Genomic DNA, 140,779 nt, shown 5'->3' with positions numbered 1-140,779 from the left:
CATTCTCCCCATCTTCCATTCACGTTGAAATGTTGAATGCCAGATGCCGTTTTCAAGCTGTTACATTTTCAAGCAAGCCCCTTGGTGCTTCCTCTCATTCTGCTTCTCTGACGTAGATGAGCTCCTTGCATATCTTTGCAAAGCTACCTCACGGTGCCTATGAGGATAGTTCTCACCTAGTAAGCTGGCAGTAAGCTGCTGGTATGCAGGTACCGTGGAGGCGCAAGTACATCATGAGGCAGCCAATACTGGTGACATTCTTCTTCACGTATCTCTCTTGGGTCTTGTCATAAATTTTGGCTGGAATCTCTTTGGAGTAAAGGCTACATGGAGCCATGCACAGGCAGAAGTCATAAACCCAGAAAGGTAGCTGAGAAGACACTGTACGCTTTTAAGGCTTATTCTTTCACCCGTTATTCATTGTGTTTATGAATCATGTTTATGTGATAGCAATTCACTGTGACTATGAATCATATTTATGATTCATATAGCAAAAAGGGTAGTTGCTATAACGTAAATGAAGTACCTCTATACTTAATATTTCATAAGATCTATATGTAAGAGTCAATGCACCTAACTAAGGGGGTTGAAACTTGGTTGAAACTAAGGGAGTTGGCTAAAGCTGAATCACAGAATCACTGAGGTTGGAAGGGATGTCCTAAGATCATCCAGTCCAACCCCCATGCTCAGGAAGGGTCAACTGGAGCAGGTTGCCCAGGACCGTGTCCAGCTGGGTTTTGACTATCTTCACAGCTGGAGAATACACAGCCTCTCCATGCAACATATTGCGGTGTTTGACCATTACTTAATACTCACATTAAAGGGCAAAGTTCCAGAGAACTACAGGCCAGCCAGTCTCACCTCCATCCCTGAGATGGTGGGGGAACAATGAATCCTGGACACCATTTCCAGGCACATGAAGGACAAGAAGATGACGAGGAGTAGTCAGCATGGATTTATGATTTCTCTCTTAAATGTGATGGGCTAAGTCAGAAACATCCCAGAAGCATTAAGAATCCTTCTTTTGTGCATTTCATATAATTTGAAGGTCAATAAATCACAAAGGCCAACAGCGTCAGTTCAACAGCATCTCATTAAGTTATATTTTTCCCTGAACGAAATGGAAAAGCAAGGTTAGACAACCTAATAAGCTTTGAAACATTTACATAGCGTGTCAAGTGAGTAATGCGATCGTAGCATGTCCTTCCTTACTTTAGAGAAGAAAGCAAGAACAAGCAGGAAGTAGGTCTACCCACAGTTAAAAAACAAGACCTTTATTTTTGCCTGTTCCACAAGGACAAGACAACAGAGCGGCAACTGTAAAGAGGTGTGAGCAAAGAGTAACGTAGGTTCTCGAAGGGGACCGTAAGCTAAAATTACCTCTCCTGCTGCATGGCTCAGGGAGGGATAAGGGAATCAGGGAATCAGGGAATCTTGAAGTCCCTGAAACTCTGCAACTTTGGTTTCCACAACTGTAGTCAAATGGGTAATTCTTCACTGTCAGAAATGTGAGAAGAACTCTACTCTTACATATTGTCTGGTAGAAGAGGAGTCTCAAGGGTAGGTGGCAGGTGCTGGGTACTTTATTTCTTTGGCGATGATGAATCACTACTCAGGGTGAACTAAATTATTTCCAGCTCTCCTTGAGCTGGAGAATTGCATAGTGCTGGTAAGATTTTTTTTTATGGCAAAGCTGGTAGAGGCCAGGGTAGCGAGAGAGCCTTTGTGGCCATGTGGTCAGATGGAAGGAATAACAGAGACCTACAGAAGGCTTGTAACTTGTAGATTGCTATGTCTATATTCTTCTAGAGTCTAACACAAGGGAGTCCGGGTCTGTGGTTCAGACTTTCAGGTACTGCCATAATAAAATGATCAACATTCCTAGGTGAACTTGTTGCCAGTGTACTCATGTTGTAATATGGTTAAATTTTGATCTGTTTTAGAGCAAATGTCAATTAGGCACTGCTACCTAATACTGTACAACCACGTTAGCTGGTCTGTTCCTGGTGAATATGGGACGAAAACACTAACTTCATGAAATCAGAGGAGCTAAGCTCAGCCCCTGATCTGTCCCTGAGCAAGGAGAGTTGGAGACAATGGGTCAGGCTGGATCCCAAGCAGGCAGAAAGTCCCCAAAGAGTTTAAAAGAGGATGGGACACTTCCTTTCTTAGTTCATCTCTCCAAAACATTCCCACCAATTGAAACATGAGAAGATCAAGCTGCATAGAACAAAAGCTTTTTGACCACGAGGACATCAAGTAGTGGAACAAGCTGCCCAGTAAGGCTGAGCAGTCTCTATCCTTGAAGTCTTCAAGACAAGACTGGATAAAGTCCTGGGCAGATCTCAGAGCTGACCTTGATTCAAGCCAAAGACCTGTCTAGGGACCTTCTGAAGTCCTTTTTGACCTAAATTATTGCATGATCCTGGGATCCTAAGACCAGAGGGGACATCCAAGGAAAATTAGCTCTCCCTCTGTCCAGTCAGTAACCACTGTTTTCATATACCCAACCTTCTCCTTTGTAGCCATGTGCCTAGTTTGCCGGTGCGTTGGTGCTGGAAAAGTAGGCAGCAAAGCTAGATACACTTTGTCACAGAAAATTGCTGCTTTAGGGAAATATTTATGCCTAGAACTGGCACTAAGCAAAGGCAGCCCCTTCTCTGCAGACCTTAACAAGCAGCAGCTCTCAGTGTCCCTGGTATATTATTCAGGGTGGTGTAAGGGTGTTTTTGGAGAAGACAAACTGCTACACTCTGACCTTCTTGCAGCCAGGGCCCTCGCTGTCTGCCACGGCAGGAGGTAACCAGTAACTGCTCTGGGCTTCCAGGGTGCTCCAGGAGAGGGGGAGACATCAACTGCAGGGTCACATCTGAATTTCAATGCAAGCCTTAGAGCCGGCCACAGGAAGGAAAAAGATATGGCTACTTTTTTATTTTTTATTTTTTGGAAGAGAGAAGAGAATTCAAAGTTTTTTGTTGTTATTGTTGTTTTTATTTTAAATAATTCGTTTTTGTTTCTGCAACTTCTGGAAATGTGGCCTTGTTTTCATTAGTATTCTGTTGCTACCTGCGTGCTTCTGCTTCTTTCTCAGCAACAGCTTTCCTGAAATATTAACATTTCAGAGTTTTGCAAGTTCTTTTCACCAGCTCTAGTGTCGGGAATACAGAATCCTCCCCTGTTTCACCCCAAAATGTTGTGTAATGTTGCCGCACACTGTTTCACAAGTATCACTGTCTTCACCAGTGCAGGGATGTGATCCTTTCTATCCCCTAAGTACCAGACACAGTGCGGCTCAGAAGCAAAATGAACAAATGTGTTCATTTAGAGGGTCATGTACAAACAGTGCCAGAGGTATAATTTACAAAAGAGGCTCATAAAAAAAAATCAAAAATGTCTTTTCTTTGTTCTTTAATGCCTTGTCCTTTCTTCTCCCTCATGTGTGAGAACTGTGATCCCGTGTTTGGCAGCTGATGAGAAAAAGGAGCGGTGAGGAATCGGTGTCCCCCTCACCCCCGGTTTCTTATCTCCAAATCCCTCGTGGGATTGGTCCTGGGCAGAAAGGCCGGTGTTTGATTAAACACAGACTGGGCTGAGCAAACAGTTTGAGAGCTCCCTTGGACTTTCTCACGTCCAGCCCACGGCCAGCCTGTCTCGGTGAATGCAGCCCCCCTTGCTGGACAAACACCTGCTCGCAGACTTCGCCTGAAGAAGCCACGTCAGGCTGCATTGGCCAAGTATCTGCTTGGGGTTTGCACCTGCTAGAAGAGGAGGAGGACCAGGAGCAGGATGCTGGGCTTGAAGGTAAGGGGCCGTGCACACTGGTGGTGGGGCTGCCTGCCCACAGTACCCCCCCCCCCCCGTGTCTCTGCTTGGTACCAGACCACCCCCTTTGGACGGGGGCTGGTGGCAATGAAGTGGTAGGATGACCTCAGGCTGGGACTGAGGTGTGCAGCTGAGGTCTGGGCTGGTGTTTTGGCCGGAGATAGCATGTCTCATTTAGTTTTAATGTGCTCCTCTTTATGTTTCGAGGTGTGTTTTAAAGCTCTCTGGGGATAAAGGATTTTGCTATGCTTCACCTGAATGAGCTTTTATTGCTCTCTTCTCCTCCTTTGGAAATCATCCTCGATCGGTCAGGGCCAGTTCAGGACCTCTTCATCACCGTGTTTGTTCTTCCGCTGCTCCCTCCTGCCCTGGCTGCCAGGGGGTGTTTCCCCCTCAGCCTATGAAATCTGGCCACTAACATCTGCCCAGCTGTTGCAACCCTTGCTGCAATCTTCCCCAGCAGCCCAGGGAAGCAGCAGCTCCATTCCGGGGCAATTTCTCAGTTCACTTGGAAAATCCAGCACTGGCTTCTCCCAGCAAGCCATATCATCCTCTCCCAGCACAGGGTGGATTGGAAGAAGGGTGGGGTGTTGGTTTATTGTTCATTTATAGGATTGCAATCCCAATTTGTGCCAGCACCCCACTATTTTAGTATGGGGGACATTTGCCCCAAACCATCCCTGCAGCTGGTGAGGCCTCGCCCCAAGACCACTCTGGTGGTGGAGAGCTCACCTCTGTGTTGCTCCCCATACTCAGGGGCTGTCATTTTTAGTATATCCCTTAGATATGTATGTGGTTGTGTGCAAAAATGCATGCATATACGTATATGTACATGCACACATTTCCCATCCTTTATGGCCCTGCAATACCATATAACAATAGTTTCCACTGGCTTCTTGCAGTTGTGAGGGAAAAGACCTCCCTCCTTGGCTTGATTTTAAACAGGCTATGTTTTTGTCACATTGAACATCCCTTTTTCTTTTGTGACAGAACACAACAGCTCTGCACCACCTTCTGCAACATTCATTATTTTACTTATATAGGTGTGTATATAATATATGTATGTCTTACTCATCTCTGAAGAGTCCTGCCTTTTTGATCCTTCCTCATACAGTAAAATTTTGCCATGCATCCCGTTGCCAGACCCTGAACCCCCAGCTTTCACCCTGCTGCTGGCCCAGTACTCATCCACCTCCTTTTGGGTTTGTGTTGGGTGTGCCCGTGTTGGCCCACCCGAGCTGAGACATGGTGCTGTGTGGTTTGTGCAGGGATGGTTATCACTTCCCTGCATCCCGCAGCAGCAGCGGATAGAGAAATATATTATGCAGCGTTTGAAGAAGGGCCTTAATTATTTTGCAGCCCATGTGTTCAGACTTCAAATGCATTTTTTTCCCCATCCCTGCTGTCTAATCCGGTGAGCAAAAGGTTGTGGTTTATAGGTCAGATCGTGACACCCATTGCGAGCACTCTGCTTTGCATCCCAGTTATCCCAATCAATGATTTTTGCTGAATTTTTTATGTAGCGCTGGGCTTTCATCTCTCCCATTTTACTGAAGAGCAACAAAACAAAAACAAGGTGGAATTGGATGAATTCCTAAGATCCTGTTTCATAAAAAGCTGTGGGATCAGGAACAAAATAACAAGAAGAGTAATTATAAGCAGAAGTGGAAGTAAAGCACCGCAGAGAACTTTTTGTTTCACAGAGAAACCACCTCTCCAATTACCAAAATAGTCCCTGATCGGGAGGAGACGTGGAGCGAAAGCAGTGACCCAGCAGAAGGTCACTTTGGACTAAAAACCCTGTGCTGCGTCATGGGGAAGAAGGATAGGTCATGGGCACCAAAGGTTGGGCACAGCGAAAAAGGGTTGGTCGTGGAGATGAAGGATTGATTGTGGAGAAGAAGGGCTGATCGCGAGGAAGATGAGTTGCAATGCAGCAACACAGCCCCATTGCCCCCCTGGCTGGCACAGCCACTGCGGCCACTCTCTGGAGGCAGCGAACAAGGAAAGCCATTTGTTAGGAGCATCTCAGCCTGCCCCAGCTGGACTCAAAGCTGGACCCAAGCACTGTTTTTCCCTCCATATGAAACATCTGAGCCCTCTGACATTTTTACCACCTCTCAGCACTGATTTATTTGGAAAACAAACCGCCAGGAAAATAAAATCAGGAAGAAGACAAAAGCTCTACCCCCCAGACAGAATGTGATGATGCAAATAGCAGGCTCCAGCTCACCAGCCCTGCATTTACACGTGGGGGCTTGTGAGAGATTTTTTTTTTTGCAAACCACGTCATCTTTCGCACTGACCCTCGAGGGAAAGGAGAGGAGACAAGCCTCTGGTGTAGGGGAAGACAGAATAAAGTGAGTGAATGAGAAAAGCCACATGGAACAGCCAGGCAAAACCCTGAAGTGACAAAACCTCAGGGTGATAAATCACTGTCAGGACACCACCTCCCCTCCTGCAGCTGCAGTCCTGCCCGGCAGAAGGAATTGTATTTTTTTTTTCAGCCTCCAATGCAGTTACCTGAAGATTTTTTTATTTTTTCCTAAGCAGGGAAAAAATGATTTGCCCAAACAATGATGCAGCAGCTTCTCTCTGCGCTCACCGCTGGGGATGGCAGCACGGGGTCCAGCAATGAAAGGGATGTGACCACTCCCCAAATGCACACTCTTCCTCACCAAATCCCTGTGCTGAGCTTTTATTTTATTTTTTTAGTCCTTCCCCTACGCCATCAAGCAGGAGAAAAGGGGCTGTGGGGGAGCCCAGGTGGGGTGCAGCTAACGGGGCAGGCCAGCTCTGCAGGGCTCTGTGCCCTCACCACAGCACCCTGTTCCCCAAAAAGCCACCTGCCGTACCCTCCCCGCTCTCCACCTGCCTTAAGCTGGAGTGTTTTGCAGGCAGGGGTGATTCTCCGAAGCAGATGCATTAACCATCCCCTCGCTGTGCTGATGGCAATCTGCGGGCCTCACTGGCTGTGATTTCAGGAAATAAGCATCCTCCCCTGCCCACTTCCCTCCCCTTTTCACCAAGATTGCCCTGCTGGAAAAAGCTCCCTCCTGCTGTCTTTACGGTGCTGGTGAAGGAGAATGCAGCGTGGAGGCCTGGGTTCAGCTGGAAGTGCTGCAGTCCCACCAGATAGTGCTGCATTTCCCTTCAAATGGGACAGAAATGCACCAGCACGCTACGCTTGCCAAGGCTGCTTAGGTGACCTGCTGCTTTGCATATCAATATGCTTTGCGCAGAAGCGGGTGGAGAGCAGAGCCCCAGCGATGTGTGCAAGGAGAGAAACATCCTCCTAATCCTACAGGAACCAAGGCTCGGGCCACGCAGGGCTGCTGGCCAGCCCGGGTCCCTCTGGGAATGGACTTTACTCGCAGATACCTGACAGGCACCTGAGAAAAGCACACATTTTGTCAGGGGAGCTCAGCCTGCACTGTGTCTCCTGCACCGGGAAATTTCCAGGGGTCTGCAGCCTGCAGAAGGCTGAGGACCCCTGGGGGCATCAGTGCAGGCACCACAGTAGTGTGGTCAGGCTCTGCCCTGGGCGATGCTGCCCCAGAGAGCAGGGCAAGCATTGGTGCAAACTCGTATCTACCAGTGTTAAATGCCCTGGGAGATGGGGCTGCAGCAATTTGTGCTCTGGTGGGGGGCGGTTTACACAACGAAAGTAAAGAATTTAAAAAAAAGGTCGACCTAAAGTTGGGAGGTCTGAGTGAAGAAACCCTCTCTCAGCAACACCACGAGCGCCTTCAGGCTGCAGGCGAGCAGGAGGAGGGTAGAAGGGAGCATTAATATTTAACTCTCTCTCCGGGCCACGAGGCTGAGCCATTCATTGATCGCTGCCGAAATACCTCTGCGTTCACGCAGGGTTCGGCGGAGGTGCTTCGTGACCTGAAGGGACTGTATTCACATTTCTGTCAACGCGAAGCTGAGGGCTCTGCCTCTTCCCTTTGCATGTCTGAGGTTTGCTGCAGGGCTGTCCTTGGCCCTGCAAAGCTGCGAGCAGCATCCCCTGGGGTCCTGCAGCATCCCCTGGGGTCCTGCAGCTGCCAGCCATGCCCTCCCTCGGAGCACAGCCGCAGGAAGGCAGGCAGCTCTGCTCCTTCCACACATCCCTCAGCTACACATCGCCCGAGGAGCCTAGGTTGTCACCCTAATTCTTGCTTGCTGCCACGGCAGGCAGTTCAGACCCCGCTGGGTGACTCTCCGTAATGCTGGGACATGTTTCTTCCTGTGCCGTCACCCCGTTGGTCTGGAGTCCGACCATATCTGAGATATCTGGCATATTTCTCAAGTGCCTTCGTGCCACAGAATGTCACCAAAATGTACACGTAGACCTAACAGAAGAGCAAATCCCGTCAGTGCCTCCTAGCCCGCCACACGGTTAGCTAATGAACCTAACCCAGGAGCTGGGAAAATGGAGCATGGAAAGCATCAAGCAGATCGCTTGGGGAAAGTCTCAATGTGTGCAAAGACTATGGGGAAAAAAAAAAAAAAAGAAAAGACATGAGGATGGGATGGATGAGTTGTTTGGGGAGGTTTTGTTTGTGTTTTCAAAACACTGATGAGTTGTGTGGTTTATTTTACAGTACATGTCGGGGTTTGGAAACGAACACGTTTCTGAGGATCCACGCTGTCCTGGAGCTTTACCAGAGGGACAGGTACTGAGTTTGTTAAAGTGCTTTATTAAAATGACATGGAGTGGAATGAATATCTGTTCCCTGGGCTTCTTTTTAAATTAATGTATTTCCTTTCTCTCTGCCGCCACAGAAGTCTTCAGGAGCCTCCCTTATGCAGGACAAGAATAATAAGATGCTGGCAAAAATCAGATTTGAGTATTTCTTTTCATACCTTCTATGTTTAAGTTACTTGAGAGACTCCAAGTTTCACCTGGGGGTTATGACTTGCCTGGCTTGCCGCTGCTCAGCAGCAGCTTCTCAGAAAGGATTTTGGAATGACAGCGGTTCAGGCACGCTGAGGACGAGGGAATTGGCGCTGGGATGAGCCGGAGCAGAAGCCCGAGGCTGGCACAGAGACGTGCTCACGCTTGCAGATCTCTGCAGGAATGGGTTTAGATTCCTCTGGGTTACTGACCTTTGGCAGCTTCCCTGCAGGGAGGGGACAGGAACGCCTGCAGCCATGAACAGGTCGATTAAAACACATCATATTGGGTTGTTTTAAAGAAAAGATTCACTTCCCACTTGGTGCTACCCGCTCAGTCTGCAGATACAGGAGGAAGCCCTGAAGAACTGAAACTCCCTCCTCTCCTTTACGCCTGTCTCCTTACTCCAGCACAAATTTCCAGGCTGGCCGTGCCCGCCCCGGGGTCGAATGAGGTGCCTTCAGCTGGGCTGAGTTTGGGCTCGGTGTTGAAAGAGTTAATAGAAAACCTGGACGCAAGTTAGACGAAAAATCTCCAGTCCCAGGGGTGGATCCTTTCTCTTCTGCAGTGTTTATAAGATTGGCATCTGCAGTAGTGCTGGCTAAGATAAAAATGACAAGGGCTATTGATCCCCCTGCTCCGCTGCACGCCCGTGCCAACAAGACAAAGTTTTAGGGCCGGGAGCTACGTGCCAGGCATTTTGCCTCTTCCTCAGGCTCACCTGCCCGGGCAGCAGGTGATGCTTCAGGGTGAGCCCTCTGCCCAGCCACAGCAGGGGACAGGATGCTGAACCAGAGCCTCTGGCAGGGAGGTGGGCTAGGCAATGGTGTGTGGCTGTCCCACCAGGGCATTTTCTGCGGTACACAAATGCCTTTGTTTCTTGATGTTCTCAGGCAAAGAGGCGCTTGGCCTACTTAAACCAAAATATTTAGTTCATGTTCTCTGTAAAGAAGGTGTCTGTCCTTCAGTTATGAACTTGCCAGAGGTGTTAAAGCTGTGCCAGTCGCACCCATGGCTCCGCAAAGGCAAAAGCATGCCCTTAATGCTCCACAGAAAAGCAAGGGATCCCATGCAGATTGCTCTCACTCTCAGGCAACAATTACCAGTGGCAGGAGGAAGCTCCATACCACCAAAATGCCTGCTCTGGGCATCCCTCCCTGGGCAGAGGACAGAAGGGCCAGGGATGCTTAGTGCATAGAAGGGAAAAAGCCAGACAGACGTGGTGCTTCCCTGTGCTGGGGCAGCCCCTCTGAATGTTTGGTGTTCAAAATAAAACTAAAAATGGTGTAATAAATAATAAAAATAATAAAATGATACAAATGGGGCTGCCCCTCACTGCTGGTTTCTCCTTCTCCCCCCCCCAGAACAACCCACAGGTCTGCCCCTACGGCCTCTACGCAGAGCAGCTCTCGGGCTCGGCCTTCACCTGTCCCCGTCCCACCAACAGGAGGAGGTACCACGGGCCAGGGGGGCGTTTTGGGGGGCGCTGGGGCACGGAGGTTGGCGCAGCGAGGGCAAAACCATCACCTGGTGTCGGGCTTACTTGAGCCATGACTGATTTGGGAACCAGCTTGTGGAGCCCCAGAGCAAACGTCTTGCCTGCAGCGCTGCCTCCATCTGGTCTTCACCGCATGGGCTCGTTAATGATCTCGTGGGTATAATCAGCCTCAGCATGCTGCTTTCAGTAACCCACCCCAAACCAGGTACTGGCTGTGACCCTGTGTCTTCTGAAGCCCTCCTAGGCCTTCAGTTAGGTACTGTGCTCATCCCTGCCCCATCTGAACTGCTGCGTTTGAGTAGCCTTGGCTTCCCACCCCAGAGATAGCCCTATTTCAGCCACAGGTTGTGTCTTTTTTGCCAGTGGCAGGAGAAAGCTCCGCAAAAAGTTGTATTTTTTTATTTTTTATATACCTATGCTTGTCTGTGAGCGTAAGCATATGTAAACACACATAGAGAGATTTACCCAGCTGTAACAGCATATATCTGTACTTCAGCCCGTAGGGGTTCGATCCGCCGGAGGACCTAACCTCTTCCCCAGGCTCATCCTCGCCTTTTCCTTCCTCGCAGCTGGCTCTATCGGATCCTGCCCTCAGTCTGCCACAAGCCCTTCCAGCCCCTGCAGGAGGGACACTTGACACACAGCTGGGACGAGGTGGAGCCCGACCCCAACCAGGTAACCACGCTGGGGCCTGGCTCCTTGCCCGCCGGCTGGCCAGGGGAGGACAACCCTCGATGGGTGTAGGGGTGCAGGATTTGGGCTGGGCCCTAGGCTGCTCTCTCTTCCTCTCTTCCTTCCCCTGCTAAAGGCTCATCATGGGGCTGAGCCGCCCTGTGCTTCTGCTGCCCGTCCCCTCCTTCCCCATGCTCTCGGGGAGGCTGCTGGCTGCCAGCCCGTTTCTCAGCTGCCCTCGTGGGAAATCAGGCTTCGTTCTCGAGAGGCACAGCATTTGTCTTCCTCTGTTACGGCCCCGCCATCATCCTTAATCATGATTTCTTTCCTGCCAGCCCCGGGACATTTGGCTTTGCTAACCTGACTCTCCCCAGCTGCCGTCCTCTCAACACAAACTCATGCTCATTGGTTTCAGCTCCTCTCAGGTTTTGCCCTTTGATGCATCATCTTTAGCCATTTTCCAGCCTCCCGGCAGCCTCGCCATTTGTCTAAATACTTTCCAATTTCTGCTGGAATATGTTTTCTAACCGCTGACCAAGCAGCGGTGACAGGCTCGCATTTAGGTGCCCGTGGTGCTCCTTCCCCAATGAATCTCGCTGCAGCCGTGCTGGCTGGCTGCGGCAGCGCTCACAGCCTGCCACAGAGCCCATCCTCAGCTCCCTGTGGTGTTTTGTGGTCTGCCCAGCTCGCTTCAGGAGCTTTCCCCGCTGTCATCCATCTAAAGGGATCACCATATGGATGCGTCTTATGCACAGCTCGTTGAAGTCAATGGGAAAAAATCTCTAAACTTGGAATCTTGCTCAAGGACAATGGTAGAATTATAAAAGATACAGTGCACAAAACATAAAAGAGGACAAAGATGATGAAAAAATAAGGGGTGCAAGAAATGCCAATGCTGAAGAAAGCTCTCCAGCCTAAAAAGAGGTGACAAAAGGAAACTATGACTGACAGGTAAGGAGAAAATGAATCAACACTGAAAGCGTCTCTGTTTCAAGCACCCACTTGGACTTCTCTTCTGGCTCAGGGCCCCTGTTCTGCTGCTCTTGCACTGGTGAAACCCAAACCCAACAAGGACCCACTCTGAGACCAAAGTGAAAATGAAGATGTTATACAGGAACTGCACTATACTTACTATTTAACCTGTAGACTTACCGTCATCTTCAATACTCCCCAGTGAGAAAGTTTGCTTCCCTTTAGGCCACCTCCATTCCTGATATTTATTTCTCTTCTTTTCCCCACTCAGCCTTTCTCCCTGCTGTCTTCTGTGTCTCCTCTTGTTATCCCTCTGTGTGTCCTTGCTGCCAGTGGTTCCCAATTCCCAACCACAGAGGCTTCAAACAGTCATTAGCAGAATCATTTGGGAAGCAGATGGCTTTGGAGAGCAGAGCTGGGGGCCAGGCCTGGGGTGCTGCTGGCTAATTAGCGATGAGCCCCTGCTTTGTCTCAGTTCGTGCACAGATGCACCTGCTGGGTCCAGCATGGCAGTGGTTCTGCTCCCCCCGAGGCAGGCTTGCAAGGAGAGCTTGACAAGTCACTTGGGGCCCCACACTTTGGTTTTGGCTTGAAAAACGTCTCTGAGGCATGGGGAGATTGAATCTCTTTTCACTCCTTTCAAATTGAGCAAAAATTTGTCCATGGAGTTCAGAATTTTTGTAAACAGCTGGCACAGACACACAGTTCTATAAGCTTTTTTTTTTTTTTTCTTTGGGAACCAGCCCAAAAACATGCCAAGACCTTCCAGGCCACGTAGTTGAAAGCCAGAAGGCATCGTCTTGGATGCCCAGGACCACTGGCACTTTCACCTGGGGTACAGCACATCCGTGCAGGGAACATTTCTAGTGGTTGGTGCCAGCAGGATCTGGCCAAAAGCCAGCCCCGTCATGAGGATTTCAGATGTTTGGGTGAATTTGCACCAAAATCCCACCTGTGAGGGGCTCTCAGCTGTGGTGCTGTTAACCAAGAGCTGCAGAGACCCTGATGATGCTATTAGCGGTAATGAACACCTTGGACTCCCCCAGCATCTTCTGCCTGAGGGTCTCAGCAGGCTTTGGGAGGAGTTATCAGTGCAGCTGGCAGCCCCCAGTCCTGCGGGCAGGGATATGCCTGCTCTGGGTGTGGGGAAAACGAGGGGGAGCGTGCAGAAACGTGCTCGAGTCATGGAGGGATGAATGGCCCGGTGCAGCGCAGAGTGCAGGAGCAGGAAAATTTGGTTGTGGAAAGCCAGATCATTTGAAATTTCCTGCTCTCGACAATGTTGTTAGCAATAGTGGAAGAGACAGATTTTAAATAGGATTTTTTTTAAAAAACCTTGGCACCCACACAGGCCAGCCAATGATTTTACAAAATTACAGCTCAAAGCGAAAAAGCTCCATAAATCAAAAGAAACCTGCAGACCAAATTAAGCAAGGCAAAGAGGAAAGGGAAAGCTATCTCAGCAAGCCGAGGGGTGTGGGTGTGTATGTCTACTTTCTTATGAATTATTATCACTTGCTTTATAACCACCAGTGTTCTCTTCTTGCTTTCTGTGTGCTGCGACCTAGCTGAGATGGAAACCCTTCGAGATCCCAAAAGCCCCCCAGAACAAGCTGGATTTTGTGCGCGTAAGTGGGGGACCGTGGCAGCTGGGTGCCCCCCATGCTTTGTCCCGGGCTTCTAAAAACACCTTAAGATTTTAAAGAAAAGCCAACAACGTATTCGGCCACAGCCAGATGGGGCAAGGCAGGTGCCTGTGTGGGAAATGGGGGTGAGCCCCAGCAAAGGGATGGGATGAGGCAGGAGGGGGGCTGCCCCTGCCAGCTGCCTGCCGCTCACTCCTGATGCTGCTGGGGGTCTGCCCGCAGGGACTGCACACCTTGTGCGGCGCCGGAGAGCCCAGAGGACGCCATGGCATCGCCGTCCACATCTTCGTCTGCAACACCTCCATGCTCGACAGGTCAGAGGCTGGTCTGCCGGAGGCTCGGGATGAAGGAGGGAGCTGGGCACGGGGGTGCGGCCAGTGGGGTTATGCTACGTCCAGGTGCTTTTGTCCCAGGGACCGGAGTTGCTCCCTGGAGGTGAACATGCAGCCTCTGGTGGGCATCACTACCCATTGACTAAGGGCTGCTTCACCCAAGGCCACAAAGGCAGGGAACTTGCCAAGGAGATCTTAAAATCTTGCCAAGAGGTCCTGGTTCTGGACCATGTGCATCAAACCTCCCTGATTTCACAGCACCTGCCCACGTGTTGCATTCACTGACCCATGAGTTGCATTTCTGGTGCTAAAGGGGAGATCTCTGTTTGGCTCCCAGCTCAAAACTTCCCAGCTATGGTCATAGTCTGGACATGGTCCTGGGCGACCAGCTCTAGGTGGCTTTGATTGAGCAGGTGGGTTGGACCAGGTGACCTCCAGGGGTCCCTTCCCACCCCAACCATGCTGTGACTCTGTGACAGTGTGTGCAAATGCCTGTTTTATTTATTTATTTATTTTTTGACATCGTGACCTTCCTCTTCTTTTTCTTTAGATGCCTTTACAATTCAGACGGTGACTTCCTGATTGGTGAGTGGATGCTTTGGCTTCTCCTTTCCCCCACAGAGCATATCTGGGTTGCCACCCACCTGCCTCTTTCCTCCTCCAGAGCCAGGGCCTGACAGCCAGCTGCAGGGACTTGAGGAGGGTTGGTTTCACCCGCGTGCCATCCAGATCTGGTGGCTTGGCAGCAGCTGGGCTGCCAGGCTTGTCCCATGGCTCCCAAGCAGCTCAGAGGGCTGCTTTTGGCATCTATGCCAAAACCCAATGCTGCTTTTGAGCAGTGACCCAGCTTTCCCAGCCTGGTGCTCAGAGATCTCTCCCCAGTGCTTCCCAGATCAGTATCAGGAACGCTGTGGAGGTTTTCTGGAAAACAGAAGCCCTAGGATTTCTGAACAGCTTACAGTGAGACGCCTTCACTGCTTCAGTCCAGGACGATTTGGCATGGCAGCTCAGCTCCCGCACTCCACCAGCCTTGGGCAACCAGACTGCCACAATGAGTGCTGAGCTTGGCACATATAGTGAGCGCACGCAGAAAAACGCTCTGAGCAGCATCAGGACCTTGCGAGCCTGATATTTACTTACATCTTTCTTGACCGAGGGACAGAAATGCCTTGGGGTCACCAACAGAAACATTTCTCCCATAAAATAGTTACTGAGTTGTTCGTGCTCACCTCCCTCGCTACCATGAAATAAAAATACTAGGGCAGGTTCTGCAATTTTGCTGGTTTTTCAAGTCGAAATGTGAGCTCTTTAGTTCCAGAAGACATTATTCCCTAGCTAATATACGTGCCCCCCTCTCGGGGGACAGAGAGGAAGGCCTGCAAGCCGTCACACCCAGTGCCGGCCTGTTGCTTCACCTCCTCTACCTGCACTTTGCATCCACAGTGCCCCAGCAAGGAAAACTGCTCATCACGACCGAGTTTGGGAAGATGCTAGTGGAGCCCAATGAAATCTGTGTTATCCAGGTAAGGGCTGTGTTATCCGGGAGGTGAGGGGGCTCAGAGCACGGTGTTGAAGCAGACAGCCAAAACATGCATGGCCCCTGCTGAGCTCTGGCAGCTGGATGGACCCAGAAGAACCCAGCCTTCAGCTGCCCTTGGTTTGTCAGCCAAGTCCCGGGATGATCCTGGTTTCTTCCTTTGTTTTCCAGCAAGGAATGCGTTTTACCGTGGAGGTGTTCGGAGAGACCAGAGGCTACATCCTGGAGGTGTATGGGGCACACTTTGAGCTGCCTGACCTGGGACCCATTGGTAGCTATCTCCCATCAGACCCACAGTGAATTTCAAAGGGACAGAGTGAGGAACTACCAGCCCCAAACCACCCTCTTATCTCCTGTGTAATCCATCCTCCCATGCATGCACTCCTCCCCAAAGGTGCTTTCCATCCTAGCACAGTTATCCCTCAACTGAGCAAGCAAACCTCCAAAAGGCTGTGATGGCCCAGCCATCCTGAGCTTCCCCTGAGGCTGAATGGCCCATTTCCCCCCTTTTCCACCTTCTGGTCTGGACTGCTGACTCTGAACCTCTCCCTACCACAAGCAACTCAAAAGGCCGCCAGTGATGATCCCTACTTACAGATATGGGGTAACTGGAGAGAATTTACCTGGTAAAAGGAAAGGTGGAGTTCAGAGGCAAGAGATACTCTTGAAGACCCATTTCAGATTTAATCAAGCATTTTTCTCCCCACCTCTCTTAACACCTCTATCCCCATGGCTATACTCAGTTTTCTAAAGCACAGCCTGAGCCTCAGCACAACAGAAACGCCAGATGAAAAGGAGGGAAAATAAAGTGCCCATGTGTGTGCACAAGCCAGTGTTTGCCTGTGCAACCTGAGCACCTTGCTGCTGCCCATACAGGCACCACTCTTCATTAAAGCTTGTTAACATTTGCTTGTGGACCACAGTGGTGGACGAAACCTTCCTTTCTGGTTAAGGAACTTGAAAGATTTGCTAAATTGTCTGTAGCTTGAAAAATAACATTTTAAGTTAATTTTCTACTTCATAATTAATGTCTGGGGGGGTGGGAGGAGCAGCACAAGGCTCAGAGCAGCAATGCACCCGTGTCTCCACGCTGCGCTGCTGGGGCAGGCCTGCTTCCAGGCGGCACAGGGCTGAGGCTCCCATCAATCACAGACCCTCCCTGCCAGCTGCTTCCCGGCCTGTGAGCTGTCACAGGCTGAGCAGACACGCTCTCTTGCTGCCATGACAAAGATATTGTGAGAGCATCTGAACCCCGCTGTGATCTCCTAGCCAGCTCCCCTGGGGTGCTCGGCTCGGGCTTTTTCACCTTCCTCATCCCTGAAGGGCTTGCCTCCAGACATCTCTTGCTGAGCAAACACCTCCTACTCCCTTGTCCTGGTTAATGCTGCTGAGATTGTCACAGGGAAGCTTCACTTCCCCTGTAAGAGCTAAAATAGCTACAAGAGCTGGTGCTGGCCATTCCCACGGGCAGGAACCGACCCAACCTTCAGCATCTCTCCCATGCTCTTTCTGCTCTGAGCCTACAGAGGTTTTTCAGCAGCCCTCCTTTTAGCAAGCTGGGATTTCCTGCCTTTACCATGCTTCTTGTGCCCTGTGCCTTCTCCACTTGATTATTGATATTGTTACACCTGCCTATTGGTAAGAAGTTTTCCCATTAGCTAGTTTTTCAGACACTGTTGGAAGGAGCTTTTTTTTGAGTCTGAAGAAGGCAGGAATCTGTTATAACATTTACTTTCTGGAGAAAAGAGAAGGAGTGTGCTTGCCTGTAAATCTTTTCAGGAGATGGTAATTATAAAAGCTCCTCTTCTCACCACCTACCTGGCTTCCCCTCAGAGACCAAGATCCTTTGTATTTCATTCTTATTTTATTCTAACTTCACTTTTCACTTGAAAAATGACAGCTGGAGAAAAGCACTGACTGTTAAACCTTAGCAGCAGGTAGTAATGTCTGGCATTTTTATCCAAGAAACTCAAAACACTTTGCAACAATAATCCTAATGAGAAGAAGAATACTTCAGCACCCATACAGTGCTTTGCACTTTGAAAATGCACTCCTTGCACCAACCAACCCCTCAGTATGCCCAGAGTCTATAAGCATCACTAGCCCTTATTTTATTACTTTTTTTTTTTTTCAAGTGTTCAGAAATGTATTAGGCCCCCTCACGACATGCTTCATAGCCTCTGCGTGGCTAAGTGTCCAAGCAGCTGGATGTTCAGGAACTGAAAGCAATTCATCCTCCGTTTTTTGCTTAATTCCCAATTGTTACATGCCTTTAATTGAGGATGAAGGGCTAATCCTGTTCAGAAAAGAACAGAGGGAGACCTGTCTTAGTCACGTAAGGGAGCAAGGACTGAAATGCTAGGATGTGTTACAATTACTTACTTGTAGGAGCAATAAAAGTACACGAATATCACAGGTTTCGTGATGCGCCAAGAGGCAGTAAGGTCCTTCAAAATGCAGAAGGGCACCCACAAAGCCACCTTGTTTGCACCTTGACCAAAGATTTTTTGGTGTTTCTCTTTCTTTCGCAGGAGCCAATGGCCTGGCTAATCCACGCGACTTCTTGGTGCCGGTGGCATGGTATGAGGACCGGCGAGTGCCGGGGGGCTACACGGTGATCAGCAAGTACCAGGGCAAGCTCTTTGCAGCCCAGCAGGTGAGGAGGCCCCAGGAGAACAGAGGGCATGGAAGGGACCACCAGCGTATGACCTGGGGTCTACAACTCACTATCATGCATGTAGTCCCAGGACGTCCTGCTGGGGGAAGTCGAGCAGGGCTGAGCCCTTGCCTTCCTGGCTTCTTCATCTCTCCAGCTGAAGCTCCTCGGTCTGGAAAACGTGTCTGTGGAAATTTGGTTAACCCAAAGACTCAGCGATAGTCTTTGCCTCCCTGTTTCCACTTGCCCATTGAGCAGAAAAAAACTAACTGAGTCCACTGGGAAAATCCAAGTTTTCTATACCAAAATGATAGTGTTGGAGCCCACCTTGTTCGAGCACTGCTTGGGCATCCAAAAGTCCTCAGAGACTGATCCCTGGAGGGAGGGCTGAGGCTCACCAGGTGGAAATGCTGAGGAAAACCATGTCCTCGCGGTGTTGGGCTGTGCCCGAAGGGCTTCACACTCTCACTGTACTTCTCACCAGCACTAAACCCATTTTTAATTTGGGAAAGAGCAGTGCCCTGCGTATGTGCAGCAAGTTGGAGGGCTGTGGGAGGTAATCCTCTGACTCTGTCCCTATTGCTTTGATAGGATTTCTCCCCCTTCAACGTTGTAGCCTGGCATGGGAACTACACGCCGTACAAATACAATCTGGAAAACTTCATGGTCATTAATTCTGTTGCTTTTGACCACGCGGTAAGTCCTGGAGCTAGGCAAAGGAGAGCTATGCTTTGTGGTTGCTGTACCATCCAAATTCACCCTGAGCTCCAGGGATTCAATGCCTGTTAAAAAAATACGCTGTTCTATAAGAAGTAGTGTGAAATCTCTTGTGCTTGTCTTTCTGGGCCTGAAACAAGATGTTGCAAAGACATACAACCTCTTTAGTGGTACCATGACAGAACTGGAGGCTGATCAGCTTCTTAACCTGCTTTATGCAGCTTAGTATAGCATTTCTGTGCCCTGAAAGAGGGCTGAATACTGAGCCAATATGCACCATGCAACTCTGAGAAAAGACCTTTGCTTCCAATTATTGCCTTGGTTTATTTATTACAATTGTACAGGCTCCTTCCCCTTGTACCTCTGAGCCCAGCGCTGAAATTCATTTGAGGAGCTGGCAGCTTTCATTGCAATAATTTCTAGATCTTATGGAAAATAACTAAAGCCAAAATCAATGTGAGCAGCTCTTCTGAAAAGGAAACCAGCCCAGTGGGAGAGGTGCCTGCAGCGATGCCATCTCCTGGCACTGCTTCCGCAAGTGGGTGTGCAAGGAGACAGGAGCACTTCTAGCGAGACAACTAACAGAAAGTATTGTTTAAACTCCGGAAAAACCTGCCAGGAGAAAGATGGTTTTGGGATTGAAGCCCAGAAAATCACTTTACTGGACTGGAAACCTCAAAAATCCTTGAAGCGAGTGACAATTCCTCTGCCCTTTGTTCTCCCTGTTTGTCAGTCAGCGGGGCTGTGAGGCAAAGAGCCTCTGGTAGGATGTCCCTGCCCTCTACTCAAAGGGGAATTTTGAGCTATTAAGGGGAGGAGGGAGGGAAAACAAATTACCTTGAAGTCCTCGGCTTGGGAGAGGCTGCAGTAGTCAGATTTGCCAGTGGGATTACCTGAGCAGAGCCCTGCTCTGTTTCGTGCTTTTTACCTTTTTATTTATTTTATTTTTTTCCAGGATCCTTCCATCTTCACTGTCCTGACAGCCAAGTCGACCCGTCCTGGAGTGGCGATTGCTGACTTTGTCATATTCCCCCCGCGATGGGGGGTGGCCAACAACACCTTCCGACCACCATACTACCACAGTACGTCTGCTCTTTGTGGGTTGTGCTTGAGTACAGGAGTGCAGAAAATAAAAAAAACAAGCCTCCATTTATTTGAGAGCATGGTCAGGGAAGAAGCAGCCCAGTTTGTTGCCCTTGGCACGGTCACATACAGCTTCTTGGAGTCAGTGAGTCCTCCTTGGAAAATGAACAAAACCAAAGATGTTCCTATTTACAGCACCTCCGGAAAACTCGGAGGTGATGGGCTGGTTGTGTCTGTGTAGATGGATGTGTCTGTACTCAGGGGGCTCCCGCTGAGATTGGGTGCATATCGAACTTGGCACTGCACAGACACATCAGAAATCGTCCTGTCATCCAGCCATGAATTGCTTCGCATCTCATTAGAACATTAAGAACATCTCATAAAGAACAGGAGAAACAAAAATACGACAGCACAGGTGGAAAGAAGCACTGAGAGATGCAGAGCTGACCAAGATCTTACAGGGTGAGATTGGGCTTGCAGTGAAGGACTGAACTGGCTCTCCTGAGCTGATGGTGGTGGTGGTGGAGGTACCTCCAGCATTTAGGAAAGCCAGAGGTCAGGAACTGGACTCCCTCGCAGAGAACTGGCTGCATTTGGGGTGATTTGGTTGCCACCACCAGAGGTGGTTTCTTTTTGGTAGTCCCTGAGCATAGCCACCCGTCAGACTGAATGGATGCTAGAAATCCTGTTCTCCACATGTGATTACCCTTGCGGGGTGTGGATGAGGCACTATGAGTCTGGGGATAGCCTGCCCATCCTGCAGCCCTTCTGTCAGCAGATAAAAGGCCCCATCAAGGTCTCCCTACAGTCACTTTGAAGTGAGGGGAGGCCTTCTGCACACTCTCTATCCATAGTTTAAGAGCCATTCCCTCCTGCTTCTTAGACATGTTTCTAAGCATCTTGGGGGCTGGCAGAATTAGTGGTGCTTGCAAGCACAGTAGGCAGCTGTGCTGTCAACTGAGTAAATCCCATAGGCAAATTCCTGTCCTGCCCCTCTGCTTTCATTCCCAATAATGAGCGTGAAGTGGAAACACATCTTGACCAGCTGGGCTAGTGCCAGGTCACAGATACCTCTTCTTTTAGACCCCAAGAGGTGAGGCACATCACTTGTTTGCAGTGATGAAGTTGCTGCACATCAGCAGAGCTGTGCTAAATTTGTGCGTGTTATAAGCTGTAACAAACATGAAGCCTTGCGTAGTGTGGGGCAAGAGGCAGCTGAGATAACTCTCATCCTCTTCTCCATGTCGTGAGCCAAGAGTACCTGTGCAAACAGTTCTCAAGACAAGAACCTTGTACCGCTGCAGATGCAGGACAGAGCAGCTCTGGGGTAGGAGTAGCACTTGTTCAGTAATTCTCCTCTTCCAACCATTTTTCAAGAGGTCTAGTTCTTTTTCCAGAAACCCCCAAGCACTGCTCATGTGCAGTAAAAAGCCTGTGTTCAGAGAGCTTTGGTGCACTCAGAGTCACAGTTTTCCCGATGCCTTAACTTCACCCCACGTGTGAATTACAGACACAGTGTTCCAAAAATTTCCCATCTTAACAGACACCTCTAGACACCAGAACAATTTCAATACAAAGGTGGCCGTGCAGCTCATACATATTGATTTCTCTTGGTCACCTTTCCACGTGCCTGAAGGTTGTGTCCTAGAGTCATATATTGAACTAGTGGCAAAAAAAGGGTTATATATAGCAGAGCCGCACAAGCATGCTCTGGTTTTGCAAAAATCAGACCACTCAGCTGGAAGTTGCCATAACGTTTAGTCACATCAGGTCTACTAAAGACTGGGATGGCAGTTGTTAAAGTACTTCCTTAGCAGGGAGCATAACTTAATAAGCACTGTGTGATTAGATTTAGCCATCGTTAGCTAAGTTAGTGGTATGTCACTGTTGGTTTCAGAGGGTCTGCTTAAAGTATTCTTCCTCAGGGAAGGACAGAATCTGGGTCCCTGTCTTTGGGCATACAGTGGCTATCAAGAACTAAGCAGTTCCTGCATGAATCAAAAGCATAAATTTTGGAAGTGTCTGGCTGGACTGGAGGTGGTGGAAGAACATCAAACAAAATGATTTTGTGCTTATGACCTGGGACAGCAGACCAGGCTCTCACCAGACTGCAGGCTATGAGCTTTGTGCCTCAGTGCCTATAACACAGAGGTGATTACACTGAACTGCCTTTCCAGTGCTTTCAGATCTCTATAATCTGAGTCTGTAAATATCAAGTTGCCCATGGAGTCTGTACGCAGTTTCAGTACTTACACAACTCAAGGCAGTAGGAAAAGCACAGGTCTACCAACATCAATGCACTTTTATATCAGGGAGCTGCCAGTTTCTGAATCCAAATAATTAAGAGTGGAATAAAACCTGTACAGCACTGCCTGTAGGATTCCTGATGTCCTCTCTTGTGATGCCCTGCTTAGGAACCTTCACTCCACATCCTGCCAGGCTTGTGGGTTTCAAGGAGCTCCCCACCAGCTGTGCGCCTCCTGCGTTGCAACCCCTTCTCTATGCCTTCCACAGGGAATTGCATGAGTGAGTTCATGGGGCTCATCAAAGGCCACTACGAAGCAAAGGAGGAAGGCTTCCAGCCTGGAGGGGCCAGCTTGCACAGCATGATGACTCCTCACGGGCCGGATGCTGACTGTTTCGAGAAGGCGAGCAAAGCCAAGCTGGAGCCTGAGAGGGTTGCAGAAGGGACTATGGTAAGGAGCCAAGAGAGCCACTAAGGTTTTGTACCCAACACAGTATACTGCCACTGTGGCACTCCCAAAGTACAGCCTACCTTCTTGCAGGAAAGTTGGAAAGTGCTTGGACCAAACTGCTGCAGCATTCACACCCCATACTGATCAACGTTGCTCAACTCCCAGGAGCTCCTCTGGAGACATTAGATGCCAGGCAGCTCTGATCATCTGCCCACATAAATTGTTGCCTGAGCAGGAGGCTGGGAATTTTCATGCTGATTGATTTATTTTTTGTCTCAGCCTATGAGCAAAAAAGGCAAGACCATGACTGTCCTCCTTTCTTACCCCCTAAAATATGATGATCACAAACAGGCTCTGAAATAGAGCTTTTGGAACAACCTGGCGTTCAGGGTATGCAGAGTCCTAGTTAATATCAGTACTGCAATGCCAGCTCTGAAGAGATTTCACCATCTCTGCTGGGAGTTGCTTTCTCCCCCTAGACTGACCAGGCTGGAGGCAGAATTTGGTGGTGCTGGACCAAGTACTGCTGTTTGTGCTAGAGCCCCTTTGCTTGGATTCAAACTCTCTTGCCCTAATCTACCTTTCCTGTTCCCACCAGGCCTTCATGTTTGAATCTTCCCTCAGCATGGCTGTTACCAAATGGGGCCTCAAGACCTCCAACTGCCTAGATAAAAACTACTACAAGTGCTGGGAACCTCTGAAAAGCCATTTCAACCCCAACCGCAAGTAAAGAGACTTACCTGTTGCTTGCGATACACGACCAAAGACAGGCAAATCCAGCATACCTACATGTGGTGGCACAGCCAACTCAGGCAACGAGTGCTCCAAGAATGGCATTTCCAGCAGCCACCGAACCACCAAAATGATCATGCTTATGTAACTTGGGAAATGCAATAAAAACCACTATTCTTAGCTTTCAAGTACCCAATTAAAGCCCTCCCGGTGACACACCGAAGCTGAAATACTTGCATGGCTTTCACCATGTGTAGTTGGTGTGAATGCTATACCCTGGGTGGATACGAGGCGGCAGTCACCACTCCAGAGCCTCCTGAATATATGGTGTGACGTGTGTTTCACAGGGAAAAGCTAGAGATCAACGAAGCATTTAATGCTGTCTGCAAGGGAAGATCTTTCCAAACAGAGCTGAAGGCTCTACCAGATCTAAGCCTCCTACAGGAAATGCCCCTCCAGGGCATTTCAACCTGCTGGTCTGTGGAGGGTTGCCAAGAAGAGCCTTTACTGTCAGAAAAGCATTCTGCAAATTAGAAAAGGTCAGAGAATCCAAAGTGCTTCACTGTTAAGTGAGGGAAAGTTTCCTCTTCAATCTCATTCTAGCCATCCTTCAAAATCAACTTGATTGCCTACAATTGACAATGTCTCTCCCTAGTGCTGATTTGCAGCTCAGCGGATGTCAAAGGGCTTGTCTGGCCAGCCCAAACGTTTGCTCCTGGGAAGCTACCTGGAAGAAAGGCCAAGTGCAGACACACCTTTACGGACCTCAAAAAACACTGAAACATTCACACCTCAGCCCTAGGTGGCGAGTCCGAGCCACTCTCCTGTTCCACAGGGTGGAGACAGAAAGGGCAGCCCCAACCAAATAGGCTAGGAACCAGGCACACAACCAGGCACCCCAACCCTCAGGCCTCTGCTTTAGCACATACCCACTTTTTCATCATATCAAAACAGGATTCGGAGAATTTATCCAGACAGGTATGTGATAGATGTTGCTACACAGCCATTTGTCTCTCTTGTGCGCATACGCTGAACTGGTTTGCTCACAACTCACACTCCTCATTCATCTTCTGGTGAAATTGATTTCTTCTGTTGAGCCTGTCAAAACTAAGAAGAGGTTTGGGTAAGTGTTTCAGTCTAGGACGTGAAACAGTTACTGCGTTTGGTACCATGAGGATCTATGCTTCCTACTTCCCCAGAGATACCATCTCCAATTTAACAAAAAAGAAGGAAATGCAGACCTGTAACACCTAAATTCAGTCAGCTATATCCACCACCAGATTTGGATCTGCATCAGATCCTGGGGGGAAAAAAAAAGCATCAGCTTGGAACAAAGTATTACATTATAAAATCTACAGGGAAAACTCTAAAATAACGAGCTCCGAAGAGGATGATCAGGAGGTTCAATGTGCTAGAGAAGTTGATTTAATCAGACTGACCCAGGGATAAATGAGGTCTAAATGTTTCACAGGCAGAGGGAAAAACTTGTTTTCTGTTTGGGACATAAATTATGATCCACTGACCTGCAGGCTTGGGTTTCTCTTGCTACCGACTCACCTCTGAAGCAGACACGGGTGGTTACACATCAGTAAGGGTAAAATTCCATCAGGCACACTCACTCTTCTGTCTTCACTCTCCATTTTCTGAAGGGAAACACCTCTTTCCTTTCCCTACTCGCCCAGCATCACTTACTCAAACCACCAACCCTACCCCCAGTAGCACAGCATGTTTTTTTCCTCCTAAGAAAACAGCCCAGGGGGTTCTGCAAATAGCAAGAGGGAAAAGTAGGGCAGCTTTCCTCCAAGCACCGTGTTCAAATCTGCAGGGAGGTAGCATCAGGCACTCCTGTCTGCAAAGGCAAGGGCTGAGGCAGGTGCAGCACGCCAACCAAATGCTGGCCTAAAAGTCCAGAGGCGCTGTTCTGATCTACAACCCATCCTGAACAATTTGTTCAACCGTCCTGAAACAAATACAGCTGCGAGGAAGAATTTACATGTGTGGCAACTCAAGTTCCAATTAGCCGAGGAAATGGGTCCTGGGAGATCAAATTAGTTTGTGGCAGCAGGAAGATAGTTAATTTAGCATGCTCAGACAAGCAATTATTTCTTTCCCTAAATACTATTTTCTCCATGTCTTGATGCCTCTCTCCCGCACTGACCCACAGCCGTATCTTGTGATATCATTTGTGACAACCTTTTAGAAGCAGTTCTGCAGAGAGAATAATCTGGGTGTGCTTTAGCTAAGGTAGAACAAGTCATAGGCAGGTGCAGAAGGGTTGCTGGGAGCACATACGGGATTGAAAAAGCAGACCACAGTCCTGAGCAGCTGCTGCACACAATTAGGGCCAAGCCCCCCCCAGCCTGAGTATTTCATGACCCAGACAGGAAAGTGAAGAGCAAAAACAGCACTTTTTAAAACCCTTTTCTAAAACATCAGTAAACACACTGTCGCTGTGACAGTGACAACATAGGAACGGGTTCCCCAGAGACATCTCGGAGTCTCCCATCGTACTCCAGAGATACTCAGAAGCCTTCCAGACAGTCCCGGCCAACTCGTTCTAGGTTACCCTGCTTGTGCCAGAAGGCTAGGATATGACCCCCAGAGGTCCTTTCCAACCCCAGATGCTCTGTGACTATGTGAAGAAGCTCATCGATTCACTCTGATGGAGAGGGACTTCCAATGGCCTGTATTTACATCCCAATCATGCAGGGCAGCATGCTCACCAGAGCTTTTCTTGCTTCAGTCAATAACGCAGGCTGCTTTCACAGCATACACAGGAGTTTTAACTTGTGTAAGATCGCATTTTTGGCATTGACCTCTACATTCCAGAAAAAAAAAAAACTCCTTTACAATGTCTGAAGAACAGGGGTGGTTTGGTTTGTGACAGCACCTAGAGGCCATGTGAAAATTCAAGACAGAATTAAGATTTTTTTTCCGCACTCATGTCTCACTACCCTGGACAGTGACAATTTCAGAGCCGCCCTATACCAGTTGACCTGAGCAGAAGAGATTTGTGCTCTTGTAAGAATAAGCAGAGAAGATATCTTTGCAGATACAAGGTTCAGTCATGCATGATGTGGTATTTTTATTTTTCAATTCACAGCCTATTTCCAGGGGCCATGGAATAAATAAGTGGAGTGCTCCTATACTGTAAAGGAATCAAAAATGCCTTACATCTTTACTTTTTGCTCCTCCACTCACAAGAATCACAAAATTAGTGAAAATGCTCTTAGTCACATATAACACAATGATGCCCAGGCACCATTTCCAGAATCGCTGCAGCAATTTTAGTGAGAAGTTTATTGCAATAAACAAATATACAGGGTTTAGGCTTGTATTTTATTAGGGAAAGGAAAAACCAACTCAACTTAAAGACCATGCAGGCAGGCTCCTAAAAAGATGATTAAAATATACCACAGGAGTCACCTATAATCTGATTTTTGCAATCTACATAGTTAAACCAACACCAGAAGAAATACTTGGTACATGAGCAATAGTTCTTTAGGAAACTGCAGTGAGATTGCTTAATTATTTAGCCTGCTACTAATTTTAAACTTCAGCCCAAGCTGCTCTGACAGCAGCAACTTCCACAGCTTAAAAGGAGCCTTTGTATGTAGACCAAAGAACTTAACTGGTGAGCTCAGGACATCCTCTCCATATCTATTTGTATTAGATATAAAGATCCCACACTGTTGTACTTTCCGTAATTATTAAAGATGCAAGCCAACCAATGAGCAATTAAGATTTATTCTTATGAAGGAGAAGTGTCAGCATACAGTACATCTTATTCATGTCCCAAGAGCAGCACTGCGATTCCAGCAACTTAAAAAACACTGAACGGTCGCTCGTATTTACCTTCTTGGATAAGCTTCTCTTTACGATCCTGTGGAAGAGAGAACACATCATTATTCTATTAGAAGAAGCTTCAATCAGCCTAGGCTAACAGAAAAGCTATTCTAATGTTTCAGCCTGGAATACAGGAAGATCGCATCACATAAGCGCAAATTCTGCTAACAGTCATAATTCAAAAATAAAAACAAGTAAGGCATTTACCTTCACCTATCTGCTAGGAAAGATGCTCAGACTGATCTCTGCAGATCAGTCTCCTCTCATTGGCCAGCACAGACCAAGTGCTCTGATGTACTTTTCACCAAACCAGCTGTGTTCCAGTTAACTTATACACTTAGTCTCTACCTCCTCCTTCTGGCTGAATAATCTGGTTTAAAAACCCAATTATGGAGAAACTTCTTAGCAACTTGCCTAAATGTTCTCGTGTTCACTTTCAGCCCATTTGTATCTCACTTTGCAGTCAAGTACCATTCCACAGAAGAATACTGTTATGGCACACAGAAGGTATTGTCCAAACTACTTCTGCTGGAATAATCCAGAAGAAATGCTCAAGACTTAGCAGTTTAAATTTCTCTGCTGCCTTCCCAGACACACAACAATCACTCCTCAGAGAGAAGCGTGACTACTACCGTGCTTTATATTCCACTGTAAAACAAAGAAAAATCCCCAAACATCAGTAAAGGAACTGGAATAGAGCAAGATGCATTATCCCGAAGACTATATCAAAGACTCCAGCTTAAGTATTCCCTGGCAAGTATATCTAGATGTCCCTCACACACATTCAGGTTTATTTTCAAGTACTCACATACTAATCCACACTTTTTAGCTAAGCGCAAGCCTGGTTTAGCATACGTAACAAAACCACTGCAACAAAATACTGCAGGAACACTGAAGTCTGAAAAGCAACTGTATTAACATGTTTGGTAAGTCTGTTAGAACCTGTATTTCAGGTTTATCCTATAAAATAATATTAATTACAAGTATTCTATTAATTTCAATTGACATCGGTGCTTCCTGGTTTACGATTTGATCTAAACAGCCACTGTCTGCCAGTTGCCTACCATTTTCTTACATATATAGCTAAGTATCTTCAGAATGATCTACTATTGCTCAGATTCTGACACCCACCTTTCAGGATTCAGAACAGAAGCAAGATATGCCTTCCAAAAGCTCAAAAATCTGGGTGAGGTCCGACCCTGTATTCAGCATAAGTACTCCTCCCCATTTGCTTCATGGGGCTGGAGAAATGGCCACACAATTCAGAGACCTTGCTAGGCCTGCCACCCATAAGCTCCCCATCGTAGTAGCTAATCGTAGTACCTAATACTTCGTTTAGGTCGTGAACACACCTAAAGCGTGCCAACAGCGGAAAATAGTAGTCTCTTATGATTAATCTACACAGTCAGTGGTATGAAAAGCTTTATTATAACAAAGTATCTTGAACAGAGAAACTGACTGCCTGTATCTGGGGGTACAATACAGAATTCTTACCACATGAGGAATTTGCAAGCTATTAGGCACCTCTGGGATTGTAGGTTCAGCACTAGCTTGCCCTCCCTTGTTACTTTACTGGCGTAAAGCATTCTTAGACACAAGGAGACCCCACTAATTAAATCCCCCGAAAAGTCTTTGTTTTACAACCTGCTGTTCACTTGCACTCGGTGCCATCAACAGACTCACCCTGTCAGTCTTAAAGACAGCTATCCAGAAGAGGATCGGTCCTACTGCAAACAAAGCTCCCATAAAGGACGTCTTGGGCGTCGGGCGGAAAGTAGGGTAGACGTTCTGCGTCTTCGCATGGGCCCAGCGGAGCAAGGAAGGATCTTCCTGTGTCGGGAGGACAACACTGAACCCCTGCCCTCACAGACCAGGGGTCCAGCGGTGGGCACCCCATGTCGCACAACCCCATTTGCCCCCGCCGCAGCACCGCGGCCTACAAATCCCCGTCCCGAAGCCAGGGAGGACACCAAGGTCACGGCGAGGAGGGGAAGGCACCGCACCGCCCGCACCAGCCCGCACCCCGAGGAACGACCCCGCTGCGAGACCCGGGGCCGGGCGGCCATGCCCGGCGCCCCTCGCCCCACACTCACGATGACGGCCGGCGGGCTCGGGCTGTTGAGCTGCAGCTGGTACTGCCGCTTGAGCTGGGCGCGGATGGCCAAGCGCTCGGCCTCGGCACGCCGCTTCTCCAGCGACGCGTCGTAGTCGGCGGGGTCGAGCTCGGCCGGCAGCGAGACGAACTGGCTGGGCCCGTACCCCTTAGCCGCGGTCGGGGGCGGCCCGGCCGCCATTTTGAGCAGCCCTCGCTCGGCAGCAGCGCGCAGCCGCGGCGGGCGGGGCCGCCATGAGGGGACGGCGCTCCCTGCTGCCGCCCCCCGGCCTGGAGGGGCTGCGTTAGGGTGTCTTGGGGTTTCATGTTCGGGGCTGCTCGAAAACGGGCTGGCTGCGTTGTGGTGGAAAGCACAAAGGCTGCTGAAACATCGCCACGCAGCAGTTGGAGGCGTGCTGGAGCAGGGAGGGGGGCGGCAGAGGGCGGGGGGGGGGACAGGATCGTTGTGCCTTCCTCTCACAAGCTGCTGCCCACCTAATCATTTTCTCGTGGGCTAATTCTGGAGGGCTCACGTGAATTTTTATTCTTTATTTTTACTTTTTTAGGTGCTCACAGCAAAAGGAAGTCGATCCCTTGTTGGTAACAGCATCAGCAGGTTAAATGGGCTGTGGCTCTGAAAAAAGGACCTGCAGGGCAGAGTGGAGGTGTAAGGAGATTTGTGGTGATGTACTCCTGAACCTGGGCACCAGATCAGACCACACTGTTATCATTGTATCTTTCACAGCAGCAGACTTTGCACGTTTAAGCAAAATATTCAATTTCTTGTTACATCAGTGATGTATCGCAGGCATGCTGGAATTTGCACAATCCCTCTGTCATTGATTTCAGCTTCAAATCATCTCTTTGATTCTCACACCAAGGCCAGGCTGCTTAGATAAGCTGCCAGATAACCTTCAGAATCATCTGGTGGTGACTCACTGCTTTGATCACCTTTATCGATGGGTTCACAAGTCAACATCTGCTGATTAATACAAGGTGAAGAGAGCAAGCTCTGGCCTGTAGGTTTTGACTTCAGGAAGTTTCTGATTTGTCAGTGTTAAGAGCTTTGTCCTACAGAGAAGTAAAAACTATGTGCAAATTGCCTTTCTGGAAACAAACTTGCCAGTAAACAAGTTTTCTTATGTTTTTTCTATCTTCATTATACAAAGCAATGATAGTGGCTATGCTGATGGGAACCAAGTAGGATTATGGCTGTATATATATATGTAGTTATGATCTCATTTACACTGGGGTAACTCTACAGACTTAGGTAATGTTGGGTGAGGGATTACAGTTTGGTCCTGAGCATATACAAAATAAAATTGCTGACTTTATTTAGGACGCTGTACTTTGGCAATGCAAGAAAAGAGCAGAAGCATTCCTCACGTCATATGATTTCCCTCTACTTTTACCCAAGTGCTCAGAAAATAGATGATCTCCTTTTGGTCTGAGCACTTAATTAGGAGCTGGAGCTCTGTGGTTTGCTTCCAACAGGAAGAAATATGAGCTGGATATTCCTTCAATTTGTGTACCTTGCACATACCAGCACAGCAGGAGGCACTTTTCCCTCTCTCAAGTACAAGCCTACAGTCCTTTCAGAAACTCTCTCTCAGTGTTCCTCTGGCTTTTCCACCCTTGTTTTCTTCACAAAGACACAACTGCTAATCCAAGTGAAAACTGCAGCTGCTTCATTTGCAGTGATCTCCAAAGGATGTCCTTCTTAGATGCCCTGTTGCATTTTTTCCCAGGTCTTTCAGCATGGCCAGTACTTGGGATCATGGTTTCTATTATGTGGGAAAATTCACTCCCTTTACTTTCCCCTTTCATTACATACCAGGGCCATCAGATTTAATGAGTTCTGTGATTGTCTCTAGCTCCACGGTTTTCTCTCTCCATAACTGGCATGTATGGTGAGCTACTTCAGCAGCACAGTATGTATTCCAGCAGCCCTGCCATGTGGCACTCCTGTGGTACTTTTATCTCCAAGGGCTTCCAAACACTTAGCAGCCTGTGTTTCCATGTCCATGCACGGCCTGCTTCTTTCTCTGAAATTTAAAAGCTGTTCCTCCCTGCTCTGTGTTATTTCTGAAAAATTGACACATGCAGCCTTGAAACAGAGGGAACCCTGCCAGGTATGGGGGTGCAGGTTGCAGCTAGGAATGAAGATTAGCGTACTGGAAGTGATAGCTGCTCTGTAGGAAATGCTGAGTGTTTTTTCCCTCTTTGCTGGATCACAGAATGGAACAGAAAACTCCTGTCCCTGCAGATATCCCAAAGGACACCGGAACAACCATATGCTTTTCCCCCAGTCTGTTGGCTTCTGAGGTCTATCTGCAATGGTGTGGGACAGTTGCTGTGGGCAGGAGCAAAGATGATCTTGTGGTGAAGTCACTTGGCAAAGGCAGTGGGTTCCGTTCCCAGCCTTGTTATAGACTCTATGTGATCTTATCTCCACAGGTCCAAGCTGTGCCTTCTCCCTCTCTCCAGAGCTCACAGCTGTGAGTGTGCATGCTTGGCATGCAAACAGTGCTGAAATTAATTCTTCTGGGAGAAAAACAGAAGGTGCAAAGCAACGTTTCCATTAACAGTGTAATGTACTGTATTAGAAAATTGAACAACCAGCCACTATGCTGAAAACACCTTTGCATTTCATCTTTAATCACTAACTCATCCTCTTTCCCAAAGGATCAAGTTCCCTACAGGGAGTCTTTTCTGAGTGATGTCACTTATTTTATGGGGTAAGAAAATAACTAAATTGCTTCTGGAGATGACACTCTGACACTCGAGCCTGTGCATTGCAGTTTGTTGCTTTCACTCCTCCAGAGGCGATTTTGTGCATTTTCTTTTTTAACAAAAGCCGTGTCTCTAACTTCAAAATATCATCATTCAGCAAAAGCCCGAGATACCAACAATAAGGGTCTAAAACTTGCATAAAACAATGTAAAGCAAAAAAAAAAAAGCAAGTACTAGGGTCAAAGTCCTTGACAGAAATCAGTGACTGTGTTTTTTCCTGCTGACAGGAATGGCTGCACACAGTGTGAAATGCTGCAGTGACAAACTGGACTCCTGCGCAGACCTCCTCATCATCCACTCATTCTTAGCCACCATATGACAGATTCAAAACACGCTGCAAAACACCTTTGAAACAAAATATTCTGCAAGAATGAACAAATTGTCCCTGTTTTTGCCTGTCAGATCAAGAAGCTCATTTGACTCTCCTCCTGACTGCACAGTGGCTAGTGTTGACCTGTCAAAAAGCAGGAATGTAAAACAGGCACTAGTGAGAGTGGGGCCACAGGCTTGAATTAGAATATGCTGGTCTTAAAATCACATCCTTGTGCACTCAAACATCAAGACTTTAAAGGTTAGAACTGAAGTGTTTTCTTTCTTTTTAGTCAGGACCACTTGTTATTGAATGTTTGAGGTTGGCAGCATTGAATCAAATTGAGAATTCTCATATGAAAGTGCCTTTGAAGTTTACATCATCTGTTTTCTTTATGATCAGCAGTAACTGAAATGGAGAGAAGCAGCCAGGAAAATTAATCTGCGTCCGGAACCTTCTGGTGGGTTGACCTTGACTGGCTGCCAGACGCCCACCCAGCTGCCCTCTCTCTCTCCCACTCCCCCACAGGACAAGGAGAGAAAACAAGATGGAAAAGCTCATGGGTTGAGATAGACACAATTTAATAAAAAACAGAAAAAGCTGTGCACAGAAGCAAAGCAAAAGGAATTCATTCGCTACTTCCCATCAGCAGACAGATGTCCAGCCATATCCTGGGAAGTTGGGCCCCTGTGTGTGTAGCAATTACTTGGGAAGACGAACACCATAACCACAAATGTCCGCCCATACTCCACTTTCCCCTCAGCTTTTATTGCTGAGCATGATGCCGTATGGCAAAGGACATCCCTTTGGTTAGTTGGGGTCAGCTGTCCCGGCTGCATCCCCTCCCAGCTTCTTGCCCAGCTCCAGTCTGCTGGCCTTTGGGGGAGGTGGGAGGATGCTAGAGAGAAAGCCTTCAAGCTGTGCAAGCACTGCTCGGCAGCAGCCAAAACACTGGTGTGTCACCAACTCTGTTCTAGACACAGCTGCAAAGCACAGCACCATAGGGGCTGCTCTGAACAAGGTTAACTCCACCCTAGACAGACCCAGCACGAACCTCTCCTAAATATTTGGTTCTGCACACAGCTGAATTCTGAGCATGTTCTCATCCACATCAGAAATCTGAAATCAGCTGCACTTCTATGGCAGACTTCTTTGGTTGAAGCTGCAAATAACTTTCAGCTTGACTTCAAAGTAACCCAAGATGATGATCTTCATTTCAGACCTGTGTGATTTTGTTAGTGACTTTCCACTTATGTTCCAAAATGTACACAGACTCATTTTGTTCAACAGATAACACAAAGTGGCATCTCTGCAGAGTGGCCCAGCTAAGTGACTATGTGTTGCAAGTGAATGAAAGGAAAATTAAGCCAAATTACAGACCTGTCTACCTGTCTTCGAGGTGATTTTGCATGTGTTGTGGTTCTACCTGCTATGCATCTGAACTCCACAACAACTGCTTTCTCACTCCCCCTCCTCAAAGGGAAAGGGAGAGAAAATATGATGGGAAGGGCTCAAGGACTGAGATAAGGACAGGGAGATCACCCACCAAGTATCTCCAGGGGCAAAACAGACTCAGCACAGAGAAATTAATGTAATTTATTGCCTATCACTAGCAGACTAGAACAGTGAGAATCTAAAAGCCAACAAAAAACACCTTCCCCCCATCCACCCTCTTCCACCTCCTCTCCCTGAGCAGCGCAGGGCAGTGGGGGCTGTGGTCAGTCCCTGATGCTTCGTCTCCACCGCTCCTTCACGGTCACTCCCTGCCCCTGCTCCACATGGGGTCCCTCCCACGGGATGCCGTCCTTCCCGAACTGAGCCTGCGGGGGCTGCCCACAGGCAGCAGCTCCTCAAGAACTGCTCCCACATGGCTCCGTACCACGGGGTCCATCCCCCAGGAGCAAACTGCTCCAGCACGGGTCCCCCACGGGCGGCAGCTCCCCCCAGACCCCTGCTCCTGCGTGGGCTCCTCTCCACGGGCTGCAGCTCCGGCCCGGGGCCTGCTCCTGCGGGGGCTCTCCATGGGCCGCAGCCTCCTCCAGGCCACATCCACCTGCTCCACCGGGGGCTCCTCCACGGGGGGGCTGCAGCGTGGAGATCTGCTCCGTGTGGGACCCGTGGGCTGCAGGGGGACAGCCTGCTCCACCAGGGGCCTCTCCACAGGCCGCAAGGGAACTGCTGCTGCGTGCCTGGAGCACCTCCTGCCCTCCTGCTGCACTGACCTTGGGGTCTGCAGGGCTGGTTCTCACTCCTCTCTCCCATCTGCTGTGGAGCAGCAGGTGTTTTTTTTCCCCCTTTCTTAAATCTGCTCTCATGGAGGTGCAAACAACATCTCTTATTAGCTCAGCTCTGGGCAGCAGTGGGTCCCTTCGGAGCTGGTTGAAACTGACCCTTATCTAACATGGGCCAGCTTCTGGATTCTTCTCACAGAGGCCACCCCTGCAGCCCCCTGCTACCAAAACCTTGCCAAGTAAACCCAGTACAGCATGACACTTTCAGAAGAGACAGGTTAAATATGCTGTCATCTCAAAAAATACTTGTGTGTGTCAAACTTATGTGGAGTGCTTATGGTTGCCCTGTTTGCAATAGTTGTCAGGTTGGGTCAACATGTTTTGAACATGTTTTTGGGCTCTGTTTTGAATTCTCATTGACTTTTGAAAGAAAGCAAGTGGAAAAGAAGGGCAGAAGCTGACAAGGTCACTAATATCGTAAGAGAGTTCCCAAACAGAGGTCCCTTACTTCCAATTCCTACCTGTAATGGACAGGAAGGGTCATTTGGTTCCTGTTCCTGTTCCGTACAAGGGATTGAATACTGATGTGTATGCTGCCAACCTTCTTCTGTGTGGAATTAATATCAGTCATCCAACTGCATGGATAAATCCATGGTTAAATCCAAGGCTTGAATCAGAAAGAGAGCAGTAAAAGATATTGGGATACAGCACAGTTTATCTAGGCATAGAATGAGTGTCTAATTGCAGTATACAGCTATGTTAATAAATTGTCCAGAGAAATGTAATTCATTCAGAGTTAAGAACCAAAGTCCCCAGTATCTTTATCTTACAGTTGTTTAAAGGAAACCTGGCACGCAAAGGAAGGAGTTAACATGGTTAGGGGAATTATAGATAGTTCAATCGTTATTACAGCCAACAGGCCACCCATAAATGTACATCAAGTGTTGAGCTCAGCAGGAGTTAGTTACAAAACTAGGACACTTAATGAGTCATAAACTGCCAGGAATAATGAGAAACAGCATTAAACAAACCATTTCTGCCTCTCCTGGGCATGTCCAGAGACGGTGACAAGAAGCCCTCTGCTGTTTCAGCTGTTCCTGCTGAAATAAAATTTTTGACTCACACTGAATTATGGCTGTGGCTGAGCTGCCCAACATGGGGAGCTGGAGCTGCCTGGGCACCTCTGGTGGAAGAAAGAGAACCCGTCAGTGAACATCTCGTCTCCACTTGCTTGCAGGACATTGATTGTAGCATCTTGTACTATAATTCATTTTCATAGTTCTCTCTCTGCTTCCAGCTCCTCCTAGGGGAGCCTGTTAATAGTCACACAGCGCTGAAGAAAAACTAGAGTGGGTAAGGAAGAGATCTTAGAATGAAGTATCCTGGCAATTAAAAAGCTGAATGTCTAAGGATAAGTCCTGTTATTGGCTAAGTCTACATCTGTGTTAGAAGTGCCTAACCAGCCAAGGAAGAATATTACTCCTAGGCTTCCCCTAACTGTTCTCCATAACTGTCAAGGAGAGGAAAGTCAAGTGTTGCAGGAAATGTCTCACACAGTGTAAGGAGAGGAATCTTTTCTGGCCTGCTGCTCCCAACACATCACTGCCAGCAGCTGACTTCCCCCCCCCCCCCCCCCATTTCTGCCCAGCTGTTTTGCCCTGTCCACAAAAGAAAAGATAGATCTGTCTCATTCAATTTGAGTACCTGAAATGCAGGGGTGCCCACTGTGAACTTTGCCTGCTTCTCTCTGACACGATGGAGGAAGCTCAAGACTGTGAGTCCTTCTATCCTGAGACGTGTCTAGGAGGCTGTGAGCCATCCCCTAGAGGACCTATCTTTCCTCATGGGCTCTGGAATGAGTCTAATTCAGCCTAGACACATCTACTTTTAAATGGCTAAAATTAGGTGAGGTGAATTCTTCCCCGACCCCCCAGAGAATCTAGTGTGTCGGGGTGACATGGCTCTTGTAGCCCAGGGCCAAATGTTACACAGCGTTTATTTTACCTGAAGGATCCTCCTGTATGTTCTTCCCAAACACACAGGTGAAAACTGTGGGGAACAACACCAAAACCAGCCTGAAATCTGCAACAGATCAGCCTTGAAGGAGAGGCATTTCCACTGCACAGCTATAAGGAAAAAAAGATACTCACTTTATTTTGCTTTATATATTTTGTTAAAAGTCTGGAGGTTAAATTTTAAAGCAAGGCTTTGAGAACACACTGTGAAGCAGGCCATCAGCACGAATAAAATGTGTTAGCAGGGACATGTTGAATTTAGTGCGACTGTTTGGCAATCTCTGTATCGCAGTGGGGAAGTACTTAGTTGTGGCAATGCAGAGTGGCTTTTTTTTTTTCTCAAGTAAAAGACAGAATACAAATGAGGCTGTTGCTGCAGAATGCCAGCTAGTGGGAAAGATATACACTATGCAGCCTGGCTATTTTATTGTTTAAGAAATGATGGCAACACTAAAACCTTAAACTTCTGACCTATAGAGATAGAATGGCAGAGCAGTGCTTTCTTTGGGCTCTTGTTATCATTGTATAAATCAGGAACATAAATGAAGACAGAAGAGTCCCTTAGAATTGCAGAACCCTGTATCTATCAGGTTTCATGTGTCTTGCTGAGGGGAGTGGGTAAGGCAGCTGCCAAGGTTAAAAATTACCTCCTAAATTGGTGCCTCCATGCTTCTCTAGATAACCTCTTAGCAGAGAGGCATGCTCTGTGGATAAAGTGCTTCTGTTTACAGTGGCATGTGCTGCTAGCCTGGCCACTGTAATTGTGATTTGCAACCCCTAAGGAAGATTGCTCTCTCTAGTGTGACCCTTGCAGGGTCCCTTTAGACACAGCGCTTTCCCCAGTCTCCTGTTGCCCCTTACTCCACCCCCTTACATGCACCTGCTTCTTCCTGAAGATGTTTTTCCATACCCAGACCTCTCCCCCCACACTCCCACAACTGCTGAGGTGCTCTTTGAACATCATCTGACTTCCTCTGCCTCCTCACTTTCTGCTCGGTCTTCTCCCTGCTCTCCACCTGGCTGTACCTCACTCACTTTCTTCCAAACATCTTCCCAAGAAGCTCCAGTCTTGGTGGCAGCCACTTGCAAATGCCTAGCAGATGGCAGATGCTAAACATTTGTGGCACTCCGCTCTCTGTTTCTTCTCCTCCTCTCTGTGTCAAGCAACCTGTACATGACACATTGGCAGCAGAGGCATTCATGTTCTTCCTAACTTGCTTTCATTTACTTCAGATGCTTCCCGTGGCCCGAAGCCAGGGGAATTACAACCAGCCTTTGCGTTGCTTGCTGGTTCTCCTCAGACCACGAGGGCTGATCACCTCCAGTTTAGCTGGGAGGCTGCATTTCTCCAAATCTCCTGGGGGACTGAACACATGCCATCAGCTGAAGGAAAAAGAGCAGGGACTCACCTCTCAACCTGCCTAATTCTTGCCAGGATAATCCTTCCCACCAAGGACTGATATACCCGCAGGGGAAAATGGTATGCTGAAATCTGTTTTTCTCGAATCCAAATAAAATTGGAAATACGAAACAAAACAAAGCACTCACTCTGCTCAACAGTCATCAAAAGTATTTTTTCTTTCCAGTTGTATAACTCCTCCTCAGAAGAGAGCACTCTATTTGCCATCCCTTTGCTTTGTGCAGGAGGACCACGTCAACTCCTTAACCATTCAGTCAGGGATCTGGTAAGACATCCCTTGGGCAGAACTCCAGTTAATCAGAGCGTGGGTATTTCAGGGTGGCTTCTTCTGGCAAAGGATCGCTTCCTTGTTTGAGAGTTGTGTGTTTTTTGTACTGCATGGCAGTGAAAAAGCAAGATGTAGCCAGGAAAAGGTAGCATTAATTCAGGGATGGGAGCAGTGGATCACAAGCTCCACAACTGGGATTGCCCTTGTGACACATCTTGCCACCCTCCTGCTTTTATGACCTGCCCCTGTCTCAGGAACGGGAGTCTTTGCATCCACTCCAGGACTTCTGAAGATATCATCAGTGTTTCCTAGCAGGGAGGGGTAGAGCTAAAAGCATAATGGGTTAATGATGGTTGTGATAAAAATAGCGTCAGAAATAGGCTGATGAAATTCCACCATCACCACCACTTTCACAGGTTTTCTGTTTTGATGCAATATTTCTGTTTTGTTTGGCAGAAAACAGAAACACCCTTTCTTCCTTCTATTAAAAAATATTTTTGTGTGTTTATTTTTCACCTCCTTTTCTCCTCCTTATAAGAGCTGCTAAGGAAAACAGAGAAAAAAACAAGAGGGGAGAGAGAGAGGGATAATGAAGAAGAAAACAATACAGGTTTTTGTTATTTTGAAGCTTTTTTTTTTTTTCAACCGAAGCCAGAAATATCATCGTGATAAAAATATAAGAATACTCCTTTCAGCAAACACTGCCATTTCTCTACACTTCCTCAAATCAATTCCTGCTGCATTGTGTCTCTCTGAATGTAGCGAAGGCAGACTAACATGAGACATCCAGAAAAATGTTGACGTCTGGCAACATCCCTGGTTTGGTTTTAGAAGTGCAGAAAAGCAATGGTAAACCAGCAAATTTTCCTTAGTTTTTTAATTTTCTTATTATTGATTTTCTTAACAATTATCTGTAACTGGTGCTTCACTTTATGAAGGAACTTTAAGTTGCTCCTTTCTGCATGAGTGATGAAACTCCACATAGGCTGGTCCAGTGGGTGTGCTGCAGACAGGCCTGGTTTGCTGGAGCATGCTTGGGTCGTGCTCAAAGAGGATTGCTATTGACCTGAAACGTCTGCTGCCTCTCCTGAGATGAAATCAGTGAATCTCTGCAGAAAGCAGGAGGTAAATAGCAGTGATGCAGTAAAACTGCTTCCTGGAAAAGGAGAGCTTTTCTACAAGCATTCACACTACCCTGCAGGGACCAAAAGAGAATCAAAACAAGCTCTGTAATCACATCTTGCAGCAAAAAGATCATTCTTTACTAAAGTCTGGAATACTTTTCCATTAGGTAGTCAACAATATGCATAGCTGAATGTGGAGAGGGTTTTGAGCAATACAGTCTCAAACTAGTGGAAGGGTTCAAAAAGGAAGGGAAGCCTGGTCTCATTCAAAACTTAATATATCTTTTCAAGACCCATCTCTGCAGCAACAGTAAAAGTAATAAGGATCAACAGTAATTCTGGCCAGTTTTATGTATGCTGGGTTTCAGCCCAAGTAGAAATTCCTTGAGGGAAAAAATAAAGGTTTATAATGGAAGTACTGAGCAGACTGGGGCTGTGATTGGTAATGCTTCTTCTGCAGCTTCATTCTTAACCCTGGGCTGCTTTCTGCTGGTAAAAATAGCTGCTGCCAAGACACTGATGGCTTTAAAGAAGCTGCAGTGCTCTTGCTTCCAGAGGAACTTCCTATTGTTTCTATGTAGAGCACTGAAACCACTGATCTGGTTCAGAAAATAATACTGGGGTTGCAATTGAGCTTTTACAGCTGCTGTTTCACTTACATAAAGAAAACAGTTTTAGGGGGGTAGGGGGATGAAAACACACAAACTTTTCTTAAACAGTGCAATTAATTCACTGTAAGCAAAACTAAAGGCACACAATTTTGATCTGAGCTGAGCTGAGCTCTTAGGATCCATTTAGAGGCATCCCTGACAGAAGGCTTAGGTGGATACCAGTGACAAAGGGAGGCTGGGTTCTCATCAGGAGTATTGTGAGACCAAGGACTATTCAGCAGAAAGGACAAGCTTGTGTGTTGGCCTTGCAAAAAGACACAAAGGGAGAAGGACGAAAGCAATCTCCCTCTGGTCCAGTAGCCAAGGCAAAATGCAGTGTGTGGGAGTGCTGGAAAGAGAAGAAAATGTGCTGCCAGGCCCCAGTCTCGGTGGATTATTAAATGTCAAAACACCTTGCCAGCTGGTGATGTGGTCAAAACCTATTCTTAGCTCACCCATGCTACAGAAGGGTGAGCTAGAGCTGTGTACCATTTTTTTGAGGCAGAAATGCGCTGGACAGGGCAGGACTGGCAGCCCTGCTGCACGTTGGGGAACACGAGGAGGTTTGTGCATGGTGATCTCCCACCAGGGACGAGGGAGTAAGCATCAGCTCACCCAAAGGGCTTTGTGGAGGTGCTCGTTCATCCTTCTCCACTGGGAGATGCAGCCCAGTGGGTTGTGTCTAACAGCAAGCAGAGGGAGGCCTGATATTGTCCTGAAATCTCTTGCTGATCTTGGGAAATCTCCCCCACTGTCTACTTCAGTTTCCCTGACTAATACTTTTAGTCATCTTTTTGTTGGCCCTTTTGGGAATTATAAGTGGACCACATCCCATATGCTGGAACTTCTTAACGGAGGTTGCTAGTTCAGTTTTGCAAGGAACCCAGGAGTAAACCTGGAGTATCGTGGTTGCTACATTATCCTCTGGAGGTTTAACCCTACTATTGCAGGAGACACTGCCCAATGTCCAAGAGCTGAAGCAAGAATTTATCTATGGGAAACTCCGTAAAGAATCCCCTCTAGTCACTGCAAAAGTACCATTAGAGCTGAACCTCCCTAGCTAAAAGGCTGTGTAGAAAGAGGATTTGATGTCTGAGTTATCTAGGTGCCTAGTGTACGAGGTCAGGAGTCAGTCCAGCTATTCTTCTGAATTCCTAACTGAGAAGTTTTGCCCAGGGGTGTTTCAAATTGCCCACATGGTCTAATATTTGGAAATACGTGTAGAGCCATTTTTAGCACTGGACATTTTCATCCAAGATTAATGCAGTGGGATCTCAGTGCTGCCAGAGCAAAGTCCCTCAGCACCATCTATATTGTGCTTTTGGCAGAGAAGGCTAAGAGCCATTTGGCAACTGAAGGATATAGGTTTAAAAGGGGACCGAGAGAGTATTTTTAGTCACCTCGTGATGGGCAGGAGCTACCCAAAGAAATCACGGGTCACATCACAGGGTATTTACCTTCATGACGATGTGCTCTTACTGCTATTGCTTCTGGCGGAGGGACTCCAGCTCCGAGGCTGGAGACCAAGCGTGGAGCAGAAGCAGTGGCTGGATCACACTGTGGGCATCTGCCCACACTGTCCTCAGGGCCTTGCAGTGCATTTGCAGCCCAGTCTTAACACCCAAATTTCATGTGCCCTTTGAGAAGAGCTCCCTCAGCTCCTGGGAGCACACTGCTCGCTCCTGTCGTGCTCTCCTTCACTGTGTCTGTCCCTTTCCAAATTTCCAGGGCTGGTAGCCTGGCAGCTCCGCAGCCTGAGGTGGCTGGTGTGTGCAGAGAGACGGCTTGTCAGAGACAGAGGACAAAAACAGATGTGTGAGACACCCATTAAAAACCTGCTGATGCCTTATGGTGAGCTTTCATGAAATGCTGATTTATATACATTTCTGCTTGTATGAAGTGGATCCCTTCAATTTCCTGGTATTTATTTTTAGCAGCCTGATCATTTCCATGGAAATTCATTGCTTGGGAAATCTGTATGTCCTAAGTCACCTATTTGAAGACTCTTAGTCTTTTCCATCACAGCAGGCTCCGATATCAAGCACTTTGACACAGAAATATTAAAGAATGCCTTTTATTTTTCCTTTTACAAGTGATCTGTGAAATTCTAATTCATATCCATTGCACCTGAAAAAAAAAATATTTACTATTGTTCTTCCTTATTATTAAATGACTGCTTTTCTAAGATCATGTTTCCCTATTTTACATGGATTTTTGTTTATTTAGATGGAAAATTACAGCTATTTGCAACTCCTTATGTAAATGTATCTGAACAATTCTATTCATCATGATCAAAATTATTAGTAACCAGGATAAATGGAACTGTAGTTCATCAAACTAAAACAAACAGGTTCACTGATATAATTTCTGTTTCATTTGATTTGTAATGTTTTAAAGCAATTTTTCATTATTCTAATCAACAAGGCAAAAAAATGATGATGCCATTGTTGGAGAGCACTGGTATGTGTCTTATCAGGAACAGTGCAATTTGTCGACACCTCACAACCTGAAATGCATTTGCATAAATTTTTGGATGAATACTCATCAATGAGAAACACATCTGGGAAATTGGCCTGCTGAGGATAACGCCTGCCAGGCCGACAAGACGTGGTGCTGGCTGTATCACAGGTGCTTTCTTTTTTTCGAACAGGTTTTCAGGTCCAGCCAAAGGAGACACGAAGGGCAGTGGGAGGTAAACAGCACCAGCCTTTTCCAGCAGGCAAAACCCCTTCAGTTGACTGGTGCCTCGCCTTGCAGGGAAGTGAGCCGTGCCCTCTGGTGGCAGATCAGGGAAGAAATAAATTTAAAACCTTGATGAAATCTCCACTCTTCACTGCAGCATCAGGATCTGTACACGCTGACCCTGGTCGATGTATTGGGCCCCAGCTAGACTCGTCCTGCCCTTGAAATCCAAGGGATTCTCATGTCAGGGGGTTCCCCCCTGCAGTCTGTGCTTCCTTGCTGCAGGCAGAGACAGCAAGAGGCATCCTTGCTCTTCCTAGACACAGTCTTTCAGCCAGAAAAGCAGATTTCAAAGGAGTCCTCAAGCATCTCGTTCAGAACATGCCCCATTTCCAATCTGCTCAGATATTGCAGCTCCCAAATACATGGCCGTGGCCAGCAGCGTTCGAGTGCTTCAATACCAGCTCTGTTTCTCAGAGCTTTATAACAAGCTGTTCTCATGGTTAGGAAGCTTTTAACAGTTCCTGTTGAATGATGAAATTGACTCAGTCTCAAATGTGGGCAAAAAGCAAGCAGAAGAGAGGAGAGCCAAGAGCAGAGGGACTGTGGTAACAACACCAGGCCTGTTATTAAGGTGACTGAGTTGTTTGTGGAGCTCTGAAGCTTTTCTTTCCTGTGCATGAGGTCTTTTTTTGCTTCCCAAATAATCTTCTGCATATTTGCCATATTGTTCCTGGCATTGGAGGCACCCTTTCCACCTGGGACCGTGGCCTCATGCCTTCCTGGATGCTTTCCTTTAGTCCTCCCTTGCTGCTTCTGGTGTGCACCGCGAGTCACTGAAGGATAAGTTTTGTACGGTTACTTTTCATGTAAAGGGAAGCAGCAAAAAGTTTAACATGACTGCAGCCTGTGTTTCTCGCTGATGTACGTGGTGGAAAGCTGTTGCAGGCAGGTGTCTTACACCTGGTTATACCGCTCCGTGCAGTGCCTACAGTGGAACTGGTGAGTGCCACACGCGGAGTACGTGACTCCGCACGTGACTTCTGTTCACAGAGGCAGCGTGGCACAGCTCAGACAGAAGCTACTGCTGCTGTGTCCGCACCTGGCGATGTGGCTTTGCAGCCTTGAATCCTGAATGAAATGTCGCTGTTTCTCCAAGGCACACAGAGTGTCGCGTCCCTGCTGCTGTGGTTAGAACGGCCCCTCAACGGGTGATACCCGTCCAGCACCATCTGGTGTCTTTCCTTTGTGGGCCCATGGCAGCAAACAAAGCATTGCACCACTGAGCAGGTCTGCTTCCTTGTTCGTGCAGTGGAACGTTACCACTAGATGTGGCTGAATACACTAGGCCTGCTGACTTTGAAAAATAAATCAGAAGAATGAAACAAGAAAGAAGTTTCCAAGAGAAAACTCCAGCCAGTCTCCCCCTGTCTGCCTCACCCTCAACATTTCAGCAGCAATAAAGAGCAACAACAGCTTGCCCGTTGTGTCAGCCTGATGCTGGAGGTGCACGGAACATGTCTGTAGATAACTGAAAAGGTTTGCACATCCCCGTGGTTGCAAAGATCTCCAGTCATGGGGAGCTGTCTGTGCTTGGCCATATAACTCCGTGGTTATTGGGATGTTCTGGTGTGGAGTCATGCCCAGGAGAGCTTAGGTAGGTTTATAGCACTCTTTGAAATAATTAAAACAGCTCGGGTGAGAAGGCTCTCTGGTCAGTCACACCTAAAATTAATTGCCAGGGAAGGCTGGTGCAATAGCCCGTTAGCTTATGAACGATTTTTTCTAGCTCCTTGCATAGTGGGCTGCTCGGTCTGCTAAACCCAACGGACCTGTGAAGATTGGTTTCAGATGATAAGATAACAGATTAAGATTTATTTTTAAAGGTGTCCCACAAACAGGAAAAGACTGTACAGTTGTTCACCTTTTATTTCTTCACAAAACATATAGAAAATATACAACTGTTGGCTTGTTGTTTTGATGTTTTTTCTGCCTAAGTTTTCTTTTCAGGTGGGAATGCCAAGCCTGAAAATCATTGATTTTGTAGAGATTTTGCTGAAGAGTAAGCGGTAAAATAAGAATTTTGTCAGATCTGGACTGAAGGACTAGAAAACATATCTATTCCCTTTATTGCTTGTCTAAAAAAAAAAAAAAAAAAAAAAAACTAAAAAGTTAAGTTTTTAGCTAAAGCTAAAAGCTAAACTTTTTTTTTTTTTTTAAGATAAAGCAAAAAAATCATTTTAACAGATTAGTAAGAATAGAAATTAATTCTAAGTTAAAGATTTAACTCACTGGTATATTACCCTTACGATACTACTGCAATATTTTCTGTTTCCCATAGAAATTTCAAGAAAACAAATGGTAGAAAATTCAGAATTCATAAGCGAAAAACAGGACAAAAAATATTGTTTAGAAGAGGGCGTTCAGCTTCTCTTTTTGCACAAGTAAATAGCAATAGCTGTATATTTTTGCAATAGCAAAAGCTATTCTTGCAATTTGAAAGCAATTTTTAAGGATTCTGAATTACCTGAAGAAATAGAAAGGAGTACTTTCAGCTTCCTTTCTGCCCCTCAGCTTTGTATAGACTTTTCTTGTTTGAGGACTTTATTTTTGACACATTCATGCAGGATATCAATCCTTTGAATTATTTATATATTTCATGATAGATTTGGAGCCAACCTTTTAGACCCAAATCCACATCTGGCCAATGTACTTTCAGCTTGCAAAGAGCTTTTTTGTGACGAGGTATTAAAATACTGTCTCAGTGCACTGGTCCCTGCGGAATCATAGCAATGATGCAGTACGAAAACATGGACAGCCCTTGCAGCTGATGGGGAAACATGGTTTGGTAGATGTTCCTCTTCTATGCAGTGGAGGACTGCAGGCAGCAGCCTGCTGCTGGAAGCCTTTTTATGTCTGGTGAATCTGATATCTTCTAATTCATTTACTTCCCATGTCTTCTTCAGTCACACGCAGACACCCCTCATAGTGCCAGACTCGTCACTCGTGTGCAACCTGTGTTATATGATGCATCAGAAAGTGGCTTAATAAGCAATATCGGTGCTCTGGGGAGGATTCCTGTATTTCCTATAGTGTCCTATCGACTATAGGCTCCTACAGAGTCCTATAGAATCCTACAGACTCCTATAGGCTACATATTATTGTGTCCACATTACCTACACGCAGATGGCAAGAACAAAATTAAAAACTCCTCACCTCAGGCAGGTTTATCTATGTTATTTAGCCTATGTTGCAACCTGTCATTTTCTCAGTCTTGAAGAACAACCTCAGGTTTCGAAAGAAGCTTCACACTTCTTTCTGGCCATTTTCACCTCCTTTAGCTGTGAGGAACATCTCCTGCAAAGATTAGACTGGGAACATCAGGTTCAGTCCTCTTGCCTTACTGAAAATTCCCTTCAAGGTCTTTGGCAGCTCATTTGCTCTTGCCAAGTCTTGGTTGCAGAACTGTGTGGCTCAGTTACTACAGCAATGAGACCATGAACTCAGGTACGTATTTTCATACCCATAGTGCTGGACATCCAGAACAGTGCTTGGTGGTCTGCAGAGCCCTGCAACACCTCTGCTGCTCTGGATCAAGTCTCCCCTTGCCTCACTTGGCAGAGGTGTGCGCAGTGTGGGCAGCTGCATGGGAAGGGAAGGGAAGGGAAGGGAAGGGAAGGGAAGGGAAGGGAAGGGAAGGGAAGGGAAGGGAAGGGAAGGGAAGGGAAGGGAAGGGAAGGGGAAGGGGAAGGGGAAGGGGAAGGGGAAGGGGAAGGGGAAGGGGAAGGGGAAGGGGAAGGGGAAGGGAAGGGAAGGGAAGGGAAGGGAAGGGAAGGGAAGGGAAGGGAAGGGAAGGGAAGGGAAGGGAAGGGAAGGGAAGGGAAGGGAAGGGAAGGGAAGGGAAGGGAAGGGAAGGGAAGGGAAGGGAAGGGAAGGGAAGGGAAGGGAAGGGAAGGGAAGGGAAGGGAAGGGAAGGGAAGGGAAGGGAAGGGAAGGGAAGGGAAGGGAAGGGAAGGGAAGGGAAGGGAAGGGAAGGGAAGGGAAGGGAAGGGAAGGGAAGGGAAGGGAAGGGAAGGGAAGGGAAGGGAAGGGAAGGGAAGGGAAGGGAAGGGAAGGGAAGGGAAGGGAAGGGAAGGGAAGGGTTGTAGTGTGGGTCTTAGCAGCACCAGTGTACTACCAATTACACAAACTGGCACCTGATGTCTGTCTCTGTTCTGGAAGGACTAAATTAGCAAAAGCGAGGAATGAAGTGCATCAGCAGAGACTGGTGAAGGAGCCTGCAAAATGAAATGCCTGCCTGCCCTGGTCCTCTGCACGAGCAACTCTTGACCTCCTTGAGAGGGTCACTCTTCCCCAGAATGACAGAGGCACTTCTTTTGTTTGAACAGCCTGCACTGCCTGGAAGGAAAAAGATAAAATTTAAAGGAAAAAGTAATGTTTTTGGAGCTGCTTCTTATTTCAAACATGCAGACCTGCTTTTGGCCTTGAACAACCCCTTTGCTCACATGACTGGGACATTTCTCTTGTCCAGGGAGCTGAGACACTTCAACGTGCAGCTAGCACTTGGTGCCTAGTTTTGCTGTTGCATGCAGAAGAATAAGTGAAACAAGCTTTGGGCTTCCAGGAGAGCCCATGGCATCACAGCCAGCGATATTTATTGCTTCTTCCCTATGCTAAGCAGTGCTGGTTGGCACGCACACAGCCCTACTTTTAACTTTCTAAGATGAGTTCTTTTCATTATGTTGCAAGTATAAAATCTGTTTATTGTTATAGCCTGCTCTCAGACACATGTTTTGCCCTTGGCTGAATGCACTGGGCTACCACTCAGACAAAGCCCCTGTAAAAGTGCACTGGATTTGGCCCACCATATTAGCAGAGGCTTTGTCTGCACTAGTAAATCTAAACATGAGCTCAAGCACCAGTCCCTCTGTCATTGTCTGTACTGCCTAATTGTTAGCTAGCATTGTTAACTGGCTAGGAAAATAACTTCCAGGCCGTCCTTTTGCTACCAAAGTCACAACCACTGTGATTCACGGTGGGATGGTGGTGGCTTTTGGTCACCAACACAGGGGTGACGCTGGCACCGACGCAGGGCTCTTGTCTGCTTGCTGCACAGCAATTTTCAGCAAGTTTCCCCTCACCCTCGTGCCAAGCTGACAACTTCTGTGATGATTTTTGGAAGATGCACCTTCTACAGTTCCCATCTGGCCTCACAGTCCTCAAGCAAGGCTCCATGGACCAGATTCTGCATGGCCTGAACTGTGATAAATTCACACAGGTGACATTTCAACACCAACAAATCTGAGGGAGATTATAGGATTAACATTCACCCTGAAGGCAACAGGGGCTGCTGAACCTCTTGATGAGACCATATCTGTGCATTTTATACTTGTGACTGGGAAAACAGGAGATCAGGTTAAGGAAACCAGCTCTGCTATTGAAATGCCCCTGTTGAAAGTGCTTCAGAATGTATTTGGTCCCTGGCTATGCCACAGATTTGAAGCAAACCACACTCTGTGACTGATCCCAGCTGCAGTTAACGTGTAAATTATCTCTGAGGATGTGGGCTAAAGCCCAGGATTCACTCCAGGTTCAGCAAAATGTACCCTATAGAGTGCAGCACTATTCCTGGCAGGAGATGGCATTTCCAAGTTCACTGCTGCATAAGTAAGGGAAAGCAGCTCTGGCACCAGCCTGCTCCAGACCTTGCTACACAGACCATGGTTGTTCTGCTACAGCAGACTGATCCGGATACCAAAGTTTGCTCTGCCTAAGTAGAAAAAATTAGGCTGGGCAAGCCTGTGAGGATGACAGAGGCTTTGAGCATAATAAAAGTCCTCGCTATTGAGTGTCCTCAGCTCGCCTACAGCCTTAACACATTGTGCAGCCTGGAGAAGAGGCTGGTGATGAGGAGCAGAGGACGGTGCCATAGTTAATGACCTGCCAGCCCCAGCACACAAGTCAGATCCCTCTGGCAGTGGTAGGAAGGCAGGCAAGAGGAGAGCTGGGGAAGAGCTGCCGCTGTAAGACAGGCGGGCTGTTGAGTGCAGCAGGCATAATGCTGTTCGTGCAGTTCAAACCAGGTTTGTTGCCTGGCGTTTCAGGACCTTCTCGAATCAGTTTTGTGTTAACATCAGCTCCCATTTCACCACTGGCAGCTACATCAGACCTAGAGATCAGCTAAAAGCTGATGCATCTTGAGCCACTCCTGGAGCTTCCCTCAGGGTTTCATCCCACTTAGCTGCGTTTATTTATCGTCTGTCTCTATTTCTGTCAGTTTAACAGAGGAAGAGAGGGCACTGATGTTGTGTTGCATGCTGTGCTGGGTGCCTCCGATTACTCCCTGTGTCCTTTCTCTCCCTTTCTCCTGCCACTGCCTTTTGGACCCAGTGCTTGCTGAGCAGAGCTGACATTTGTTCTGGCTCCACCTGCTCTTTGCAGAGCTTTCAGTAGCACATTGAGCGATGGCAGGCTGACATTGCTTCACAAAATTATCCCTCAAAAGGCTCTGGGACAGCTGCTGAAGGGCCAGTTTCACCTCAAAGAGTGGCAGAAAGCTGCCATGGGATGGGGCTGTTACACCTCCACGACACAGAGGCTCATTGGCCATAGTCTTCCCTAACACAGAATGGACACAGTCAGCTCTCTGCTGCCCACAGAAACCCACAGAAGGGGTTGCATCCTCTGGGGAGCATCCAGCCCACAGGATCCTGGTTCTAGATCGTGTTTCTGAGATATTGCTGGCCTCTAACCAGAGCTTCCTTTATCTTCCATGAAATGAAGCGTTTCAAGGGCTCCTTGCCACCGACAATAGTCATTACTGCCTTCTGCTCTCATATCCTGTCCCGGGCATGATCCAGTGGTCTGACCTCTTCCTGCACAGTGGAAACACCCATCTCAGGTGTGCACAGCCTTGCCATGAGTTTGAGAGTTAAAACCACGCGGTTATCTCCCTAGCCTCCAGATGTGGTGTCCTCCACAAGAGCATGGCACTGTGCCCGTCTTTACCTCCAGATGTCTCCTCAATCAAGCTAAGCATCCTGCTGAAACCTGGGTGCCCCAAGACAGTCATTACCTGCCTGTTATTTCAGCAAGTTCTTGAAGAGCCGTTTTGTTTTTATTTTACAAGGGTACCTAGCAGAGCGACCTGCTCCTGATATGAGCCTTTTGGGACTTCAGTGCATAACTTGGATTCCTCTCCTTGTGAATGCCTTTAGAGACATAAAATGTCTCCCTTCTTAGCAATATCTTGCCTGTGACACTTGTTTTTTATTTTGTAGCTGGATGTTGGCTCACTTTCCTTTTGGTTGAAATCCTTCTTACAATGAAAATGCTTTATTCTGCTTAATGCCCACTCTTCTAACACACCTCACAAAGCCTTATGGTTTCTGTGAGAGTGAGGTCTATTGCAAATGATGCTTTTAGATGAGAATCAAACGCTTTCTTGTTGTTCACTCGCTGCATAATAGATGCAGCAAATTCCACACACGCTCCTGTTTACTTTGGGGAGGCAAGGACAAAGAGAAGAGGACATCTTGTTGGCGATGAACAGATGCTTCTCAGCAGATCCCGACGGTGTCTGGCACCTACCTGCCCGGTGGCTAGGCTGTACAGTAATTACGTGGTACCCATCCCATGTCACAGAAGCCATCTCATGGAGCTGATGCTGAGGAAGCCAAGGACAGGATCCCTGCCTGACCCATGGTGCAGACCAGCTGTCCACCCCTCTCCACACCATTGTGCTCAGACCTACATCAGAGATAACTTCTGCGGTCCCAGCCAGTCTCTGCAGTGCAGGGGCTGTGTGGCAGCAGTTCCCCCAGCCCCCACGGCTGTTATAGCCCCAGTGTCTTTTGACAGTGCCCTTGGGATGGAGGTGGTGTGCTGCTGAGAGATCTACCCTTCTGCTCCACGTACAGGGAGGATTAGGAAATGTGTCCATAAGCCAGCCTCTTTTCCTAGTGAGGAACTGCTGAACCCAGAATTACTGCTGGCCAGACGTGTTATGCTTCAACATAAACCCAGACGAAGTAGTTCATCAGAGATTTGCTATGTCTCTGCCACAACCTACTGCAAAAACTCCCCTCTGCTTACTATTACCCCTCTGAGCATCTTTTATAAGGACCCCTCTAGTTCCCAGCTGAGGGCTGAATTTAAGCAGGCACGTCATCACACTGTGCAACAAAAAAACATTTTGTTCTTGAACTGTTTTGGATGCACAGCAAGCCAGCCAACCTTCACAGCCCATGCTTTTCAGCTAGCTATTTGGCTTCCTTCAGCTATCAAATGAGTGTACTGGAGCAGATGAGATTGTCCCAGATTTACACAGGTAAGAACGAAAACATTTTGCCTGGGATTTTCGGATGACTAAAGTGACTTTGTATTTTCAGATCAATCTGCCGGAAAGTGACAGGTGCAGTGGAGAGAAGGAAAATTTCATACTTGGATGTCACTACAGAAATAAACTGAACCCAGATTATAAGAGGAAAGTAATTGAAAACAGTTTGGGAAGGGGGAAAAAGGGTAAGTCATTCTTTGGTCTGTGCACAGACATTTATTAATACGGTATTCAAGAGAAATGCTACTCTCCCTCTCCCTTTGCAGTATCTTTTGCACAAAACCCTAAAGCAAAATTGCTTTGGCTCTGTCAGCACAGAGATTGCTGCTTTTATTTAGCACCGTCTCTGGTGACATTGGGCTCTCCAGGTTTCTTGCCCCACATCTGTCCAGTCCCACTCAACACAGTGGCTCCCTGGGGATTCAGCTCCCTCTCCAGGCTCAAAGGGAGACTTTCACAGGTTCTTCCATCGTGTTGCAGCGATGCAGATGGTAGTAGATGAGCCTCCTGCTATCATGGCCCTGCTATGGAAAAAGCTACTCATTGGAAGAAAAGGCAGCCACGAGCTGGTGGCAGAAGCATGGTAGTGCCTGCCTGCTGCTCTGGGCCTCCAAATGCTGGAAACTTTTTTCCTTGCAGCCTTTGAATGCCACCTGAATCTGGATGTACCAGCCTTGCTCCCTTGTGGGATGCTATTCAGTTGGCAGGAGGGCTTTGGCCCATGTAGGTTATTCCTTTTCCCCAAAAAGAGCACAGCTCTGCTGCTGAAAGGATTTTCTGGCCAGCACAATCCCATTTACATGAAGGCTTTTGCCAGCTTTGCTTTATTGGTCAGGGGTAGAGAGCGGGCTGAAGGTAAATGACAGTCTTAAAGATAGGGCTTTGCCAGGAAAACTTTTAGTGTGGCTTAGCCTTAAAGGCTGTCATTCAGGTGCTATATCGCTGGTTATTTTTAGTCTGCCTTTGCAATATACAGACCTGTACCTTTCTCATGAGTAATGTGAAATCTGCCAAGTTCAGAGTGCACATTTTAATTAACTCAGTGTTTGCTCAAAAGAAAATGATACCGCTGCACTTTAATTTGATAGTTCGAGTTATACTTGCTGGGTGTTCACTCCTGACCCGCAAGCCCTCATATTTAAAACAAGCTGGGGGGGGGAAAGAAAGACATTTTTGGCAAGGAAAGCGCTGCCTCCAGGCTATTAATGCATCTTAATCCCCAACAGAAAATGAAATCACTTTGGGCAGGTGCCAAACAACACAATAACTTTCCTCTGATTTCAGGGAGGAGTACTTCTTGAACAGCCTTTCTTGCATGAAGTAAGATCTAGACTCCTGGGGCTCGGTTCTACTCCCAGTTTACATACATTTTACACCAGCACAAAGGCGGCGTCTGAGTAGAGTTTCCCCAGATTAACAAGAGAAATCCAGCTCTCATTGGTGCTGTTATTTACTACTTGTATTACAGCTCAGGGCCCATATTTACTGTTGCTGGCACTGGACTCTATGCCTGCAGAGCCAGTGGGCACATTTTTCATCTGATTGGGCTTTTGAGCGTAATTACCTCTAAACTTCATCATTTGCCAGTCCCCTGATAGCGTTACTCAGAAAGAAAGATGTCTGAGCCTCTCCCTGCAAGGCAGAAGGCCTGCAACAGCCATCGGGCTGCTAAAAGAAGCCAAACAGCAGCCTTGCTCTCACTGACTTTTCCCAGGATGCGGTGCATGGTCCTGTTCAGCTGATCTGCTGCTGCCGGGCTGACAAAAGGGGCTGCACCACTTCTCTTCCTCCTCTGCTGCTCTCTCGGAGGCTTCTGGCCACCTCTTACCTGTTAGATGGAAAGAGGAGACCCTTTCAGTAAGTCCCACCTTTCCAGAAGTCCAGTAAGAGGACATATTGGGCTGTTTTGTGTGGCTGTGGTGGTGTAGCTGGATTGGAGCAAAGGGAAGAGTGATTTATAATGGGTACTGCCTCCCTGGTGTGTGCACACACTCTTCCTGAGGTATGGCAGGGCTCTGTGCAAGGAGTCAGACCCAGACCTTCACAGCCCCCCTCGAGCGCTTCCCCTGCTTCTGCTTCGGGGTGAGGAGGGTCCAATTTCCAGAACAGAGAGGCAAATCTCAGTAGTGGGAACTGAAGGGGAATGCAGTGCCAACCTAGGAGAGTGGAAGGGAACCCGAGGTGATGGGAAGGAGTAGAGGGGAGCAGAGCAGGGGCATGGGGGATTTCTGGAAAGACGGCAAAAGAATCATAGAATCACAGAATATCCCAAGTTGGAAGGGACCCATAAGGATCATCAAGTCCAACTCCTGGCACCGCACAGGTCTGCCCAAAAGTTTAGACCATGTGACTAAGTGCACAGTCCAATCTCTTCTTAAATTCAGACAGGCTTGGTGCAGTGACTACTTCACTGGGGAGCCTGTTCCGGTGTGCAACCACCCTCTCGGTGAAGAACCCCCTCCTGATGTCCAGCCTAAACTTCCCCTGCCTCAGCTTAACACCGTTCCCACGGGTCCTATCACTGGTGATTACGGAGAATAGGTCACCTGCCCCTCCACTCCCCCTCGCGAGGAAGTTGTAGACTGCGATGAGGTCCCCCCTCAGCCTCCTCTTCTCCAGGCTGAACAGGCCAAGTGCCCTCAGCCGCTCCTCATATATCTTCCCCTCTAGGCCCTTCACCATCTTCGTCGCCCTCCTCTGGACACTCTCCAACAGTTTAATGTCCTTGTACTGTGGTGCCCAGAACTGCACACAGTGCTCGAGGTGAGGCCGCACCAGCGCAGAGTAGAGCGGGAAGTGGGGTGGAGCAAAGCCTTTTGTGATCCGTGGAGACTGGAGAGGATGCAAGGGCAAACGGGGTGACATAATGCTGTGGAGAGGAACAGAGCATGCATGGAAGCTCTCCAAAGGAAAAAGTTTATGCACAAGCCCAAATTTTCTAGGAAAAAAGCCCTGGGCAGGCTGAGACAGATAGTGAGTGGATAGCTGAGGCAATAACAAAAACTGCCTTGATGATGTGCTGAAGGAAAAGATCTTAACAGGATCCTGCCAGAAAGAGACATGAAGAAAATCAGGAATGAAGAACAATTCGACATTTGAACAGAGATTGCTCAGACAACACGGGCATCTAGAAGCCCTTGCTAGCGCTGGACGTGGGGCGGTACCTCATAAAACAGAGAGCCACGGAGAGCAGACAGGCATGCACATTGCTGAGAGAAGAGGGAGAGAGCAGAAAGCCTGAGCTACATCCAGCTCTTAAAGAGAAGCACGTAGCAAAGGCACACCAGCAGGACATTGGTGCAACACATTGCATTGCGCAGAGCACCAAACGGGCTTAGCTGTCAGTAGTCTGGGCATGAGCTTGTTGTGCAAGCAGACAGAAAGTTACCTGTCCCTCCCCATGTGTGTGGCTGAAGAGCACCTCTGAGGGCAGTAATTCAGAAGCAATTCAGCAGCAATGGCACTGCATTCTTCCTGACACAGCACCGAGTGGGAGAAAGGCAATGAGCCGTATGTAATTCTCATAACAGGGCCTATGGGGCACGCTGGTGACATTGGGTATTCTCATCAGGGCACAGGCCAAGTGTCTGCTTGATGCAGACTAAAGGAAAACAAAAAAACAAAACAAACAAACAAAAAAAAACAGCCTGAAACCACCCGGTGAACTCCACCATGAGAGTGGAGCAATGTAGAGATCGCCTGTTTGGCACAGCAGGGAAATACAGTGTTTCATGCAGATATATATCAAAATGTCAAATATCTCAAGTTCTGTGCTATAGAAATGCCAGCAAAACCAGCCCTGGGACCAAAAGCCTTCATTTCCTGAAATCTGATAAACAATCCTAGTCTGCTAGAGAAAATGAAATACTCTCTTGGATTTTCAAGGCATGGGGTAGGGTGGAAAACACACATCTCATGAGCAGTACGTCAGGGCCTGGAGTATATTCCCCCTCCTGGGATTTTAGCTGGCAACTTGATACCCGTTTGCTGATAAGAGCTGGAGGGAAAAGGAGCTGGAAGAAGCTGCCATGGAGGATCCGTGGCTCAGCTCTGCTAAGAAGCTTTCATGGGGGCTCCCTCCTCCTGATCTTGGAAACTGCTTTTAAGTCAAGGCTCTCATGCTTGGCCCTGACCCGAGCAGCGTTGCGGCCGTGTTCAGGCCAGGCCAGGTGCCCTGCTGGTGCAAACCCTGCCCCTGCCTCATGGTCCTGATCGCTGGCTGAACCTCAGACTTGCTTCATCGCTTTGGACTTCGCTGCTCGCCTCTGCGGCTTTACCGTGGCTGCCAGGCTGGGGAGGCTGCGCTTGCTTAGCAGTGGAGCTGTGCCGTGGCAGGGGATGACGAATAATTTCTTCTCTGCTGCAAGGGAATTGAATCAGCAGGAATTGTTGAGGATGACATCCCAGGGTCCCTTGGGATCCTCTTGCCAGCACAGCCCCTCCCTGCAATAGAGCAGCAGCTACCTAGAATTATGAACCCGCTGGCACACACACGGTGGCATCCACCACTGGCAAGACTGAGAAAGGACTGCAGAAGAGAGCCTGTGCTGTAGCTAAAGATGAATGAGCGAGTGAAGGAAGCACTGGGATGATTTTGCACAATAATCACAGGGAAAGGGAGAAACTTCATTATTATCTGTAGCTGCACAGACTACTGAGACACAAAGAAAGCAAGAAGGAAAAAAAGGTGCTATTTACAGCCCAAGATGAGATCACCTATCTGTTCTCTACAGCAAACACACTCCGTGTGCTAAACGTTCAATCTGGGCACTGGCAGTTTGGGCTGGACCAAGGAAGCAGGATGCTGATGACTTTAAGAAGACAGAACTTCAAGTCTCTGCTTCTTAAAATATCGTCTGTCTTAGAGATATGCCCCAAATTATTCACAAAATTACACAAAGACTGTGAAGAGCTGGAGCCACTCTTGATGATATTCTTATGCGTGACAGACCCAGAGAGAAACATGACAAAAAATAACTAATAGCATTACCTACAAGAAGTGGAGAATGTAGTCTAAAATTAAGCCACAGCAAAATGCAAATCCACCCAGAGGAACTGAATTATTTTGGCCACACTGCAGAAAGAGAAGGCATCAGATTTGACTCAAAATGGAAAAAAAAAAAAAAAACCAGCAAATGAACAGCAGTCTCCCTCTGAAAGTCAGCAACTGCACAAGGAATATTGACATACCCATCAAGATTTATGCCACAAATAGCGTAAATGCACTGCTAATAATTGAGGGAAGGGTGTAAATGAGGAAGGGTTAGTGCAAGGAACCAGTTGCTTTGAAAGCAGGCTAAATCATGGTGAAAACAAGGAAAATACCACTTCAGATAGGTAAAGTAATGGGAAGAGCTCTGGTAGCATATGGATGAACTGAAGGCAATGCTGCAAAACTATTTTCCTAGAAAAGCACTAGCTTGCTATTGCCTGGATGTCAGAATTTTATCTGTCACATACTGGACCACAGGCTAAGGTTGTAAGTGAATCACAGTCCCCTAGGAAAAATGTTCTTCACAAGCCTCATACTTCTCTACCACCAAGTCACTAGCACATCACTCTAAAATCAGAAAAAAATCAACTTGAAAGTGAAAAAAAATAATCAAGGGAAGACAAATTCTTCTAGTATGACTTCAAGAAAGACAAAATTTCAAGAAAGAAATTTCTTACAGAACAGGGAGAAAAGAGGAGGAAGAGTTTGAGGAGGGAATATATGTGAAAGTCCAGCACTAAACAGTGTCTACAAATAAGTTATTAGAAATAGCGAGAGAAGCAGAGTGTGGGATGTGCTGGATTTTAGAAAGAAACAAGGAAAGCAGACTGACCTGCTCAAGAATAACAAGCTCCCTTGGCTCTTGCAGACTCTTGGAATGAAGAAAAAAAAACACACAAAACATTGTCTGCAGAGAAAAGACTAAGGCTGAAGGGTAAGGACAAACAGTGATTCCTAGGAAAATGGATACAATGAACTTGAAAAAGAAAAGATTTTGCTATAGTGCTTTGCAAAAAGAAAGTAAATGGTAAACATAATTTTTTGACATGGCTTGACAGCATGAGTAGAAGGAAATATCAGGCATTGTGGCTCAAATGGAAACAGTACTTCACGGAATGAATCATGTGTTGTGTTATTGGCAGCAACTGACAATTGATGTATTCAATACAAGAGTTACCACAGCCTGCTTATTGTGAATTATTGTCAGAAGGTAGGTTTTGTTTAGCTATGCCATTAGCTAACAAACTTTCCATCAGTGTGGCAAATCCCACAAAGACAATATTCACTCAGTATAGAACAATGTCTGCAATTCTTCAGACAAAGATAGTGGGGTGAGATGGTTTAGGAGAAGTCCCTGGAACATCAAGTGCTGCCTGTGTGATCAATGTGTCAAGTGTTGGGGTCATGAGGAGCCGGGAGCTAGCTATTGATGAAGACATGCATTGGATTGTTGTACAGTTAATACTTGTTATGATTTACAATTTCTGAGCTGGCCTTAGAAACATTGTCAGCAGCAGGAAGGCCATTTAAGCCAGAAGGGACATGCTCATCAAATGACACAATAGAGTTTAAATGCAATAGCAAGCTCTTTCTCTTCCGTCCACTATCTCCTCCAGCTGCCCCTTATTTGAATAAAATTACAGCATATCTTATGATCTGAGCTTCTTTATTTGTAGAGGGGATGTAAAGATGGGCAGGCAGGTTTTAAGAGAGACTGGAAGTGATACTGGGATACAGTTTCCTCTTGTATGTGCACATCCATGTATGGGGAGGTTAACTGAGCAGTGTGAGGTAGGCTTGAAATGTTGTCTTAATTAAATGCTGATCACTGCTGTGAGCAATTGCAGCTAAGACAATGCAAGACTTTGGGTGTTGGACGTGCTACCAAAACTGCCAGTCTCTGATTCTGGTAATTTTGACAGGACTCTAACATCCATTAATAAAGAAGAAATCCATAGTTTCAGATCAAAAAATGTGACCCAGCTAAAACCAAAGACAAAAGAATGACTTTTCCAACTCTTCTGTTTTTCTGACAACCCCTCGAGAAGCAGGCCTCGGATTTCCCACACCTCCATGAGGAAACGTACAAGCACTGAAGCAAGAATAATTCTTCACCTGCAATAGGTGTCAGAAGAAGGAAGTAAGGGTTTTACCTTCCCTTTGAACACAGAACTTCCCTTTGAACACTGAACACTGAACTGTGTTTTTCATTGGTGCAAGCTGTGACCTAATTGTTGGCCCATCTCAACAGTACTGAAACAATTTTGGAAGGGCAGGAAGGGGTAGACAATCTAAGTCTTCAACCTGAGCATGTAGGCAGAGGAAAGGAATAGTTTATTTTAAACATGGGGTAACCAACATCATAATTAATATGCATTTGCAAAAGAGAAGAGGGTTCTGGCTCATTCTGTAGTGCCAGGCTCACCAAAATTAACAGTTGTCTCCTAAGGCTTCTGTTGTTTTCAAAGGTCTATAGTTTGAGTATTTAAGACATTGAAGAATGCAAGCTGCTTAGTGAGATTAAGGAATTTATTTGTCTGGACTTCCAGTGCTTTCATGCCTACTGCATTGTCCTTGAAGGGTTTGGCCAAAGGGTATCTACAAGGCTGAGCTCACAGAGAATGCATTACTTAACCAGGAGGGCTCAGCTACTGGTTTGAGGAAACAGTTTGTGGGCAAGAGGGTCCACATACCCAGAAAAAGTGTCACACAAGAGAGGAGAATGATGAATACTCCATATTTACTATCTGCAAGTTGAAGTACTTTAATCAAGTTGAATGCTCAGGACATTGGGAGCTAAGTGAAGTTTTGTGGCTTTGAGCTACAGGTTATCCAACCACAACCATGTGCCAGTCTCTCACCCTGAACGTATCTCAGCTATATAATTCTGTCAGTTCAACCAAATATCAGTCCTGTTGTTTGTGAGGTCCTACTGCTGCACATATTCATAGAATAAGAGGCCAATTCAGGTGGAAAGATACCTCTGGAGGTCTCAAACCCAAACCCCCATTCCCAGCAGGGCTAATTCTAAAGTCACATAAGGTTGCTCAGGGCCATCTGAGTCTTAAAATCCCAGTGCTGAACCATTCCCTCTGTAACCGCCATTGGGATTTTTTTGTTGTTGTTAAATCTAGGAATTTCCTTTGCTGCAACTTATGTCCATTGTCTCTCATCCTTTCAGCTTGGACCATTAGAGTCTGAATTTCTCATAATCTCCTCTATAGTCAAAGGCAGCCATTAGGTCCCCCACAACCTTCTCTTCTCTGGGCTGAACAAACCTAGGTCCCTTAACTTCTCCTTCTACATTAGGTACTTCAGATACCTGATCCTCTTGGAGAACCCAGCTCAGTATACGAGTGTCTTTCATGCCCAGGGAAGACCAGAACTGGAAACAGTGTTCCAGATGCAGCCTCATGAGAACTGAATAGAAAGAAATGGTCACTGCCCTAGGTTTGCTCCCTTGCCTCTGTAGTCCAGTGTATATTTAGGCTATATTGCCGCCAGGGTATGCTTCTGAGTCCTGTTCAACTCGTCGTCCACCAGGAACCAGAGGACCTTTTCTGCAAAGCTGCCTTCTAGGCAGACAGGATCAAGCCAGCAATGAGAACGGGGGTTTTGCAAGACCTTCATTTTGTCACTAATGAACTTCATGAGGTTTCTGCCAGCCTACTTAGAACCTACTTAGAATGTAGAATCATTTAGGTTGGAAAAGACCTTCAAGATCACCAGGTCCAACCATCCACCTATCAATACCAAGTCTACCAATAAACCATGTCCCTACGTGTCACATCCACACATCTCTTAAATACCTCCGGAAATGGTGACTCCACCACTACCCTGCACAGCCCCTTCCAATGCCTGACCAACATCTCTATAAAAAAATTCTTCCTAAGATCAGATATAAACCTTCCCTGGCACAACTAGAGGTCATTTCCTCATGTCCTGAAGTGCCTTGCCAGCCCCCTGTCCCACCGTGTCCCAGGCTCAGTGGGACAGCCTGATGGGGGGCACAGCCAAGGGCCCCAGGAGCCCCTGGGCCACCTTGGGGCCATCTCCTCCCACCACAAAGCCTGCTGCAGCCGTGCACCCGCAGCGCTGCAGATCTCAGGGCTTGTTGAGGATGGACAAGGGCCTGGGAGGGAACACAGCTAGGACAGCTGGCCCACACTGACCAGAGGGCTCTTCCATGCCAGGGAACATACTGCTCAGCAGTACGAGCTGGAAGGGAGGAGTGCAGGTGGAATTTGCAAGGGCTGCTCTTGTTCGGGGACTGGCTTCTGCTTTTTATATCACTTGCTTTTCTTAGATTTACTATGACAAACCCCCTCCTATATTTATTAAATTGTCTTAATCTCAACCCGCTCTTTTTCTCACCTTTGCCCTTACAGTTCTCTCCCTGATCCTGCTGGCAGAAAGGAAGCGAGTGTCTGTGTGGTGCTTAGCTGCCTACCAGAGTTAAACCACAACACTTTCCAAGGAAGAAGGCTAACAGTAACCTGGGTTGCGTTAGGCAAAGATTTGTCAGCAGGTCAAAGGAGGTGACCCTTGTTTACCTTCATTAGGCCTGTTGGGCCTAATGCATCGTGACCACCCAATCTCTGCCTCAAAGCTCTCACCACAACAATAAAGAAGAAAGACAAAGGAAAAACAGAGAGAAGACAAGGAGATGCTCAAAATATTCACTAGGAAAGGTTACCAAACCTATGTCCAGACTGTCTTTCCTCAGGTGATATTTCTCCTGGAAGAAGTCCTGAGGTGCTATCAAAGTCCGTGCACCACTGAGCACAGAAATCATCCAAGTACACTTTGATAACTGTCCCTTATGGAGTTAGAGCACGAATCCTTTATCCGTGACTTGCATGTCACATATCACTCTAAAACTGCTCGTGGACACAGGAAAAATAGAGACCATGAAGGACAGTGATGCACACAGCATGGTACTTGTCTGTTGTGTTACCACAGGGACACTGATTTTAAGTGCTGCTCTTTAGTGCATTGATAGAGCAAATGGCCTCATGACCACAAGCAGTCTACTCAGCTCTTGCTGTCCTTTTATAAGTCACAAGAGGATCCCTGCCCTGACACTCACTTCTCCGGCTTATGAAGGTTCCTCTGAATGGAAGGACTTCCCTTCAGCATATCCATTGCTTCTCTGAGCTTGATATCATCTGTGATCTCTTTAAGGTGTTCTCTGCCTGCTTTCCCACATTGTAGATGAGGGTGTTCAATGGTACTGGTTCCAGTATTGACCCCCTGAAGAATATTACTGCTCACTGGCTTCCTGTTAGACTTGAAACATGGACCGCTACACCTCGAGCCCACCTGTCCAGCCTGCTTTCACCCACTTTGTAGTCCACCCATCTAGTTCATCGTTCCCCACTGTGTCTACAAGGATTGCATGCACCGTTGTTCTAGTAATTCAACAAGTATTTTGCTGGGTGAGAAATACATATGCACCTAGACATCAGCCACCAAAGAGTTTTCCTGTATCCCATTGTGTGGTTTAACCCAGCTGGCAGCTGAGGAATACACAGACGTTTGCTCATCTCCCCCACCCTTTGTGATGGGTGAGAGAATCAGAAAAAAAAGTAAAAGCTTGTGGGTTGAGATCAAGGCAGAATAGAAAGGATAATAATAATGATAATAATAAAAATAATAATAATGATCATCGTTTTAATAACACTGTGTACAGAAGAATTGATGCACAGTGCATCAGCACCCTCTGACCAATGCCCAGCCTCGAGCAGGGGTTCCCCCCACCCTGGCCAGCCACCCCATATTAATTGTTCACCATGAAGCCATATGGTATAGGATATCCCTTTGGCCTTTTGGAGTCAGCTGTCCTGGTTCTGTCCCCTCCCAGCTCCTTGTACAACCCCAGCCTGCTCACCAGCAGGGTGGTGTGAGAAGCTGAAAAGTCTTTGGCTTACTGTAAGCACTGCTCTGCAACAATTAAACCATCAGTGTGTTATCAATGTTATTCTCATCCTAAACCCCAAACACAGCACCAGACCAGCTCCTAGGAGGAAAATTAACTCTATCCTAGCCAAAGGCAGGGCACACATTTGGCCACATCTTCTCTGCTGGCAAGAGATCAGCTGGATTAAAGCTCTCTGGAAAGTGGTGGAGTGGAGACACAGGGCCAGGAGTTGCACATGGCAGTAAAACTGTCAGGGAGTTATGGCGAGTGGCCAGAACCACAAGCTGTGCTATGCCAGTCACAGATGGGAAGTGGAAATTTGTGACATTTTGTACTTCAACCCAAAATCTGAATAGATTTTCAAGAGACCACATTAAAGAAAAAAAGGTTGTCTCTCTCACCCTGACTTAGGTATCCTGCCAAATTTCATAGTCTTGCTGCAACACAGCAAGTGTGGAAAGAAAAAAGGAAAGTCACAAAAGGGTGGAGGAGGAGCTTTTTTACTTCATCTTAAGGAATGTGTCAGGCTGCCAAGATTTAGGAGTGTGAACTCCTCTGTAAAATCAAAGGAATTAGAATCCAGAAATTTCATCCAGGCTCCACTGGCTATTTCTAACAGTTAGCCAAAGCAACCAGGTAGCTGTAGCTCAAAAAGTTCTAGTGTTTGTGCTGATAAATCAAAACAGGGAGCAGGGATCAAAAGAAAAAAAAAAGGGGGGGGGATCCAAAGGAAAAAAAAACGGAGATGCCTCCTCACTCTAATCTGAAGTTCTTGCTTCAGCTATCTGAATTTCTACCCTTTCTGGAATGGCTGGAAAAACAAGTCTGTGCTGTTAAAACTATTCTTTTCCCAAGCCTTCTTTCAGAAAGCAAGGATGCTATTTCTGTAAGAACTTAAAAGGAAATACATGTCTGAGACAGAGAGCAAGAATGGAAAATTTCAGTACAAACGGTGAATGTTTGGCAGTTGGGAGCCGACAGGGTTTTGTAATACACTGTAAGAGAGGGGTTGTCTCGTTGGCTCTACCAACAGTCACGTTTCTAAGGAATAAAACTGTGCCTGTTGTAATGGGTTTTTCTTTTGCAGAAAATGCTCCAAAAGACTGTTTTAGTGGAGAAGCAGCAGTTATTTTTCAGGCAGAGTGCAGTATGTTCCCCTAAATATCTGTCCCTACCTCCTCTTTGTTTCCCTTGTTCCAGCCCTGGCTGAACTCTCACCACAACTTTTTCTTCCTCTTGCTGCGCTCAGCCTTCCCAGCTCCAGCCCACTTCCTTCTGCCTTTATTTTACCAAGATCACTCTTGCCAGCCGTGTGGAAAGGGAAACAAATATCCTTAGCTTGAGTTTTCTGTGCTCTAGGGGGCTTGGAAATGATGGGAAGCTTTGGTTACCGAGGAAGGTACACTGATGCTGAGCACTGTCATTAGAAACACAAGACTGCAGTCACCCAGTCACCGTGTTTCCCAGCCTTTTCCATCTCCCATCAGGATATGACCCGAGGGTAATTTCTCTGCAGATAACCCATTGCTTTTCCCAAGGATGTGTAGCTGATTTTCTTAAGAGGGCTTTGCTTTATTGTGTCATGTACACAAATGCTGAAATGAGGCCTTTCCACTACAGAGCAGTGTTTTTATTTGAAAGGTAGTTAACAACGTGAACGTAAAAGGGAGCTGATCGCATATCTCCAAGCCATCACATCAGCTGGAGGCCACTGAGATGTTCTGTACACTTTCTGCATCCTGGGTGGGCACATGAGCATCACCTCTATCCTTCACAGGTCGGTTGAAAGCAACAGCATGAGTTTCTTCAGAGGGCGGACAAGTTTGCCCATTTGATTCACAGCTGGAGACAGGAAGCCTGTCTCCTTTCCGTGCTCCTATGGTGCTTTTGCCAGTCGCCCAGGCAGCTTGGAGAAGGAAGGACATTTACCTGCAGTGAAGAACTGAATGGCAAGGACAAGATGGGAATTAAAGGGGTTATATTGGGACAAGTATTCTGGGGCTGAAACAGGCAGAAGGCAGTGACTTGGGATGGCATGGGGCCACCAGGAATATGTAGGACAGAAACGGTAGGATACAGACTACACAGGGAGATCAGACTGGGAGCTGGGGGGACATAGCCAGAAACACCTGAAGCGGAGTGCCTGGGGAAAGAGGCTGGGAAAAGTGGGTGAGGAGATGGAGGAGGGAGGCTGGAAGCCGGAGATGGATATTTGGGGGAATGCCAGGGAAAAGAGGAGGGAGACCAGGACTCAGGGCTCAAGGTAGGCAGGTGTTCAGGAGCTGAGTGGAGAAAGCACTCAAGAAGCATTTCTGAGGAGCAGAGGCAGTGACCAGAGAGAAAAGGAGACTGTAATGAGAAACCAGTGAAGGAACAGGAATGAGAAACAGGAAGGAGCAGGGCAAAGTAGGAATGGAGGATTCTGACTGAGAAAACAGGACTGGGTCACACCGTCACTTGGACCCTCTGGGCTCTGTGCCCACACAGCACTGCTCCTCCTCTGCCCACAGGCATCTGTGGGACACACAGGCCTTTCCTCATGTCTGTCCCTTCCACGGAGGCTGTCGTGGTAAAGGCTCCAGCTCTGTTGTTGTTCTTGGTGGGTGTCCATCGGATATCACAGCATGGGGTTTTATTATTGCTGCTTTTGTTTTATTTTTTTTTAACTTTCTTGTTCCAAAAGACTCAGAAAGGACAGATGAGAGCCTTGCCAAGTTAAAATGCTTCTAACCATTAGGACATGGAAAGCTATTTCAGAGTGTCCCATGCTCTGCAACAAAACCCCAGGTGACTCCCCCTAATCTGTTGTTCTTCAGCTCCATACATGGCCCCTGACAGCCAGTGTGCTGTCACCTCAGCTAGGACAAACCTGCTCTCCACTCTCCTTTCTCTTCCCTCCCCTTTCTTGTAGGCTGATGTCTGTCTCCTTCTGGGTGACACATTTACCTCTTTCACTGAATAGCCCCTCAGGCGACGTGTGTGTACTTACCATGTGGTGTGATCACAGGCTGCAGCTGAGACAACCTGTACCTGCAGTGACTGCAGTGTGCCCTCTGCTGTCTTGCTATCTGCGCAGTCCAGCATTTCTGAGCTCTACAGGAGCTGAGCCTCTGTCCAGAAGGAAGATCAATTCTGACCCCCCTGTCCTTGTACTGCCTCAGCAATGGGTTGTCATAGGTGTCCTCCCGAAATGAGGGAGGCAGTTCCTTGCTCAGAGCTGCTGTGGAAGGTCCTCTGCAAATGGCTTTGCAAGGACCGTACCTGCAGGCTTGCAGAGCTCAGTGGGTACCTGCCTAGCTCTCATGGATGTGCACTGTGCAACCTGAAACGATAGCGAGACCCCAACCCTAAACTTTTGTACCTGGACCAGTGGTTAAAAGGCATTGAAATGTAAACAAATGCAGATTTTTGAAAAGAAGACCATCCCATGCAGGGGATCACGTGTAACCTACACAACAGAAACTTCGTTCTTACATCATGAGGTATCGCCCTCCCACTGAAGGACAGATAACATTTTTAAAATTCTTTCCTCATGTCTGTGGCTTTTATCACCTGTCCTGTCTTTACACTCTTTGAAGCCTCCCTCCAGATCTGAATTCTAAGCTTATCTGCCTCAGTTCTGTCATGTTTCTTCAAACATCAATGCTTCTTCTTTTTTTTTTTTTTTCTGTCCCCTGTTCTTGCTTCTTGGTTGCAAAAGCTGATATCTCTCCTTGAGCATCCCGTATCTCTCCTTATACACGTGTGAGCTGACAGCTGATCTATTGCCTTCTTACCAGAGTGTCTCATCTGTTCAGAACAGATTTCACTCTGGCAGCATATCTTGGCAGCCACAGAAAAATCACCATTGCTTTGGGGAAAATGCCTGATCTTTGCTCTGACTGAACAACGTAACTAAGTTGTTTTTAATTTTGTTTACCATTGCAGTATAATATTTGCAAGAAAAGGCAGAACAAGATATAACCCCCAAAGGGGAGAGTGAATCAATTAGGTAAAGCAGTACACCGTTATTCTTAGCTAAATTTGCCAGCTTTTCCTTCTGTTTCTGAATCTGCACACAAAAATAAAGAAAAGAGGTCTTTAAATAACCTTATGCCTGATCAGAGCAGGAGAACAGGAGGAGGAGGTGGCTCTGTGCGGCTGAATGCAAGTTTATTCCCAATGATGGGAGAAACGCAAGTGGAGGAAGTTGTAGGAAAGAATCAATGTAGTTATTTATGTATTTTCAGTCAGCGTTTTAGGTTATTTTTAGAGCTGTAGAGAGTTTACACTACTAAGGCCAGAACACAATGAATGATCACCATAACTCCTAATTTGGAGCCATAGCTTAAATTCTAGCTAATTCACAATACTGAGTAGACTGTAGTGCCAGAGTCTCAGACAGTGATTCAGGCTACCTACACCCAAGATCTATCCAATCCCAGGAAATTTCTCATATTGGTCAACAGCTCTATTTCAGATCAGCAGTCTGCTGCGTAGAGAGATCCCTAGAGATGTTGAAGGACCCCCCTGTCTGGGGACATAGATCAGATGTGCTCAGATCTCATCCCCTTCACTGTGATAGTTCAATTCTGCAAACAGCTGTCAAAGAAGTACTTGCTGTCCATCTTTCACTGTCTAACGAGTTGTTTAAAGAATTAATTTGGAGTTGGTGAGATGTGTTGCCGGATCTTCCTCAGGCTTACTGGGTGAAAAGTGCAAGACCAGGAATTCTCTAACACTTCTGCTGAAATCATGGGGCTTGTGAGTGAGAATAAGCCAGACTGAGCAAGCCAGTTGAAATGAGGTCAGCTTCAGAAGGCAAGGGTCATGAGCTCTGATCCTGTAAACCAGGCATTGCTATACCTTTTGCTTCCCAGAACACCCTGATAAAATGCACTATATAGCATTGGGTACAGCACACCTCTGCCTAGACCTCCCTTGTCCCAGGGCAGCCATTGCTCATGGAGCAACAGAGCCCCATTCCTTCCTTGTTAGAGTGCTGAGAGGGGAGTTCTGACAAATCTTCCTGCAGCAATATAAGATACGCATGTCAGTATTTGTTTTATATCTCTGCTGTAGTGGATTCCTACAGTTGAGCTGTCTGAAAGGAGCCCCAAGAATATGCTGCCAGGAACCTAAACTTCATTTCTGGCTAGTTTTAGCCCTTTTTTTTTTTTAATTTCTTCTCATCTAGTGTCTCCTTAACTTCCTTGCAAACATGAAATAAGGCAGTTACCTGGTTCAGATAACAGAGAGAAAGTGTCTCCCAGAATCCCCATGGGACATGAGCAAGTCCCCATCATTATAGGCTAGGTAGAAACAACATCTGGTTTGAAAGAAGAGCATATGCACCAGGGTCTGCATTGAGATTGGAAAATCAGTTTAAGTTGCCACACCTCTGACTAATTAACTAACCTCTGATTAATTACCACATTTCTCTGTAACTTTTCAGAAAGCAGACAGGTCTGGGGTATGCAGAGAGAGGGATCGTGCGAACACAGCAGCACCAAGGAGGCTGTCGGGGCCCACCCAGCTTAGCGGCCCCCTCTGCAGCTGATTTCAACAGAAGGAGGATCCGTAGCACAGAGCCTGATGCTATTTCAGTAGCTGGTTTCTGTTTGCTGGAAGGGATTTGCCCGGGTCTGTGCAGTAAGCGGGTGGCCCAGCTCCAAGGTCCGTACATGTATCTCCCCTCAGCAGAGGACGATGCTTTGAGGGGGGAAAGAGGAACCCAAACAGAAAGCTTCACATGAATCTTCCTCACATGAATCTTCCTTCCTTTCCTCCAACCCCCCTCAGCAGCTTTTCACAGTAGGGGCAATGTGGACCCCAGATACAGGGGTCTCACAAAGTATGAGTAGGCCTCAGGGATGCGACACAAGGCCCCTTTGTGCAGAGTTAATCATCAGCCACAGTTGTCTACCACCAGTCTCTAAGTAGTTCCACACAGTGTGATTATACCTCATCAAAGTTAATTTACCCAGCTGTTTAAGTGGCTGTGCAGTGTACAGTGAGCCTCCTCCCACCACTAGCATCTTTTTCAGCTGCTACCCTGCTGAGGATGCTTCAGTCTGGGTGGTCCCAGCAACACCCTGCAGCATTTTTCAGTGTTTTCAGCAGTCTGGAATAGGGTCCTTTCTTCAGAGCTCTTGGCTTCATTTCCCAGCCTAAGTTACAGGAGTCTTGTGGAAAATGATTTGGAGGACAAGAGGCAGCTCTGATAATGGGAAACGTCTGTGAAGGATTGGAACATTGGCTTGTAATCCCTGGACAAAACTGCCTCATTCAGAAAAAGGGGGGAAAAAAAGCATGCAGAACAAAGATCTTATTTCACTTCATGAAATGAGCACGTGATGTTTTCTCTGGAATGTCTCGCTGACAAACAGGCCCAATTTTCCAGGGACCAGGGCTTTTATTTAGGCTCAGACAAGGCCATAAATGGCTGAAAAGTATGTAAATTCACAGCTTATGTTAATTTGTCATTTCCAGGCTCGACACTAACTCAGCCATGCCATTGCCAGGTTTGGATTTCCTGAGGAGTGGGATAGTGTGAGAGGCCTCTAACACCCTGGCCCCAGAGCTTACAGAGAGATCTTGTGTACAGCTTTGCTTGGGGACGGAGTTACAAAGCCTTGATCCGTTCAGCTCTGCCCATATCACTTACCTGTTGAGGTAACTGGGAACCAGGAGAGGTACCGACAGGTACCAGCACCTGTCAGACCAGGTGTTTTGTCTTGAGCAGTTGCTGAATGGAGATATGTGCTAGTTCATGAAAGATACTGCATGTCCGGGTCCAGTGAAGAGATTTTATTCAACATTTCTGGGCCCTACTAGAGCTATTCCTAAAAAGCTGCACGTCTTGCTATGGGAACTCATGGACATAGATATTTAAACAGAGTCAAAGGTTCAGATCCAGTGAACAGACTTCACTTCTAAACATGGGATTGCTCTAGTGTTAAAGTCAGTGAACTCGTTGTCCAGCTGGGATTTGAAAAGGAGACGCCACACTTCCGCTGTGAATCTGCTCTCTCCCTTCCAGTGACAGGCAGGCCCCTCCAAAGTGGTGCCATTCAGCTGGAACCTGCTTGTCCTCCTTTCCAAACCCTCTGATGGTGCTTCCATCCTTTCCTTTTGCTCATGGCTTGCTTGCTCATCTCTTCCAGCCTGTTGTGCTGCCAGAAAGGGATCTGTCATCTCCTTTGCCTCGTCATCAAACACAGCTCACTGGTCCCTCTGCAGCACTGCAGTGGCCCAGAGAAGGGAGAGCTCCACCCCCCTCTCTTTCAGTTTCTACTCCCCTCAGACAACTTGTCCAGCTTGCAATAACAACTTCTTATACATTTTGTCTCCTGTCAGTCATGTTTCCAGTCCCAGAGCTTTTTCTCACACAAGTTGAAAGCAATGACCTTTTTTTTTGGATGGGCTTTGTTTACAGCTTTGTGTACAGCTATTTATCCTGTTCTTGCACGTAAAGGGTCTGGCATAAATCCTGACCCACAGGGGCAGCTTGGCTGCAGCAATTAAAGGCCAGCGTGTTCAGATATGTATGCCTGAAGTCAGGCATTTTCTCCATACTTAGAACATAATTCAACAGACTGATTTGCAGGTGCTCAGCACCTGGTGCAGCTGAGGGTGTTTAGCATCTTCTGGGGATTGGGAGCTTGGGCTGGAGACAGGCATCATACCTCTGTGTGGGGGAAAACCAAAACCCCTTGGTTTCCACTGCTGAGCCCAGTGCTGGGAGGGGAACATATGATTTCATAGCATTGCTAAGCCATGACAAAGAGGTAGTCTCTAGGGTGAGCTGTGTTTACTAACACATTGTACATTTTTCTTGCTTAACAGAGCAGTTTCTCAGTTTATAGTGTCCCTGAGCTAAAGTTTGTGTCCTAGGTCACTTGCTCAGACTTAGCTTGCCAACTCTCAAGCTTTCTCATGAACCACAGAACAGCCACCCCAAATTTGTGTACTGAATACTGCAGCAGGCTGTAGTTAAGTAAGGTTGTGTGGACCTCTCCTCCTGGTCTCAGAGATGCCTGGTGACTCACGGAGCTGCTGTTCCACACCCAGCCCCAACTAACCCAGGCACAGCTCACACAACTCCAATACATTTCAGGCAGAAAAACTCCTAAATGCCTTCTAGCAAGCATCCCAGGTCTGCTGAGGACTGGGACAAATAGCTAAGTGTATTTGAGCATGTTCTTTGCTAGCAGGTTGCCTGTCCTTGGAGGATGAGAAATAGCTAGCAAAGGTACTCAGAGTGTGGGTGGGAGAACCCAGCAACATCTGTCCACTGAGCCATAGGCCTGATCCACAAGCAGTCTGTGAGAGGTTTTCATATAGTCAGAATGCCAGCGTAAGGAGTAGTCAGGTACAGGGAGTGAGTTTGAGATGCACTCTGGCAGTCCTGTAATAGCGCTGAAAGCCAGGATCTGCTGAGGCAATCGTTTGAATGGGTTGGGGGTATCTGGAGGTACATTCAGTTTTCATCATCACATAGCTGTGTGCAGGTCAGGAGACATCCCCAGCCAGAGCTGTTCTGCACAGGATCACTCCCGAGGTCTCTGAGCTCCCATCCATCATAGCTGGATGGCATGGTGCTGAGGCACACAAATGCCTCCACGCAAAATCATCCCAGATCTCACTGGGCTCATTGACTTCATTTCCATCCACTCCCTTCCCCAAAAAGGCCTGGCTCCACATACCCAAGCATGTCCTCTGCTGCTCATATTAACCCAGATGCAACCCAGCCCTGTTGCCTCAGCTGTGGGGCAGCTGGCAGACCTTCATCACCAGCATCTTTATTTTGGAGCTGTTGATTTCCCCTGAGCAATCTGCCCTCACCAGCAGATGCATGAGGCAGCATCCTCCAGTGGCTCTTCTACAGCACCTCCTCTGCCCAGTGCTGGAACAACTCTTCAGCTTTGGCTGCAAGCAGTGCTGTAGTGGGTTTTAAATGCTGCAGGGTGGGAAGAAAGGCATGGATGAGAGAGTGTGGGAAGGGGGCTAATCGACATGTCCCCCAGAGATGCCCTATGGCTCTGCTGGCACTTGGCTCTGACTTGGTAGTCAAGAGCTGTGAGTCCACAGCCAAGCACCGAGTGATGACATTTGGTTGGTGAAGAGAGACAGCCTGCTTCTTTATAGCAGGATGGCAGGTGTTAGCACCCCTCTGAGGAATTCTGCAGGGCATTTCAGGCAAATACTAAGCTTGCCCCTGTGTGGCAGCAGCGATTGAGAGGTGAGACAAGTGAGTGGCATGTAGAACACTTGGGTTTTGTTGCATGTTGCATTGACAGATTGTAATGGTCTGCGCCTGAGCTCAAGATATTCTGGGTTGATTTCCTGCTACATTCATGAGCACAAACACCCTACTGTTTCGGCTAATGGTGAAAGTGCTCTTAATTGTGTGAATCAGGATTTGCCGGTGGTAGACAACTGCTTGCTCCATGGCAATAGCTTGTTTGAGATGGGGTGCCTGGGGTTATTCCTTGGAAAATGGCAAAGCCAAGTACCTCATCGTAGTTCAATGATGTGGAAAAACAAAGTAGCTGAAATTTCATGCTGCCACAGAGATGTCCTGGGCTTGACCGAATGCTCTGCCAGAAGTGACCTTAGCAACTTCTCAGTGAACATGTCTGCAAAATGAGGTAGATAATGGGAAAGATGTGATGACTGTTTCCTCGGTTGTGGAGGAGAATAAAGCCATATTTAACAGCATGTGCTGTGGAGTGCATGCAACATTAGTAGGTGTGGAGGCGAGTCTAGGCTCCACCTTCAAGTGTATTTCCATGGCACTATGTACCTGCATGCCGGTTTGTGATGCAGTCTTACACACTAGAAAATCCAACTTATGAATTGTGCGGCCCATCCAGCTGCCTGTACAATGGACAACTCATCTCTGAGGCCAGTCCCAAGTCCTATTTTGCCAGCCACTGTCCATTGCATTGGAAAGCCTCCTTCTGAGAGGCTTGCAGGGGTCAGACTCCAATCCAGTGAGCTGTTGCAGTAGCACATAGGCTAGCCCACAAAATAACTGTGGGTACAGATGCCTGGCAAATTCTGCCCTGTTTGGACGGAATAAGGTCCTTGCTTGTCTAAGCAAATAAGCCACATCTCCTCTGCAGCAGCACAGATGTACTGGGCCGGTGTCTATGAGTCAATCTCTGTGACCAGCTAGCACCTACACGACGGTGCAGGCATAGAGCTGGCAGCTGGGTTAGCCTTTATTCCATATGAGGGTGGAAGACAGCCCTGTAGGTCCCATCAGGGGCCACGGCATTGCTTGGGAGCCCTGTTTGAAGCCAGCTATTCAAGTGTATGAGCTATGCTTGTTGTGGGTAAGGAATCACAATAACTTGGACAGGACCGTAACGCCAGAGCACAGCTAATGGATGTGTCTGCTCTGAGCTCTTTGGCCATGGCCTAGCAGCACCCTAGGAGGCACTTCCAGCGGATGGTAGCAGTCTGCTTCTGGAATGGTTGGACTTCTCTTGTGAGAGTAGTTTCAGTGTGAAGGGCATTGCAAGCTTACAGGACTGTGAAAGTTCCTTGAATAATTCAGGTTGGAAGGGAGAGCAGGAGGTCTCTGTTCCATTCTCCTGCTCCAAACAGGTCAGCTATGAGGTCAAAGTTCCTCTGGGCTTTATCCAGCTGAAATTGCTGCACTTCACCAACATCTTTGCTTCACTGGGGCCCAAAACTGGACACAGCTTAATGGGTGCTGAGTAGAGGGGGATAAACACTTTCCTCAGCCTACTGCGAACCTGTTAATGCAGCCCAGGATGTTGCTGGCCTTCTTTGCTGCCAGGGCACACTGCTGGCTCATGTTCACCTTCCTTCCTACCAAGGCCTCCAAGTCCTTTTGAGAAAAGCTTCCTCCCACACTGCCAGCACTTCCCCACCCTGTGTTATTGCAGGGGTTCTTCCTTCCCAGGTGCAAGACTTTGTGTTTGTCCTTGTCAGGTTTCCTAACCAACCAGGGTGACCAACCTGATACCCCCTGAGGAGCCTGTGTTGTCCTTTGAGAGTCACAGATCACAGCTGAAATGCTTGCCAGTAAGTCCATTCCCCCAGTTCCAGTAGGTCCAGAGGTTTCTGCAATTTACTTCAGCAATATCAGAGTCCAAAGAGAGAGCATTTCATTTACTCGTCCTACCTCATGGTCTGGCGGCAGCTGGCCAGACCTGGAATAAGGAGCACACTGAGACAGAGGTCTGTTAGGCTATTCAGGACAGAGGGACAGTTTCCACACAGAGATTTTGAGACAGATTCTCCTTTCTTGCACCATGATTTGTCTTAGTACTAAGGCCTGGATAAAGGATGTGAGAAAATGACCCCTTGGGAGCCTCCTTTAGGTAAGAAAACCTAAAAATCTTCCCTTGAATAAGGGATACAAAGGGTAAAGTTTAAGGGCCAGGTTGTCAAAGGTATTTAGGCGTTTTACTGCTCTAGCTAAGGGAATATCTAAAAGCCCATCAAATGCATTAAAGAACTATTAAAGAACTAGCATTGGACTGCTAGTGCCAGACTTGGGCACCCCTTGGTTTGCAATGTCCCCGGTAAAACCTGCAAAATGAAGACCATCTGCTGAGGGGGAGACGAGAAAACTCCAGCACTTAACTACGTCAGGTCTGCACTGAAATAGAGCTTTCAGCAATCATGACAAGTAGAAATGCTGCAGTCCTGGTAAGCCTCCTCGGGGGAGTCAGGACAGGGCGTGCTCTGGGGGACGGCCTGAGGTCAGCACTGTCACACCAGGGGACATCTGGAGATCATCATCTGCTGCAGGCCTGAGCTCTCGCCCGAGATGGAGAGGTGTCAGCATGGTCGAGCCCTGGGGACTCCTGCGCTAGCCTCATGGCCATCCTAGCACCATCCAGGTCTGATGCTGGCACCGCAGATAGTCACAGCTCTCCTCTGGGCTTTCCCCTCCTCACCTCTCATGGTCCCGGCCTGTTTCTGATGTTTGCCTGGGAAAGCCCCCATGTCTTTTGGCCCTTCCTCAGGCTCTGTTGCAGAGCTACATGTCTGAGTCACCCACAGAGGTCAAGATAACTCGGGTGCCTCCAGTCCCACACCAGCTGAGACTTCTCCACTACAACCTTAACCATCAGCTATTCAAAAATAGCATCCTGCTCCCTGATTCCATCAAATAATGCTGCTGCAAATTTCTTGCTCCTCAGCAGGACAGATTATTGCTCTGTCACTAAGCCCAGTTGGCAAACAATGCTGGTTTCTCCAATTGCCATCTGAAACACAACTCAGGCAGGGCAGTCATTGACTCGAGCACGGTGTCACCAGTCCCTTAGCGTCACTGTTAAAGTCTGTGTGCTTCGTGTGGCAGGGCAGAAAGGAGGAGACGGGAATGATGTGGGTGGTGGACAGCAGTGAGGTAATGAGGAGAGGGTGATATCATAGTATAGACACAAGGGCTGGGTGAGGGCTTAAGAAGTAATTTACTGGCACGCGTTTAGCCTGGTTTCCCTAGGAAATGAGGCTCATACAGTCACGTTGGGTGTATATATGTGCACATGCTGTAATAAGGGAGAGGCTGCAGCTTTTCAGTAACCCTTATGAGACACGAGAGAGTCCAGAGGAGCGATATTTACAGTGCCCCAAGAACAGAGAAAGCTTCAGTTGGAGCGTGCACTTTATTAAAAACAGGAGAATACATCCACCCATGAGACATACACTTGTATGAGTCCAGGATTCATTTGCTCTGCTTCTCAGGCAACAGCTTGTTACAGAATTTTAGTTGCATGGCCACTTGGGCATACGTGTGTGTATCTCAAAGTTTTCAATCCTGTATGTATAACAAAATGCTTGGTATAGAAGTGGTAGTGCCTGGAAAGTTAAGTGTCATCAGGAATGAAATATTAATGTACGTAGTAGAATAATATCTTTCCCGCAGAGTAACAGTTCCCAATTTTTTGGCCTATCAGAGCATTGCAACCTTCAAAATTTCAGGCAAGCATCCTTCACCCTTATAATGAAGCTTTTAACTGAAAGTGTTTCATGATACAACTTCAGTTGTGTAGCCAGCGATGATGAAACACCATCTCCAATATGTGAAAACAGCTTGAAACCAGAACTGCTAGTGCTTTTGCTGTCCCCTTACTCTAGTGCTTCTGATTCAAACTCCTTGTTATGGGTCCATCAGGAAAAAGCGAAGATTCCTGATAGATTTATTTCTTATTTGCTTAGCTGATGCACACTGGTCCTTTGCAGTTTACATTTTCAAATAGTGAAAGCAAGTTTGATATAAAAGTTAACATTTCATCAGATCCTCTGTATTCGGTTGTAAAAGGTGTGCCTTTGTATAGACTGTTAAGACTCCAGTGTCCATGCCGAGATCATTTTGTGCTGCCTGTGATGGGAGAGAAAACATGCCCTTCTGCTAACTTGATAAGCTTCCCAATGCGATAGACCTGCTGCTCTACCTGCAGAAAGGTACTTTTGTAGCTGGAAAGCCATAGCTGGTCGCAGTTTTCACATCCGTACCCCCACAAATCCCTATGACTCTGTCACTCCCGTCACCTTTCCATGAAGAGCTAAGGACTGGTCTCTCACTGTCTGCCGGGATTACCCAGGCCTCGTCTTTACACACAACTTCTATCTGATCTAAGCAGGTAGCTGTAAAAATGTCTCTCTTCCCTCATGCTCCTATGGTAACATTCTCTTGTTCTAGTCTAAGAGATGCTTTTTGATTGTCACCCTTACCCATCTCCATGTATAAGGACTAACTTGAAGAAATATGCTTTTATAGACTAAATGCCAACATGTAATGGAGGATTAATCCTTTAACTTGTGCTTCATATTCAGTTCTTGGATTACACAGGGGGAAAAAAAATGCTCATGGTGACCTATATAATCCAGCACAATGGCTAATCACGCTTACATGAGGTGACTGCCCATGTTAGCAGGGAGAGAGCACAGGAGCTAGGAGATGCCTTCTGGCAGAGTGTTCCCAAGCATGGTAGAGTCATTTGTACCTCTGGAAACAGATAGCCTCCTTGCATAGCACTGCTTGAGCAGATCAGGCATCAAGAGGCCAGAAATCAATTAATCTTTTAAAATATATTTATCATTTGCCACTCGTTTTTGCTTATTGTGGTGGTTGTATCAGGGTGGCTCAGGATGAGCCTGATTTTAAGATGCTTCTGCAAACTAGAGGCTGGCTGAGTTAGCCATAACTCTGCCAGAGCTGGGTCAAGGCAATCAATTCACTCCAAAACAAAGATGCATGTTGTGAAGGTGAGTTTAAAAAAGGAAAAATACAGGACAATGAGAACCACGCTGCTCAGCATCAGCACTGAAATAATTAGACATCTCTTCAGGCTAGATTTATAGGCCAGAACCACGCTCAGACAGAAGCAGAACTTGCTGGGGAGGGTGCTTTTAAAAGCAGAATTAGTAGCAGTAGTCCTAAAAAGAAAACAGAGCAAGGCAGCAGAGCCAGAGTGAGCACAGTGAAAGTGCACAGCTCTGACCTGATCCAGGATAACTCTTTTCTAGAGTTTGCCCCTTCCAGCAGGATGCTTGGTCCCAGTGAAGGACGAGGGAACACGCCAGCATCTCCCACGGTGCCTGCCTGTGTTCAGGGCACAGCAGAAAGCAGGGCGAGTGGACAGCTTGTGGGCAAGCACTTGGTTACAGAGCAAAATGGGATTTCTAAAGCCAGCAGCGTCACTTTTGGTTACAAACAACCTCAAAACTCAAGGAAAAGCTCTTGACAGCTGGTGTCACTCACTGTAAGAGAGGAGATTTCTGTATTTTAGGCACGGTCACAGAGCACACCCGGGACAGACAGTCTCTGCCTTGCGAGGTCCTGCCTTCCAGCCCCGGCACTACCAGTGGCCTCAGAAATTCAGACCTGAAGAGATGAAACAAGAGGATCACGGTTAGTTACACGCAAACCACCACCACCAGCCACTTCAGGTGGGATTCACCATCCCGCGGTCCCGGCAGACACGCAGCTAACTGGTTAACCCAGTTAACCCAGTTAACCCAGTTAACCCAGCTAACTTTACCCAGCTAACACCACAAGGCCAGGGGTTCGTGCTGAGGCATTTCCACCTCCCTTCACCCCATGTACCGCCCCTCCGTCCATGGCCAGCACTTTGGTCCATCCATCGGGCTGCAGCCCGCGCCCCGCTTTGGCACGAAGCCCCATTTCCACAGGTTCTTGTGGAAAAACCCCGCTGCGCCCCGCTTTCCCGTGGTGCCAGCGGGGTCCCCACACACGGACCCTCTCGGGTCCCCGAAGAGGGGCCGTGCCCGTGCCCCGTGCCCTGCCCGAGGAGGGGGTCGTCGAGCAGCTCGGCCCCCCCCCGGGGCGCCCCAAAACCCCCTCAGGGGCCCGGGTCAGGGAAGGGGGCGGCGGGGGCCCGGCTGCGAGGCCGGGCGGGCCGGGGAGGAGCCGGGCCCGGGGCGGGGGGAAGGCGGCGGGGGTCGGGCCGGGGGTGGAGCCGCGGGCTGGCGGGTCGGGGTGAGGGGAGCCCTCCCCTTCCCTTCCCCTTCCCTTCCGAGCCGAGCCGAGCCGGGGAAGGCGCCGCCGCGACCCGTCCTGTGCCGCCCGCAGCATGGTGAGCGGGGCCGGTGGAAGTTTGGCGGCGGCCGCCTCCCCCCCCCCCGCCCCGGGCCCCGACCGGCTCTCACCGGCTCCCCCCTTTCCCCGCTGCCTTCTCTTGCAGGTCTGGAAAACTCTGCCGCTGCTCTGTGCCCTGCTGGCCGCCGCCCGGCTGCGAGCGGAGGTAGGCGGGGGGCTGCGGGGGGCTGCGGGGGGCGCTTACAGCACTGGGGGGGGGCCCGGGACCCCCGCGGCCGGGCTGGGCTCGGCTTGGCACCCCCTGCCCCTCTCCACCCCCTTCATCTCTTCTCTCCTTTTCTTTCCTTTTTTATTTTATTTTTTTACCCCCCCGTTTCCTGCCCTGACCTCCTTTTCTGCACCATTAGCCCCACAAACTCGCAGACCCCCGGGGGCCGGGTTTAAGCGGTGCCCGACCCCCCCCCCCCCCGGCGCTGCAGCCTCCGTAAAAGTGAGGTCAGGGACAAAATATTTGATAATTGTGGCAGGGAAATGTGGAAGTGATTTGAAGCAAATGAACTCAAGCTGGGCTGGGGAGGACGGCCGAGCGCGCTTTCCGCAGGGAAGCGGTCCCGGCTGGGGGACGGGGTGGGTCGTCTTCCCGCGCACATTTTTTCTCCCCACATATTTCTCCCAGATGGCCAGCCCCACCCTAGAGCATCACAGTTTGGCTCTGCGCAAAAATGTATAAACACTTCTGATTCCCTACAGAGAGTTTTCCCCTTCCTCCGCCTTCCCGCCGCGGCTCTCTGGGTTGTGGCAAAGATGGGGTTCGCAGAGGAAAGCCGCTCTTCCTCCGTCCCCGTCTCTTTTCGGCGAAGTCCCCGCAAACGCCGGCCTCTCGCCGGCGAGATGAACAATGCCAAAGCTGTAGCACACGAGGTGAGGCAGGGCGGCCGCGAGCGGACCCTGTCCAAGTAGCTCTGGTGGCAGCTATCGAGAAAACCGAGGGGAGCGGGACTGAGCAGCCGCGTGGGCTAGCGTTCCGCAGCTGCATATACATGATAATATTGTAATAGACTTTCTTCTCGAGGCATGACATACTTATGTAGTCAGCATTTCCGTGCATCCCCCTCCAACGCTGTCCTGAAAAAGGCAGAACGGTTTTATCCGTTTTTCTTAGGAATCATAAATAAACTTTAACCATTTCTGGTCAACGCGCAGAAAAACCTCTGTCAGAAGGAAGTGCTCGGCAGCGCATCCGTAAGATGAATGGTAATAACAGCTAAATAATAGGGGCAGCGGTCTGAGTAAAGCATCGTGGAGCCAGTAACCAGCAGAAACACATCAAAGATGTGTTTGGCCTTTGTTTTCTGATTTTACTGGCGCCACTAACATTGTGTCGACTCCTGCGTTTCACCTAGTGTACTCTAATTAGGAGACCCTGGATGGCTGCCCAAGTACAAGCACTCTAACATTTCTGTGCCTCAGTGTCCTCATCTACAAACTGAAAGTAAGAAAAATGTGCAGCCATTATGCTCAAAACTTCCTCTTAAAAGCCAGTTCACGCTCGAGTGGATAAATGAATGATTTGGCTCTGAATGATTTTTCCGAGGTAATGGTCTGGGTGTCAAACCAGCGAATGTTTTGGTTCAATTCCAGCCCAAGTTCAGCAAAACTTGGGAGTGACACCTGTGGTTGGTTCCAGTTTCAGGGAAAATTGACACCTCAAACAACTTTTCTGTTGGGGTTGAGTCTGATTCCTTGCTGCTGAGTGGTGAGCATCAGGTGGTCACTCCCTTCTATATGTTCTTCACTACCACTGCCCGGCATCTCTGGCATTTAGTAAGATTAGTGTGGCATTTTCCCATGTGGTTTTCCCTCTCTAGATTTTGGAAGTGATGACTCTCAGTTTCTTCTGTTTCCGCTGCAGTCTGCAGTTAGTGCCTTTCAGTATGTTCGGAATATTAAGGCTGAGCCTTAAGCTTCTAATCCATTTGTAGGCAAAACTGTATCTGAGCGGTACTGGGTTTTTGCAGAACACTCATTGCTACAATATTGTTAGGTACATAATTAGAGTCTTTAAAGAAAGAAAGAAATTGCTTCAGTAAATGTTCCTGGCATGATTTTGTGCAGACTGGAAAATCTGAGACGTGCCAAAACTTGGGAGCTTTTCTTGGCCCGGTTCAGTAATAGTCACAAGAGCAATAGACGGTGAACTGTACTCCTCGGATGGAGGCCAGCCACCAGCTTCAGACAGCACTTTTTGTCTCTCTTTTCCTGGGTCAGACTTGCAAGGAGGAGGCCGTTTGCTGGTGTTAGCAGGGATGCTAAGGAGGTGAATCTGCTTGTGTTCTCGGCTCGGGCTTTCCTGAGCAGATGTGGGGGGGTTTGGGGAAGCATCCATCACGACAGAGGAAAAGGGCGAGGCTCAAAAAGTCTGATGAACATATTAGAAGTTAAACGGCAGGCCCGTAACTTGATCAGTCGTTCATTTCCTGCTGGAGCAGTTGCCTAGTTAGCACTGGAAAGGAGTCCAGTCACTGTTTGACTGCATCCATGAGGTCCAGGAGCACTTCTACTGGTGGTACCACCATGCTTACACCAGTGTCTTGACATGTCCCATCTGGATACTTGCTCCAAAATAACAGTGAGGGTTTTACTTTTTTCACTGTGCCTTAAGCCAGATCCCAAATCTGCAGGAAAGTTACTTTTCGTTGTGGATTTTAAATGTTAACAAAGATTTATGCCAGCAGGAGCATATTGGTGCAGGCTGTGGATGGATGACCTTGCCACTTTGCTGTCCATTCAGATTGATCCCTGAGACCTGTAGCTGTTTCCTTTATCTATCCTTAACCCATTTCTGGCCAAACAAGCCTGCCTTTGGAAAGTGTTGTGTAAACAGTTTAAGCTGAGTTAGCTCATTTTGGCTAGAAGGGAGGCGGGCTAGAGGATCTCCTCTTGTGAGGAGATCTACTGACAGATCTGAGGGGGTTATAACCCCCAAGCAGCGCAGTGATGACAAGCATCTGGGAGCAGATTTATAACCTTTTCTAATAGCACAGTGTTTGCAGTGTGTACATCTGTTGTAGCCCTGGGATTAGTTTTTTTCACCCACCTCCTTTTCCCGTTGTATAATTTTTCCACGTGAAAAGCCGCAAGGGGGTGTCGGAGGGAGAAAAAAACAAAGGTTTCGGCCAAGTTCTGTTTGCTAAACTCACCTGAGTGCTTCCTCTCCATCCAACTCGACTGCTTCTGCACATAAAGGTGACAACACTCCACCCCTTCAGAGCCAGAAGTGTGCCCCTTCTGCCAGCAGAGTGCTCTTGTGCCCCGGGGCAGAGGAAGCTGAGAGTTCAACTGGTCTTCATAAAGCCTCACTTACTTCCTCCTGTTGGGCTGTTCGCAAGAGTAAGCCTCCTTTGGTTAAACTTTTCCCACGTTTTTGCAATGATGAAGACTAAAACCTGCCGTCTTGATAAATTAAACTTAATAAATTGCAGTTGAGCTCCCGAAGCTCTAGGACAAGGCCATAATTTGGACCTTGAGCCATTGTTTTAAGAAGTATCTATTTGGCTTTGAAATTTAGTGGTAGTCTTGGTGCTTATTTCTGTCCTCCTGGCATTGATATTTGGTCCGCGGCAGTGGAAGGGAAGGATGCTGTGGTGCCTGTCATATGGGTAATGCAGGCTGTTTCTAATCTGCACAGTGCATTAAAACCCAGCAGTTACATGTAACCCGCTAATGTAATAAAAATACAGCTTCCCATGTCTTGTTTCGCAGGCTCATCTTCAGTGGGAGGAAAGAATTGCATTTTTTTTTTTTCCATGAGCTGATTTTGGAGTGATAGACATCTTCCTCCTTGGAATTCCACCCTCGAGCTCCAGACCAAGCCCTGCTGGTGCTGCACCTCGAGGCAATAAGTGCATTTTAAATGGGGAGGTAGGGCAAAGTGATTCTGCCCTGTGCAAAGCCTGTTTTTTTAATGTGCATGCTGTGCCTTAGGACTGTGGACAGTCAAAGGGCTCAGGGGCAGGCAGGCGAGCCAGGCAGTTCCTTCTGGGGCACCTTGTGCCATGCTGAAGTCACTGGCCAAACACCCCATGTGCAAGTGCTCCTTTCTGCAGGGACCACAACCTCCGAGCAGCAATATGCGTGGTGCAAGCTCTGAAACAGAAGCCGTGTTGTGTGGTGCTCAGGTCCGTGTGACACCCTAACGCTGCTCTTCAGATGGAGCTGTGATTTGCTGTCAGGTCGGAGCTGCTTTGTACAAATTCACCGTAGCTAAGTGAATGACTATCTGCCAGGGTGCAAATTCCTTGCGGGTAATTAACAGGGGGCTGCTGCTGAGGGCTGCTGAGGAGGAAGGGACTGGCTGAAAGGCTTCTCATGCCTGTTGTGTTTTCCAGCTGCTGTTATTGGTACAGCTGCTTACCCATCAGGAGGCACTGGGGCTGCTTACCCATCAGGAGGCACTGGGGCTCCTTTGATCTCTCTTGTGTGGTGTTACCCGAGCTGGGGAATGTTTTTCTTTGGACAGAAGAGAGTTTGTCACAAATCTCATCCAGGTGTGTCTTTCCAGGCTCACGAGACTCCTATTACCATGCTGCTTTTACCACATATCCTGAGGTTGGTTCCCAGAAATGCTGTGTTTAGCTGCCTTGCATCTACCTTCACAGAGGTGTCGGCTTCTGCTGCACTGGGGTGTCTGAGCTACACTGTGAATAACCAGCATCAGTTTGGAGAGATTTATCCCTCATGGCATAGTCTCCAGCTTAGAGGAAGAGAAGACTAGACTGCTGTAATGCTGCGAAGCTCCTTCCAGAGCTGGCTCTGGGTGGCAGGCACTGGGATATACACGTCAGCTTTCCCTGAGGCTGCAGACTTTGCCACAGCTAGTGGGTTATTGTTGCATGGTTTGGGTTGGAAGGGACCTTAAAGCTTGTTAGGTGTGAACTGGTTGGAGCAGGGGCTTATTTGCTCTTGCACGATGGGGCTCTGATTGCAATTCCTAGGCATCCTAGTACCAAGTAAACAAGCGTCAGATAAACAGCCCTGGAGGCTTCAGAAAGCACAGATAAATACTACACGAGCAGCGACTGCATAGCGTTTTCTTACTGTTTGCTCTCAAATATGCTCCAGCTCAGAACAAAAGGAGCTGCTCACCAGTAGGTACTGGGCTGAAGACACCAGCCAGCAGTAACTTGAGATTACATCTGTTCTCTGCCGTGCAAACCACTACCCAGAATTTCCTATGAAATTTTATTGCCTGCTCTATGCTGAAATCTCTCAATTATTACACCATACCTCTTCATTTTAACATGGTGCCCATAGTTGCCTGGGGTAGTGGACAGGTAACTAGGGTTACCCATGAGAGGTGATGGAGGAAATCAAGCTTGTGCTCCAGTCTGCACATGTGGAATTTCTTGAGACACTGCACCTGATGTGGAGCGTGTCAAGGGGTCCATAACCTGGAAAAAATTTGGAGGCTCCTTTTGGATAAACAGGCTTGGAAAGAACAAAAGAGATTCGGGATGGATGATTGGGGAGGGATTTGATATCTTATTAGCTCAGCTGCAGGTGGATCCCACGTTTCCACTGTTTGACAGCTAAGCAAATATTTTGGCAGAAGAAACTAAACACTGCTTGAAGATTGGAATGTGTTTTGTCTCACTGGGGTGAGGGTACTCATTTTCCTGCGCTGCTGAGGAAAATACTGAATGCGCCAGGAAAACCAGGAGATTGAGAGGAAGGACTTGTTGGAGCCCTTCTCTGTATGGCCGTTGCAGGGTGGTTCCCTGTATGGAGTTTCCTTTGGCTGTACCCTGTCAACTGCTGTCCCAGAGATGGACCTCTGTTGTGGTTTAACCCGGCTGGCAGCTAAACACCACACAGCCGTTCGCTCACCCTCCCCCCTCCCTCTCTGGGATGGGGGGAGAGAAACGGGAAAGTGAAGCCTGTGAGTTGAGATAAAGACGGTTTATTAAGACAGGAAAATAATAATAACAATAATAATAATAATAGTGATAATGGTAATAGTATTAACAATAATAATGTGTAAGAAAACAAGTGATGCACAATGCAATTGCTCACCACCCGCTGACCGATGCCCAGCCTATCCCCGAGCAGCCGGCCCCCCCACCCCGGCCAGCCACCCCTATATATTGTTTAGCATGACGTCAGATGGTATGGAATACCCCTTTGGCCAGTTTGGGTCAGCTGTCCTGGGTCTGTCCCCTCCCAGCTCCTGCTGCACCCCCAGCCTGCTCGCTGGCAGGACAGAGCAAGAAGCCGAAAAGTCCTTGGCCTGGTGTAAACACTGCTCTGCAACAATTAAAACATCAGCATGTTATCAGCGCTCTTCTCATCCTAATCCAAAACATAGCACCCTACCAGCTACTATGAGCTACTTAACTCTGTCCTAACTGGAACCAGGACAACCTCTAAGCACTTCATCTAAATACTGTCATACCATGTAGCGGACCCCACAGTAGATAGCTTATTTTATTGTTCCTTCTCCTTTATCCTTGCCTAGTTTCATTCTGCCACCCTTTTAAACAGCAGTGAAGCCATAAGCATGTGAACTTTTTTTTTTCTCTTGATTGTATCTCTGTAGAGGGCCTTGCAATGCCAGGAGCAACAAACCAGACTGAGGGAACAATGGAGATGAACAGAATGAAACAGCATGGCAGAGCAGCTGGGTGGCAGTGGTAGGCGCATAGGATTTGCATGTCTTATGCTCCAAACCAGGATAGCAATGGGCTTGGAAGAGCAGAAGGACGGGGTTGGAGAGCTCTTTGTCACCCACTGCTGGTTGTCGTAGTACATGTGCCTCCTGATCCCACCCCTGCTCCTACTTCAGGGTCTGAGACAGGATCAAGAGGCCTTGGGAGTATGGAGCTTTCCATGCTTATTTCTTAATCAGCTTTTCCCCACAATCAAAGTTGCCAGGAAATGATGGTAGCTGCAAAGGTTACCTACAGCCAGAGACTGCTTCTTTATCCGGGAGGAGACATAGGGAGGTAGCGGAAGGACCTGCTGCAGTGGTACCCATGACAAGACTGAGGCTGGAGCCTGGCACTGTCTTCTCAAGGCTTCCAAGTCCGGGAAGGGGAGAAGAGGGAGTTAAAACCTTGGAAGACAAGGAAGGAAGCAAGAGTGGGGTGATAGGATGGGCCAGCAAAGGAACCAGCCCCTGCTGGAGTCATGTCCTAGCACGGGAGCCCACAGCCATCAGAAACACCACCCTGGGCTGCTCCTCCCTCATCACCCCGCTGCCAGGGCGAGGGATTTTGGGGTGGGGGCCGGGGGCAGAACAAGGGGTTTCTGCCTATCTGCTGGGACGGATGGAAGAGGGGGCGTTCAGCAGGTGCTGGCAAGTTGTAGGGTTAGCCCCCAGCAGCAACATGCACTCTCCAGGGATGGGTTTGGTTGTGGAGCCTGTTGCTGTTTTCCCGACAACAAATCGATCTGGAGCGCGGTGCCTGTGGGGCCCCTGCGTGCTATAGCAGCCCCTGCCATTTCAGCGCTGGTAATTGTAGCCCGGAGCCAAGAGCTTTCCTTCTGCATGATGTAACTCCTTGCATATGTACTCTTTGCTGCTCTGGGACTTTCTTCTCCTCCTGTGTTTTGGCCACTTTTTCATGTTTATGTTTGAGGAAGCTGAAGTTATGAGGGATTGGAATTACTGTCTCGTTTCCTATATGTAGGAGGAAGAGATTTCCTCAGGGGATTTTTACTATGTCTGGATCGTTTAGTTGTCTGGGTGAGTAAAATTCCTCAGGGATAACCAGAAAGGTTGTGACCCAGCTCCGGTCTGCAGCACACTCATTCAAGCCCAGGAGGCTGGAAGATTAAGGTGGCAGGAGACCAAGCACTCACGTCGAAGGCATTGGCTTGAACTTGGCAGAAAAGCCCTGGCGTTCCCGTCTGAGGACAGCATGTTTGCTCCGCATGATGCAAGCTCTGGGGTGTTCCAGCCCCTGGGCGAGGAATTCCTCGTGAGTGATATTGGCCTCATCTTCTTCGGTCGGTGCCGCCTTTCTGCAGTGTCCCTGCAGTGGCAGAGCCACGTGTGGCAGAGGCACCGCTTCTGATGGAGATCCAGCCAGCTGTCCCTGGGACCGGGGACCAGACCCGTTGGTAGAGGATGATGTGGCAGTGAGCAGGGTGAGGAAGGAGGACATTTTTCTTTCCTTTTTTCCTCTGTTTCTTTTAAATTGCTTGATTTATGCCCAGTCCACAGTTACAGAGCAAGTCTGGCACACACACTTGCAGATATTATTCCCTGCAGCCCAAGCTAGAGGGGCTGGTGACAAACACAGTAGTGGTTTCAGGGGTGCTCTTTTTGGGATCCTTCAAAGCATTCCTCATTAAAAAAAAAGACCAATTCTTCTACGAGGTTTTGCTGCATGCCCAGGGATTAGAAGCTGCTTGTACAAACTGTAGCCATTAGTGTCTTGTCAAATCCAGTTTTACACATCCCTGCTAAGTGATGTCCCCTTCCTGTTCTGTGAAAGATGATACCATGCTCTGGAGTATCTCAAAGTCAGTAAGTTAATCTTGATGGCCTTCTCCTATGAACAAGGGGACCATCAATCTTGTTATTCTGTCCCAACAGTCCTAATTATGCGCCTGTGCTTGGTGATAATTGGTGTCTCCCCTGTGCAGTTGCACACACATCACAGGTTTATGGGGCCCCTCAGCTCCACGCATAGCCCACCTCTTTTCATCTCCTTCGAGCTCCCTTCCTTCTGTCAAATCAGAACATTTTTTCCCTGGCTGCCTGAAGAAACAGAGCTTTATGTGATCATCTCTGCTTGTTGGTACCTTTGAACTTCCTCAAATAACTTTTAAACCCATCAGCCAGTTTCAGCCATGTTTAGCAAAGGGTATTAGGTTCCTACAAGATACTGTGTGCCTCTAAGGTTTGTAAAAATAAAGACTGTGGTACAGTAGAAAGGCTCTTTTACAGCCCTTCCTGAGGGAAAAGCTCCAGTGTGAGATCAGCTTTTACTACAGACCAGAGAGGCATTTCGTTGAGTATTCCCCTTTGATCGCAGTTTGTACTTTCTTAGTCACCAAATGCAATCAGCCTCAAGACAGGAATCCGTAGGAGACAGCTTGTAGAACAGCTTGTTGTTGCTCCTCTTTGCACTTTATGGTTTATCCTTCCCTCTTTGATACCTTGGTGCTCAGAGCTGCGTGCAGCCCCCCAGGAGTGTGTCATGGAGGAAAAAGGGCCAAAGGACTATTAATCTTGGGGTACAAGGCATGGTTTGTTACCCCTCGTACAGAGCCAGCCCTTTCACAGAGTACCTTGCCAGTAACTCCAGTAAACCGGGTCTGGCAGTGGGGAGCAGAGCAAAATTTCCAGTTGTTGCAGATTATTTGGGGTTTCTGATCTTCCTGGGCAAACGCTGAGTCTTGCAGTGGTATGCGAATAACCCTAGTCTGCATGGTGTCAGTGCAGTGCCCAAACCACTCCTAACTTTATGCACGTGAAAAGCTAAGGAGACAGGAGAACAGCTGGGTGTGAATATGTCCTCACAAATCACTGCCAAGCTGCTCTGCAGTGCAGCAGCGTGCATCCGCACGATGGGGTGAGTTAGGCTGTCCTGGCTGCAGGTGCAAGGTCAGCAGTCAACCAGCATTAAACAGAGACAATGGTGGTGGCGGTTTTGTTTTGTTTTGTTTTCAGTTTTATGCTTATTAGCTGTGGGGTTTTGGTGGGGGGCAGATTAAAGGGGTCTCTGAGCAGATGCGGTTCAAACATCTTCAGAGCCTGCCTGTAGGCATGAAGAGAATGCAAGCAGACTCTTCTCACCAAATCTGTTTGTTCCTGCGCTTAGCATCCCACCATGATTTGCGTGTAGGCTTTGGACAAGGCACTTAATTCCTCTGAGCTGTGGTGTTCACGTCTGTGAAACAGGAACAACAACTGCGCTGTGCCTCACAGGAAGGTTTATGAAGCTGAATGCATTCTTGTTAAGAGAAGTTTAAAAGCTCTCGCTCGGAAGGTGCAGCAGGCATTGCAAAGAGTTGTTATCCTTAGCAGCGACAGAAATAGTGAGGAGGGTGGGGGTAACGTTTGGACTGGAGTTGTGGTGTGATGGAGTAATTTATTGACAGGCAGTAAAGATGTGCTCGTATAGGCCACGTCTGAGACGGAGCCCACCGATGAGAAGGAGGAGGTGCTTGGATGTTTCGATGGAGGCAGAGGAAAGGCATGAAGGGGGAGAGCTGGGGTCCATGGCATCGGTGATCGTGTCCCTAGAGTGTTTGCTCTCAGCAAGCATCTCCTGCCATTTGTCGCTCAGAGGGAGCAGCCCGGAGGTGTGCTGAGAGGGGGCACGTGGGCACTTGACACGATGGTGACACAGAGCTCCCCGTGAGCTGCAGGACGAGGGCAAGTAGAGATTGTGGCACGGGGCGTACTCGCTTGCTTCCCCTGACAGGTCTATTGAAGGTTGACTAGGGAGAGAAGATGGGTTAGCGATTTCCATTGGTTGTCATGGTAACTAATGGAAACTACTTTTTTTTTTGTCTGTCATATATGAAGATGTTTGTTAAAACAACTAGGAAACATTTCTCTCGCCTTTTCTTAACATTTTCACTGCTGCCTTCTGGACTTAAAAAGCACATCGTTATCAGTATATTCCTAGGGAGGTTGTACAGAGGTTTTGAGTGCTGTGAAGTGTGCACTGGGGATGGGCGCTCGGAGTAGGCCACTGCTGAGCAGGTCTGTGTGCTGAGCCTTTTTGCACCCCAAAACCTTCTGCAAGGCTCTCCTGTGAACATTTTCTCACCAAGAGACCGAAAAGTTGGTGCCCAAAATCGCAGGTTGGTTGAGTGCTGTACCCCATGTAAGCAGATGATTAGCTACTTGGAGAAAAAAAGAGGCTGGATGAACGGGAAATAATAATGCCAATTTATCAGCCAGTGAGTTGTCAGGCTTACTGACACAGTGACGGTAAAGAGCTTTGAGGATTTCAGATTAAAGGTGTGGGTGAAGCACAACGTATTATTATCACTATTTCATGTAAACAACAGCATGTCTTGTCACTAAAAATATGGCTGTCTACCAACTCTACTGACACTAAAAGGAGCAATTTTCTCTATAGATTAGTAGATGATGAGGCCATAAGGAGCTGTTGTGCTTTATGTCTTACGTCCCCTTGCCTACTACAGACCATATATCCAGCTTTGTGATGAATTCCATTTGCTCCGGACTCTAAAGCGTGTCCTAAAAAACATCTAGTCTTGATTAAGTAATTACCACAAATGGAAAATACCACTGTGTTTGGTATGTTGCTGCAGCGGTTAATTATCCTCGCGCTGTTACACCTCATTTCTTGCTTGCATTTGTCTGGTTTTGATCTGCAGATGTTGAATCTTGTGCCTGGTGGCGGAACAGAAGAGGCCTTCAGTACCTTGCGTCTATTCCCCACCAGTACAACTGTGGTCTGTGACAAGGATCGCGGCCAGTCTTGTATTAGGCAGGCTGAACAGCATGAGCCCCTCAGGCCGTCCCTGTGTATGGGATATTTCCTAGCTGGGCCTCCACATGTTGTGGTCCCCTGTCCCAGCCTGGTGGCTCTGCCTGTGAGGGGCTTCCTCCTTGCTTTGTGGTGACAGGACATCTCCACGCGCTGCTGGTGGGAATCCGTATGGCCTCGAGCAGTGCAAATTGTGTGAAGAAGAAAGGCAAAGCCAGCAGTGCAGCCTGATATAGTGTTGGGGAGATCACACCCAACGTTGGAGGCTGGCTCTGTTTATAGGTGTAACTTGGTTTGGTTTATGTGCAGGCGTCAGGCATTGAGGCCTGCACATAAACTGAGGGGGCACAAAGAGAAAGCCGGCTGCCTCCACTCCAACAAACGCAAGCCATTACCGGCAAGCATGACCCAAATTGGATGCAGTTAGAGGTGGAGACAGCCAGCTTTCTTGCTATTCGCTCCACCCTTCTCAAAAGATGAATTTCTAACCAAATAACAATACGGAAATTTGTTCCAAGAGCAAATCTTGCTTGCATGCTGTCCCAAGGGCATGGGCTCAGCTCTGAGATGTGCTTGTGCAGGGCTTGGCACGATCTGGCTGCATCTTGACTTGGACCTTGGGAGACTTCTGCACTTAAAGTGCACAATAAAGATTCAGATGCTATTAAAATACCCTTTTTTGTTGCTTCGTTTCCAGCTTTGTCTTTAAATATGGATGTTTGGGGCTTTTGTCTGCTCTGAAAGCAAGTAGGAAGTTCAGTGCGTTCATTGTTCTCGGGTCCTCTCCAGTTCTCGCCTCAGGAAGGCTGTGTGGGTTAGGGTGAAGGTTTGTGCTTTCATAGCTTGAAGGCATCTTTCTGCAAGGCAGCCTTAACTGGGTAGCGCAGGCATTCAGATAAAAAAAAGGCTTAGGCACTTTTCCTGTGAGCAAGCTGGTTGGAAGTCTTTTTCTATATGGTCATTTATGAGAGGTGAGAGGAGATGGTTCGCTTGTCCGAAGCAGTGTTTTCATCCTATGTTCTGCCTCGAGCTCAAAGCCCGTTCTTTAATCAAAGTCTGGCAAAAGGCAACCAACTCCTGTGTGCCTCAGGGCTGTGATTTTTAAACTCAGAGCCAAATGTTCTTGCGACGTGTGTCTGTCTGAAGGAGCAGTTTTGCAGTGGGTGCTGTGCAAAAAGGTGAGTGCCTCCCATGCTGCTCTCTGCATGCAGCTCTGTCTCCCTCCTCCTCCTCCTCCTCCTCTATGCTGGCTCTGGCTCCTGTGCTGCTAGGCAGCTGAAAACTGAACCCTACCCAAAAAAAAAACCAACCCTCCAGTTGATGCAGATCTTTTAGCTTTGCATTCTTTGTCCCTGCACAGGCGTGAGAGAGCTGATGTGGGAAAACCCAGCGCAGGGAGAGGAAAGGGCAGGACCGCCTCCGCAGCCGTGGCTGAAGACTGTCTTGGGTCACGAAGCCCAGCAGTAAGGCAGGGTCCTTTGCCCCTTTGCTGGCTGCTCCTTCCCAGGCTGGTAGCCCTACTCTGAGCTTTCTGCCAACCCCCTGTACCCAGCCACTGCTGCCCCATAGCGGGGCTGAGCTCACAAGGGTCATGGCAAGGGGCTTGGAGACCACCAGCAGAAACATCTCTGCTGGGATGTGGTGGCAGCTGCGTGAGAGGAGGAAGAGGAGGTGCCTCCCTCTCTGCCCTGGCCCGTCCCCTGCTACTGACCACAGCCCCCATGAGAGAGGCCCCTTTGCTGGCTGCTCCTTCCCACTGAAACACAAGAGCATTAACTCTTTCTCAGCAAACTGTTGTCTGTCCTGATTTAAGTCCTCTCCCACAAAAGCCGTGTCTCGGGGAGATGTGCTGAAGTGGTGGCACTGGTGTGAGGCTACACATGAACTTGTGGACAGCGCAGGGCTGTGGGGCTGAGCCAGTGCGACCCCCTGCCCAGCCCACCCCCATCCATCCTGCTTATCCTGTTAGGGTCAGAGCTCTGCCATGGGGGGGTCTCACTGCAGGTTTTTGTTTGCTTCCTGTTTTGCTTAGTGCAGGCTTCCTGTGTGGTGCTGGATAGGCAGCTGAGACCCAGGGCCATGAAGATGGATCTGTCTGTCTGAGGTTCATGAAGATCGAGGGAGTTGTTCTTAAGTCTATTAAATGGTGGTACAGGTCTGGGCCCAAGTACTTCAAGGTGGATGTCCTGGCAGAGCACAGTGGTCCCCCTGCTCCCACGTCAGCACATGAGATTCCTAAAGGAGAGCTTTCCACCTTGTGACCGTGTTTAGTTGATAATTTGGTGCAGTTCGTGCCTGTCCTCAGGAAGTGTTCATGTTGCGCTGTCTGAAGAACATATTTACAGCTATCTTGGCTTTAGCACCTCGGACTTTAAGTTTAGCCAGCAGGTGTTCACGCAGTAAGTACCAGAAGTCCCAAGTTTGTTCCTTTTTGCCTCGGTCCCATCCAGCAGCATTATGTGTTTCTAAGAGTTTGCTGAAAGCATTAGGTCGTCTCGGGGAGAAGTGCCTGTATTTGCATCATTATTTTTGATGGGATTTAGCTGTTAAAAGTCAGGCACACCGCGTACTGCTGGCTGCTGTCCCGGTGTTAGTGTAGTCTGATCCCGCTGCAGTTGCATGGTTTCTAACAGGGAAGGGGGAGGGGGGAAATTACAAATTACAATATCTTGGCTGAGATGAAGGTACAAGACCCAGGCAAGATGAAGAAGTGCAGTAAATTCCATGCATGGAGCATATAGAAGTAGAGCACGTGTCTCACGGAGCGTTGCTTTGTGTGTTTGGTGGCATATGAGGAGGGGAAGAAACGACAAGGTTTAATGGGACATTGATGTGACCGGAGGAGCAGGGTCAATATGGTAGAACTGTGCTGACATCTTGGTGTTTCAGAGGATATGAGGCTCCTGAAAGCCTTGTGTTTGCTGTAACAAAAGACTTGGATTTTTTTAGAGGATTAGAGTCAGGCAGCTGAGGTGCTGAGTGACCATGGATGCCTGCTCCACCTTTCGGCTGAAATCGCCACCACACAGCAGGGGTGACTGGACAGGCCACAAAGCGTACCCTGAATATGTGGATTGACAACGTGAATTTGGGTTAGGTTTACTGCGATGGAGGAAGCAGTAAGCAGTGACATGCCAGTAGCTGCTTCACCACCTTTTGGCTCTCTTTGCTGTTCAGCGAGCGTTTGCTTTTAGAGAGAAGGCAAAAGCAGTGTCTCTTATGGATACTTGATTTAAATCTGTTTCTGCACCCTGGACTTGATGCTGCTGGCTGTGATGCTAAAGGCTTCTCACGTTCAAGTCCCTTCTCAGAGGCTGGAAATAATCTGTCTTTATGCACGTTTCATGGAGCCAAGGGTGCCAAGTGTTACTTGCTCTTGCATATGGTATGGGTAAGGATTTGATGGTTCATACGGAAGGTGAGAATCAATGTCAAGTCCCCATGAGCGAAAAGCTGCTGCAGATCAGCATGCACGTGATTCCCACTCATGTTCACTGTATGACACTTGGTCCCTCTTTGGTCAGGGCTGTTTTCTTCTGGGTTAGCACACTGAAATGACTCAAGTCTTTTAAGTGCTAAAGCACTTAGAGGGAAAGGAAGGACTTGCAGCCAACAGCTAGATTGGCGTAGGCTGTCATAAAAATGTTGTGAATTCCAGTAAGTTGTTCATTGCGGGCTAAAATTATTTACAGTACCTTGCTTTTGCCATGGGATAAAGGAGTACATGCGTGCTGTTCTTTCAGCTCAGTGGGATAACTTTTTAGAGCTGGTATCTTACAGGTACATCTCACCTGTCAGCATGCTAGATGCACCTTGAAACCTCTACAGCTTCACAGGGTCTGGGCATTGGGCAGAGAAAGACTGTGGCAAGCTTGGCAACTTTTATCCTGGGAGACCTGTAAGACCTACAACAAGGAGGTTTTTGTGCGTCTTTGGGTAGGGGTGTTTTTGTTTGTTTTTCATTTTTATTTCAAACTAAGCTAGCACAGATTATTGGAGATCCAAAAAGTAAGGTTTATTTTCTCGGAAAAACAAACCAAGATAATCAAAAATTGAAATGCAGTGTTGTGTTACCAAACCTTTCGTTGCACAACATTAGATTTCCAATAATGCAAAACCTCAAGGCAGCTTGCAGAACCCTATATCTGTTTATCGTGGCTTGGTACATTATTATAATATCACATGCTACTTCTAAAATCATTGTGGGGGGAAACAGATTGCATTATATTTATTTCCTGCAGCCTATATGTTTGTACGAGTAGCATCTAGCGTAGCTGTTCAGCATGGCAAGCATAACATCAAGTGCATAAGAATAATGTCTGCACATACTTAAGCAATTTGTTCTCAGTATTCAAAGACTACCATTGATTTCCTGGTGTGCTTGAGTCAAAGCCCAGCTCTAGGAACACATTTTAATAAATGCTTTGGGTGTGTGAATTTCCTGGGTTTTCTTAAATCTCTGTTGAAAAAGAAAAGCCATTGTCCCTTCTGAGTTTGCTATCATAATTTTTTTCCGACTCACACCATTTTACCACTGAAATCTCTCCTCTGCATAGGAGAAGAGGGTCTGGTTACATTAGGAATTATAAAAATAGACCATTCCTGCATTCAGGCACATCGCTCCTGGAGCCCAGCCCTGCAGAGGGCTGACTTAGGGTCAGGAAAACTCTTGGCTGTGTTATAGGTGGCTCTGGCTGGAGCTGATGGAAGATGCTCCAGTTCTTACAGGGGGCTCTGGGCTAGTGGGGACGTGATCGGTTGTGGTAACTCCTGCAGACCTGGTTTTATCTTCTGCACCCGTGGCTGCCTCCCCCTGGAGCGAGCAGTAGGCAGCCAAAGCAGCCTCTCAAACAGCAGAGGAGTCAGAAGAGAGGCACGGCAGCGCCTTCTGGAGAAGAAGCATCTTCCTTAACTTCTTCAGCCCTTTCGTGTACCTGTTTTCGTCCAAGTCTCTCCTAAGCTGCTAGGGAGACATTTTGTTCTGTTCTTCCCCTCCTTGGATGTGTGGCTGCGAGTCTGCAATCTTGCTGAAAACCGGCGGTCGTCAGCAGCTCAGTCTGATACCTTGGGCTGTGAACTGTAGTGGCTGAGGCACAAGCGTGTATTTCTTTCTGCTGACTTTATTAGGGGAGCAATAAATTCTGGCTGGCCGGCCAGGTGGACAGCCAGGGCTGGCAGACAGCTGTGAAAGCTAATGTCTTCAGCTGCTGCACTTGGATGTGCCAGAGGCTGCCTTCTGAAGCCCTTAGTCTGCTTCAGTTTTATGGCTACGGGAGTTCATTTTTCCCTCTGGAAGTAATGGCAAGAATCCACTTGTTCTCCCGCAGCGTCCAGGGACGACGTATGGTCTCACTGGGGCTTCTCCTCCCAGCCCCGGCCGCGGAGCCTCCTGCTGAGGTGCACAGACTTGGCTGCCCACGCTGCACCAGCTGGGGCTGTCCTGCTCTTAACGGGAAAGGCAAAAATTGCGTGGCCTTCTTGCCCGCTTACTCGTCACGTTCATTAACCGGGAAACTTTCTCCGCCGAATACCGACGTTGTTTATACTACATTAAGCAAGGGAAGCGCGCCAAATATTTTATGCTTGTTTAACTTAAAATACATCCACAGTCAGTGCGCTCCCCCTGTCTTTGATTTAGTTTTGACATAAGGCGTTTACAACACCGAGTTTCCAGCCTGCCTGGTGTCTGTACGGTTCCCCAAACGAGGGGATCCGTAGCGAAACATCAGCTCAGCCATTTCTGCAGCGCCAGTGTGGAGGAGGACCGGGCCACCGCCATCTTCTCGTGGAGCCGAGTGCCCCAGTGCAGGAAGGATTTGTCAGGTGGTGTTAGGCTGATGCTGTGGGTTTCCAGAGAGGTTGAAGGCTTTCGTTTCCCTTCCATGTTTCTAAGCCTTTTCAGCATCTCTAAATGCCAGGCTATCTGGGGGGAAATACAGCCCTGGCAGAAGAACCAGAGCAGCTCTGACAATTTCCTCTTTGAGGAAGGAGGTTGGAGGGAGGCGTGTGGGCATGGATACGAGAGGCAAATAGGAGAGCATAAGTCTTCTACAACGTGGTGCCAGGGAGGCCAGGAAGCCAACCTGAAGTGCTCAAGGTCACCTCAGATTTAAGGCAGTACACAGGGAACCCCAATGGCTGGAAGCATCGGTAGAGCTACAAGTGCTTGCAAGCCACATCTCAGATACTCCCTCTGATGAGAGGGGCCTAACAGAGCTCCCTGACATCTGGCTTCTTGGTAGTTGGGAAAACATACCAAAAAAATTAAATTAAATGAACAAGCAAAAAATCCCATGGAAATAACCTGTCCCCAAGCCAACTTAATTGGCTTTGGCAACTGGAGATCTGTTGTCTGTGGGGAGATTTTGGCTTCTGCTGCTGCTATAAACTTTCAAGTTTCTGGGACGTTTCCCAAGGTCTAGCACAATCACCTTCGCTGCTCAGGAAGGAACGGCTGCTGTGCAGGTACCGTTTACTTCTGTGTGAGCCACTGCCTTGCCATTTTGTCTTGCTCCGTTACCTTTCTTTCACCTTGGCTGCCCCCCATCCCACGTTGCAGAGCTCCAGGGCATAAATCCACTGAGCTGCAGCTCCAGGTGCCGTGAAAAGTTTATTTCTGCTGGGAGATACGCGCCGCTTGGGCAACTGCTGCTTGGGTGACCAGGGCAAATGGCACTTGGAGGCAGTGCTTTGTGCAAGAGCTGGCTGCCCAGGATGGCCTCAGACCCTCCAGGAGCGAGTGCTGCAGGGGGTGCTGTGCTGCCAAGGCAGCCACGGGGATGGAGGAGACCTGGGACCAGCGGTGCTGAGCTCTGGCTGAGGCTGGTTCGACGTTTCTCAGCCCTGCTCGCCTTTGTGGTGCAGAGTATTTGTAATTACATTTTGCCTTCTGCTGCATCATCTGTCTCAGCCCATTAGAGCACTTGCTGGTTAATTACTTAAGCTGCCATCAATCCTTACATTAAGAGTTATTACATCTCTCTTACTGTGGACAAAAACAAGAAAATGAAGCCATCACCTCCAATAGTCTTCATGCTCCTTGTAGAGATGTGGCTGCAACCGCTGAGTCCATGCCCCTAACAAGAGCATAATGCTATGCTTCTCTTCCAAAACAAAATAAAAAACAACAGAGGAAGGTCAGCAGCGAGGCAGGAGCCACCCACACTCTTGGCTCGTAGATCCAGGCGCTTGCTTGCTGAGTGTCTGAGAGGGGCAGCAGTTTCTCCAGCGGAGCAGCAGTAATAAGGGACAAGATACAGCCACCTTCACAGGCAAAGGGTCTGTGGTACCTGCACACCTCGTTCACACTGGTGCGCATCCAGGCTCTGAGTTGGACGTAATGGACAGTGACCTGCAGGAGTAGAAGGTGAAGTGGTCCCCCTGCTTTTCATTTCATTGCTCCTCGCCCTACCCCAAGCCTGTAAAATCCTGCTTCAGTCCCTGCAATCACACAAGAGAGCTAGGGTGGGTTCAGGCAGTGTGATCAGGACCTGCAAGCTGTAAGGGGAAGGATTATTCTTAACAGCGACTAAAGATTCAGAAGTGGAGTCATCAGACTCTAGAAAGGTGACTGAGCGCATGCAAACTGGTAATTTCCGTACTCACACGCTACAGACTTACCTCTTTTTGCAAGCAAGAGGTACCAGGGTGACTCCCCTGCCAGATCCAGGCTCTTGCAGTGGCAGAGGATTGCTCTGCATTCTTAGCAAAACAACTTTAACAATTCCTCGAGCACGGACAAAATAACTTAATCATGTTCTCCGAAACCACTGACCTTTTCCTGTTGACACTTGAAAAAAGGAAAAGTCAGCCTGAGGCAAACACCTGGGATGGAAAATTTCAACCTGAGCAGTTCAGTGCCGGCAAAGTTATCAGCAGTGGAAAAGGTGGTTTCATAAGGGGAAGTGTCAGGCTGCTTTTCAGCATTGGGTGCTACCCCTTCCACCTGTAACGGGGCAGGGGGACACCTTTACAGCACAGGCAGTCGATTCCCAGAATGGCTGCGTTCCCCCAATTTTCTCTTTCTGTGTGGTGTTCAGGATGCTTTCAGTCAGACATTTCATGGCTTCTCCATCTGCCTGGGGTTATTGCTGTCACCAGCTGAACTTCAGACAGCTTTGCTGGGATTAGCCTAGACATGGGGGATTATTGAAATACCTGTCGAATCTTGGCGATCTGCTTTAAATTCATTCCCTTTAGTACTCTGAACTCAACTCTTGCTCCTTACTCCCTGATTAGTAGTCTAAGTTATTGCTGATGAATTTATTATAAACACCAGCACTGAGATGAACTGACACTGAGGCCATTTCATGCGTGCCATCGAGAAGCCTTTGGATGGGTACAACTTCTAGTTAGCAGTGACACTGGGGCACAACTGCAAGTAGTGCAGAAACAAAAGCTTGCATAACCCAGTTATCCAGGGTACAGGTTGTGGCCCTGGTTCTAAATCTCCTCTCCATTTCTGAGCAGTGGAGATATGTGCAGAAAAATATATCTCCTGTGAAAGCTCCTCTCGTCTTCCTATCTCCCCATGTAAAATTCCTGCACCAACAGCTTCAAAGACAATGCTGCATTGCTCAGTCATTTAATACTGTGGAATTCGTCTTGGGAAATAATATAATTGTATTTTCTTCATAACAGAGCCATTATACTGTCGAAAGCAGAACTTTCTGTTGCATTAGCCAACAGCAAGCAGAGATTGCTGGGAAAAGAAAGTGCTTAGCTTAACCTAAATTTTTTACTAGCAAGAAAAACGGAGTGAAAACAAAATGAATTTATTATGAAATGGATTTGTTTCTGGGCTTTCTTATTGTGCTGTTTGCTTTCTTTGAGGGCATTTAGAGCTGATCAGCAACCCTGGAGACAGAAGTCCATTATTTATCCAGCGAGCAGATAGCAGTGGAGAGGCAGCAACGCAGGCTCCCTCCCTCCCGCTCCAGTCCATCCTCTGCATCCCTCCTGCATTCCCGGATGGGACCTCAACTTTGTCCTGAAGGGATCATTTCCAGTGGGGCGAGGACAGCTGGGTGTGATCTGCTGCCTTCAGATGAGGATGCCGAGGGAGGCAAAGGGTTTGCTGAAGGCTACTGGCTGCTTGGGGCCAGGTCCCCGCACGTGTTCAGTGCTTCGTTTCTGGGAGCTTTAGCTTCTCCCTTTCAGAGAGGGGAATGAAGCGAGTGAGCCAGATGTGAGCTGGTCGGGCAAGGAGACGTCTTTCTGCTCATTCCCAGACAGGTGTAACCAAAGAGCAAATCCATTCTGCTTTCCTTCTCCATCCCTTTCCTTGCATGTCACATCTCGTTGTATGAGGGATTCTTTTTCCCTGGAAGAAACATGAATTTGGCAGATGTGACTTATCTTCCTGATTGTTATCTTAGCCAAGCTTGCATTGTAACAAAAATATTGAATGCCATTTTGAAATTTTTCTTTGCCGTCTTCTGGATGGAAAATGGGGTTAGGCAGCATATTTTCACCCCTGATTTGGCCAGCCCCCAGATTTCCATTGCAATGGAGGATTTTTCTGTCCCCTGTTTCTTTAAAAATGTTATTGATAGCAGTCAAAACACAGACTACTTTTATAAAAGACCATTACTTATTAAGAAAGACATCTGTTATTACCATATATTTTCCACCCTTATGCTGGGCAGGATTGGGGTATGAAATGCCAGGGAGGTAAATGTGTTGTTCATGATTAAGCATAGAATTAGTATATGAATAAATAGGTAAAAGTTGGCCATGAGTGCAATAAGTCTTGGCATTAGAGGAAAGCTCATAGCTGTTAGAGGGTTTTGAGAGCAGGCTTTCAATGAGTGTCAGAAAGGCAAAATTAACATCCTTTGTTTGGCGTTGTATAAATGGAGTTGTATTTAGAGGGGCCACTGACAGCATGGAGATGGAGGATGACTCAAGAGGTGCCTCCCTGCCTTGTGTGCTTCCTACACGTGTGTGATCCTGCTGGGAGCTCTGCAATGACTGTGTCACCCAAAGGCAAGTGTTTGTGGTGGAGAGCGTTGCTGGAGAGCAATAAGACGAGCCTCTTGGGAAAGAGGGTAAGGAGAACGTTTTTATTCCCGACTCCTTTGGGAGAACACGTGCTTGTCGTCCAAGTATCATCACTAAAAAACAGTGGAAATCCCGTTAAGTTTCCTTTTGACCCAAAGAGCCAAAACCCAAATTCTTACGTAAAACTAAAAGGATTCTAAGACCACGACCGCCAAACACCATTAAGAAAACCGAAAACTAATCGAGGGGGAAAAACAGTTTTCAGCTTGACACCTTGGAGCAACGAGAGCTGCCAGCAGCTGGAGGAAGTTCAGCGCTAATGACCAAGGTCTGACACTCGAGAAGAGAAATTAAGCAGCCAGCAGGCAGCAGGACAGGTGGTGTAGCAGAGACGCATCAGAGAGCTGAGTTTATTGCCAGGAGCACCTTTGCTGGGAACACCTCACCGCAGCAGTGGTGCGAAGGTGGGCTGGTATGTTTGCTGGGCACAGAGCTAGCTCCGCACCCAGGTGGGCACCCGCAGCGTTTTCGAGGAAAGCCAGCGAGCCAGGAAAGCATGAGGATGCTGGAGCCTGTGCATGCTCACGGCTTTTTGTCTCCAAAACACAGCCTGGCCAGGCCACGGGGCAGAAAGCAAAACATCCTGGGACGAGTTCAAAAAGCACTAGAGAAGAACTTGCGCTTTTGGAGGCGGTTCAAGCGGCGATCTCTCTTCCAGGAGCAGGGGCTCCGGGAGGTGCGGAGAGCGAGTGCTTGGGTCATTACCAAAACTGAGATAGGAAAAGGCTCCTCTGGTGTCTGGGGGACGGGGAGCGATGGGATGGCGCTGAGCATTGGAGAGGGGCTGAGCAGAGCGGGGTGAAGAAGGGTGTTTCCCCGGTAAAATTCTGGCTGAGAGCTGCCTCATAAAATCAGCGCTGCTTGCTTTGCTGGAGTGACTCAGAGGAAAGGATGCTTTCCCTGAAGCAACATCTATTTGGGTTATCGTAACCACCAAAGGGAGCTGGGGCTTTGTCTTTCTGTTTGTTTGTTTTTTCAGAGTCGAGCCATGGGAGTCAGCACCAACAATCTTCCCAGCTAGACAGGAACAAATTCCATGATGGCAGGGAGCGGGGAGAGGGATGTCTGCAACAGTTCTTCGTTATTTCCAGACACTGTCACGAAGGGCCAGATGGAAGGAGAAGAAAGAGCAAGAAGAATAGGTTGATTTAGACACCAAGCAGTGATGTTTTAGGAATAAAGCCATAAGAATAATTTTCTCTTCTTTTTAATTCCTTAGCTGAATCGAAGAGTCAAAACAAAAATTTCATTTCAGCTCAGCTGAAATTCTTCTTTTATTCTCAACAAAAAAAAAACAGAACTGACAAAACAAAAAGTTGTTAAATCACACTAAAAATATTTTTATTTTGCTTTCTTTAACCTTTAAGTTTGCATAAAATACTTTGTGAAATATATTTCAAAATTAAAAAAAAAAAAGGAAAATAGTTCACTTTGGAAATAGTTTGGGGATCAAAACTGTTGCCCGAAGTAGGTACAAATTTGCAAATAGTTTTGGTCAGCCTCAAATTGCATCTTCCAGTGGATCAGCTCCCTGCCTGAAAAACATTGCCCAGCCTTACTTAGGAATTAAAGGAAATCAATAATCGCTTCTCTTGCTTCTTTATCAGAGTTGCCTTTGGGCTGCAAATGCTGGCGAGGCTCTGCTTTCAGCACGGCACTGCAGCCTCAGGATGATGAGGGGAGCTCTCATTTGGGAAAAGAAGGGTGTTGCGGCTCACCCGTCCTCAGGGCAGACCTCATACTGTGGAAGTTTCCTTCTTGCCTTTCAGCCACAGCAGCTGCCATGGTTAGAGCGAGCGGGAAGATGTTGGAAGTCTCCCAGACCCGCAGCACTTTGCCAGTGGCAGAGGGAAGGCTCTTAGGGCAGCGAGAAGCAGTGTTAGCTCTGCACAGGGAGGTTTTAGGGGCTGGAGCCAGGTCTGGGTGCTTTCTGGGGGATTGCAGGGGCAGCAGCAGCTTGAAATGTCCCCGATGTCCCTGTGCTGTGGTCCTGCTGTGGGGCTGCAGGGAGACCGCCCTCCGGTTTGATGGGATTTGCTTGTTACCAATGTGATGTTTCTGAGAGCCCAAAAAAGCGCGTGCACATCTCGCCCTGTGGCTTGTGTGCTTGCACAGCCCTCCCCGTGTTCCTCTTGTAGCAAGGATTTTCACTTAGCTTTCACCGCAGTGTTTTTCCTCTCCTCCTTCCAAGAGCAGTCACACACAGTCCGCTGCCAGTTGTCAGGTCTTCAGTAGTAAAAGCTGAGGTTACGAGAACCTGGAGAGCTTTCTTTGCCCGCCTCCTGAAACCCCAGTTTGCATTTTGGAGGTTGTAAGACAGCAAAGCCTTGGCAGACTTGCCTTCAGCTCCCTCTGGCTACAGGGGCACAGTTTAACCTTTGATGGAGCTGTGCCTTTTTGGCAGAAGTACTGCAGATAAGCTAGGCTTATCCAGGCTAGTTCCCAAGCCTTCCCGAACTTCTCTGATCTTGTGGGTTTGTTTTACCCCACTTGTATGGTCAGATTTTCCTTCTAGTTTGATAACAGATCCTGAGCATATGGTTTCACGAAGGGGATGCTCTCTCAAGACCACGGGCAAAGGCAAGTTGTTTAGACTGAGTGATGCCTAATATTAGGGCTTGTTCGGACCCTTCCTTGCTGTTCCCAATGAATAAATCGGTTCTCAGGACCTTCCCCATGATAAAGAAGCTTTGAAGCAGGGGAATGGCCATGGCAGGGAGCCCTGTCTTCTCGGCAGCCTCCAGCAGAGCCGCTGGGTGGAGCAGCCCCGAGGCTGCTCTGCCTCAGCAAGGAGCTGAGCAAGTCCTTGAGCAAGGCTAGGAAGTGCACGACTGGCCCGTGCCCAGTCCTGTTCTCGCTCTCCTTCCCACACCGAGGCTGACTCAGTGCTTCCTTCCAGTTGCATAGCAGTTTCCACTGCTTTTTTGCAACGTGCTGCAGTGGAAGGGGTGTAAAGAAGGACCAAGGCGCAGAGCCGGGAAGGCGGATCATCGGGTCCGTTGCATTCGTGATGGGAACAAAAAACCTGAGGTTTCTTGTGCAAGAAGCCGGAGGCTGCTAGTAAATCTCAGCGTCTCCTAGTAAATCTCAGCGTCTCCTGCTCTCCATGCTCCTCTTGTGCTTCCAGTTACTGGAAGAGGTGAGGAGATGCCATAGGGCTGTAAATCCTAGCTTGCCTCCAACTGCTCAGCTCATTCTTTCCCGCCCTCCATTTGGAGCCAGGTGGTGGCCAAGAAATGTGGCAGATTTGGGTCCCGTTCAGAAATAAATCGCTCTGGAGAGATCATCCCAGCTGGCCAGAGGAATGGGCGACAAAACTTACTGGCAGGATCAGGAAAATCTGCAGAGCCTCTGAGAGTGGGAAATCGACACCCCAAAATGGGGCAGATGGTGTCAGGGCTGTGGTGCTGGGCTCTGTGGGCTTGGAAACACTGCCCAGGGTACGGAGTCTCCCCCTGTCCTCCTGCTGAAATTCAGCAGTTAATGCTGGCCACAACAAAACGGGATGGAGGACTGCAGTTCCCAGAAGACCAGCCGTAGTGAAACAGAGCCTGGCCCAGGGCACCAGGGGTCTGGGAAGGAGACTCATGCTCCACCAGGGACCGTGACTTGTATTTCAGATTGCAGAGGTGTCCTGGCCCTGGACCTGGCCTTGTTCTTGAGCAAATCGCACCCTTGGGCCAGTCGGATGATGGTGCCAATCTCATCCCGCAGCCCCTGTGAGTTTAACTTCATTGGGAATCTTTGCTGTGCACCAAGATCCTTCCCGGTGCACAGGCATCTTTTTTTTTTTTGTTGCTTTTTCCTGTCCCAAAAGAAAGCAATTAACAGGATTCCTCCCGCTGAGAGCTGACGTCCCTCCAGCTGGCCTGGCATGCACGAAGCAGCCCCTGGCCTCCTGCAGGCGGAGGGAGGAGTGCTAGGAGGCAGCGCGGATTTATTTGGCCGTGACGTTTTCGAGGCCGTGACTGCGAAGGGGTTTTTAGGGTGAGCGGCAGAGCGAGGCTGCAGCAGCGAGGGAGCTGCCAGGCTCAACCTCCCTGCCTCGTAGCAGCCATTTTCCAGACTTGTTTGCGATCGAGATTTCCTCTTCCACAGACTCTCGTGTCATTGTTCCCCTTACGGGGCCTCACCGGTCATTGCCTTGTGATGGAAAATATGAGGTTGCAGGGGCCAGAGCAGAGGCATTCCTTCAAGCTTAAAAGGGAAAACAGAGCCCTAGCACAGAGGAGCCCCTGCGAGAGGTGTGCCTGGCTCCCTCGCTGCTAGGAGCATCTCGCTGCAAGAGAAATCAGCTGTTTGGCAGATGGCTTTCCCCTCTTCGTTAGGTTACGGGGAGAAAAGCCTCCTTCCTCCAGTCACTGCATCCCTTTCCTTGTGGGCACCAGCTCCTGCCTGCTCGCTGTGGGACACCAGAAAGCCCTGGGTGCTGTGCTAGGGCTGCTGTCCCTGCCATGCAGCTTGCATCGCATCTGGGTGTGCTTGAGGACCTCCTGTGACACGTGACTGGTCACCCAGGGGAGCCGAGGCGGAGAAGCAGCCCTCCTGTGCAGGCACAGGGCCGGGCACGAACCCAGCTGGGACACGGGGAGGCAGAGCTCTGCGCCACCTCCCCGGCCTCTGCAAGGCAGCCTGGTTTGTGTCAGCGGTATGTCAGATGCCTCTGTCTCCCTGACAGAGCCGCAGACAACATTGCCACCAGCGATGTTGCCTTTTCCCCGGCCCCGTGCTGAGCTCACCGACCCGATGGGCCCCTCTTATCTCAGAGCTCTGCTGGAGCCTCGGCCGCTTGCCCTCTCCATGGCCTGATGCGATGGATGCAGGGATTCCTGAATCCATCAGCCGGTTTCTGCCTCAGCTGGTCGAGGCCTCCAAGATGATGGGATCCAGCTGGTTTCGTGACCCCGGGTGACTGGCTTAATGAGGGGGGCCTGCGGATAACCACCCGGAGGAGGGAGGTCACGAGCTGCTGTGTAGCTAGCTGACAAGCCGTGCAGAGAGCTGCTGGGAGCTGGGCCTCGTTAGTTCTCCTGCTCACGGAAGGGCTTCAGGATCTGGGGGAGCAGTAAGAGTTTTAATCCTGAAGTTTTAATGGCTCCGGGCCCGTTTACATCCAGTGCAGGCCTCATGCTGACACCTTTCATGTAGGATGTTGTCGGCGTGGGGGATGTTGTCACGTGTGTCTGGTCGCAGTCCCCTGAGGAATCCAGCGCTGGTCAAGGCTTTGCCACACAAACCCGACCTCTTTTCATTTCCTCTTTAACTAACTAACTTGGGGACAGCCCGTTTCCAGGCCTTCTGAGCTGCCCGTGGACGTCTCCGCTGGTCTGAGCCACAGGACGTGTACCATGTACCTCCCAGGAGCAAGGGCAGGGAAGCTGTTGGACGTGGTGGTGGCTCCAGAGGGTGCCCCTTTGGATAGCACCAGACCTGAGGAAGGGTGCAGCTGGGTCCTGAGGTGATGGCTTCAGCAACCCCTGATGGGGGCTTCCTTCCAGAGCAGATGATATGGAGCACTCCGCAGCCCCCTGTGTCATCCTAACTAATGGTGTCCTGGGAGGTAGGTTTGATCCCAGAGCTAAACTTGGGATCAGGCATGGTTCAAGCCCTGTGCGCACTGAGCTTCTCTCTGACAATTGAAAATAAAATGGGTCTTAAGAGCAATTTGTCCCAGGTTTCTTGCAGAGCCTGCAGATTCCCTGAAGCAATATCCCTAAAAAAGAGAAATTTTGGGGTTCATCTCACCGTCTGTTTACATTGGGGGTGCTTGCTTGTTTCGTGCTGATCTGTTCTGTTTGCACTGCTGCCAAATTTCCGCCCCGTCACACCAGTGTGTTGGAGAGTCCAGGGAGCTGCTGCAGGAATTAGGTCAGGTTTGCTCATTAGTCCCAAACGAGAGCAGTGGGAGAAACGTGCTGCCAGAGCCGGCGGCACAGACGGCTGGAGGTGACAGACTGCCTGGCCCTGTGCTCCCTCCAGCGTGCACGGGACCGGCTCCCCTGGCGCCTCTGCAAAAGCCATTTAGCACAGAGACACGCTTGGGTAGCGGGATGAAATGCACGAGCCGAATGCTTTCTCAGTGCCCAGCCCTCTCTTTGGATGTTGCAGCACGACATAACGTCTCTCCTTCCCAGTCCCACCACAGGAAGGAGAGAGGTTTGGGAGTCAGGAGACGGGGCAAGGCTTGCAACCCCAGGCATCACCGTGTTGCCCTTTGGTTTTGCCTTATCTGTGTAGTGCTCAGGCCTGTATAATGCATCGGATTGCCTCCCCGAGGAGCTTTCGTTGTTACTGCTCTAGAGTGCTTTGATTTCCTGGCACATCAGGCATTATGAAGATGCGAAGCCTTGATTTTACAGCAAACCACACGGAGCGTTTTACGAGAGTTGGAGTCGTTTTACAGATTTCCATGCGGTGATACCAAAAGAGTAAAAAGCGCTGCAGACATTGTTGATAGCAGAAAAGCTTTTTGCTCCCGTCAGAAGGACGGCAGGTAGTGTTTCTCCAGTGCGGCCTGGGCTGCTGAGAAGACTCTTGAGATCTCAGAGAAGAGACTTCATACAACAGAAACAATCCAGAGCAGGCCAGCAGGCAAAGTATGCTGAAGACCAGGGCAAGGTCATTGAGAAAATGCTCTGCTCTCACTGGGGGCTGTTCAATAAAGACAGCAACTAGCTGTGAAATTGTGGCAAAGAAGCAAAAGTAGAAAAAAAAAAAAGAAAAAGAAAAAAAAATGTGCTCAGCATTTGTCATTATATGTATCAATAATGCTCCTCAGGCAGATTCTGCTCCTTTTTGATCACCTACGTGCAAAAGTATATGGTGGAGCTACAGAGACAGCACAAATGAGCAGAGACAAAGAATAATACTCGGATGGGGAGGTAAGAAGTCTTTGACTTCTAAGTGGAAATTGTCAGATGAAACGAGGGTCACAAAAAAAATTAACGGCAAACCAAGGAATTAAACCAGGGTCTCAAAGTCAGAAGCCCTGGTCTTCTCTTCTAAGAGTCTAAGAAAAAAGAGACCTTAAACTGGTGAAAGCAAATGGAGGTTTTTTTGAAAACGTGATTAACCTGTGGAAATTGTCCCTGATAGCTGTCAACTGTTTGAGAATGCAGTGGGACTCAACAAAAAAAAAATAAAATAAAAAAGAAAAAGGATTTGACAATGACATGAACAACAGGAATATTTATGATGACTTTAGCTAAGAGAAAATTGTAAAGCGTAAAAATTGTGCTGCAGGGCATAGGTCAACAGCTAGCTGTCAGGGACCAGGAAGAAATTTTCTCAGTGAGAAGGTTACTGTGTAATTATCCATGACAGTGCTTCTTCCTTTGAAGCATTTAGGCTTGACCAGTGGAGGCAAGATAATGGGTCGTGTAGTTTTGTGAAGTTTTTTTGTGACAGGGGCATTATCTGATGCCTGATGGCGATTTCTTCCTTCTGTTTGGTGTCATACCTTTCTCTGGGGTTATATTCACCTTCTTCTTAAACGTATGAAGCAAAGACATTTCTGCTGCCTACCCTCCATGAAATAATATGAAGGCAGCAGTCCTTGACTTCGGGGAATTACTCTCGCCACTTACACTAGATTTTCTTTTGCTTGTGTTTGCTCCGGTTCTCCTAGGTGATTTTCAGGGAATGACCTCGAGGAAACCTTCTATTGCTGGGGCTGTAACCCTGGCTCCTTTGTCTGCTTCTGGTTATTGTCTGAGCTGTCCATCTACTGCAGTCATGTCTGTCTTGCTCTGTCATCTGCACCTTGCCAGCTTGGTGCTCTGTGCTCCAGCCTAGAAGCTAAATGTATTAATTTTTTTAAGCTGTGTCAAGGGCTGCTGCTGCTGGTTCGGGTGACTTGATGTATTTTGTGTCTCTTTCTTTGTGTCTTTCAGGAAGAGCCGAGGAGCAAATCTAAAATCTGTGCCAACGTCTTCTGCGGAGCCGGGCGGGAATGTGCAGTGACGGAGAAGGGAGACCCGACCTGCCTCTGCATTGAGGTAGGGGGGCAGAGCAGCTCCTGCATCGCCACCTGCCCCCTTAGGGCTGGGCTACAGCCGCTGGTGGGGTCCTGAGGGCTGTTCTGGAGCAGCTGCAAATGCACAGCGGTTCTTCAAACAGCAGGGCCTGTCCCTGCGGTGTGTACATTGTCCGGGGCTCGCAGCTGTGCTGCTCACACAGCCGCCTCGAGCCTTTACACACATGGGAGACTTGGCTGGGGGTCTTTTGCTGGGAAAGCCCAGTAGGGTATTGATATGCAGCTGGCTGTGGAGGGCACTGAAGGAGTGGTCTGCAAGCTGCAAGACGGCCCTCCCTCCCTGGGGTCTTGTTTGAGGAGGTTACAAGCACCCTACTAAAAAATCAGCCTTTGTAAAATGGAAATAATTGCGGTGGAGTGTTGTGAGCATGAATAGCTTCCTCCAGCAGGGAGCTGGAGATGATTAGAAGAGCCTTTCCCAGCTGTAGAGACAGAGTGTCTCCCTGCTCCGCCCTGCTCCGTGCTTTCAAACCATTCCTGCCTGGCTCCTGGGCATGGGCTCGCTGCTCCGGCCTCCCTCAGAGCCTGCAGCTCAGACGGGGCCAGCCTGGGCACTGCGGAGGGAAATGCTCCATTAGCAGGCATCTGGACAGGCTTGGCCAGCCTGAAAGAAGCACGAGACAGAAGTCTACACCCTGCACAGTGGCACTGGTGAAGTCTCTCTCTGCTCGAGGTTGTGCTGTCTGCTCTTGGCTGGTGGTTTGTGCTAAATTCAGAGGCTGAAAGGTGGAGCAGAGTCCACAGGGAGCTGTAGCAGAGCTGAGCAAGCAGAGGAGCCATGTCTGTGGCTGCAGGACCATGCTCAGTATTTATGCTGGGTGCTGATTTCTCTGCTGTGCTCTGCTTTCAGGGAGGCTCCTGTTGTGGTGCTGGTGACTGGGGCGGTGATGGAGGGAAGCCTTTGAATCACAGATTTTCCCATTTGGTTTTTTCTGGGGCGGCAATGGGAGGGTTCAAAGGCCTTTTGGGCTGGGCTGAACCTGGGATGTGCCTGCTCCCTCTAGCTGTCCCAAAGAGGCAGGTAAATCACCCTCTTCTCTGTCTCTCTTGCAGCAATGTAAACCTCACAAGAGGCCTGTATGTGGCAGCAATGGCAAGACGTACCTGAACCACTGTGAGCTGCACCGTGACGCCTGCCTCACTGGCTCCAAGATCCAGGTGGATTATGATGGACACTGTAAAGGTAACCCTGTGTCGGGGGGCTGTGAGGGATGGCTACTGTGTAAGGGAGGGGGAGCTGGGAGCCCAGCCTGGTAGCAAGGCAAGGCAGAGGCCTCAAGAGCCAGGACCCTGTCCTGCAAGCAAAGTAAAAGCCTGGAGCAAGCCTGGGAATGGTAGCCAGGCTCAACCAAGAGTCCAGATCACCAGGCACATTTGTGGTGATGAACTAGGTCTGAAGCTGAGCCATGAAATCAGGTCAGGATCAGGTCTGGTGATGGTAACCAGGATCAGGCACAGGCCACAAGTAACCATGCAGGTCCGTAGTGATGCAGCAAGACTGAAATCCAGGTGAGAAGGCAGTACCCAGGTCAAGGCCAGGATCAACGAGGTCAATGACCAGGGACAGGAATGCTTGCAATAGAGCTGGAGACAGGCATAATTTCAGGCAATGACTAGGGACTGAGGCATGAGCTGAAATGGAGCCCCTGAGCAAATGGGTAGACCGTGGCTGGAGGCCTTAGGTCCAGCTGTCCCTCACTAGTGCACTCAGTTACCTGACACTTCGGGTGTGGTGGGCTGTTGGACATACCGTCTCCCTGGGTTCCTGGGAGTGGGGCACTCAGGAGGAGCAGGGCAATGTCTTGCTCCTGCCGCAGGCTCCTGACTGCCTTGTGGTGAGCCTGTGGCTTCAGCCAGGCAGCTCTCTCAGCCTACCTGCTGAGGAAAGGTCAGACTCTCAGGATAAACCTCTGAAGCCTACACTGCCATCCTTGTTCATGGGGGACCTCAAGAACATCGATGAGATCCTCCCCGAGCCTTCTCTTCCCCAGGATGAACAGTCGCAGCCCTCTAAGTGTCCTCTCATATGACAGATGCTCCGGTCCCTTTGTCATTTCTGTGGCCCTTGTGATTCCAAAAACTCCTGTCTCTTGCCCGATAGCACCCAGGGTGGGAAGAAGTTCATATTGCTTCTTGTTGCATCAGAAATGTCATCTTCTGTCTTTCCTTTAACAGAGAAAAAGTCTGAGAATCCAGCTGCAAGTCCAGGTGAGAAGCCATCTCCTTACCTGCCAGGGGCCTCTGTGTGTATTTGGGAAGAAGGTCAGCTGGGGGAGCTGCACAGCCTTGTGTACGAGCGATACCTCTGCACTGGCTGTAGCAGAGCCTAGGTTGATAAATCAGCGGAATTGCTTGGCTCCTCACTCCTGGGTAACCTTTCAGATCTCATACATCTCCTGGGCTCTTAACTGTGCTGGGAAATCTTAGGGATTCTGGGCATGTACAAGGTGAAGTGAAGCAGTTTGCCCCTAGGGAGGCAGGCCGTGTTCATCACCCAGACTGAGGGAAGAGACTCAGAGTTCCTTGGGGATCAACAACACAGTAACTCTGGAGCTGTCCTCCCCAGCTCCAGGAGCACTCTTTTAAAAGGAGACTTTTCTTCAGAAGTGATTCACTGATGGGAGCCCAGGGGCGGAGGGACAACACTGTGTAATGAGTGGGACATTTTGGGGGCAGTCAGGAGGTGTAGCTGAACCGCCTCTCCCATCAGCCAACAAGTGTCTTTGGTTCCTTGTGCCTTATTTCTCTCTGTATCTGTTGCCCTGTATACTTAGACTATGGATTTTGGGGCCATGGCCTGTGCTTTATCCGGGGACCCTGTTCCCACCCATGGCCTGTAAGTGCTGGAGCTGTATAATCATCAGCTTCAGCTTCCTAGGAGACATGAGAGCAAACCCTCATACAAGCAAAGGACCATGTCAGAGCCTGGCCATCACCTCAAAGCAGTTTCAATGAAGCTCAAATTTAAACATGAAGAATCCTTATGGGTTTTTTATTTACGTTGGTCTGTCCAGTTGTGATTGTAGTCATTGGATTCAGAAGGAGATCCTGATTGTGTGTAACTGACACGCACGCAGATTTCCCTTCTGGCTCCATTCACCTCTGGACAGGTGCGACAACTCTGATAAATACAAAATACAAAGTCTAAATACAAAGTTTGATACTAATACACAAAATGATGCGTCCCTAGAGAAACCTGTGCATCTGGAGAGCGCTGACAACATGCTCAACTGGACCCCCTCTAATTTCCAGTCTGAGTGGGCAAACTGGGATTTTGAAGAAACAAAATCTCGTGAGATATTAGGCCCTAAAATTCAAGTTTTGGGGAGAGCATCATGGAAGGCTTGCTCAGTCTAGTCTTTGCCCTTGCAGCAGATGGGAGTTTTCGTACCCGAGGGCTCGTGGCCAAATGCCTGTTCTGCGTGGCGTTGGAAAGCCTGGGGACACACAAAATCCAGGGCCACTCGGTCGCCTTCCTCCCTCAGTCTGGGGACTGTTCATGCCGAGATGAGTCAGCGTAGCTCGGGGCTGCTATTCCACAAGCTTTAGGGGACTGCAAGGCGGCTGAGTGTTGGCAGGGGTGTTGTTTTCTGGCCTTGCCACATGGTGTCACCCACAGCCCGTCCGCCGTTCAGCACATGGCACCTCTGCTTTGATCTGTCCGTGGATCATCTCCAAGGGGCCTGCAGACTGCCATCAGGACTGTCTGCTTGGCTTTTATTTCCAGTCCCCTCTCTGTGGTCTCCCTGCCAACATTGTTTCTCTCGCCCTTGCTTTCTCTCCCCCTACCCCGTCTCCTGTGACAGTTGTCTGCTACCAGTCGGACAGGGATGAGCTTCGTCGCCGCGTCATCCAGTGGCTGGAAGCTGAGATTATCCCAGACGGATGGTTTTCCAAGGGCAGCAACTACAGTGAAGTCCTGGACAAGTACTTCAAGGCAAGTAGGGCCTGCCTCAGGGGCTGGAGGACATTTCTTGGCCAGCCATGCCCCCCATCGAAGAGGCTGCACAGTGTGGAGATGCTGAGATGGGGGCCAGAAGGGTCTGGTGTGCCCTGCAGCGTGGTGTGTTGTGGGCTGCCTGCAGCAGCTGCATGGAGAAGTGACCTGTCTCCTGGTATCTGACCTGCCCTGGGGAAAAGAAGATAGGCAGGACAACCATGCATGTCGTATGGGGGAAAAAAATCTGATCTTAGAGGTCAAAAGCTAGCCAGAGGACAAAAGGTGGGTGAAATTGCTGGGAATGCAGCTACGTGGAGCAGCAAGCTGGGGCGGAGGCTGCTGATCCTTTGTTCCTTGCAGTCCCAAGGCCACACTGAGATGGAGACAGGGGACGTGTAGGGGCTTAGAGGGGAATATGTGCCTGCAAGGAGCGTGGTCCAGCTGTGGCAGAGAGCTGGCAGTTCCCTGGTGCTCTGCGGGGAGAGGGGAACCTCCATGAGCCCCCAGCATTAACGCCATGCCTCTTCCCTCCTCCCCGCCAGCCTGTCTCTCATCCCATCCCCACCCCCTTTTATAACCCGCGGATCACACGCTTCTCCCATGCTCCTGCCACATGCACTGCTGCCTCCCTCCCCCTCACGCCCGGCTCTTGATAAAGACTTCAAAGCATTCGGGACGGAGCTGGAGGAGCAGGTGGGGAAGTGGGGGGAGCACTTAAATCATAAGCTGTTGACAGCGAGAGATTAATGGTGCCTGACAGGAGTTAGTGCTGCAAGCAAATTTGCCATGGCAATGGCACCCCCTGGTGAGACAGAGGAGCCGGTCCCTGTGCTCCAGAGAGCATCTTCCCTTTTGTAGCCATTAATTCTGCCTCTTCTGTGGAAACCCACTTGTGGCCCACTGCCTCAGGCACCCCACCAGCACCCAAAAGCTGTATTTTCCCCTGTACATGTCCTGACCCCAGCCACCTTCGCAGGGGACCTGCCCAGGCCATGGGTTTTGCCAAAATGCATGAGCCAGCCCTGGGCTTGTTCTGCTGCCATGCACAGCCTGGTCACCCCCCGCCAGCCCACACCAGTGAAATCCCATGGCTGTGGCTCATGTTCCCTTATTTTCCCCCTTTTTGTGGAGCGCTGATGCCCGGCACGAGTAGGCAAAAGTTTCCATGACAAAGCCATACCCTTTCTTGGACCAAACTTCCTTCTCTGTCAGGTGGTAATCCACCGTGTCAACAGCCCAAAGAGCTTTGAAATACTTTCAAAGCAGAATGCAGGGCTTGGAGCAACTCAGACAAATCCAAGCAAGGCAAGCTAAATGGGTCCACGCGTGCACAATTTGTTTCACCAACGAGCCTGAGATGTCTGCCTCACCCAGCCCGGAGCTCCATGTGCTGCCCTGGAATAGCCCGACTCCTGCCCTGCAGGCAATAAACACTGGAAGCAAGGAGGAGGTGAAGGTTTTCCCTTTTCTCCTTGACCAGAGGAGTTTGCAGATGTGGCATTAAGCTGGAAGCCTGCCTTGCGTAAGTCACTGGGATGTGGGTCATACACCAGGCAGGCCTTGACCTTGAAGGACATTGTTTCGGAGGCATTAGGCCAGCAGTGGGAAGCTGCTCTGTTTTGGAGGGTCTCTGGGGGAGCAGGTAAGTGCAGACCATTGTCTTGAAAGGCAAGAAAGCCAGCTTAACCAAGTCTGGGTCATTAAGAGAGCTGTGGCCACTTCTAAAAGAAACAGCGGGGGAAGAGGCTTCAACATCTTGCAGAAGCTGAAACACGTTGGCAGCGTGGTTATACACAGGCTACAGCGCTCAGAGTAATTTTCCTAGCCCTGTAGGTTTCTGCTGAACCACAGAGGTAACAGCAGGCAGCCGCTCTGAATGTTCTTGGAAGCCCTGCACGGGGGGCACGGTGACCTGCCCCGAGCCACACGGCGAAGATTGACCAGCATCTCGTGCAGCAGACCGCTTGCAGAATTCATTTTCCCCTCACTGCAATGCAGCTGTCTCTGAGGGGGCCCGGCAGTTCCTGCTGCGTGCCCCGCGCTGTGATATGACATCTCCAAACAGGGAGGCAAAATGCAATTACTGCTGTGGGAGTAAAGCCAGGACTTTGGGGCTAAAAAGTCTGCTCTTCGGTGGCAGGAGCCCTGTCAGGACCCTATGAAGTCGGTGGCAAGGCATTTAGCTGTTGCATTAAACTGTTCCTTTGCTGGGTTCAGCAGAAAATTACTTCCTGTGATTTTCCCTTTTGTCACTGTCACAGTTCAGGCACAGCTTTGGATTTTCACATATTGGAAAGCTGACACCTTCTTGAGCACAACTGGTCTGCTTTAAGGCGGGAGGTATATAAGAAGGCTAGGAGCTGGCTGGAACAAAGAGAAGAAATGGGGTTAGAGCCATAAATCAAGCAGCAGGAGGTGGATGAGAGGCAGTGTAGCTTATCAGTGAGCAGGAGGCCACAGCCATGTTTCCCGTTTCTGATGCGAGTGTGGATATTTTGCTGCTTTTCTCTGAGCCTCCGTTCTTTGTGCAAAACAGGGATGACGCAACCAGTTTCACTAGCACTTCAGAAATGCTAAGTACCTGTGGAGGAATGGTAAGGAGGGGGTACCTTGGACCGATAAATCGGGTCTTCTCACATCTTGCCATCTTTCCCTGCAGAGCTTTGATGACGGCGATTCTCGCCTGGACTCCACCGAATTCCTGAAGTTTGTGGAGCAGAATGAGACTGCTGTCAACATCACCACCTACATGGACCAGGAGACCAACAAGCTGCTCAGGTGGGCACTGGACAGGATGCCAGAGGGAGGGCAGGGAACAGATGTGGTAGAAAGGTAGAAAGCGAGCTCATGGGCAGCCTGCAGTTAGAGCTGGCGCAACCATCACATGAAAAATGTAGTTTGGTTTCCCTTTTTCTGTATGTGTGCCCCTGTGTGCGAGACAATGAGAACAGACTGCTTGTGGTTAGGTTGTGCTTGCATCTGTACTCGTGTGACAGCATGTAGGTGTCAGCAGGGTGCTATTCCTGCTGCCTGATTTGTTCCGAATACACCCCCCTCCACGTCCCAGCCCTTCTCCAGCCAGGGAGCATTTTGTGTCTGTTTTTCTTTTGTATACATCAGTGAGATTTTCTTACAGAAGCCCTTTCTGCCAGGCATCTCAGAGCCTTTCTAGCTGTTACTGGTTTAACTCATCTGTCCTCTGAAGCCAACAGAGGAGGGACCAGCTTGGTACAGCCCTGTGCAGAACACACCTCTGTGTTTCCTTTCAGGGGACTCTGCGTCGATGCCCTCATCGAGCTGTCAGATGAAAATGCTGACTGGAAGCTCAGCTTCAATGAATTTCTCAAGTGCCTCAGCCCATCCTTCAACCCACCAGAGAAAAGTAGGAATTCTTTGCTTGTATTGGGAAACTACTGGGGTACTGATAAGGGAGGAAAGGAAAGGAATCGGCTTTGAGCCAGACATCGGATGCCATAACTCCCAATGTTAGGGTTGACAAACACCTACCTCCCATCTTACAGCACCCCTTGTTCTTCTATCCCTGCATTGTCAACAGAACTGCTTTTTCTATCCCAGAGCTCCTGCAGCTCATGTGGTGAAAAAGATTTGGATTTTCAAAGCAAGGACGTAGGTCAAATGGATAAGGCATGCTTGGAACGTCAACGCATATATTTAACAGTGCGGAGATAGATCATGTGAGGAGTTCACGTCTGGATAACTTAGAAAAGTCAGACCAGACCAAAGTCCTGCTGTGCTCTGCCTTTCACACAGAGGCCCTCCCTGACGAATGTCTCAAAGTTCGCTATCCTTCCAAATCCTGCTTAGTGCTACAGCTCATGTGGAAGCAGCTTAGTGTTCTGCTGACCAGGCATGCGGAGCCGTTCATCTAATTGTCTCCTCGGGGGGTACTTTTCGCCTGCCGGTCCGAAGGTGCTGGGTTTGCATCCCGCTGCGGTGGCACTAAGTGGTAGACAGAGGCTATGCTTCTTAGGGAATATTAAGTTGACCTCTGTTGTTGCCTGCTTCAGTGGGAAGCTAGAGATGATCAGCTGGTTTGCACTGAACCACCACGCTTAAGCGCTTTGAGGGCCTTGACTTAACCGTGTACTAGAGCTCTGAGAAGAAATGCGAGCTAAAATGAGAAAGATTTTTTTCATTTCTTTCTTAAGGCTACGGCAAATGCACTCACCATTTCCCCAACTTCTCCCTCCTGACACAGGGCGTTGTTTCAGAGTGACCAAAACTTTCACTTTGGGGGTTCTCTTCTATGTATAAGGAATGTCAGATCTGTGTCTAGAATGTCAGATCAGGACATTCAAACAAATCCAATATCAAGATCTCATTTTGATTGAGAAATCGAAATGTGTGCTTTTGAGGAAGCAAAATGAAGTGGTTGACTTTCCCAAATTATTATTTTTTTGGCTAATTTCACACACCAAATTCAACATGAATATTTCAGTCATTGAGGTCCACTCTTGGTGGATTGGTGGCTAGAGGGAGGAAGGCCTCCTCCAAAGGCATCTCTCCTGAGTTTGTTGTCTTTGACCCACTGTGTATCTCACAACCACTGCCCTTGTTTTGTGCCTCTCTAGAGTGTGCCCTGGAAGACGAAACTTACCAGGATGGAGCAGAGACCCAGGTGGAGTGCAACCGCTGCGTCTGTGCCTGTGGGAACTGGGTGTGCACTGCCATGACGTGCGAAGGTCTGTATGCTCTCCAGAGGATGGCTTGTACAAAAGAGATTTTTCGTTTCTAGCTTTTCAAGGCCACCAACTATCCAGATTCTGTCTCTCTCCGGTTCATCAGCTTCTCTGTGGGTGGCTTCTCCATCACTCTCCTGTGTTCCAAGTGGGCGAGACCCAAGCTGGTTCTGTTCTAGAGTTCAGAAAGTGCATAACTGAGCTGGAGGCAATGCTGCTGGGGTTCGTAGGTTGGGTTTGGTGTGATGAAAACGCAGCACCAAATCTTCCAGACTAGAACTGCTTTGCATCCTGCTGGTTCAGGACATGCACAGACCAAATAAGTAACTGTCTGCAACCGTATGTTTATGTGTGTGTTGGTATCCCAACCTTGAAAGTTGCTGTGCAACGTCAAGTGATGCTGCCTACTTGGCTCCCTGCATCCGCGGCAGAAGCACGCAGTGGGACAACACTTTCTTTCACTTTCTGCCTGTGTCAGAGCAGCAGAGGGATTAGATGCTATTGTTAGGGGGATGATGAAACCAAAGAATCAGATCAGATACATCAGCAAGATGCATCTCCAGTAAGCAAAATTACCTCTTCATTACACATCAGTTATTGAGCTTGCACAGCATTGAGCTTCCACTTGTTCCTTACAAGAGGCCAAGATGTTTGAACTTATTATAGGTGCTTTTTCTAAATAACAGGAGAGGAAAGCAGAATGCAGACTCTTCCTTACAGTTTTATTTGTTATCATGGTGTAAAGAGATAAGGAGAGGCTGGAAACCCAGGTTCTGAAGTCCCAGGCAGCCACAAGGCCTATTTTCTTTCAAAGAAGGTGTGGCCAGACAATGCAAAGCCTCCTTAAGCTCAAGGTGTGCTATGGTCTGAGGCAGACTCAGGCTGATCTGCCTCTTTTTGTTTTGCCCCTGAAATCTGCGTTACCTATTTGTGATCACACTGAACTCCTTTCCTGTTTACAGGGAAGAATGAGAAGATGCCTGCTCGGAGACAGCACCCTGATCAAGACTTGACTGAGGAGGAGCTAGCTAGATACGTTCAGGAGCTGCAGAAGCATCAGGTTGGTATGAGGCTGGGAAGATGTGCTTACATGAAGTCCTCTTGTTGGAGGAGTTCCCTCTGCTTCTGTCACTTGGAGGCTTCTGGTAGACAGGGGAGCGCAGCAAAGAGATCTTCTCTGTTGCCTGGAGGGACAAATACAAGTGTTGGGCTTTGAGATATAAACCAGTGTTGGCACTGCTCGCGGGTGGACCAAAGGCTTCAGGGCACTGCCAGCTCCTGTGTCAGTGCAGAGCTTCAGTTTTGTGCTCTCTTTCCCTAGGAGACGGCTGAGAAGACCAAGAGAATGAGCACCAAGGAGATGTGAGGGGCCTCCACACCGGAGGAGCCCGGGAGGATGGGCCCAACCTGCTGCCCCGTCCTCCAGTGCTGATCTCAGTATGCACAAGTGTCTGCTACAGTTGCCCAGTCACAGATATTTACATTGTATAGCGATGGGTTATTTGTTTTGTAATACACAGAGAATGGGGCCAGGAAAGGGGAGCAGAGCCCACCTGTTCAGGGAGCTTCGTTGCTGGGGCTTTGGAAGGCTGGGAGGCAATTGCAGCAGCCCCTGGGACCCTTTCCCAGAGCAGGCAGCTGTTCCTCCCAGGAGCTAACAGGGATTTCTCGTTCCCCTGGATCTGGGGAAAGGACGGAGGTCAGTGCTGGATAGAAAAGGGGATCTTCAATCGATACAATTGTCAGCACCGGCCTTGGCTGCAGAAATACAGGCCCGACAGTTTTGTGGCTGGGTATGTGTGCTGCAGGGCATCGTTAGCCAAGGACCTTGCCCTGCTTACCCTCCCCTTTGGTTCGAGATCCTCAAGGCTGGTCAGCCTCGTGTGACACCTGAAAGTCGTGGTGCCATGCCGCGGGCACGAGTCCAGCACGTTCCTCCTTGCTTTCCACCGGACTGTCCCCAGCAGCTCCTCCAGTACATTGTGGGCTCCAACACACGGTTCCTTGTGACCTCATCTCACTCTTACTCTCCCTGCCCTCTCTTTTAAAGGTGCTATCATATTTTATTTTCTTATCACGTTCACATGCTGACTCCCCCTTTTGTTTTGTTTTGTTTTTATTACTTTATTTCCTATGGTAGTAATGCAGCGTTTGTATGTCTCGTAGCTCTAGATCTTTCAAGAAAACCCAGTCTGTGGGTTTTTTTAATTGACAGTGCTGTAATGCCCGTGCACAGTTTGTATCACACTGCACTCAGCCACCACAAACACCACAAGCGACTTGTGAGCCCTATGCTACAGGGTATTTCTCAGTCGGGGACTGCAGCGTCCCTGATGGGACAAAGAGACAGGGCTGGATCTAACAAGTTCCACCAGACCCAGGCTGACACTGCAGCTCTCTCTGTCTCTTGCTCCCTTGGCTAGCACTGACTGTGCTCTAAGTCCATGCTCAGGCTTCCCTAAATTGCCCAGGGGGGATCTGCTAGGTAGTCTAGAGAGAGAGGGACCAGGCAGTCACGTTAGTAGGGTATTTAAAAAGGCTTAACTACAGAGAAAACTGTTCGGTTGGGGTCCTGGGCTGTTAGCCATCATCTTGGGTTTTTCATCTCCCTCTGGGGTAAGGCAGCAGCATTATTCATTGATTTCAGGTGTGAGTTTGGCGTGAGGGCTGGAATCGTCATTACTGACACATTTCACAGATCAGACCATCTGTGACCGCCTTCACATCCCTTCATGGGTCACTGTCATTTGACTTGTTTCTCAGAGCATTGGTCCTAGTTATGACATGCTGTTTTGTTGACAATCACCTCTCTAGCCTCAAGCCCAGCTGATTTTCTCTTGCAGTTGTCAGATCTGTTCCATACACTTAGACGCCTGAACATCCTGTGTCCACATTCCCTTTGTGCCCCTGCTGTGCATCCCAAGCAGTTGCACATATCCATATGACTGCCTGAGATTGCTATCTTCCTGTTCGTGGACAACTTCAGCAATTGTTGCCAAGTGTCTTGCAGTCTCTAGCGCTTACTCAAGCGAAACTCCACTTGCATCAGCAGAAGCATGTTCTGCTTGAGAGGAGATCAGCAGGGCTTGTGTCCCAGCCTTCCCCTTCTGGCACAATGTTTTCCTTGGAGAGGAAGAATGAGCTGGTGCCTAGCAAGCGTAGGAAAAGAAGAAAGCTTGGTCCCTCCTGTGGTCTCACCTGAGAGCCGTATTTGTTCAAAGTTGTCTGGTCTTTGAGCTGTTCCCCTGGTGTGAATCCAGAGGACTTCCACTGACTGACACAGTGCCACATTTGCAGTGGGAGTCATAACCTACCCTGCCGTGCTTGGAGGCTTTGGCATAATAAATGCAGAAGGGCTTGCTCTTAGGGGCTTCTTCTCCCATGAAGGTCCAGATGTGAGAAGCTAGCACCTGTGATGGTGAGGGGAATGAGCCCACAGGAGCCACAGGGAATGCAGGACAGCACTATGCTGGGAGTCACTGTTTGTGTTCTGGTGGCAGGGGAACAGGAGCACCCGTTAGACACCCCCCAGCTCCTCCCCACCAGGATGAGCGAAGCAGCTTCATATGCTGGATCTGGAGTCACAGGAACGTGGTTAGTAAGTGTTTTGCTTTATTCTGACCCTGCTCTGAAAGGTAGTTCATGCCTCCCAGCTCGCTTCCTTCCAGTTTGGATCGTTAAAGTGCCTTAGAGAAAACACAACAGCTTGCCTTAAAGGCTCTCCCTGGATGGGAAGAAGATCTCATTGTCCAGTCAGGAAAATCTCCAGCTGGGAGAAGGAAAAGCATGTGCAGGAAGGGGAGGCTGACGATGGCAGAAGGTCTGTAGGCTGCAGTACGCAGTGCATTTTTGTCTCCTTCCTGTCTCCTGTGGGCATGCAGTCTGCGAGGATGGCTCCCAGGGCTGGCTGGAGAGTTGTGTGCTGGCAGTTGAGATTACAGAGCTTGCACTTGGACTGAAGGCCGAGGGATGTGCTGCTCTTTCAGGAAAGATAAGCTCTCTGACAAGCCATATAACATATCCTAGGGTAGCCTGGGGTAGGGGCGCAGGGAACGTGCCCCTGCAGAAAGCTGCCTCCAGTGGAGCTTCTTCCTCCTTGTGCCCTCAAAAAGCAAATGTACCTGTGGCAAATGGTGCCAGTTCGAAGGGCTACGGTAACCAAAAGAGAGCAAAACCTCTTGCCTCCCCACACCGAGGGGAAGGGCAGCCACTCAATGGGCAATGCCCTACATCAGGCTGGTGGGTTGCTTACGTTTGCAGGGTGACTCGGCTGCTGAGGAAGGAAGTGCTGAATCCCAGGTGTTGCCTTCTAGGACAAGAGATTGCAAAGGGCAGGGAAGGCGTTTTGTTTTGTTTTGTTTCAAAAAGCCAAATTTAACGAACAAAAAAGTCCCCCTCCTCCTTCTATACTCCCTCCTGTACGTGTGTGAAATTTATCAGTATTCTGTAGGTTTCCTTAGTGCACTTATTTTACTTGATTTTGTAATTTTTTGAAGCAGGGGGGTTTGGATATTACTGCCAAATAAAACAAAATTTAAAAAATAACACTTGTGTTATATTTCTGACAACCCTCATTTTCCTCTTCGAAACCAACCAAGCAAGCAAAACAAAGAAAGCAGCTGTCTTTCAGCACATCCCGTGATGGATACGTTTATACAGAGGTCTCCATGCACTGGAAGAATGCAGAAGGACACCAGCAGCACAGCTCGGTGCCATCGCTCTGTCCCACGTGGCATCAGGGAGGCCTCAGCCGGAGAACCTTCTGGTTTGGGCAGTGCCTTTCACAAAACGGGTGGACCAAGTGGGAAGAACCCAGAGGCAACTAAAACCTATAACCAGAGGTCTTGTAAATTTGACTTAAGGGACAAATCATCAGCCTTGGGCTAGTTAAGAAGAAAAGCCCTGAAAGTTTGCCTGGGAGAAAAGCTGGGTTACCTTGTTTTACTTGCATGCTCTTCAAGGCAGTCTAAAATAATTAACATTTCCTCTCAGTGTTACTTTTCACTCTGTAGCAAGTAATGCTACATGGCCTCTGTAGCGCTTACCAGCTTCTGTGTACATAGACTTAACGCTTGTCATTCCCTGGGCATTCAGTGCTCCTCTGTAAAATAGGTCTATTTCATTACTTTTATCTATACTGCTACAATTTCCCAGGATTTTAAAATGGAGTGAAAGGAAGTGTCAGGTACAAATTTAGCTAGATGGCACTATAAATACTGCGCCTTGTGCAACACGCATACTTGCCAAGGCTAAGTGATTTTGGGGGTGGGAGAGAGGAAGAGCAAGAAGTCTGTTGCCCACCTCTAGCAGAAGACTGGCATAAACTCTGACCTGCCCTTTTGGGGAGCAAAGCACATGTGAGTACTGGTGAGCTGCTGCACTGTGTGGCTACATGCACTTAATTACTTCGCAGTTTTGCAGCACCGTTGAGCTTCAATCTGAGAAACATGTTATTTAAGTGGCTGATCCAGACTCTGAATGGCATTTTTAAGGTATTTATTACCTTTAATTCTGAAGATGGGATCAAACTGGTCTGTCATAAGACTCAATGCCCGAAAATACCGAGCAAGTTCACAGAATACAACTTTGGTAGAATGCAGGCTCGAGGCACTGCAGGAGACCGGAGTAAAATCCAGGTGACCTTACCCGTGTGCTTACATAAAACCTCCCTCTAACCGTCCTGATCTAGCTGAAACAGCATAACCTATATACAGTGGATGGAATTATGTTGAAAAGAAATAGCTCTACTGATACAGTTTCTGCTCTTAAGCAGCTTTCTCTGGGTTTGTATCAGGGATTGCATCGGTGAATCCACAAAGGGGACTGCCGTTGTTCCCTTTTAGGTTCCGCTATGCATCACGCAGAAGCAAAAGCAACCTGCTTTCTAAGCCCAGACATCATCAGGGCAAAAGTTCCCCTGGGCTGTGAATCTTCTCCTTGTTGTCACACGCTGCTGCTGCTTCTTCCAATACACGATTACTGATTACACAGCTTTTAACCTGTGTCCAAAGGGCGACAAATTGAAATCATGAATCTCAAGTTGCCTGTGCGTGCAATATATGGTACCACCGAGGTCAGTTCGGTATCAGCCTGTGAACTGCATCAGGCCTCTTCGCCTGAAAGACTTTCAGAGGGAAGATTTGTGGATTTAATCAGGAATACAGCTGTGTTTTAATGTCCAGGCGAGGATATCCCTGGAGATATACAAATACCGCCTGGACACAGTCCTGGGCAAGGTGCTCCAGGTGGCCCTGCTGGAGCTGGTGGTTGGACCAGGTGGCCTCCAGAGGTCCCTGCCAACCTCAGCCACACGATGTCCACCGAGATACTTCTGAGCCTTTATTTTTGAGAAATTACATCTGCTCCAAATGGCCAAAGAGCTCTTGTGGGAAGCTGGGGGCTCTCTGGTGGAGCCTCTGGGACCCATCCCCAGCACCGAGCTGCGGCGGGGGGCACTGGGCGTGGAAAGATACGCTTAATTTTATGGTTAGGAGTAGTCATGTTTTTACACCACATTCCTCCACCGAGTGTGGTGGAGGAGCCTGTGCAGCGGGCAGGTGCCGGCGGCTTTTTGGCTGCCCAGCCCGGGGCGGGAGGTAGCGGTGCCCCGGTGGCGAGCAGCGGGCTGACGGCAGGGCCTAGCGGTACCCGACCGGCCAGCAGAGCTGCGGCGAAGCCTGCTGAGACAGCCAAACCCGGGGGTCGCCGCCATTTCGTCGCCCCCTCACCACGCCGCCCCTCTCTCCATGCTCGTTCCGGGGCGGCGGAGGGACCCGCAGCCTCCTCGGCTTCCCCGCGGGAACCCCGCAACCTGCATGGCGCCGCTCTCCCCTCCCTCCGCGGGCGGCGCTCCCGGGACCGGCCATGGCCGGAGGGGGCCGGCGGCGCCCTGCGGGTTCCGGGGCGGGGCGGGGCGGCGGGGCCGAGCGGGATGGCGGCGGCGGCCGAGCCGGAGGAGCCGGCGGCGGGCGGCGAGGAGGAGGAGGAGGAGGCGACAGCTGAGGAGGAGCTGGAGCTGTCTGCCGAGCTGCGATCGCGGCGCAGCGCCGAGGCTCGGCGGCTGGTGCTGTCGCCGCGGCGGCTGTCGGGCCCGCTGCCCGCCGGGCTGTCGCAGTGGTTCCCGGCGCTGGAGCTGCTGGACGTGAGCGGCACGGGGCTGGCGGAGCTGGGCGCGGGGCTGCTGGCGCTGCCGCGGCTCCACACGCTGCTGGCCAAGAACAACCGGCTGGGCGGGCCCGGCTCGCTGCCCAAGGGGCTGGGGCAGGCGCCGCTGGGGCGCTCCCTGCGCGTCCTCAACCTCAGCGGCAACCGCTTCGCCGAGCTGCCGCCCGCCCTGCTGGGGCTGCGCGGGCTGCAGAGCCTCAGCCTGGGCGGCAACCGCCTGCACGGCATCCCGCCCGACATACAGGAGCTCCGCAGGTGAGGGGGGTCCCAGGAGGCGAGTACGGGGGTCCCAGGACACGGGCAGGGGGTCCCAGGCTGGGCGTGGGGGTCCCAGGTCGGGACCTCCCCGTCTGGCCCCAGAGCAGGCTCCCAGCCGAGGAGAGGTGTTTGGTGGTCGTGGTGGCCCACGCCAGCCCGCTGACGCAGCCCCTGGCCCGCCAGGGTGGTTGGGCTGTGGTGGTGTGTCCCCCGGCCCAGCCGTCTCGCGTGGGCCCGGTAGGGCTGAGGTGCGGAGCACGAGGCTGTGCCTGGGTGCCCCGGGCTCGTGGTCTGGATCAGAGCAGCCCAGGGTGGTGACGTACAGGCCCAGGGCTGAATCACCGTGGTTAAAGTTTTTGGGGTGGGAACGGACCTTACGTAGGATTGGGTATTGGCTGACCACGTTGACCTGGGGTTGGTACCTCTGAGGTCTGCTGGGCTACCCGGGGGCTGTGCTCTGACCCGCTCCTCGCACAAGGACACCTCAGCGTGTCCTGCTGGTCTTCAAGCAGCAAACCTTCTCAACTAGGTGAGCCCCTGCAAGGCTCTTCGGGTCTGGACTTTCTTCACTCCAGCCCTTTGCCAAGCAACTCATTGGAGGCAGCCTCTCTTACACAAATTCCAGCAACCTTGACCCCGAAAAGCTGGATTCACCCCGATGGCTCGGCAGAGCTACACCCAGTGGAAGTGCAAGCCCACGGGGTGCTGTCTCCCACAGTTCTAGGGGGAGGTGTGTGGCAGCTTTTGCCCAGCTGCGCAGCATGCTCTTGTTGAGGATCTGGAGCAGTCCTGGGCTAGGGTGAGATCAGGAGGTGCTTTGAGGCATTGGGAGTGCTAGGGAAGGCCTGTGCCCCTCGCAGCAGAGCTGCATCTTGGCCTGGAGCTGCCACGTGGAGGGGGAGTCTCAGTTTTTTCTCTCTTCAGGAGCAGTCGCTTCAAGGACAACAAAGAAAAGGAGGATAGTGGCACCAGCTTCATAGGAGAGGAGGCCAATGTCAGTTGTGCATGGGAGATGATCCATGTTGCCTCTGCAACACACATGGTAGCTGCCCAGGTTGTAGTTGGGATCCAATTGTGCCTGCCTATGAGACAGAGGATCCCTTTTGCTTCTGCATGTTCTCACCTATGGCTTTAGTTCTCTCAATCTCTCTTTTTTTCCTTTTAATTTTATTTTTCTTCCAAGAAAACAAACTTCAAGCCCAGTTTTTTTCACACTGCTGACCCCAGGAAGGCACCAGGCTGTGCCAGTTGGCATGGGGTGCCCTAGTGGGCTGTGCTCGGTGCTCCATGCCACACCACTGTCAAAGTACTCTCTTGGCTCCTCCGGCCTGCCCTGAAGCACGGATCCTGTCTGTGCTGTCCTGTGGCTTGTTTTCGACTGGTCATGCTTGAGCCCCAGAATGACAATTCTGAGAGGGCAGATGCAGACAAAGCTATTGAACTGTGGGTTTATCGTTACAAAATGATGTGTCAGGTAGAAAAACTAAACTAGACCCAGCTTGTGTCTGCCTCCTGTTTAATCACTGTTAACTCATTGAACTTCTGCTAGTGTGTCACCACAATAAAATTGAACTTTAGCTCAAGATAGTGGATTCACGCTCCTCCAGGATTGTCAGTTTCTTCACCACTGTGCCATCAGTGACCCTTCTGTATCAGGGACTGCTTAAATAACAAAGGGGAGGAGCACACTGCATTGCCAGAGCTGGGAGAAAACACTTCATAATTTAATATTCTTCCACAGGAAATCTTGAATCTGCTCGTTGGAGCCAGATAGCCAGCGACCTGACACCCTTGCCAAAAGGATAGGAAATATAGAGAGAAATGTGGAGGGGAGCTGCTGCCAGACTGTATTCCCACCTGCCAACAAGAGAGGTGTCGGCAAAGTGAGCGTGCCTAGTGTTGAAGTGGGTAAAATGAGCCTGAGCAGGAGCAGAGCAGGGCCAGCTGTTGTGGCAGGGCAGCACAGAGGCATCTGTTGGATTCTGAGCTCAAGCAGGAGCGAGCTGGGACCTGGTGTAGTTGTTGTCTTCTGTTAACCTCACAGCTTGAGCTGCAAGGTGTCCATCTCGCCGCTGCTGGCAAGCCAGGACTTTGAGCTTTTTTCCATATACCACTTCCCATAAAATAAATTTTTCTCATTTCTCCTGGTCTCCGAGACCACAGAGGAATGCAGGCAGCGCTTTGACCGGACACGTTCCTCCTGCTGGTACTGCAGTTCCCGAGGCTAACAGTTCTCTTCTTGTGACCCTTTGCATTTGCTCCAGCTGCTGGCTGTGGATCTGAGCAGAGTAGCAGAGATCTAGAAATATTTCCTGTTTCAAGAGAATGTCTGAGCTCGGACGAGATCTTTTTAGAAAGTTCTTAATAGTTAATCCTCCTGTCTTTCCTCTGCCCCCCATACAGTTTTCTGTTTTAGTTTTTGAAAGGATAACGCATCAGTTTTAAAGGCAAGGAATGCATCAGGTAAGGAAGGAGTCTGCTTGGTGAAGCTGAAAGAACAGAAAGCTGGTGGGTCTGATCAACTGAAGAAGAAGAGAAGGAACCTGCTGGCAACTACAAACACACAGGCACTGGAATGAGAGATGTGTCAAGTGTTCTTATGCACATGAAGGTAATAAATGCAGAGCTTTGCAGAAAGCTGGGGTCAGGTCTTTTCCTTAGCATGATCCTAGTGACTTGGCACGTTAATAAGAACCCCAGCCAGTCCTGCTGTCTGGCCTTACTCCTTCCAGCTCCAGCCATCTGCCCAGTCCTTGTCCCCACAAACCTTTGTGCACTGAAAGTGAGGAGGGCCTTTCCCCTGGTTGCCAGTTACCTCCTAGGCAGATTTGGAAGGACCGCCTATAGATGTCCTAATTACTGAGGCTCTGTAAGTGGATGACTATGGTTGCTCTAGTGGTGACGGTAGGTTGGTGCTGGCTCCAAAGAAGGATAGCCTTTCCTTCCTGTCCTCTATCAGAGAGGCGTTGTGGAAAATGCAGTGCTGCTCTTTCCTCCCAGTTTCACCATAAACTAGTTTATGGTGATTTGAAACAGCTTTATTAGTTTCTGAGAAATAAGGTAAATGTGGGTCCTGCTGAGGGCTTTTTTTATTTGTCTTATGGCTGTGCCAGCTCCCGTGTGCCTGCCACCCACCACAGTTACTGTCAGCGAGCAGTGTCACTATAGTGCAGGGCCTGGGTTGCAGCATTGGCTGTTGCTGTGAATTTAAGGTAGAAAACTCACCAGATGGGTGAGAGCAGCTCCCTTTACATTGCTGTGTGTCTGTTGCCAAATATAAGGCGAGCTTATCGTGGGTGGTCGTAAGTATCATCTTTTCTGCAGTTCTCCCTCCAGTGCAGACCTTGCTGTGTTCTCAGCGTGAGGTGTTGTGCTGCTGCTCTGGTTGTGTGTCGTCTTCCTCTGCTGGCCCAGCTGGGGATGTGTGAAGGAGCCTCGTGTATTACGGAGCTAGAAGTGCAGTCATCTGTTTCTGAAGGGCTTGGACAATGTGTGGCAAGGCAGGCTGGCAAAGCACAGCTCCGATCTTTGCTGTCTGAACTGTGGCTTTGGGTTTATTGGTGCACAGATTGCCCTCATCGCTGCGTGCTTTGGGAGACGTCTTGCCACGCAAAGGGAAGAATTCTTTACAGCTCAGTGAAATGCCTTGAATCTTGAATGCCTTGAATCTTCTGGTGTGAATTTGGAGTTCAGTCCTACTCTTCCAGTTACTGCTCATGTACAGTAGAGCACCAGAAGCAAGCAGAAGGAGCATAGAAAAGGAGCAGGCACTTCCCAGGCGTCTGCCACGTGTTCCTTTCCTTCTTGCTTGGATACCTCTAGTAAGGCCCTGTTATTTAAGGTCTGGGATCAAAGGCCTCAAGCTCATAACTGGATTTGTCCGAGTTTTGTGTAAAGTCTTAGATGCAATGAAAACCAGAGCATTTGCTTTTATTCAGCATGTTAGACAAGCATGCACTTAAGAGCGGCTGTTACAGTGTGGGAAAAACAGCAAATGAAGCTTTGATAAAGATACAGCATTAGGAAATCTGCTCGCTGCCTCCCTTTTTCTTCCCCTCTTCAAACGTTTTGCAAATAGTTTTCAGACAGCTGTTTGATCTTAAATTTGCATGTCAGCAAAGGCCGTGCCGTTCTCTCAGGAATTAGCAAATCGTAGAACAGGGTTAACAGGAGCGCAGTGTGGGCTGCTTTTAAAGTCCTCCCTTGCATGAGCCTCAAAACTGCCGTGGAAATTTCTCGCTGAAAAAGTTTATCCTAAAAAGACCCGGAGCTATTTCAGGGTCATTGTTTCTTTCTTAGATTACCTATTAAGATGCATCTGTTTGATGTCAGCTGTTAAATTTTATCCAAAGGAGCATCTATCGGGAAACCGGATGGGTTGAAATTTTGAGTATCTTCTATGCCAGAAGATATTCTCCTCCTGAAGCATGACTATGGAAGAGTTATGGTAATTGATAGGCGTTAAAAATAGCTCTTGTGCTCGGAGCAGGCTCTTATTTACTGAGTGTTTGGGGGCTTTTTGGTTTGGTTGTGGTACAGGATGACCTGGAAACACCACGGACATATTCCAGCAAGAACGTACAGTCTCTTGGCACGTCGTAAGTACACTTTGCTGCCACCACCTGCATCGTTTCCTAGCTGTGGGAGCATTTCCCTGCTCCCCTCCCTTATGTAAAAGGATTTACGCTGCCACCTCATAGTCTGGCGGAGCAAAATCCCCTGCTAGGGAGGAGCGGCACGTGATGGGCTCGGAGTGCCAACTGCTGCTCGGCAGCAGCTTGTAACTAGCACTGCGCGCGTTGGGACGCCTGAGTGAGGCTGAAAGGGGCTGTAGCTTTCTGTTAGTGCATTTGTGATCGTTGCTTAAAGCTGAGAAAGAAAGTGTCTGCCTCCATTAGTTGCTCTGTCGGCTGTTTTTTTTGGTTTTCCCCGAGATGGCTGTACGCCAGGTGTGTGTAGAAGTCTGCAGTCATTTTGTGTGCCCGTTACGCAGGATTAGGTGCTGCTCCCCTCCGAGGCTGCTGGTCCTTAGCCTATCTCTTCCCAAGGAAATGAGATCTGACACGTGTGCCCACACACATGAGCATTGTTTATCTTCATACATTCCTGCTCTAGAAATCACTTTTCGAGCTCAGTGGCCAGCTTTCTCCAAAGATACAGGAGGAGTGAAGATTAGAAAACCTCACAGACTTCAAACCAAGTACCAGCCATGTAGAGGGAAGAGACTGCGGTCCTTGTAATGAGAGGAGAAGGGAATGGAGGTGGGACAACCCTGGCATCTGCTGTTCCCTGGCATCATGCACCCATCCCATGTTGATTCTCTGAAGTCTCATAGAGAAGGATCTTGTGCTGCAGCCATAGCACAATGATCGTGGGCGTTTGTGCCCCTCTTGCAACTTGTTCAGCCAGATCCTGTAGGGTAGGCTGGAAGTACTGCCTTCATCCTAGCTTCAGAAATGGGAATTAACTTATATTCCTCTGGGGCTGGTTGCTCTCTGGCTCTTCTAAGCTCCCGGACTGACTTTTGAAAGTACAGAAAAATTCCAGCTCTCCTCCCTCTGTGTACACAGCAGTGCACGAGACCTTAGCTGGCTGGTTCAATGACCACGAGGATTAATGATTGTCAGGAAAAGGGGGCCCGAGCTGGATGTGAAGGGTTACTTAAAGCGGCCACTGAGCTCGGCGCTCTCTCCCTGTTACGGTCCTGCCATGAAAAGCTACGGCAAACGCCGGGCACTGCCTCGTCTCTTTTGTGAGGAGAGCAGAGCCGCTTGTGGCTCCGTGGGGGTTTTGCTGCCTGGGTGCTCCAGGCCAGGCGAGCTCCTCGACCTGGTATTGTTTGGAAAGGGACGGCTCCTGTCCTGTGACCCCCGCCGTGCGGTCAGCACCGATTACAACATGGCTGTGTCTCCTTGAAGTCCTCGTCCCGGTTAGCTGTGCTCAAACAAGTCTTGGCGCTTCAGTTTGGTTCAGAAATGGCTGCTAGGAATTCCTCCACTTTGCTGAGCCAAGGCGAGGCTGGATCCTTTCTAGCAAATGTATTTCAGGGCACGGGGACAGAGGGATCATGGGTTTCTTCTTCCTACTCAGCTGTGTTTCAGTGGAAGCTGTGAGGATATCTTTGCAGCGTTTAAAATAAGTTTGTTTCTAGTCTCAAAACTCCCTCCCTCTGCCTTTATTTTTTTTAATATACATCAGCCACCTAATTCATATCTCAAATTGCTGTCGAAAGTTCTAAATCCTACATACCAGGCTGGGCCCAGGGAGTTACCGATCTACAGACCTCTAAACGGTGATACAGAAGACAGGTAAAAAGAAAACAGTTTTTGAGAACCCTTTGTTGCCATAAAGGAATTACATTATTTAGTGGATTTTCAGTTCGGGACAGTTCGTAGCCTGATGTTGGGGCTTTACATCTTGGCTAGTAATGAGTGCTCTCATTACACAGGCTTTAAGCAGAGTGGATTTGAAAGCTGTAAGCTGTTGGCAGTGGTTTTGCACACTGAGTTTGTGCTGTAAGCTGATCTGGAAATTTATGTATTTTGTGGCTTGAAGGGGATTTTGAAAACATTTACCGCGTATTTTGCTGCCCTTGTTCCCTTCCCTGCTAGTATGTGTTTTTAATTGTATTGTCTTCAAACACAGAGGACAAAGAGTTAATTATTCACTTTTCCTAGGAAATGGAGACTTGTACACATCTAAAGCTTATTTAAACATTGAAATCCACATTATTGAAATTCCCTTGCCCAACACTTTTCAGTACGAGCGCCAGCAACGGCACAGAGTTAAAATATGCAAAGGAATTGTATTGTCAGCAGTAAATTCCTAATGAGAGCCAAGCAGCCTAAATCCAACTTTGGAAAACAATGGAGGTTGAAGGAGGAATTTTGGTTAAAATTCTGGGCTTTGTTATGGGATCAAAATTTAATTAAAAATAATCTCCTCTTGACGTGCTCCCAGCACAGCAGCCTTACTCCAACCCCCACTCCTCACCTACAGGTTTTTTATGTAGAAAAAAGGCTAGAGTGGTGTTTTTTTTGTTTGTTTGTTTGTTTTCTGTTTCCCCATGTACTTTCTTGCATGGTTAGAATAACTTCCAAATGCGCTGTCCCATCTCAGTCGAAGCAAGTTTCTTATGGTCAAGTTAGGCCATTTCAGAGCCTTAGGTTTCAAGCTTAATTTTGTACCCACTTTGTCCTACCCAAGTACGTACCAGAGAGCTTGAGGCAGCCTGAGCACTGCAGCCTTCCGCAGGCAGAAGTGTGGGATCCACATTTTAAAGGTATGGGGAAAAAATTCGTCTGGACCGCGACTGGCAGCAGCGGGGTTCCTTCCCGGCCAGACTGGGTGCCTAAACTGAATCTTCCTTTGCTCCTCTTCCAGACAACACCTGAGAACAGGGGAGGAAAGCAATGTGACTCTGCTACATGGGGACTTGAAGCAGCAATTTAGAAGAAGTGTCAATGGCCAATTGCTTGCCAACTTTTTCTTTTTTTCGAAGAAGGGCAGAGGTGCACAATGAATGCTGGATAGAAGGGCTCTAGTGCCTCTCCTGGTGTGTCTCTCATCCATTGAGTTTTGGTAGGATGTCCATGAGGTGTTTCGTTGTTTGTTTTTTTAATTCTTAGATCCAAGCTGCAGTTAAGCCCAGTTAATGTCTTTGGTAGCTTTGGACTCTTGGATATCGGTAAACCACCAGTGTGCCCGAAAAATTGCACGTGTGTGTGCGTGGCTTAGTGCGTCCTGTGCTGTCGCAGCTGTAGGGTCAGCGAGTTGTATCAAAGCAGGACGGGATGCCTCTGACTTGGGTCTAAAGATTACAGTTAGTGAGGAGTCAAATGGCACCATAAAAAGTGAGTAGCCCTTGTGTAGGGGCAATGCCAGTGGGATTTTCAGGAAGAGCCACTGCTGCCTTGTTTTGCTCACGTTGAAACTGAGAGCTCCCACGGGCTGCAGCAGGAGCTGCATTACTGCTGCAGACCGTGCGTGTGCAGACTGCTCTTCCTTGGAAGCACAAATAGGAGATTTGTCTGTGGGGTTGGAATAGTAATACTCAGGTGTCCAGTGCCTTTCTACAGATGTAGTGGTGGCTGCAGGAGACCGGAGGCAAATCTCAATGTTATATGTTACGAAACAGCAGCTTTATTGTAGTTACAATGTGTAACAGCTTTTTCTTTTCCCACAGCAAATTATCTCATCCATAGTCAGCTGTGAGTTTGCTTTAAGAAGTGCAGGAGATGAGAAGATCTACTGTTAAATGAAGCTGGCAATGACCTTAATGAGATAACGCAGTGTCTTCTCTTCTATTTTTCAGTTTGGAATTTCTGTACCTTGGAGGGAATTTCATTACTTCAATTCCACCTGAATTAGCAAACCTGCCTTCTCTAAGCTATCTAGTTCTGTGTGACAACAAGATCCAGAGCATTCCACCTCAGCTGGCACAGTGAGTATTTACTGTCATCAGCCACCAGCTGTAATTAACTCTTTGAACTCCTTCTTCTGCTTTGTGTGGATAAAAGCAAGTGGGAGGACCTATTACTCTTTCAGTGTTTTAATCTAGCTGGGCTTCAACAGGAAGATCCTTAGTGGTGATCCTTAGCACCATCCTTGCATGGCCACAAATGTGCAATATGGAAATCTCAATCAAAGTATTATGGAAAAAAATGTCACCAAGTGCACGCTGTAAAGTGAGTTCATAGATTTGTACAGGAAGCCCTGAGAAGTACCTGGGCAACTCACGAAAAAATAGCTGCCGTGCTGCCGTGTTCTTCATGATGAACGCTTGGTTTGTTTCATTTTACCCAAAGCCTTCTCGTATGCGTGTTTGTGCTTTTATGCTGTACCATCATCTGTGTTCCCTTGGCATTTCTTATTCTAGGATCTCAGAAAGTTTTAGCATTCATTAAATCCTATGGCACAACTCTAGAGGATGAGCTACTGCTTTATCTCTTGCATAATGGGGAAGAGAGGACACTGCAAACTCTGTATGGGTATCCTAAGATGGGAGTGAAGAATCCAGTGTGTAGCTGTAACCCCAAAAGCAGTTGGATGGCAGCAGGGAGTGTTCTGAGTTGGAATTTGATGGTGTAGCGGGATTGTTCTTGAGGTGCAACGTTTAATGACTCCAGGTGTCTTGTACTGGCTTCAGAGCATCCTTGGGCCCTGTGCTGGAACATTGCTGTGCGCTCTCAGAGAGAACGCCGCCTCTGAAAGCCAAGTTACTGCTTGTCACCCGTGCAGGTGCTAGCCTGGCCTGACCTTGCCAAGCTTTTGGGATCTGGTAGTATCGCAGCACAAGGGGATGCAGCCACAGGCAATGAAAGCGCGGGGCTTTGCAGAGCTGGCTGCCTAGCAGCATTTGTCTTTAATGCATGAGTGAGAGCAGGTGACTTATTCAAAGTATTGCTTTAAACTGTTTTTGATGCTTACACTGGGTAGAAGGAAGCATTATCTGCCACTGAAAGCACTCAGTTTGAATACTTTTGGTCTGTTTTACTGTTTTGAGGGTGTGGGGGGGGATTGTGGGGTGTGTACTGAGAGGCACAGCAGCACATTTAAGAGTGTCTCTTTAACAGGCATTCAGGAACCAAGCCAAGTTCTGTATGGCGTTGTGTGTGCTGGAGTAACAGTCTCTTTTAGTGTGGATTTATGCTTTAGAAAGAAGAAAAAACAAAAGAAAGAGTTTGGCAGGAGGTGGGGGGAGTAACCAGGTCTGTGTGTAATGCAATTGTGGAATGATTTTGCTTGCACATCCTGACTGGGTTTCCATCTCCATCCTCAGGCTGCATTCCCTGCGTTCTCTTAGCCTGCACAATAACCTCCTGACTTACCTCCCTCGAGAGATCCTTAACCTGGTCCACCTGGAAGAGCTGAGCTTGCGTGGGAACCCGCTGGTCGTTCGGTTTGTGCGTGACCTGACCTACAATCCCCCGAGCCTTCAGGAACTGGCTGGACGCACGATTAAAACCCGCAATGTTCCCTACGCTCCCAGCGATCTCCCGGAGAATCTTGTCCGGTATCTGAGCTTGGCCAGCAACTGTCCCAACCCTAAATGTGGTGGTAGGTTCACCTTCGCTGCTCTTCTTTCTGCTTTTTGCGTGGTGGGTTTTCTTTCCCTATGACTTGCCGTGTCTTTAGCAGTTCAGCCAGGTCGGATGTGTTGTGGCACCCAAATTCTGGCTGTATTTCGTTGTCTCCAGCTCTCCCGAAATTTGTCGTTAAGGAAGCTGTTATACTCGCTCCTTTTAACTTAGGAGCAGCATGTAAAGTTGTCGTGCTGACTTGTTACCTTTACGTGGGAATGTCAGGCAGTGCTTCTGTCAGAAATCTTTACAGCACATCCCAGCGCTCCACGGTGCTTTTACGTTCGGAAGTGTCTTACCCACCTGCCCTGACATAACGCAGACTGAGTAATGGACAGGACAATTTTTGCAAGCATTTGTAATTGGACTGCCGAGCAGCAAGCTTCGTTTCCAGATGGAAAAAGAGTAGGGAGGCTGTAGGGCTTGGCTGTTACCAAGAGCAACTTATTTAGCTCTTGCTTGGGATAACTAGTGTGTAGTACCTGTATGGAGAGGACTTTGTAGATAAGCCTGGAATCCTTGAGCTTAATTTGGCTTAATGCTTAATCTTTATCCAGAGTAAATGATCTGTGCGTTTGGCCTTGAGGAGATTAAGGAAAATCATTAATTAATATCTACCTTGCAGCCATAATGCAGTCCGTTATCTTATCTCCTTATAGGACGATATCAAAGCAAGCTTCGAAAGCAAAGGTGGAAGGGCTGGAACTTGTGTTGGAAAAGCAATAAAGGCTCCCTTTTTTTAGAGCTTTGCACAGCTTGGAATAATAGTGGATTGTTTTTTGCTCTTTTCTCGCTCATCCTTATGAACTAGCACAGTACTGCAGCGTTGCTCTGACACTGCAGGGGAAAAGATTGCTCCAAACCAGCCAGGACTTAAAACACTGCTGGAAACTTCTGAAAATGTCAGTGTCTAAAATCACTCCCTGTGACAGGAGGAGAACGTAATTGTGCGTTACAGCAACACCGTTGCCATGGAAAACAGCATCCAAACTCAGCATGGTGACTTCACTCAAGCAGAAGAGAAGTGGAGCCATGAAAGAGAGAGGGTCTATTTGTGGACACAATGTTGCCAGCTGGGAGAGGAGGTTTTACAAATTTTGAAAATAGAGCGAGTGAATTAAATCAACATTTAAGGAGAAGCTTGCAAATTCCCAGCCTGAGATTGCTCCTTAATGGTTAGAAGAAACTATCTCATTCTTTGGAATTAGCTGTCCTATGTCTTTTCAAGTAGAATTTGCCTTTCTTAAGCACCTACTAAATACATTTTTACAGGATTACTGTTATTTATTTTACCAAGAAAAGAAATTTCACATTTTGCATTTCCATAGATGCTCTGGTCCCTTCTGTCTCCAGTATCCCTTCTGCTTCCCCATCCAGTGCTGTGCCAAATCCTCATTTGAGGCATTTGCACCAGACACAGCCACCTTGCAGAACTTACATATTTCTCCACTCACGGTCTCATGTGTTTTAACTGTGCCCTCTGCCCTTACAGGTGTCTACTTTGACAGCTGCGTCAGACAGATCAAGTTTGTTGACTTCTGTGGGAAGTACCGCATCCCGCTGATGCACTACCTGTGCTCCCCAGAGTGCTCCTCGCCCTGCAGCTCGGCCTCCCAGAGCTCTACTTCCCAGAGCGAGTCTGACTCCGAGGATGAAGCCAGTGTGGCTGCGCGCAGGATGCAGAAAGTCCTCCTGGGATAACAGGGAACGAAATGGGAAGACTGGAAGGAAAACGTATTTGAAAAGCAATAATGAAATGGCGAAGCATGAGTCTCTGGCCTGAAGGGGCTCACGAGAAACTGTCCTCAAGTCCTTGTAGGGGACAGAACACCTTAGCAAGCCTCCGCCTGCTTGGTGCAGCGCTACTTAGAACTAACTCGGTGGCGTGCTGCCTGTAGGGTGCCTGGGGTTGTTAGAAACGTCTGCTGTCTGGGGAACCCCCCTCGTGCAGGCTGGGGAGGGGGATTTGTTCTGACTGGCAGATTGAGAAGCGTTCAGTACACGACACTTCACTGGACTTCAGTCATCCTGCAGAGCAAAGGAGGCTGTCCAGATCTCTTAACACTGTGGTAAATTAGAAACAGGCTAATCATGCCATGTGAGTACGCGCGGACCCCAATGTTCTGTATCACGTTTTGATTCTTTGTTGTCTCCTTTGATTTCAGTTACAGATTTTGCACCCATCCACCAAAAATGGGACTTGCTTTTCTGTTGTTGTTCAGGAGAAGATTTTCTGAACTCTGGTCACTCTTCCTTTGCCTAGAAGCATAGGGTCTCTGTGCTTTTGTAGACGTTACAGACATAGAACTGAGCCACCCTTTTTTCTCCCTTGTTACACCAAGCTGCCCTTAGTGTTTCCTTCTAGCTGCATTCCTTGTTTCCTCCCTCTGCCTCTTCCCATGACACTTGGAGTGTTGCTGTCCTTTTGGTGCCTTCAGAAGACAGATGAGTTCTTCTATTGAGACCTGGTATTAATTCGGACCTGTGGCCATATGTGCCTGTGCATGGGACCACATGTGATGCTCTGTAGCGTGTTCTTGAGTCTCAGCTTACTGGAGCAAATCTGCTTTTGTATCTGAATTGCAGGAAAGGTCTTGATTGACATTTCCTGTTCTTAAACAGCTACGTCCCCCTGCTGAAGCTAGCTCTGCTATGCTTGGTACTGGGTTACTTTCTGTTCTTAAATTCATCTGTTTAAAGCAGACAGAAGTTTAGTGAACTGGAAGTACCGACAAACGTGCTGTGGAGAATGCTTTGTGGTGTTTTTTTTTTTTTTCTTACTTATGAGATGAAAAGCCAATAGGAAGAATATAAGGCATGTTGTCTGAGCATCTTGCTGGAGGTGGTTTTGAAGCCTCTTCCTTATTTATTTGTTTGCATTTGCTCTTGCTATAATAGATCTGGCAGTCTGTTGGATTGTTCAAGTAGCACATTCAGTTATCTTATACTATGTTTATAGGAAAGCTGCAGAAAATTGTTCAGAATTTTTAAGCACAAAGAAATATCTGTTAAAAATATAACTGAAATTGACAGGTATTTTTAGATCTACTTATGGGGCTGTTGTGTTTTTTGCTCATTGAGAGCTGCCCCTTTATTAATATTTCACAGCAGACAGTCCTTTTGTTGCAGTTTCAGTACAGCAAATCCAACTATGCCTTTGAATGCACGAGCAGAGCAAATATTTTGTGTTAAGAAACCAAATGAACAAGCACAACTTCACTTAACCCACTTTGGTCCTAAGGGGGAAACTGAAAACCTGTGCTTCTCTCTTGCATTTGGAAAACACGTGCCTCTTCAGATATCTTATGGCAGCTCTGTGTTAATGGTCCTGTTTAATTATGCTTGACACTTTATTAAAGCACTTTGATAATTCTAATCCTCGTAACTAGCTTTAGTGATTTTTTTAATTAATTATTATTAAGCTAGAATTTTTCTTTTAGTGTGACCTGAAGAACAAGGTCTGTGAAACTTTGTACATTCCAGTCTGACTCGGTGTGCAGGTTTAACTTCTTGCCCTGCATTTCCTTGGCAGTACTGTTCATTTCCCGGGTTTCCTTTGCAGAGAACTAGAATTTGAAGGAAATTATCTGGTTGTAAAATAGCACCTCTTCAGTTATTAATTATTGCAACTTACTCTAATGATTCCCGCAACACACAAATGCAGAAGAAATTAAATGACACATGCTCTGTGCCTTTCCAAATCACTTTTAACAGTGTATTTTAAGACACAAAAAGGTATAAGTACAAAGCAACAGGATATCACCTTAGCAAATTCTGTGAGGTTTGCTTGGAAAGAAGAACCTACAGTTTTTGAGAGAAGCTGACTTCATGCTGTTAGCTAAATTGGGAGCAGTGAGTAGCCTATGCTTTTTTCTTCATCTCTTTTTTCAGGTGCTTCTTCCTGTCCCGAGTGAATCTTGTTGTACAAATGCTAAAGGACAGTAAACTGATTGCAGAGCCACAACTTTAAATTTACTGCTAGTTTAACAGTAGCGAGCAACTACTGCGTGATCTGGAGCTTGTCTCTCTTGCCAGTGAAAGTGAACCACACCATTTGAGATCTCAAGATCTTTTGAGCTCAGGGCCATGACGTGCTGCCTGCCTCTGTTGAGCAGGAGCTGTCTCGAAGTGATGTATTTTTCATTTTACAAAGATAGATTTCACAACCGCTTTGCTGCCACAGTTCCTATTCACGCAGTAATACCTGTGTGTGTGTGTGTCTCTGATTTAGCTCCTTCCTTAGCTGCATTTTCTTGCCTAACAAACAAGCAACCCATCTCTGCCCCGATTCTAGTAACACTAATAGGCTAATTGTTTTTTGTAGCTGCTTTGCTGTAGCCAGGTCAAAACTTGACCGCTTATGCAGTGGATATCTATGCATTCTGGACTTAATAAGATGTCTTGTCTCTTAAAAATTTATATATATTCGTAAATATAGCTAATGATTTTTCTTTGTGCTGCTGGGCTTTAAAGTGCAATTCAAGTAAGTCAGGATTTACAACAATCAGGGACCCGTAAGAAATACAAATGGTTGGTTTCTTTTCCCCTTGAAAGTGGATATGAGAGGACTAGAGATACAGGTTGGTACTATAGTGGCTAACATACTGAGCCCCCCCAGGAGTCGAGATTTTCAGCAATTTTAGCCCCCAAGGACTGGAAGATGTACTGGACTATAACATCCTGGACAAGACAAAACTTGAAAATATGCTGATGGATGGTAGGTTCCTATCGTCCCCTTCTTGGACACCCCGAGAAGTAGGCAGTGGTTTTGCCAGCAGTCTGGCCCGTAGCTCTTTTTGTCATTTTTAAACAGTGGACTTCAGTTCCTTCAGATGCGCCTCCAGCTGAAATCTTCAGTCAGTGTTTTGGTATCAGTCCCCTTGTTGCTACAGCAGCCCAGCATGTCTGGCTTTTGAAAATGTTCTTAAACTGAGACACAAGTGTGTGAAGCAAAGTTGCTCATTCCCTCTTCCCCGCAGGGTCTAGGGCCCTGCTGGCATTGTTCCCCTGTCCCGCCATCTCCTTGCCAAGAGGAGCTGGTGGTGTGTTTCTGAATGCAGGTACTTAATGTGAACAGTGGGATCACACTAAAAAGAAGCAAAATATCAATTTGACTGGAAGCAATTTATACAGTTGCCAATTCTTTTATGTTTGTTATTCTTTAATAAGAGGTGAGACTCGAGGAAGTCAGTAATGAATATTTAAACATACTCTGAAGTGGCCAGATGCAGTTTTTCATGGGCTTCTGTCCTGGTCATTTTGAGTCTTTGAAATCTTGTGTTGAATTATAATGGGAGTAGGGGGGAGGGAGGGGAGAACCAGCTCCTTTTTGTTCCTTACTCTTGTTGGCGATAATGAATGGAAGGAATTTAATCCAATGAAAGTAATGAAACTTAATCCCTGCACTGTGTCTTTGTTAACCAGTTCAAAGAACTATTTTTAATGCATCTTATTCACACCAGGCAGATGAATTTCTGCCGCCGCCACCACCACCCCCAACTGAAGATACTCCAAATAGACTACTTCAGAATGCACACTAATACAGCAGTAACTCTATCTTGGAAGCCTCTCTATTGATTATTTCATTTGCCTGCCTTACTAGAGGATTGATCTTTTACTGACATGAATATTAAGGCTAGAAAGGTTCTCATCTAGCCCTCTCATTGAATTTTTATCATGAGCATTTGTTTTAGGAAGTCTTAAAGTGCCTTATGTTTTTAGAAGTGTACTTTGCTAGAAATGTCTGAATATAGAATATCTTTAACAGTGTTTCATTATGAGCTGTAAAACAAACTGTAAACACTAAACCAAAAATGTTATTTCTACAGTTGTGTGTGTCCGTTATTTGCCAACATCTCGATTCCTGGTATTGCTGCGAGCAGAACACTTCCAGAATCGTAAACGTTAAAAAACGGGGCTGTACACGGTCTGAGAACAGGTTAGATTTGTCCTGTGCTGTGTAAAACCAAGAGTTGGTGCTGAAACTCTTGGCTTTTGGGGCCCATTTTTTACAGAAGAGAGAATGCTGCGGGCAGGACCCTGTTTTACTTCTGTTATAGCATTGCCAAAGCTTGCTCCAGAGTTTAAAGGTAGCAGTAATTTATGGGCAAGATAAATGTAAGAACAAGAGAAGGCGGCATGTGGTAGAGTTTCCCAACAATTTGAAACATCAGTTCTGAAGTTCTCAAACTGTTTCCCTCTTCTTAATATGCAAACGCAGGAACCTGTAAATGATTTTTTTGAATGTTAGTTTTCTGATCGTGTTAACTGTCTTCCCATTTCTTGTGTAATCCCATGTTTCCTTCTACATCCTTAATAGATTTTTTTGTGATCTACTGCCAATAAGTCTCAGATGCTGCAGTGCAATTACCAGAGGTCAGTGCAGAAACGTGGCATATTGGAAAATCAGACCGTAAAAACAAGAATTATTTAATAGTAACTTCATCAGAAACTACCTCAGACATCGGTCAACTTCATATGTAATGAAAACCTCTCAAATAGTGCAGCAGCTCCATATAAAATAGCTTAAAACCTTGAGGAATCCAGTGACCTTGCCTGTAACAACCAAGCTGGGCATATTCTTGCATCTTTTTGTAACTAATATGAAGGTAACCTTCTCAGCACCTTGATAACTTTTCTATAATAGCAGAATCACAGAAATATTGGTTCAAACGAGCCTCTGGTGGTCTCTGTTGCCAGCACTAGTTCAGGTCATGGTGGGTTTGTCTATAGCTGTCTTAGAAACCTCCAAGGATGGAGAGCCCATAACCTCTCTGGGTTTTGATGCTGTTATTTCCTTCTACTTTAACAATCTCTCCAAATGTCCAGCGTCGTCTTGAGATTGGTTGCCCCTCTTCTAATCTCAAGGAATAATCGTGGCTCTCAAACTTCCTTTGCTTTTAGCAGGAATGCAATGAGAAGTAAGACATGAGGTATGTAGATACCTCAAGCGGGTGCTCAGAAGGTCAGACTGGTATTTCAGGATCATGTAGATCTAAAGGGGAATGTTATGTTGATGCTGTGGGCATGCACTTCAAGAAGTAGAGCTCTACATTTCCTGGTGGTCACCTAGAGCTGGATTTATGCAACTTTTACTCATCAGTGAGCTACTGGGTTGCAGTGGCCAAATACTTAAAGCATTTATTGGAAGTTAGTTAGTCCTAGCACTCCCCACAGGTTGCCATGGAGAAGGCCAACGCCATCTTCAGCCTTTAGTCACAAGTCCAGAGATGCTGTGCTGTCTGAGTGCCCCTTCCCTTGCCGATAGCCACTGCTCTCTAGTGACTTTCAGAGGAGATTTGAGTGTACACGCTTGTGTACAGCACCTTGCTGCTGCGGTCTCACTGGTCAGTGAAGTGGAGAGTTTTGATGAGGTCTAAGAGCAGCCAAGGTCGCTTTAGGAAGGAGGGAAGGGAATCCATGGCAGAGCCCCTGAGTCCTGCTTCCAACCCGTATTTTGTGGCAGAATTGCGAGGGCACCTCCTCTGGTTTCAGTTTAACGAGTGGTCACCCAGGGAACAGTGTGTGCAGGTCCCTTTGCCCTTCTCTTGGTCCTGGCCTGGGGGTGCACTGGTGGCAGCTCAAAGCTTGCTGTCAGACTGA

General features: G+C 48.4%; 4 protein-coding genes and 2 long non-coding RNA genes across 6 annotated transcripts; 4 read left to right on the top strand and 2 right to left on the bottom strand.

Moving 5' to 3' along the window:
* The first annotated feature begins 3,603 nt into the window (after positions 1–3,603).
* HGD (homogentisate 1,2-dioxygenase) lies at positions 3,604–23,475 on the top strand. Its single transcript, XM_083832158.1, has 14 exons — positions 3,604–3,801; positions 8,412–8,483; positions 10,069–10,157; positions 10,772–10,877; positions 13,415–13,474; positions 13,715–13,806; positions 14,375–14,409; positions 15,268–15,347; positions 15,533–15,632; positions 17,893–18,017; positions 18,609–18,713; positions 19,690–19,816; positions 22,332–22,513; positions 23,112–23,475. Exons 1-14 carry the CDS (start codon positions 3,787–3,789, stop codon positions 23,241–23,243), a joined length of 1,320 nt encoding a protein of 439 aa, XP_083688284.1. The 5' UTR covers positions 3,604–3,786; the 3' UTR covers positions 23,244–23,475.
* Positions 23,476–26,976: 3,501 nt separating this feature from the next.
* On the bottom strand, positions 26,977–29,435 carry NDUFB4 (NADH:ubiquinone oxidoreductase subunit B4). Its single transcript, XM_083832173.1, has 3 exons — positions 29,185–29,435; positions 28,775–28,921; positions 26,977–27,128 (listed from the first exon to the last, which is right to left on the bottom strand). The coding sequence occupies exons 1-3, from the start codon at positions 29,383–29,385 to the stop codon at positions 27,069–27,071; spliced, it is 408 nt and encodes a 135-aa protein (XP_083688299.1). The 5' UTR covers positions 29,386–29,435; the 3' UTR covers positions 26,977–27,068.
* A 45,235-nt stretch (positions 29,436–74,670) lies between these two features.
* On the bottom strand, positions 74,671–77,278 carry LOC310886870. Its single transcript, XR_014575530.1, has 2 exons — positions 76,942–77,278; positions 74,671–76,784 (listed from the first exon to the last, which is right to left on the bottom strand). It is a non-coding gene; the product is annotated as an uncharacterized lncRNA (long non-coding RNA).
* An 80-nt stretch (positions 77,279–77,358) lies between these two features.
* On the top strand, positions 77,359–120,218 carry FSTL1 (follistatin like 1). The gene is made up of 11 exons (XM_083811986.1): positions 77,359–77,496; positions 77,605–77,664; positions 106,891–106,995; positions 108,087–108,216; positions 109,209–109,241; positions 110,840–110,970; positions 113,633–113,751; positions 114,243–114,355; positions 115,566–115,676; positions 116,636–116,733; positions 116,995–120,218. The coding sequence occupies exons 1-11, from the start codon at positions 77,494–77,496 to the stop codon at positions 117,037–117,039; spliced, it is 948 nt and encodes a 315-aa protein (XP_083668112.1). The 5' UTR covers positions 77,359–77,493; the 3' UTR covers positions 117,040–120,218.
* LOC310886863 lies at positions 77,677–106,884 on the top strand. The gene is made up of 3 exons (XR_014575502.1): positions 77,677–90,399; positions 90,969–99,674; positions 99,978–106,884. It is a non-coding gene; the product is annotated as an uncharacterized lncRNA (long non-coding RNA).
* A 2,324-nt stretch (positions 120,219–122,542) lies between the features above and the next one.
* LRRC58 (leucine rich repeat containing 58) lies at positions 122,543–139,004 on the top strand. The gene is made up of 4 exons (XM_083811897.1): positions 122,543–123,092; positions 131,410–131,538; positions 132,877–133,154; positions 134,670–139,004. Exons 1-4 carry the CDS (start codon positions 122,605–122,607, stop codon positions 134,876–134,878), a joined length of 1,104 nt encoding a protein of 367 aa, XP_083668023.1. The 5' UTR covers positions 122,543–122,604; the 3' UTR covers positions 134,879–139,004.
* Positions 139,005–140,779: the final 1,775 nt, after the last annotated feature.

Source organism: Anser anser, assembly GCF_964211835.1.
Source record: "Anser anser genome assembly, chromosome: 1".
NCBI lineage: Eukaryota > Metazoa > Chordata > Aves > Anseriformes > Anatidae > Anser > Anser anser.
The sequence above is the reverse complement of the archived record's forward strand: the minus strand, read 5'-3'. Positions and strand labels throughout refer to the sequence as shown.

Bases quoted from the DNA above. Each gene is read 5' to 3' on its own strand.
- HGD (XM_083832158.1), top strand. The intron at 13,807-14,374 runs GTCAGAGGCTGG...CTTTTTCTTTAG, and splicing joins AACACCTCCATGCTCGACAG to ATGCCTTTACAATTCAGACG. The intron at 15,633-17,892 runs GTAGCTATCTCC...TTTCTTTCGCAG, and splicing joins GCCTGACCTGGGACCCATTG to GAGCCAATGGCCTGGCTAAT.
- NDUFB4 (XM_083832173.1), bottom strand. From the start codon at position 29,385: ATGGCGGCCGGGCCGCCCCCGACCGCGGCTAAGGGGTACGGGCCCAGC. The intron at 28,922-29,184 runs GTGAGTGTGGGG...CTCCCGACACAG, and splicing joins CGAGCCCGCCGGCCGTCATC to GAAGATCCTTCCTTGCTCCG. The intron at 27,129-28,774 runs GTGAGTCTGTTG...TCTCTTCCACAG, and splicing joins CTGTCTTTAAGACTGACAGG to GATCGTAAAGAGAAGCTTAT.
- FSTL1 (XM_083811986.1), top strand. The intron at 109,242-110,839 runs GTGAGAAGCCAT...CTCCTGTGACAG, and splicing joins GAATCCAGCTGCAAGTCCAG to TTGTCTGCTACCAGTCGGAC. The intron at 114,356-115,565 runs GTAGGAATTCTT...GTGCCTCTCTAG, and splicing joins CTTCAACCCACCAGAGAAAA to AGTGTGCCCTGGAAGACGAA.
- LRRC58 (XM_083811897.1), top strand. From the start codon at position 122,605: ATGGCGGCGGCGGCCGAGCCGGAGGAGCCGGCGGCGGGCGGCGAGGAG. The intron at 123,093-131,409 runs GTGAGGGGGGTC...TCTATTTTTCAG, and splicing joins GACATACAGGAGCTCCGCAG to TTTGGAATTTCTGTACCTTG. The intron at 133,155-134,669 runs GTAGGTTCACCT...CTGCCCTTACAG, and splicing joins TCCCAACCCTAAATGTGGTG to GTGTCTACTTTGACAGCTGC.